The sequence below is a fragment of the Notechis scutatus genome, chromosome 1, assembly GCF_049901735.1.
Source record: "Notechis scutatus isolate UNSWTSFEM ecotype Mainland chromosome 1, rNotScu1.2, whole genome shotgun sequence".
Classification (NCBI taxonomy): Eukaryota; Metazoa; Chordata; class Lepidosauria; order Squamata; family Elapidae; genus Notechis; species Notechis scutatus.
The window spans coordinates 231,786,322-231,930,500 of NC_142009.1; positions in this window are offsets into that span (position 1 = coordinate 231,786,322).

Here is a 144,179-nt window from a genome sequence, read left to right on the forward strand (position 1 = left end):
TGTCTGTCTGTGTGTGTGTGTGCACGCGCGTGCACGTGCATGTGTGCATGTGTTAGGTTTGACATCTTTCTTTTGCCCATCAGAAATGGTGGTGGAGATTGAAAAAGGGAATCTGTTTTTCCAGTCACAGTATCTCAGTTCACTCTAAGGAAACACAATGAGCTTTGTTTTCTAAGCACTGCCTAGGGTATTTAGCAACCTTGAAAACAGAAGTCTATGTTCATGGTATAGATTCACTTTTATAATCTATCTAAGACTACAAATTCAGATACAACTGGAAACAAGGTGGCAGGTACATGAATGACATGAATGAGTCATGGTGTACTTTGGGCTTATGAGTTACCCTAACTTTTAATTCACCTGTATTCCAGAGGAACCAATCCAAATGTTTTGCTTCTGAGAGATTCTGATAGCTAGATCAATAAATCAATCCACATAACTTCCAATCTCAAGAATCTGTGATTTGATTTAAGGTTGTTATGGGAACCAAGCAGGCCCCAGCTGTGATTTATAGTAAAATCTTGAGTTGTTCATTGATTAGAGTATAAGAAAATCACCATTTTTCAAATTCATGCTTCCGTTTAAGATGTGGAGTGGCTACCTGTATTCTCATTTTTCTCCTTCAACACTACGAAATCAAGCAGATATCATTCTTCAGGATTAGTATGATGAGAACATATTCTATGACATGACACAGTTTCTTTAGGAATATTGGCTTCCATTTGGATAAAAGCATTATTGCTTTCTATCTAGATACTGTCACAATCTGTTTATGAAAAGCCTGAAAACAGTTTGAAGTACAGTGTGAAATTGGGAATCTACAGATGGAAGGACAGTTGTGCACAAAACAACTTGTTGTACCTTTTCCGCACTAAAATATTTCTGGCCATGCGTTGCTTGCGTCAACTGTGTCAAAAGTGCCCACATACCTTAGATTACATTACTTCCTAATGATGTGACTATATGCCCCAGTTCACATGACTTCAAAACATAACATGAATCCCACTATCTCAGTTTGTGGTTTATGCCATGCCAACGTCAAAAGAGCGATCCTATAGATTTAAGAATGAATTCTTAAGAGTTTTCTGAACAAGCATTATAAAGCAGGATGTGTCGCTAAGAATATTTAATGCTGGAGCATGTGAGTTGCTATGATGTTGTTAGAAGAAATGTCCATCTGGGTTCAGTTCCAAGTGGGGAGAAAGACACTGGAAACATGGAGGCTGTTTGGAAAGATGGTTTAATGATGGACAGGACCACATGGTTTGTGGGCCTGGGCAATTGAGCACATGAGGCGGGCGGGGAGAGAGAGAGAGAGAGAGAGAAAGACCAAGACCAAGACTGAGATCCTCTCCTGGACCTTGCAAGAAATGTATCCTATTGGTTGTCAGACTCCCAAGGGGCTATGTGGGGGTCCAACTAATCTTGTAGGCTGTCTGTGTCCCAGACTTGGTTGAATCTTACTGGGTGATGATGTAATGAAGAGGCTTGTGTTCTGAAAGGGTGTTGGGCAATTCCTATAATGGCTTTGTCCTGGTTTGGATCTTGAGTGAGGGCTAATCCTATCACCCTGGAGCTGAAGGCCTTTTGTCTTGTAGATAAGATGGCCCAGTCTTTCTGGGGCTATTAACAAAGGTGGGGACTGCTTTCCAAGAGCATGTTTCTCCTTTTCTCATCCAGGGAGGTAGAATATTCTGCCTTTTTAATATTTCCTAGAATATTTCATTCTTCTAGGAGAGGGGTGGGTCTAACTTTCTACTACTTTCCTCTCCATGGGGCCCTCCACATATGTGGCTACAACTTCCAGAATTCTGAAAGGGAAGATGAAATCTGTTATTTCATTAATACCTTGTGCTCCTCCAAGTTTATCAAGGTACCAAGTGAATAAACTTCAGATTAATGTATTGAGGGTCCTACTGTATTTAACAATACAATAAAATTCTCTCTCTCTCTCTCACACACACACATTGACTACCATGTCAATGTGTGTGTGTACATTTCTACCATGCTGACTGTATCAAAAGTAAGCCACGCAACCCAATACTCAGCTTTTACCCTCAACCACAACCCTACCTCAACCGATCCACCATCACCCAAGACTAGGCACGCACGCCCTCAACTACCTCAATTCCAACTACTGCCGGCCTTAAATGCAAACTACTCAATGCAAGAAGCCTCGTGAATAAAATACCTGAATTTCTCATCCTCCTAAATATGGCTAACTTTGACATTATATTTGTCTGTGAAACATGGCTCAATGCATCTCTCCCGACTCCATTACCACAGTAAGAGACTATCATGTTTACCGATCAGATCGTGAAAATCGTCGAGGAGGTGGTGTTGCTATCTTCTATAAAAAATCCTTACATCTAAAAATATCCAAGTTACCCAGGAGCTTGCTCTTCCTGAGACCATCATCTGTGAACTATCCTTAAATATCACAATTCGATTCTTACTATGTTACAGAGCACCTGATTATGACATCGAACATGTAAACAAGCTAAATACATTACTAACGGACTGCATCCTGCCCATACCCTTTTATCTTTCTTGGTGATTTCAATCTACCTCATATTGACTGGACCCTAAATGATTGTACAACTGAAATCATACACACAACCTTCTACAATGCTACTACAAATCTGGGACTGGAACAACTAGTAACCAACAACACTAGACTAAACAACTGCCTCGATCTCATCTTCTGCAATAGTTTGAATTTAATTTACGGAATACAAACTAAAGAACCCTTTTCAGTAGCGACCACAATATGATTGACTTTTGTCTCAACATACGTCCACACAAAAATCACCACAATGATGTAATTCCCAATTGTAACTTCAAAAAGGCAACTATGATCTTATACACAACGATCTCTCATCCCTTGATTGGCAATCTCTATTCACTGGATGCAATACTGTTGAAGACCATTACAACATATTTTTACTTGAAGTCAAAAGAGTCATCAAACTATATGTACCAACAACAACTCCCAAAACAAAACAAAAAAGCAGATTACCCATATCAATAAGGAAACTTCAATCCAAAAAGAGATCACTCTGGCGGAAAAACAAATCTGGTCACGTTGCCAATTTCAAAAACCGATACAAAAATTTATGCCACCAGATAAAGACCGAATGCACCAATTATCACATTAAACAAGAGGAAAACCTTCTAAGCACCAATTCCACCCGTGCTTTTTACAATTTTGTAAACAACAAACTAAAAGACTCAAGGTCCATCCCTCCTTGATAGGACCTGATGGTAAAGACTGCAACGACGACACCATTAAAGCCAACATCTTTAACACATTCTTCGCTCAGTATTTGTAAACAGCAATGGATCATGCCCAGTATTTCCTAGCCGTACCACAGATAACAACAATGATCTAATACATATCGATTTCACAGAAGACAATGTTGAAAAAGCACTACGCAACCTAAAACCATCTCTATCTATTGGACCGGATGGAATATGTGCCTACTTCTTAAGAAAGCTATCCACTGCCATAGCCAAACCTCTAAGCATAATCTTTGAAAAATCTTTCAGAACCAGCTCCTTGCCTAACCTATGGTCACAAGCCACAGTCATCCCCATCTTCAAAAGGAGACCCAAGCCTAGTTGAAAATTACAGGCCAATCTCCTTATGCTGCGTCACCTGTAAAATCATGGAATCAATTATTAACCAATCCATCATCCTTCACTTAGAGACAAATAACCTACTCTCCAATAAACTATTTGGTTTCAGAAAAAAACTATCCTGTAATCTGCAACTCTTACACTGCAAAAACATATGGACGACACAACTCGACCAGGGCAAAGCAATAGACGCAATCTACATAGACTTCTGTAAAGCCTTTGATTCAGTGGTACCGACAAACTACTCCTAAAAATAAAATCCTATGGTATCTCTGGACAACTGAATAACTGGATAGAAGCATTCCTGTCAAACAGACAACAAATGGTTAAAATCGGGAGCGTACTATCAAATCCAGTACCTGTCAATAGTGGTGTTCCCCAAGGCAGTGTTCTAGGACCAACTCTCTTCATACTCTACATAAGCGACCTCTGTGATCATATTAAGAGCAATTGCGTTCTCTTCGCTGATGATGTAAAGCTGTTCAATACCACAGACAATACTGCTACCCTACAAAAAGATCTTGACTATGTATCAGAGTGGTCAAACAAATGGCAACTTCAAATCTCAACAAATAAATGCTCTGTCTTACATATTGGCAAAAAAAATCAGAAAATAAAATACAAGCTGAATAGTCAAGATCTTGTTGATGACTCAAGCTCTGTAAAGGACCTTGGAATACTCACCTCTAATGATCTACGTGCTAGAGCCCACTGCAACTACATAGCCAAAAAGGCATTAAGAGTTGTTAACCTAATCCTACGTAGCTTTTTCTCTGGTAATATCACACTACTAACCAGAGCATACAAAACATTTGCTAGACCAATACTCGAATACAGTTCATCAGTCTGGAACCCACACTACGTATCTGATATTAGCACAATTGAGAAAGTCCAGAAATATTTCACAAGAAGAGTTCTCCACCCTCTACTCGTTGTAGAATACCTTATGCCACCAGACTTGAAATTCTAGAACTTGAAAACCTTGAATTACGCCGTCTTCGGTCTGACTTAAGCATGGTATATAAAATCATACATTGCAATGTCCTACCTGTCAATGAATACTTCAGCTTCAACCATAACAACACAAGAGCACACAATAGATACAAACTCAAAGTAAACCGCACCAAACTTGATTGCAGGAAATACGACTTCAGCAATAGAGTGGTCAATGTCTGGAATACTCTACCCGACTCTGTAGTTTCTTCCCCAAACCCCAAAAACTTTAACCTTAGACTGTCTACTATTGACCTCACCCCTTTCCTAAGAGGTCTGTAGGGGCGTGCATAAGCGCACCAACGTGCCTACCGTCCCTGTCCTATTGTTTCTCCTATTCTTTTATTTTTCTTATATGTACCCATTTCATGTATTCACAACTATGTATACATTTATACTTATTATCTTGTAAACAATTGGCAAATCAAATAAATAAATAAAAAATAAAAAAATAACACACACAAACTATAGCTTTCTGCAGATGGGAAACAGGATTTTTGCATGTTAAATAACTGCAAGCAGAGAAGGACAGTCTAGAAAGAGGAAGGAAGCATCTGACAACTTTTAATGAGTGATAATTAACAAGGGGAGTGTGGGCCACAATCAGATGACTCAGAAAAATCCATTATCTGGCCAAGTTTCCTTCAAAGTTCTTATATCAAAAAGATAACTTTCTTCTGGTTTGAGAATAAATAGTAGATCACAAACAAGGAGCAAATTAAAATGGGAAGAAAAATTAACAGAACACTAATCAAAACATGTTTGGAGATTTGCAGTAAATTCTAGAGGTTGCAGGAATCTTAACCTTGGATAAGGGAAGTCCCAGGCTTAGATCAATGACACCTTTTTGCAGTGTAGTGGTGGGGCTTATGGAAGAAAGCTAAACTGGTCATAATTCTGTAATTCATCAGCTCTGCTTCTGCCCCAGAGAAAGATATATATTTTTTTCTTAGCACTTCCTCTAGACCTGAAGGATTTGTGGTTTCCCACTGGAAATAATTCCCGTTCCATCTTGTCTCCTAGCTCTTGGGATTTTCTCCTTTCCTCCGGCAACTCAGACAGCAGTGGGATCCTACCTGTTCCACTACCGCTTCGGTGATCACGTGCCTGTGCAGTGCCAATCAGCTGAGAGGATAAAGAAGAGAAAAGCGAAGGGGGCGGTGGGAGGGCCGATCCTGCGCTTTTCTCTTCTTTCTCCTCCCAGCTGATTGTCAGAGGCTTTTTTTCCTCCTCTCAGCTGATCATCGGATGCTTTTTTAAAAAAAACTATCGGTTGGGCCAAACTGGGCTGAACTGGTAGCATACCACCACTGAACCCAGACCCTGTGGTGCTTTGGGACTTCTATCTCCCCACCCCCAGCAGTTTCTGGCCTTTTTGCAAAGTCATAAAAGTTAAGAGGCTAGCTTTTTCTATGCCAGGTTCATGATCTGTTCTTATTCTCAAAGAAAAAAATAATTGGTGTTTTCATTTTGAGTAGCTCAAGGAAAAGTTATGGCTGCAATAATGCTTCAGGCAACTGCATCAATAGCAGTTGTTGTTGTTTTTTGTTTTTGGCAATTTCAATAGATAGGAGTACTTATAAAATGGATGAGTAAAGCAAGCCACAGTTTCTCTCTCTTTTTCTTCCAAAAGACTGTCCCCTATGGCATTATCCTATAGACTCAGTGCAAAAACATCGCCTTTATTTTAAAATCCTGAATCTGTTTGGTATTTTCTTTAAGCAGTCCTATATTTTATTATTCCTTTGTTTTGGCTACACTGGTTCTGAAAAGAGGCATTAATGTAGAAACCACACTTAGTATTTGCTCAAGGTGACTGATTGAAGAACTATATGACAATTGAAAACAGTATCTTACAAATCAAGTGACAATGAAGCAGCAGCAGGGAGAACAGAATATCAGCAACTAAAAAAATCTGAGTATGGATTAATAACTGGCATCGTATTTCATGGGCCATGAACAAGAAGGCTTAATGTAAATAGTAATATAAAGAACAGTGTTTCTCAGCCTCAGCCATTTTCAGATGTGTAGGGGAATTCTGGGAGTTGAAAACCCCATATTTTAAAATAGCTAGGATTGAGAAACACTGGCACAGAGTGCCATTGTTCAGAGCTATTACATGATGGCATTGTAACATTCAGCAGTAAAAAAAGTACTTCCACAATTTTCTCTACTTGTCTAGCTAAAGTTTCCCAAAGATTCTACACAACCTCTTTGCCCACATCCCAGAAGGATCACACAGGGTCCCTGCCAGTTGACCCATGGATTTTTAAGTCACGGTGCTTCATTCCAAGTTTAGAAATTTCACATTTGATTTCTTTGCCCTTTTATGTTCTACTTTTTCTTCTACTTCACGCCCCCCTGCTTTGACCTCTCTCGTAAGTGGTCTTCCACAAGCTAGCTTTCCGCAATTCTGGATCATAAGTAAAGAGCTTAAAATAGTTTCAATCTCTCCATTAATGTCATAGTGTAGAAAAGGGAGATGATTTGGCAATGCATGCACCTGTTCTTTAGGTTTGTCCAAAAGACCTGGGGGCAAGCAGGGAAGGGCCCAGAAGGAAAGAGCCAACATGTTTAAGAGGTTTACTGAGGAGGTTGCTTTAACCTCCCAGCCCCTGCAATCTGAGATGATCCCCTCATAGTATTTGTTGATAACATTGGCTCCATGTGTAGCATGGTTTCATGCTAAATTTTTGACCAAAGACAAAGAACAGTCCAGTGTTAAGAGGAGAGGGTGCACTATAAACTGGGTACATGTGCAAAGATAACAATGCACACTGCACAGGAAAAAGGATTACAGGCAATCCTTGAGATATAATAGTTTACTTAGTGACTGTTCCAAGTTACATGATAACCCTCACAAGTATTTATGACACAATCCCAAAATTACAAATGTTGCAGCACCGAGGCAGTCATTCACTCTTACGAACGATCACAGAGAAACTACAACATTCAACCTGCCTATTTCCCCCACACACACTCTGCTCCCCACAATTGCAACTCCCTGCATTCACTTACCTTGTAAAGATCTGTCTTCTCTCTGCCATGGTTTCTTCGAGAGCGGGACAGTTTCAGTTCCAGCATCCAATTAGCTTGCAAATGCTTTTTGCACACCCTGGGAATGAAATGCTCTGGGTGCCGTGATCTTGCGTGATTTCAAACCGCTGTTCTCTGCAAAAGTGGATGGGTGCCTGAAGTTCCACAAGATCATGGTACCCAGAAGCTTCCAGTCTCCATGCAAAATGTTTGCAAACCGATAGGACGCTTTGAGGCAGCATGATTTCACTCCTTCAAAGCATCCAGTCGGCTTGCCAGTCTGTTGCACTTAACCAGAATGGACCACACTGAAGAAACCTGATTACTTTTACAAGGCTGCCCTTTGACCTCCCCACCCCTTACTCCTTCATCAGGGAAGAAGCCTTTATAAATCATCTTCCCTGAAGAACTTCATAGGACTATATTACAGAATTTGCAAATTGGAATACATTTGATAGCAAGACGTATTAACATCTGCAGAAAACAGGTTTCTTCAGTGTAGTCCATTCTGGTTAAGTGTTCTTCAAGCATGAATTACTACAATGGCAACCTAATGGTTATGGAGACATTCAGATTTCAACTGTGATGTTGAGATGGAAAGTGCAGTTACCTTCAACAATTAAGTCTCCAAGAGGAAGAGAAAGGCCAGCAAGGGGGAAGAGGAAGAGGTAGAAGAAGAGGAAGAAGAGTGCTTATTCTGTGTTCATACTGGAGTCCTATACTCTGCATGCAGACGATAGAGCACCGATGGTCATCTTCAGTGTGCTCTCTTGCAATATTTAGTTTTATTGACTGCAGGGTGCTCCAAACAATCAACTGTCCTAAGTGATATGGCAAAAGAAAAACTGTCAGCCGTTTCCAATTTTAGATTCACATAAGATAAAGATTAGGATTCATAAGAAAAGGAAAGAGACTTAGATACTGGATTATTCACAGTGACTTGTGTTTGCAATTTTAAACTACTTGCTTTATTTGGACATAGAACTTTCCAAGCACGTGATTAATTTTACATGGAAAGGGGATAGTGCCTAGAATTAAAACCATAAAAGTGTCATGCAGGCACGAAGGTAGAAGAAGGCAGCAGAGAATGGAAGGGAATAGAAAAATGAACAAGCAAAGGAGCAGAAGGAGGTAGAGAAATAAAGGAGAAATGAAAGCATATTACCAGAACTGAAAGATTCCCATTGCCCATGCATAATAAATGGGGCGGGGGGCAGCAGTTATCCCTCAGTGATGATGATGATGATATCCATTCAATCATGTCTGATTCTTGGTGATTCTAGGGATCAGCTGTCTCCATATTTTCCATCTTATTTCAGTTGTTTTATGTCCTGACTGGTGTTGGCTTTGATGTTGTTTAGCCACTATGTGGGTTTTGTTTTTGTTTTTTGGTGGGCTTGTTTCCTTCTACCGCCAGCCATGCCAACCATATCCTGCTTACTTTTGATGAATATGTCTTGATGCATATCTTGCCGAAAGCTAGGGTTGCAACTGAGACTTTTGCAGACAGGATTCAGATAATACTTGTGCCTTCTAGTATGTTGATTATAGGAATGTTGTTAATGTTGATTAAATGATGTAAGAGAGACATATTAATAGCCAACAGAAATTTCAGTCAGTACATACTTTAGATTGCAGGTTACAAGAACAATACAGATGCTAATCAAATATTAAATATTTTATGAAAATGCCAAATATTTCAATGACTGTTTCCAAGATTTGCCTTGATAGTCACCTGGTTTGGGAAAAAATTTGAAATGATTTCATTTGTCTTGTACTACCCATGACACTTCCCCTCCTCCCCCCCATCCTGGATTTTGTACTGTTAACAGCGGGGAGGTGTTCAAATAGCATTATCAACATTTTGCTGAAGCTTGGAAGCATCTGTTTCTTTTTCTGTCTCCTTCTATTTTCCTAGGGAATTACATTTAGGTCAATGAAATACAGTCTTGCCTATAGATGTAATATCACATTTGTTCTATTAGTCACAGCCATGAAGTCTCCTTATCTAGCAGAGGAACATACAGTAAACCTGGTTTGTGATTATGCTCCTTCTTTCGGCAGCAATGGAGCCATATCACACCTGACAACAAAGCACCTTGTTTGTCTTTCTGTGTATACATGCTTGAAGTAGAAGCAGTCATGTAGCTAACTACAATTAAGAATTATTTAACTTGTATGATGAATTAGATACATGTGCATGTATTCTAACAGGCCGTCTCTATTGAAACAATTCTGGATAATCTGCAATACAATGAGAAAGGCACCTGATTAATTTTCCAACTTAAAATAAACTGGTGAAATAAGGAAAACCCGGATGACCAGGAGCAGACTTTGGTGTCAATTGATGCTGAGTCAAAAGCAGTGATGCTGCTGAAACAGAATCCTTAAGCTTAACCTCTGACCTTTAGTTCTGCCTGTATTTTGCACTGGGCCACGTTGCTTTCAGGTTTTCAATTCCTGCATGACCAGAAAAGAAGAGCCGGCATGGAAGCATTCTGACCCTGGGATTTCAATGGGTTATTTCAATTTGCAAAATTTTCTCATCAGCAAACTCTTCTCTGCTCATGGCCAACTGAAGCAATAGCAGCTAAAATGCATTAAATGTGTGATGCCACAAGCACAAATGACAAACCAAAGCTCTTGTCCAGCCGTCAAGCAAACTGGAAACAACCACCAGAGCTTCCCACTAGGTAAGCTCTGACCCTTGAGGATCATTCAGGTCAAGTTCTGCTGGGTAAAGGCAGGAGAAGGGAAAAAGAGGGACATTTAGCTAGGTACTATGTTAACTTTATAAATAAAAACAATCATCATCATCAAACTGAAATTATCAGAGAAGTAGCAAATAAATAATTACTTCTCTACACATCCTTTTAGGATGTACTTATTTATAAATAGTAATAAAATAATTTTATAAATTATACATTTATAAAATTTACAGGCCACCTATCTTACCTCAACACAACTCTGGGTGGCTTAGAATAGAACTGTGTTCTATTGTGTTCAGTGATCTTATTCCAAGTAGGTAGGATTATAGGATTAATCACAGAGCGGCTAAGGGTTGGACAGCAAAAACTCAGAATTAACTCCACCCAAAGTATGGAAATGCTCTGGATAACATCTGTCTGTCTGTCCTATCTATCATTGGTCTATTGATTTATCTATTGATTTATCTATTGATCTATTTATCATCTATTTATCTATCATCTATTTATCTATCTATCATTTATTTATTTATCTATTACCTATTTATCTATTATCTATCTATCTATCTATCATCTATCATATGGCTATCTGGCTATCTATCACATTTATATGGCTATCCATCTCATGAGAATTGAGTCCAGTGCTGCAGCTGCTAACATGTTCGGGGGCTGGGATTGCCAAACTCTTATTAATCACTTTAGGCAGAGGTACCTTCACAGCAATTTATCCTCCATGGCCACTTTGGCAAAGAGTGTAGGAGAGACCAGGCATCTGGTCCCTGCAGAAGCATCTGCCCCAGAAACTGAGAGCCCATAGTGTTTGTCAGTCTTACATGGGATCTTTATAAATACAATTGTAGTGCTCTTTTGAAAAAGTATTGAAAAAATTAGACTAGTACCAATCCCATGCTGCTCAGAAGGGCAATTTAAACTGGGAATGAGAATTAGATTCCGCCAGTGGTATACTGTTATTTCTTTCATCTTTGGATGCACTACAGGTTCTGCCAATAATTGGTTTTGTATAGCTAAACATTTTACTGCTTTAATTCTTTGGTGGAATGCCATAGTGACTCTCTGTTCCATTTTGGCTTTGGCATCATAAGGTGTTGATACTCACAAAGTCAAAATTGGATCCCTTGGAAATCTGCCCCAGGGACACACACACCCCTGAAGATCAGAATGAAGATCACACATTCTAGTTCCTTCAGCTTCATATATCAACTTCAGCTACATACATCCTCCATGCTTGTGGCACGTCACCCGGGCCATTTTGGAAGATGTTCTTTAGTGCTTTTTCAGAAGAGAGTTAGGCCACTCCTCCATCCCTGCAACCTGTGACATGTACTACTCAGCTTACACTAGTTCATTGGGTAAGATGCAGCAGTTGGCATTAGCATGCAGATATTGCTAAGAAAGAGCATGCACACATGCTAGCATGTGATCAGAGGCTTCTGTAGGAACTGGGAGTGGAAATCTATATTGACACTAATGGGAAAGGTTATTAAAATTTCTCCACAATATTATACAAGCTTTTTGCTTCCTTTTATGGTGCTTGCTAAACCTTTGAATCATAATGCAGGGGTGTTGTGGCTTTTGGGAGAAATGTTGGTGCAAAAAGGGGAGCGATTATTTCTCAGATGACTGCTGCAGCTGTTTCTGTGTTCAGGAGAGCCAAAGAAAGTGCAACAGTTGTGACCCCTGGAAATATCAGTGATTGCCAATGATTAACAGATTCAATATGCAATTGCTGTATAAGCATAGTATATTTAAAGATTCAAGAAGGTCTCATTTCCTCTCAGCCCAAACACGACCTAAGCAGAGCTATATGGATATTAGAGGTAAAGCAATGGATCCCACCCCCCCATATGTCACATTTATATTGATCTGGCATTGATATTGCTCTCCACAATATCATCTCTCTCAAACAACATAACCAACATTGTTTTGGCATTGGTGGCAGCACAGCTCTAATGGCAAATTCCCCTTCTGTGATTTGAAAGGCTGGAGTTTCCCAGGACTCAGGAGGATCAGATTCCCATTTACATAAAGTTACCAGAACTGGACTGCAAAAATCAGAATGTCAGCAAGAACGGCCGAAAAGAGTTGCTATTATTTTCTTGGCTAACTGCATTGTTGCAATCTTGGTTTGGTAGCCCTAATGTACCGGTGAAAGTCGAAACATTACAATATCATGCAAAAGTTCATTTATTTCAGTAATGCAACTTAAAAGGTGAACCTAATATATATGAGATACTTACATGCAAAGCAAGATAGTTCAAGCCGTGATGTGTCATAATTGAGATGATTATGGCTTACAGCTCAGGAAAACCCCAAATCCACAATCTCAGAAAATCAGAATATTGTGAAAAGGTTCAATATTCTAGGCTCAAAGTGTCCCACTCTAATCAGCTAATGAAGCCATAACACCTGCAAAGGGTTCCTGAGCCTTTAAATGGTCTCTCAGTCTGGTTCAGTAGGAATCACAATCATGGGAAAGACTGCTGACCTGACAGTTGTGCAGAAAACCGTCATTGATACCCTCCATAAGGAGGGAAAGCCTCAAAAGGTAATTGCAAAAGAAGTTGGATGTTCCCAAAGTGCTGTATCAAAGCACATTAATAGAAAGTTATGTGGAAAGGAAAAGTGTGGAAGAAAAAGGTGCACAAGCAGCAGGGATGACCGCAGCCTGGAGAGGATTGTCAGGAAAAGGCCATTCAAAAGTGCTGGGGACTTTCACAAGGAGTGGACTGAGACTGGAGTCAGTGCATCAAGAGCCACCACTCACAGATGGATCCTGGACATGTTGTATTCCTCTTGTCAAGTCGCTCCTGAACAACAAACAACATCAGAAGCGTCTTACCTGGGCTAAGGAAAAACAGAACTGGTCTGTTACTCAATGGTCCAAAGTCCTCTTTTCTGATGAGAGCAACTTTTGCATTTCATTTGGAAACCAAGGACCCAGAGTCTGGAGGAAGAATAGAGAGGTACACACTGCAAGATGCTTGAAGTCCAGTGTGAAGTTTCCGCAGTCTGTGTTGATTTGGGGAGCCATGTCATCTGCTGGTGTTGGTCCACTGTGCTTCATTAAGTCCAGGGTCAATGCAGCCATCTACCAGGAGATTTTGGAGCACTTCATGCTTCCTTCCGCAGACGAGTTTTATGGGGATGCTGACTTCATTTCCAGCAGGACTTGGCACCTGCCCACACTGCCAAAAGCACCAAAACCTGGTTCAATGACTGTGGGATTACTGTGCTTGATTGTCCAGCAAACTCACCTGACCTGAACCCCATAGAGAATCTATGGGGCATTGCCAAGAGAAGGATGAGAGACATGAGACTGAACGATGCAGAAGAGCTGAAGGCCGCTATTGAAGCATCCTTGTCTTCCATAACACCTCAGCAGTGCCACAGGCTGATAGCTTCCATGCCACACCACATTGAGGCAGTAACTGCTGCAAAAGGGGCCCAAACCAAGTACTGAATACATATGCATGCTTGTATTTTTCAGAGGTCCAATATTGTTCTATATACAATCCTTGTTTTATTGATTGTATGTAATATTCTAATTTTCTGAGATTTTGGATTTGTGGTTTTCATGAGCTGTAAGCCATAATCATCACAATTATGACAAATCACGGCTTGTACTATCTTGCTTTGCATGTAATGAGTCTATCTCATATATTAGGTTCACCTTTTAAGTTGCATTACTGAAATAAATGAACTTTTGCACGATTTTCTAACTTTTTGAGTTTCACCTGTATGGGACTATTGCTTCAACCCATCTATTCTTTGAACTCTCCATGAGCTTTTATAAACAACCTCATTAACAAACTCCATTCTTTATTAGGTCTATGCAAAAGCTGGGCTTCAAAGGGTAAAAGTGTGTTCAAACATTCATGGCTACATGAGTTGCGACTTGCAACACTTCCTTTAATTAAACATGTGTATATTTTTTGTGCTGCTGCCATGAGATTAGTCAGGAAAAAGTGCAAGCAAATCTCCTTTTTCATTCTGAACCCAGATCTCTGCACAACTCCAATCTTTGTCATTCTACAATAGTCCATTTCTAATTAGTTTTACCATTTCTAGTTAATTTTATTGCCTGGCTTGATTTTCTGCTGCTTATATAAATATTGCGTTCTAAATTGTAAATGTTGTAATCATCACTTTAGTTAGAAAAATCTCTTAGAAACTATCCCTAATTTCTCTATTCAGCCTTGACTCCAAGAAGATCTAACCCTACCAGGGATGGTATTCAGCAGGTTCTGACCAGTCCTGGAGAACCGGTAGCAGAAATTTTGAATAGTTTGGAGAACCAGCAAATACCACCTCCGACTGGCCCCGCCCCCATCTATTCCCTGCCTCCCGAGTCCCAGCTGATCGGCTGGGTCTTCTTTTGTTGCCCTGCACAGGAGAACGAAGCTGGAAAGGAGGTTAGTGGGGTGGGGAGGGAATGGGATTATGCAGTAACTTTCCCCTGGAGTGGGGTGGGCATGGAGATTTTACAGTATCCTTCCCCTGCCATGCCCACCAAGCCACACCGCGCCCACCAAGCCACACCCACAGAACTGGTAGTAAAAAAAATTGAATCCCACCTAACCTTAATAGGAAATCTTACCCTTTTCAATGGCAATGTAGTTTTCCTATGAACTAAAAACAAATCAGAACGTAAAGCTGTAACCATAACTTTACTTAGAGAATCTATTGGAATTTATCACTGATATCTGTATTTGGTGCTGACGACTAAGAGAACTAACTCTAACCTTAACCCTAACTATAATCCTACCTTCACTCTAACCCTAACCCAAAAACTAACTGTAATCCTAGTTCCATTTTCCATGGCAATGGGATTTTCCCATGTGTTTTACTATGGAGCACAAACAACACAGAATGAAAATCTGTCACAGTCATTTTCTTTAGAATCTTCCTCTGTAGTTTTCAGCCATGACTCTAGGTAGAGCTAACCATAACCACAACCCTAACCCTATTTTCTCTTTCACTTTTTCTCTGCCTATGGGAGTTTTCCATGGAGCAAAAGGAAATGGAAACAAAAGACTATCCATGTCTGTTTATCTACAGAATCTCTAAGAATCTATCTATAACATCAGTTTTTCATTTTGATTCCAAGGAGACCTAACCCAAACATTAACCCTAACCAGAAACCTAACCCTAGTTTCATTTTCAATGGCAATGGGACTGTTCCATGTTTTTTTTTTTTTACTGTGGAACAAAAAAAGTCAGAATGAAAAGGTGTCACTGTCACTTTCCTTAGAAAACCTCTAAGAATCTATCCCTAGCATAATGTATCCTTTATGACAGTTTTTGGTTTTTGACATCAAGGAAGGTAAACCCTAATACTAACTTTAATTTAACCCTAATTTAATTTTCATTGAGTGTATGCTTTTCTTATGTATTTTGCTCCTGTACAGAAATAGGCCCAAACAGATAGCTTTCAGCTTCAATTTTTCTTGCAGAGTAATGTTGATTTTCAGCCCTGACTCGTACAAAGTCTAACCTAGCCCTGATCCTCATCCTAGTTTAATCATCACTGGGAATCTCATTTTCCTATACATTTTACTGTGCTCCAAAAATAAGTCCAAACAGAAAGGTGACATCTTCAGAGACCTCTGCTTTCCTCAGAGACTTTCTGAAAATGTAACCCTGACTTTGTTTTCCAGCTTTGACTTCAAGGGAGCCTAATCCCAGCCCTCACGCTTATCCCAATTCTAGTTTAATTATTAACTGGGAATGGGATTTTCCCACTGGCACTCATAAATAAGTCTGAACAAAAAGCTGTCACCCCTCACCTTCCTTCTGTCGCTGTTGTCTTTAACTTCAGGGAAACCTAATTCAACTCCTAATCCTAATTTCTTGTATAATTTGAATTGGGAATGTTATTTACCCAACATTGCACCTTGACACAATAGTCTTTGGTTTGTAGAACTAACATCTTCCATGGTTACCACTTGGCTGTGAATGTCCAGCCCTTGTCTATCATCTAGTCTCTGCTGGTTTACTCCCAAGAAAGCACTCCCTGAGGAAGGATGTTATTAAACTGGCTGTTTTATTACCGGTTAGTTTAAAAGGAGGCAGGATATATCGGTTCCACTTAAAGTAGAAAGAATTGAGAGGGGAAGCTTTGCAGCACAAATAGGCTGCCTGTTTCAGCACATTGAGACTTCAGATAGAAGAGCTTATACCCAGGGGTTGGGCTTCACGTTTTTTAGCAAGGGGTTCTCTGCCCTAATGACTGGCTGGGTGGGAGTGAATGGGTCGGCATGGTTAGATGGTCATGTGATTGGGTGGTCATGTGATTGGATGGGTGTGGTTAGGTGGTCATGTGACTGGGTGGTCAACTCAACATCACTCCTACCCAGTCACATGACCCCCCCTCAACCACACCTACCCAGGTTTCACGGCTTTCTGTGTTTTCTGTAGGAAATGGGTCTCTCTCTCTTTCTCCCTCTCTCTCTCTCTCTCCCCCTCCCTCCCTCCCTCTATTCCTCCCTCCCATTTCTATTTTTCTCTCTTTTTCTTCTTCCTCTGTCTTTTCTTTCTTTCTTTCTTTCTTTCTTTCTTTCTTTCTTTCTTTCTTTCTTTCTTTCTTTCTTTCTTTCTTTCTTTCTTTCCTTCCTTCCTTCCTTCCTTCCTTCCTTCCTTCCTTTCCTTCCTTCCCTTCCCTTCCCTTCCCTTTTTTTTTCTTTCTCATTGAATACGATAGCAAATCCAAAATAAAGTTATTAACTGTGGGAAATTGTTTCTTTGCAATCTTTTCATAGTGAACTCTAAGTTGATGGAAGCTGGCAAGATTGTACTAACAGCAATAGCATATATATTTTGATTTCTTTTGTGTTTAACAATATAATACATTATCCAAAATTTCCAAGTCCACTGTATTGATTGCTCTTCCTTTTGGTAAAGCAAGTTCTACAAAAATATGGGTTCCTCAAAAAAGACACCGAGTTAACACAAGGCCTTCAGGTAACTAACAATATTACTTTCAGTGCCAATGTACCAAAACCAGCTCATTCTTAACCAAAACACACTCATTGTGTTTGGGGAGCATGGCAGAGTTCTTTAATTGAATTGTTGATATGCTTCTTTCTGCATTTTATCTCTCTGTCTTCCATTCTCCTATGAATGTGGTTATCCCAGAAATGTAAGGTGGTGGTTTTTTTTTTTTTGAAAGCCATCAAATTCAAGTCTGGCTTTATTATTTTTATAAAGGCATATTTGTGGTTGTTCACAGAAGCAGATGAGAATTTACCAAGTGTCTAGTCCATAGATTCTTTTGATCTATGAATACTTCTCTAAAAGTATAATATTATTACTTTAGCATCAGAGCCTCTGATGAATCTAATGCTTTGTTAATTTGAGCTGAACAGCATAGAAGAGAATGTCCCGTCTCCACTTCCCCATCAGGTGAGATAAACTATTTACACCAAACTTAGTACTGAAAAACAACAATGCCTGTGTCTTGAGTTTTGTTCTCTTTTTGTCAGAATTCTGATGCTGGAAAGTACTACTCAGAAATTTCTAGGAAGCAGCTGAAGAAATTTTCTGAAATTGGATTTCCCCTCTGAAACTGGAGTGCTCTTGGAAAAGGAATTTTGAAAAAAAAAAAAAAACCTAGGCTCCTTGATTATTTTACCCAAGAAGCAAAAATTAGCAACCAGGATTATTATGATCAGCTGAAGGATACTTGTTTATAGTGCTTAAAGATTATAACCATCACTAAATGATTCTTATTTTAACATTTTTACTGCTGATTGGAGTGTTATTATATATGAAAGATCCAGTAACTTAGATGTCTAAGCATTTAAAGGAGCAATTGTTGCCTACCTCCATATTCTTATTTATTTATTTATTTGTCAAGTGATTATAAGATAACAAGGTATAAGTATAAACATAGTTATGGATACATGAAATAGATACATATAAGAAAAATAAAAAAGAAACAATAGGACAGGGACGGTAGGCACGTTGGTGCGCTTATGCACACCCCCTACAGACCTCTTAGGAAAGGGGTGAGGTCAATTCTAATAAAGCATTGCTTCATTATTCAATATTTGAGAATTATAATTTAATATTCTTTGCATATTTTCATTACAAGGGAAGAATCAATCACTTTTGCCATTGCACTAATCCTATGGCACACTTAAACTGCTAGGGTGTTGGCATATTTATAAATGAAGTAAGTCTCCCCAACACCTGGAGGAACAGAGATTGAAATCATCATTAGAATCAAGACAAGGACTTTTCTGCTCCTTGCCTGGTGATAACTGGTAACTTCTAAGAAACAGGAACAAAATTTCATTCTGGTGGGGTGGGTGGAGGGAAATAATTAAAAATCACAGGAAATGAAAATGGAAATTATAGTCTCCCAGCCTCCTTTGTAGCAGCTGAGAGCATTAAAAATGGTCAACAGACACCTGACCTAGTTGTTCCAGATGATATGCTGCTGGCACAAGGAGGGAACTTGGTCATAATTCCAAGGCAAGTTGAAATTCACAGTTGTAAAGTCTCATTACTTTCTTTTCAAGGCGCCAAGTAAAAAAAATCCTCTCCTGGGATATTATGAACGTAATTTTGGATGCGAAATCCTTTAACCATCAAAAGTATCTCAATTATTTTGGACAAAATGTAGATATCTCAAATGTGTATATGGAAAATGCACATGAATGTGTTTAAAAACATGGGAGTCATCAAATTCAGCTGTAGTATTGCAATATTTATCGAGGAAATAAATATTGTCTGGCTAATCACTGAAGCAGGTAAGATTTAGCAGGTGGACATTATATAGATACTGCTGATCTATTTATATTTTTAAACAGCCTTAATATCAGAGCTGTTTGGATTCCTGTGAATCTAATCATTGCTTCCATTCCCCCCTCTCAAACTTAATAACGTATGCTAAAATTATATCTCTGAAGGAAGTATCACTAAGGTCAGTGGGATATGCTATCAAGAACACATGCTGACTGCTACAGCCTTGGGCTATAATCTTGTATATACATTTTCTTGAAGGAAAGCATATGGAACTCAAATTGACTTCTCATCATACATAGGTTTATCAACTTGCCATGATCACTTTCCTACAGAGCTCAGTGGAAATAAATGTTCAGTTCAAATGATGTGCCAGTTTCAAAATCCTACACTGACTCTTGGATGTGATAAGGGGTTTCCTTTCCTCTTTTTTCGGTCATTCCCAAACTAACCATTTTGGGCCACCTTGTTTCTTCCCTTGCTGTCCTTAGCAAGGATCACTGTGGATTTCAGATACAGAGTTTCATTAGGGCTTCTATGAGCCGTCCAGGTGATAATTTAATTCTGTTTGGATAGCTAAACCAGCCCTACAAGGGTTTTGATTGTTTATTCCAATTCATCTTTCCTCAACCTGGTGCATCCAGATTTGCCAAGCACCCTGGCCATCCAATATCAGATTGAGAAGAGTTGTTTCAAATCAAAACTAAGATCTAATTCTAAAGTCAGTATTCTGAATTTTTACCTTATGTGTTTCTAACACCATATTGTTTTGCTTCCCTGTTATCCTCCTTTGCACATTGTGAGAAATGTCCTCTTTGTGTTAGCTGCTATTTTGTGGCCACTCAGCTACTTTTTAAAAATCCAACATCCTGGTTTCCCTTAACCTTTCCTCAGGGGATCTTCTCCTTATCACTTTTGATGATTTGCCAGCCCATCACATTTAACTGTGCTACTAAAAAGAGGGAGACTAGTGACAGACTAAGAGTCTCCTTCAGAGTGAAAAAAAAAATCTAGCTATACACATGGCTTTCCTATCAATGCAGCCCAATAGAGTGTTGGCAATTTTTGCAAGTGCATCACAATTCAAGATCTTCAATTTGTCATTCAGTCCCTTCTTTGCAGCCTGCCTGCCTGCCTCATAAATTCATCCTACTTCATGTAGGTGCTTTTCGTTATTTCTTTTCACATAAATCAAGTAGCCTTGAATCTGATCTAAACGATCTTACTCCTTTGTTTCTACATTTATCAGCACTGTTTGCATTTGAATCCCCCCTTAGCCATTTTCTCCCATGTGCTTCATTTTACTTAGAATTTCCTGTCATCATGACCATTGTACTTAGGATTTGCTGTCTTTTTAGCACTATATTAATCAATTTTATTACTATCATCAAATTTATATAATTGGACATTACCCTTGTTCATCAAGCCAACTGTTCTATAAGCTGGAATAGCAAGTAAAATATAACACAATCATTTTCCACCACCATTTGTTGCTTTGCCAAATATACTTGGGAATTTGCCTCAGACCTCAAGAGACTTTATATGGTCAGCCACCAAATCGGTTTTAAAAAATGACCCACAATACACCAAATGTTTCAGCCTTGCCATCTCCAGTGATACTACAACATTATTGTCATACTCGCTACAATCTTCAGTGGCATTTTTCATGAGATTTTTGGCTCATACTACAACAATATTGCTAATTTTTGGACTAGACATGCAGTTTTGATGAATACAGTGCTTTGGGATGTTTCTCCTTGTATGTTTCTCTCTTTAGAAATGTATCTTTTCTTTTATGTATACTGAGAGCATTTGCACCAAGACAAATTCCTTATGTGTCTAATCACACATGGCCAATAAAATAACTCTAATTGTAATTCTAATTTATGTCTGTCAATTGAAGGATATTGAGAGCTTTATTCTGCAAAATGGGTTAAAGATAGGATCATTAGGGACAGAATTCAAAGTAATATCCAGGCAAGAAATTGCAAACTGAAGATGGCTCAACTAAATACTGGATCTTTATAACTCCTCTCCAGATAAGGAGAGGATTTGAGACAGTCTATGGGTTCTCCATATAGTTGCAGTCTCTGGCAGGTTTAGAATCCTGCAAGATAAAGGAATCTTGCTTGAAAAGGACACTGGGTTTGCTTTCTTTTTCTTTTTTCTTTTAAATTGCTTTCAGAAATTGCTTGTTAACTTTTTTTTTCCAGCTGTTCGGAATCTTTGGATCAAAACATTTTAGATAACCAAGTGAGTTTGCCTTTAATTCTTGATGAAAGAAATTTTACATACAAGTCTAAGCAATTAAAACATTCTTTTGGAATAAACAGTGAAAGATTAGTAGACCGATTTTGGAAAGTTACAAATGGATTAAGATCCAAATGGATGTTAGAATTAATTATAAGAATTGTTCCCATAGGAAAATACTTTTTGTTTTGAATGTTCCTTAAAAATGATAGCCTGTGACTTTGAAGGTTGGACACTAGAGGGAACGAGAAGAAACTAAACCAGGGGTCACCAACCTTTTGGACCTCAGGGACCACCAAACTCATAATTTTAAATCCCACACACCACTAATATGAATTTTGACTGACGGTGGCTTGCTGACGTTGGTGGGAAAGTCGGTCCCTTATTCCAGAGCTGCAGTAGTCACAGGACTGGCCCTTTGGTCATCCCGGAGCAGCTGCTCCTCCACCCGGGTGCCATGGACTGGAGGAGCTGCTCCAGGATGACCAAAGGGCCAGTCTTGTGACTACTGCAGCTCTGGAATATGGGACCAACTTTCCCACCAACATCAGTAAGTCGCCTCGGGGCAGATTTCCCTCCCCCACCATTGGTCTTACCTTCCAGTTTTAGCTTGCATGGCTCTACTCAAGGTAAGGTTTACACTTGACCGAAGGGTGGGAGCCACTGGGTGGGCGGGCCATGTGGGCGACACAGCCCTGTGTTCCTATACAGCCTGGATTAATTGCTTTGTGGGGAGTGCTTTGAGGGGAGATTTCCCTGCGGACCACCAATATTTTCTCATGGACCACCAGTGGTCCCCGGCCCACTGGTTGTTGACCACTGAACTAAACTTTACAATTAATATAGAATAAAGCAAAATATTTTAACATTGAACATATTGAAGAAAATGCACCCAAAAGTTAATTTTAAGAGTGTTTGCCTCTATCAATACATGTAGTCCTCAACTTATGGCCATTCATTTAACAACCATTCAAAGTTACAACAGTGCTGAAAAAAAAGGACTAGCCATCAGTCCTTGCACTTACAACTGCTGCAGTATCACTGCAGTTTTGTGATCCAAATTTCATCACTTGGCAACCAGCAGGCATTTACAATAGTTACAGTATCCCTGGATCATGTAATCACTATTTGTGACTTTCCAAAGGGGCTTCCAGCAAAGCAACATCAACAGAGAAAGCTGAATTCATTTAACTACTATAGAAAAAAGGTTGTAAAACCAGGTGTGACTCACTGTAATTATCACACTGTTTAGCGATGGCTAAATTCTGTTCCCAATGGTGGATTAACTCTAAATGTAGGTAAACTGAAATCTACTTGTACTCTGTGTTTAAAAGATTTGATGAAAGAGGAACAAATATTACTTGACACAACGTTGTGGTTCACCGGCAGCAGGTACGGATGGCTGAGGTCTCGGAAAGTGAGGACTCAGATGAGGGACCTGTATGTGAGGCAGAGATGGGACTAGGACCATCAGGGAGTGGAATACTTCCTTCAAAGATTGTGGAGGCTGGCAGCAGTGATGAAGAGGTCCACGAGGAGCCTGTGCCCAGTGTGCGTGCACACAGGGCTGCTCAAAGGAAGGAGCAGTTGCAGCAACACAGGTGACTCGGCAGTAAGGCTGCAAGGTAATGGCCCCTCCTTGAGGAGATAAAAGCTAGCTAAGAAACCAGAGTTCTTTGCAGGAAGCAAAGAAGTTTTTGCACTCAAGCTTTGTGGATGTTTGGAATATCTTGGTTGGTGTTTGGAGACTCTTTGTGCTTGAAATATTTCTTAGTAACTTTATCTACTGTTCTTGGCAGCCTTACACCACATTGGCAAGGCTCGTTCTTATCAGAGATAATTAATTTGAAACAGCCTTTTAACTGTGAAGGAACTGAATTCATAAAGAATCATTAAAATGTTTTTCTGTTACCTCTGTTTTGTGTTTGTTTCCTTGGAACAAGGTTTGGGTCAGAACACACAAGTCTAGACCCTCAGATTGAAAGTGGCTTAAAAAATGACATACTACAAGAATAATATGGAAAAGATGCTTCACTGGACAAATAAAATAAGCCAGGTGATGTCTTTATAATTAAAAAGAATACATAAATAACAAACCTGGATAATTTTTGCTATACTGGATTTACAAACCAAGCTTGTTAAAGTTTTGTATGAGAGGGAACAAAAATAACATGAAAAGAAATAAAGTTCTAGGATATTGTTTGCAGTGACTAAATATCAAGATTGTTTGAGGTGACTAAATATCAAGATTGTTTGAGGTGGCTAAATATCAAGATTATTAAAAAGAAAAGAAAAGAATATAAAGTTGATATATTTGATCAAGGTTAAAATAAATATGTTATTATCTCGGGTAATTCTTAATGCACTTTTGCTGATCAAGACCAAAACAAGAAGGCTTTAAGGATTTGTTTATAGATAAATATTTGTTAGTTTATAGGGATAAGAAAAGAAGAGTTCATTTGTTATATTTTAAGAGAAGGTGATAAGTTAATAAGATTTTTATATTTGCAATGAAGGAAGAAGTCACTATTTTTTTCTTTATTATATTCTTATTTTTTCTATGTTTTCTATGTTTTCTGCCCTATTTATTTTTATTCTTTTATTTTATATTAGATTTTATCTTTGTAATTATAATTTTAATAAAATTTCTATTAAAAAGAGAGGACAAAATTCAAAAGATACTATATTGTCATTGTTAAACATGGAAAATAAACATGGGTAGAAACATGCAGGGATGATCAGATGGTGCTTTTATATACTTTCTTAACAGTTATAATACTGTAGATGGAATAGCTAGGTTGGTTAGAAATATGCCAGTCTTTATTTAAATTTCAGTCAGATTTGCTTTCTTGACTCACTAAAGAATTTTCCATTAATCTGTTTCTCTTAGAACAACATTCTTTTCTTCTAACCCAATTTCTGTTTTAGTTAATATTCATAAAGCAAGCTTATGAAGGTTACATTTATGCAAGTTTCTAGTACAGTCTATTCACCTCCGCATACTAACATTGACACGAGAGCACAGATATTTTTTTCTCTGGCATTCAAGTGCCACGTCAAAAGTTCTTCTGGGACTGCCACCTTAATTCTCCATAATGGGACTTTTCTTGTCCCCTTCCACAGTGTTTGATATCACTGGCTTACTGATACCAATTGTGAATTCAGAACTTTTTTTATTGTTTTCAGAAGTTTATTTTATTGCCTGCACACATATTCTGAATCTTCTGGTAATCTCTTCCACTGTTCCATTATTTCCTTAAATGTTGCAATTTTCTGTTCAGTTTTTGCTGTGAACCATTTCTCAGCTGACTGATAGCATCTCTTGGAATTCAGTGGTTCTTCACACCATCTTTTTATTGTCTACTTGGATGCTAAGAGCCTACGATTTTTTTGTTTCCTGGAATAATTTTTCATTGGCTGAAATGTTTAGGACATTGATTCTCAGAATTGTCATACATGGATGAGTATAAAATTCCTCAGTCGAGTTCTATAACTTCAGTGCTAGTAAAGGCATATAAATAACACAACCACAAAACATAAAACAAAAAATAAGGATATATTTGGAGTATATCTTTGATTACAAGTATGGTAACAAACTCGAGCACTTGGCAAATAGCATGTATTTTCAAAGGCTGCAGTGTCATTTGCAACCTTCTTAGGGAGCTTCTGACAAGAAAAGTCAATGGAGGAAGCCAGATTTGCTTAATGATTCACAGAAATGTTGGGCTCAGTTGTGGTCATAAGTTGAGGACTACTTGCAGTTCATTTTGTAATTCCTTTTTATGATGTGGCTGCTGCTTGTATGGTAAATTAATGCTTCGTTTTTCAGACTGGGCTTTTTTTATTGCTCATTTAAAAGTGTTAACTGCCTGGATGAGAAGAAAACATGATTTTCTATGAACCAAAGACTGACAAATGAGTGAAACCTCACAGAGCCCCCTGAGACTTCTCTAGTGCTTTAATGTTTCACTTTCATTTGACTATATGAAGGAAAAAACTAACAGAGCATCTTTAAGCCTGTTATAAAGGGATGTGGTGGCTCAGTGGCTAAGACGCTGAGCTTGTCGATCACAAAGGTCAGCAGTTTGGTGGTTCCAATCCCTAGTGCCGCATAACAGAGTAAGCTCCTGTTACTTGTCCCAACTTCTGCCAACCTAGCAGTTTGAAAGCATGTAAAAATGCAGGTAGAAAAATAGGTACCACTTTGGTGGGAAGGTAACAGCGTTCTGTGCACCTTCGGCATTTAGTCATGCCGGCCACATGACCCTGGAGACATCTTTGGACAGCGCTGGCTCTTCAGCTTTGTAACGGAGATGAGCACTGCCCCCTAGAGCTGGAAACGACTGTGCAAGGGGAACCTTTACATTTAAGCCTGTTATACCCAGAATATGGAGGCTTCCTTGAGAGAAACACTAAAGGCATCTCTTTCCCTCATGTTTGCCCTCACAGAAGTTTACTGTTTTCAGAAGAAGGGGGAAAAGAATCCATTGAAATAAAACTTGATACAATTTCCTTGTGTTCCAAGAACACAAGGCCATTAACAAGGTTACAAGATGGGGTGGAAAACCTCAGAATTTGTGAACAATCGGGATCCAAGAATCATTGTATTAAAGCAAGCAAGTTATAGTGAGTCATTGGTCTCCTGCTGTTAAAACTAAAGAATGCTCGAGACTGATTCACAGAGTTCTTATATAAGATTTCAGAGACTGAAGATGAATACACAAAGACACCCAAACACACATGCACATATGTGACCACTGACAATGAACTGTCTTACAATCAATAAGATACAGGGAGTTCAGAGGAATTTGTGCATCCCTGTGTCCAGAAAGTGCACACTTTGTAATGCAAGTGACTTAGCCTTTGGGAAGTTTAAATGCCAGTAAGGTTGATAGTTATTCTAACAGTTTAATCCTAGATCCCACTTTCAATAGGAAGAGTTACGGTATAAACAAACCTATTATCAGCATCCTTGAGAATGTTGCAGTGTATGGAAACATGCAGTTTTTGAATTAAAGCACATCCACTGATGTAAAAAAGTGACTACTCTGAGAATATATGTTATGAGGGAAAAATTGTGGCATGTATTTGAGAAAGATGGCTTAACAATTAAGAATATTATCACTGCAGTAGATACTTTATTTTTTACATGAACAGACAAGCAAAGGTGGAGATATCAAAGGGACACTAATACTCCAGGCAAAAGCAAGTGGGAGGAATGTAGAAAAAATTCCTTCACAAAGATAAAATAAAGAGACTTTGAACTAAAATCTCTTCCAAGGCTACCTGATCCTGTTTTTAAGTAGCAAAAATGTCATGCCTCCGTGTGTATTATTAATATTGTTTCCTTCTCAGCCTCTTTTAATATTCTTCCTTTCTGTTTCTTTGTTACAGCCAAGATAGAACATAATTAAAAATATGAAAGGCTTATTTACTGATGTGTTCTTCCAATTTGGCTACTTCCTATTCTAGGTAGTAAAGCAAACACACGCACGCACACGCACACACGGGGGAGAAAGAAATATAGAGTTTCCTCTAGTTGATTACCTCTTCCTTAAGAAAACAACCTAACTTTGTGGGAAGCTCTTGTTCAAGGGTGTCATGTAAATTAGTGAGCAACCAGTTCTAATAATAGTTTATCATGACAAGATGAGAAATCATCTCTAGCATTCCCCATTACCAGCTCGACTTCCTATATCCTGGCCTGGTCTCCTGCCACCATTGACGGTAGCAGTTTTAGCTGGTGGGACAAACTTTACTACTGGTTCTGTGGGCGTGGCTTGGTGGGCGTGGCAGAGGAAGGATACTGTAAAATCCCCATTCTCTCCCCACCCCACTAATCCGCTTTCCAGCTCCGTTCTCCTGTGCAAGGCAACAAAAGAAGACCCAGCTGACCAGTTGGGACTCAGGAGGCAGAAAATAGATGGGGGAGGGGCCAGTCAGAGGTGAAATTCCAAACTACTCAAAATTTCCACTGCCGGTTTTCCGAACTACTCAAAATTTCTGCTACTGGTTCTCCAGAACTGGTCAGAACCTGCTGAATACCACCTCTGGCTTGCACCCATTATCCGGTGCTCCTCAGCATGGAAACATGGGAGAGTATCCTGCAGGCTCAGTTCAAAGACATCCCTGCAACTGGTGCAAGCTCTTCATGCTGGAACAGGAAGGAAATGTTTGCCACTTGACTTACTAGCTCCTGCCAGATGGTCAGGGTGGAGCATTTCCAAGAGTGATAGACAGCAGTCTTGATGGGCTGGTCCAGGGCTCCTCTTCAGTTCACCCAGGAAAGACAGGACAATATTAGGCCATGGAGTGAAGAACAACTCTGTCACCCCATCCTCACCTGCACCAGCACACCTCTTTAGTATGTGTTCTGCTTTGATTGTTTTGTAGGCTACCTACGATCTCCTTCTCAAAAAAAAATCCTTGTCATACCCACTTTAAATCTCAAACTTCCTTTTTCAGGCCCTCAGTGCAAAGTTTTAGAGCAATGTATTTATATATTTATTACTTTATTTATTGTTACTTGTTTACTCCATTTTTATTGTTGTTTATTTGCTCAATTTTTATAGCCGCCCGTTCAGCACATGACTCAGGGTGATGTACATAATTCAGTACAATTACTGCATCCATATAAAAAACAATGTAGCAAATAATTATTGCAAAACGAAAGGACATAAAATGCATGCATAAAATCACCCAATGGGATAATATCACTCCTCGATTCAGTGCCTGGAGAAAGAACTTTAATGCCTTGCAAAATGCAGACAAGGTCAAGGCCAACAGAGAGGATGGTATTCCAGAAGGCAAAGATGGCAACTGAGAAGGCACAGCTCCTGAGTCCCATCCGGTGACTGTGCTTAAGTGATGGGACTGCCAAGCATGCAAAACAAGGAAAGGCACAGCTTTTAAATGCTGGTTGACATGAACCATATCAAACTACTAGATAAGCAATTTGATATGGTTCATGTCAACCAGGGGTCTTTTGGCTCCCCCCCCCCCCCCGGAGTAGCCTTTTCTATGCAGCATGACTATTAATGGACTGTTGTATGGTTAGGTATTATCGGTTGGAGAGGTACCATGTGGCTTCAATAGATGAGGTGTGCAAGTGTAAATGGAGCACAGTGAGCTAGCCTACGACCCTGATTTTTCAATCCACCCCACTTGAAACTATAGGATAATCCAAGCTTATGTATTATGACTGACTGGCATAGGGGAGGGGGGAGGAAGGGGGGACGGAGTGAAGATGGATGGATTGATGGATGGAAGGAAGGAAGGAAGGATATCATTTCCCTCCACTGATGGATATATTTTCTTTTCTGGAAAGTACCCTACAGCAGTTAAGAAAAGTAAAAAAAAATTGGAGCACTTAAGGAGGATTTATTTTTGTTGTGAAAAAAATACTACATTTCTTAATAAACTCTACCATTGCAGTTACTAGACTTAGACATGGTTTATTATAATAGTATGATATGGTAACTTTTTAAAGTATGCTATAGAATATTCTTGAAGACGCAGATATTTTCTCATTGATTTCTGTTGAGGTATTCCCCATTAGGAGAATGAGTGCACTCAGGGAAACGTAGTGAGAGTGTTGTTAAATAACACACAACCAGCATACAGATACATTGAATAGTAAAATGTAGGTTTTACTTCCAGTAAACAGGTAAACAAAGTCCAACAAACAGTCCAAAGCAGTTAGTATCAGTCCAGGGATAATCCAAAAACGAAGTCAAGTATCATAAACAAAGTTCAGTAAACGGAGTTTGCTAACAGTTGCAAAACTCACAGCAATCCAAGTAGAACAACGATCAGGCAACATGGCAAAACGGGAAATGCAAGGAGAAGGAAACCAGGTTTCTGGCTCCATCTTATGGCCATTGGAGGAACCTCAGCCAATCACAACCACAGCATTCTCTTAAAGATACAGTATTAAATTACTATCTTGGTTTATATATTGCCAACCCAACTGTTAGGTGATTATTATTCCTAACAACTTCCATCTCTGGAATGTGTCAATGATACTACTTTAAATAAAAGTTTGGAAACATATTGGCTCTTGGATCTGCTGAGCCCTTTGACATTGATTTGGCAAATTCGAATAATACTCTCAATGTCTCTTATCATTTGGGCCTGAAAAGGTCAATTTTTTGTTTTCATTTTCATTGCTGTGTATTTGAGAACCAGGAAAGTCTACAGAGTAATGTGGCTGCCAGCAATTGCTAGTTTGTTTAGTTCACACTGTCATGCTAAAACAATGCTGCACTTCAATGATTAGATGGCCTAGACATTGATATTTGCACATAGATCTTTTTAACATTTATATTTTATTGGGTTCTATTAATCTAGTTGAAATGTTAATACATTTTGCTAATCCATGTATGATATGCCATATGCTAAATAAACAAATATGTTTGAATACCTGATTTGTATCTCATTGGTTTCTTGGTTCATGGAGCTGATGGAGTCATGCTAGAGTAGATAATATGCCCTAAATTGCAACAGCTTTAATGATAGGATTGATGTTTCTTCCTCATGATAAAGTTACTTGTGTGTATATGTGAGAGAAAGCGTACAAAATTGATGCCAGATTTCATTAAAGAGATTAGTAATATCCTGCTTTTGTAAACTGTTTCTGTAAATAGCAAAGGATGTGAACACACCTGAGGATGGAGTAATGGTATTAACACAGGAAAATACTATCTTTAGTCCATCCAAGCCATTTGAGCTCTGACCACATTTTCATACCTTTGGTTGAGATCAGTGCTTGTATTACTGGTTTTTGAAGGGGAAATAATCAGCCCTGTTATCATTTGTGATGGTCATTTTAGCTGGTTGAGTTCAGGACAGGATATGATTTGGATGATATGAGAAGCCAAATGTTATGTTTATTTATTTAATTTTAGAAAAATACAAAATATAAGCAAGACACCAATATAAAGTAAAAAAATAAACAAACTATCCTTTAAAAAAACCAGATATCTGATACCTACCCTTTCAAGGAAATTCTTTGGGGAATCGAATGTACTTCAAAAACAATATTTGATAAGTCAATATTATTCCCAAATCTGTTGATGCCATTTTAACATTTTTAAGGATATGAAACCATAATGGGCAAATATTGGAGTTGCAATTCTATAGTTTGTGTTTAGAATAGTCCACAAATTCCACTTTAAAAATATTGTGGAGTTTCGATAGTGATATGTTATGGATTTTTACTTCTGTTGTATATTCCATCAAATATGAGAGCATCTCAAGTGCCTTTGAAGCAGCCAAAATGTCTCCCCCATATTGATCCTTCAAAAATGTTTGAGTTAAAAATACTGGCAAAAGGAATGGTAGCAGAGAATTTAGTATTTTGTTAAAGAAACATGGTAGACCATGAGGATAACTTTTATGATGCATTTAAAAATTGGAATAAGACTCTTGACATTCCATTCTTCTTTCAATTCAAATTTTGATATACCAAGATTATATTTTACCCCAACAGCCTTTATAGTCTAGATGTTCATATAATAATATTATGAATCCCTCCAGATCAGTATGAATATGGAGCCCATAATTTCTAAACAGCAAAGGTTATGCTGAAAAGGGGGCTATGGAAAAAGAGATTAAAAATATCTGGAGGGCAGCAAGTTGGGCAAAACTAATAAACACCCATAATATTAGTAGATAGGAAAACAAGGGGTATAATAACATCATTTCCTGGTCTCATTCTCACTGAATAATTTCCTGCATGAATATACAGCATTCCTTGGTATTTCATTTGAACTTAGAGTCAAGGCAAAAGATAATGACCTACAAGTTGCTCATCAGAGCCAGCTGGCAAGCTTAGTGAGGGCTCACACTGGAAAGCAGTCATTGGCTTCAGCATGGGAGGCTGGCTGGGAATGAGCACAAAAAATAAGCTCTAATTATCTTGTGTGCAGTCTGCTCATTAATACTGGTAATGAAGCTCTAGGGTGAGGTGGCAGAATATCAGTCAACATTGTAATATTTTAAGCAGCATTTCCTTCTATGCAAAAGACTTTGGATGACTCCATAAGGGAGCTAACATTCATCCATCCATCCATCCATCCATCCATCCATCCATCCATCCATCCATGCTGTCCTATATTTTAGGAAAGAATAGGCTTCAACTGCTAAACAATCCCACCCACCCACCTGGGAAATATCCCATGCAGTGCTTGTTTCTACTGCTAATTAATTTAAAGAATAAAGAGTAACATTTTTGGTTAATCTTGGAAATGATTATTTTCCTTCCTAAGAACTAAACAATCTGATTCTTGAAATACATAACAAGTAATTGCTCTTCTGATTCTTTTGATGGAGATCTAAGCATGAGGAGGGGTCTAAATATGAGGAGGGGGCCACCAGATGAGGATAATACCTGTGAACTACCTCCGCCAATCAACTAGCTTTGAGATTAATATATTTACAGTATCTCAAAATAGTTTTTTTCTTCTTCTTCTTGTAGGAAGGGTTAATACATCTTAAAAGTCATAAAAACAAAATAAATGTCAGTAAAAGGTAAAGGTATAAGCGCTAGTCATTTCTGGCTTTAAGGGGGGTGTGCTGAGCTCCATTACAAACCCGAAGAGCCAGCGGTGTCCAAAGACATCTCTATGGTCAAGTGGCTGGCATGACTAAATGCCAAAGGTGCATGGAATGTTGTTACCTTTCCACCAAAATGGTCCCTATTTTTTCTACTTGCATTTTTACATGCTTTTGAACTGCTAGGTTGGCAGAAATTGGGACAAGTAACAGGAGCTCACTCCATTATGTGGTGCTAGGGATTCAAACCACCAAACTGCTGACCTTTGTGATCGACAAGCTCGGCGTCTTAGCCAATGAGCCATGGTCATTATTTGTCTATAATGTATTCTGAAAAAAGAGGAGAGTGTTGTCCAAAGCATTGGTTTGGTAGGCCTCCACTTTCTATGAGTCAAGATACTTTTCTTGAGCTGCTTATGCTGCTGTCACATCCTTCTATAGTTCCAGGAAGGTCCATATGAGGACCCAAGGACAGATGACCTCATGGTCCAGTTTAAGTGCACCACTGGAAACAACTCTCACTACCTTTGGGGGCAGTTACTTCATGTGAGTTTATGGATGTAATTGATAGTAACTGAGGAGCTGTCCCTCTTTCCTCTTGCATCTCTAATTAATTTCTTCAATCAAAGTAATAAATTCGGGAGTTAATGGGTCCATCGTTTCTTTTCTACATCACTGAAATTTTGCATAAAATGGATGTGAGTGTTAATATTAGTGAGTATTTAATAGCTTTAAAATAAGCATTTCCCTCCCATCTTTTCTTTCATCTTTGGAATCGGGTATGAGGAAAAGATGAAAGTGATATAAAGACCAAGGTCTCTAAAGCAACATAATAAAATAGGCATTTTATTTCTTCCACCTGTTCATTTGGGCAAAGAGACTAAGTAAAACAAAACCAGATATTCTCTGAATGCTCACATTGGAGTCAGCTTTATACACTTTAAGATACACAATCTCTCTCTCTCTCTCTCTCTCTCTCTGTGTGTGTGTGTTTTATATGAATGTTGTTCTTGATTCTCCTTTTCTAGCTATGGTTTGATTTTGTTATTGTTGTATCTTTTTCAGTTTTTAGAATCTGGTTGCCTATTAACAGCTCATGGTTTTTCTCCATATATAACACTGCCTCTGAGCAAGTACTTACTAAACACATGTGAAAGGATAGTAACCTTATTGTCTAATTCTGCCTGTAATTTCCACATTATCATTATGTGTTATGTTTATGAGGTAACCTGGAATATGTCTATGCAAGCAAAAAGAGGAAGAGAAAGTAAGTGAAAGACCAAAACAGAAAAATTGAGGTGATATGTATCATCTTCCAGCATTAGATTTCTCTTGAATCCTTCTTTGAAATTGTTGAAATTTCTCAATCTATGGCACGTGCCATAAATCACCCATTTTCCTTTTCTTGATGGTGTTCATAATTTTCCTACTTCTACCTTAGCAGGCTTGAAGTATATCTTGGAAATAGATAGATATATCAGGATCACTATCAGAAAAGAAACCACCAAATCAATAGAGATGAAAAGATTTTCAGGCTTTCACTGTTGGCACTTTGACACTTAAAGACTTTTCTCTGCTTGGATGATGTTCAAGAACAGCCCATCACTATTAATTGCAGTTTGCTCATGAATGGTCTGGTTCCAGTGCAGCTTTCATGAGCATACCCTACATTTTGGATCAAGGATGTTCTCATAAAGTAATATTCACATACCTGTATCTAGGAAACTGGCTTTCACCTTGAGTGATGCCAACAGTAAAATATATGGGTAAGTTTCTTTTTCAGCAGTAAACTTGAGAGGAAAATCTCTACTTGACAATTGAAAAAGACAATTGGGAGACAGGGAGGATCTCTCTCTCATCATCTGCATAGAAAAGTAGATACCATCTAGACATGAAGCTTGGGATAACAGAGGGAAAGGAGCTCTTGGAGGTACCAAGTAGGAAGCAGAGAAGGACCAGAATTACAATAGGGGTGAACAGAAAGATTCATGGAATATTTTTTATTACTTCATATCAAAGCTATTTCACCCATTGCAGCTTTTTTAGTCCCACCTGCAATTTTGTTTAAATTATCTTTCTTTTCCTCTTCTGGAAAATTTGCCATAGGTGCTTTTACAGTGGAGCTAATATACAATACTTCCATCTTTATTTATTTAACAAATCAAGCCATACCTTTCTGACTATGACTAGAGTTTATCTTCAATTTTATTGATTTTTATTGGTTTATTTTTAAGTAGCTCCTTCCTTGTAGATTTTAATAGAGGCAGCCTTGGCTTTATCTTTGGTTTTCAATAATACTGTTTATCAGCTTCTGCGGATGAGCTAATATCTAACTGATGCAATGTTTTGTCAGCTTAGTAATCAGATCTGGGCTCAGTTTTCAACTCTTTTTTCCAATAGACCTGAATCTTGGTGTGTTCATTTTAAGGACTACATTCTCATTCTGCCTACTTTGTAAATATATCAATGTATCCATCTGAAAGAATGCTTCATTTACAAATGTATATGCTTATGCATTTGGCATATATGTGGGTGAGTGTAAGCTTCGGTTCATGTGATATGCTCGTGGGTAGCATATGAAAGAACCCATAAACTTTCTACATAACTGTAACCAAATGGCCCACGAATAGTTGAAGATAAGCAGTCAGCTATTCTGACTATCAAGAATTCATAGGTACATAGATGGATAGGCTATAGAACAACGATGAGGAAGCTATGGATTCCTAGATGTTGCCAGTCAGTCAGTCTCAGGCAAGATAGCCACTGGTGATGAACATCACTCTGCTTTGAAATGTATTATACAATGGAATTTCCATTCAATTCAGAGGTCCATATTTTTTTTCTTAGAAGGGCAGAACTTATACAGTATGTTGTGCTACTTATTGTAAGCCAGTCTGACTTTCTTAGGAGTAATTTCACACAGGAATCTGATAGCTATTCATGGGTCTCCCAAATGTAACATTTTTTCATATGAATCTCATCTGTCCTAAACTGAAAAAAAGAAGCAACAACCAGAACCACAGCCAAAATAAGCTTGGAGACTTTCAGACAGAGGTCTTTCAAAGCTTTGGCTGTGGCTTCCAGAATCTTTCTTAAAATTTCTAGTATATTGTAATGTTTAATGTGAAAGATGGGTAAAATTACTAAATGCAAGTTGAGCTATTATATTAACTATATTTCATTCAATTACAATTGCACTTGTCAAGTTAATAGATCTATCCACACTTTTTTCAGGGCTTCAACTACATGTTGGAATAGCATGCTCTGGCACATTACTCAAGCAAACACTCACACCTATGGCTTAAGACAGGGATAGAAAACTCATGTCATCATGGCAGCATCATGTGACATATCGGGAATTTTCCCCCCCTTCGCTAAACTGGGTGTGGGCATGGCTGGGAGTTTGATAGCCTTGACTTAAGTCTTAAGACATCAGTTTTGCTCAGTTTTGTTTTTACAAAAGAAAGGGAAGGGAAGGGAAAGGAAAGGAAAGTCCTGCAATTCTTTGATCTTAGTTTCCACAATTACATTTTAAATTGGTAAATATGTATTGAAGCAGTGTCTGTTCTTTGAATATTATACTCTGCCTAGGATTTTCAACCAAGGAGAAAATATCTTGTTGACATGCTTGTTGACAGCAAGATGACACCTTTGTTCTTTTCCAGGTTCAGTGCTCAGAAAAGGCTGATTAAATTTACCAAAGGACATGAAGAGGTGGGAGGCTCAAGGATAGCCTTCCTGGTTCAGCACCCAAACTGTGTAATAGCTTGTTCATACAGGTCAGGTTGGCTTCCAACCTGATGACTTCCAAGAAGGCAGGATTAGCTGTTTTCTTCCCTAAAGCTTTCAGCAAGAAGCACCATTGAAAACTGTTATCAGGCCTAGAGGTTTGAGGGACCTGGAGATATACTTAGATGCTTCCATTATCCTTTCATTGCCTACTTTTATAACATTTTAATATAATTTTTATATTTGTTGGTTGTTGGTTACATCCCAGAATCATTTTTGTGAGATGGGTGACTGCAAATTTGATAATCAACCAATCAATCTCAACCAACCAATCAATCAATGAATCTTATTTAGATGATAATAGAAGAGACAATGAAGGGTTACAGTTTTTTTTATGGATTTTATCTATTTGCTATTTATATTACTGTAAACTGCCTGGAGTTGAAGGAGTATTAGGTCTACAGATGCTTATGATAGATAGATGGAGCAGAAATAGATATTATATCACTTGATTATCATGTACTAGTACTCCAGATTTTTTCATGCAAATATGGCAGCCCTACTGTCTCTTTGCTCTTCTTTCATTCTCCAGATGCACCCTGGTTGTAGTATGAGTGCAAATATACCTTTTACCTGCATAAACACTTTTTTAAAAAAACCCAATTTTTAAAATACTGCAGGTATTTAGCATATCTTGTTCAGTCCAACTCTTATAATATTGGCATATGAGTAGTAAACTATTAGTAAACTATTAATAGCAGATTTTATTAAGTCAGCTAAAGCAGATGAGTGGTTATACGAATTGGCCCTAGAAGTGCTAATGTGAAGAGAACAAGCAATATGTCTACTCATAATTTCAGCAGGAGGCACGAAATGCAAGTTTCTGTTTTGCTGAATATGAAAAGCCAAATATTGGTATCTTGCAGAATTTCATGACAAGAAGTCATTGTTTTTAATAGACAGTGATATGTGGATAGCTACACAACTTCTTGCATATTATTTTATGCAGATGTAAAATATTCATTTCAATCTGATGAGTAAAATAAGCGGAAATAGGCACAATTTCAAAATAGTGAACTTGAAGCATTCCAAAATTTGTGAATTCTTATTTTTAAGGAGGGTGGGCTCAGATACACTAATGTTGCCCTTAAACTGACCATACCTGCTGTGTTTAGGAATATGTAAAGCAGAAGGAGGAGAGATTGTTAGCCCTTGAAGGTAGGCCAGATCAAGAAACAGACTACACCAAAAATACTAGAATTCTACTCTATCAATATAAGCTACAGTAACAAGTTCTTGGAGGCCTCATAACATTTTCCCTTCTCTCCCTCTTACACCAAAGAAAGTCTAGGCAGGATCCCTTTATATTTCTTTTTAATGTCCCTTCCTGAGCTTCATTTGTCTTTTGCTTACAACCTCTGCCTACCTTCTCCAGGATCATCTTGGTATTTCCTTACAGAGACAGAAAAGTGTTGAATGTTAATGCAGATATCCGAGTTGCTTTTGAAAAAATGTATGACAATGAGATGGTATGGAATATTCATTGGAAAAGTGTAATTGGGCTGAATCTACTTTGCCAAAATGGAAAGAGCAAACAGGCAACTTAGGGGCATGAAGACATGAGACCATGACAATAGCCCAACTGGATCAAGCTTTGGCTCACTTAGCCTTCTGTCTTACAACTAGGAAATCAAGGCAACTCTCTGTTCCTATTATTGCTTTTGTGCACCTATACATAGAGGCAGATAGCACTCAACCTTGGAGGCAGCACTCAGTCAGCCAAGCTTACAGTAATTGATAGACCTCTCCTCTAGGAACTCTAGGAAGTTATGTAGTCTAACAGCCAACGTAACATCTTATGGCTGCATGTTCTACAGGTTGATTATATGGTACATGAAGAAACATTTTCTCATCTCTGTTTTAAATCTTTTATTAATTAGTTTCATTGGGAACAAAGGATTAACACCCATCAACGACCATTAAGTTTCTCTGGGTTCTGTGTAAGGGCATCAGATGAGATGTTGTTATGCTTGGAGTTGTAACAATGTCAACTGAAGCAAAAGATGACATGAAAGGTGCAGTAAAGCCACCTTTGCCATGCTGCACTCCTTTAATGGAACCTAGCTTGGGGTATTTACTTGGGAACAAGAATAAAGCAGCAGCTTTAAATGTCTACTCGTTCAAAGAAGAATGAGCCATGGTCCACATGCAATGAAATTTGTCAGCTCAATAAATTCTGCTTCCTAATACATAATTTTCTATGTTCTTCTTTTCTTCCAGTCATAATTATCTAATTGCTATCTTCCTCTGAATGTCTTCCTGCAGTTCTTTAACACCTTTAAAGAACTATTTTTTTTATCAAGAGTTTACTTTCGGAAATGTAAATTTATTAAATCAGTAGGATAAGAGGATTACACATTTGGAAGAATTACTTTCAAAATGACCGGTTTTGAATCTCCCAACTGTGCACTCTTCTTTTGTCACATTGAAAGAGAAATTATATATCAGTTTGAAACAGTTTTTGTTTCTAATCTTAAATAGGTTGTTTCCTTAATCATAACTGTCTGGTTCTGGGGATAGAAGGAGTTTGATGAAGCAGAGTTCTACAAATACACTGCTAAATCAGCAGAAAGTAAGAGATGGGGTGTGGCAGAACAAATGCAGGATTAGTGCTTGTGTTGGAAAGTTAAAAGAAAAATTGTGCACGGGTGGGAGAGATGTGTTATTAAGAATAATGATAGGTAGCAAACATAAAAGTAACTTGGGGCTAAGCACTAAGTGAGATTAGAGACATATGAACAGATGGAGATTTTAAAAATGTAAAGACTGATATAAGAGTGGAAAGTTGTGCCTTTGTGTGCCCTACACACACACAAACACACACACGAGTGCCTCCAGTACCCTTTCATATTGTTTATACTGGTAATCAGTACTGGAGCTCAATCATTCATGGAAGGCCAAAGATTTCCTGCCCCAGAGTAAAAGACAGCACATGGACAAATCAGGTTTGAAAGGATGATCTAGACAGGCGCCGTGCTCAATTTTCAGTTCACACCTTCTCAAGATTTTTAAGGTGCTAAAAGCCTATGTATTAAATGTTGGATCTTTCAATATTCCCCTTCTCAGTGGTGGCTGCACTACTTTACAACTCCAATTGTTTCGTGAAGATCCCAAAACTGGTCTCTTGGCAATGGCTTGTTACATTACACCTGCTACAATTTCTTTCCAGCAAGGGGGAGAGGAAGAAATGTTATTTCAGTTCAACAAGTTTATTTTCCTGCATAGCTCCCACTTAATGTTTGGCACCAGAGTGCTTTGTATGCAATGTAACATTCTCTAATTTGGAAGAAGAATGCAGGTTTGGTTTATTAGTCTCAAAGTCCAATTGTAGAGATGTTGCTAGGTTAGCTCTTCACAAACTAACTGCTTCCCAATTAACCTGATAATTTTGGGGGGGAGGGTGAGTGCCCTTAACAAATCTAATAACATTTTAAAAATTAGAGCATTGGACCCACCTTCAGTCCAATTTTCATCTTTATAGCTTATCAATCTTGCTATTCTTTTTAAATAGCTTCTTACCCTCTTGACAATAGTCCAAACTTGTGTTGTTCATGTATTAATCTTCCTGCTCAGCGTATCTGTTATTGATACAAAATCTGACTTTGTCACTGTTTATATAACCAGAAACTTACCAATTGCTACCCTGCATTGACTGTGTTACATAGGGTACAAAAGAGACGCGAGACCAGTGTACTTCAAGCTCTTTATTTTATGTTAAGATCTGTGCAAGATCTTGGAGCCGCAGCAGCCCTTCATATAGGGATTGCTCGTGGCTTGTCGGCCAATGACAGACCTTTGAATCTCCCACGATCGGCTCGGCCAATCGCGGTTGATTCTGTGGAAGCCAATCACGGCCGTTCAGTAAACCAATCAGGATGCGGTCCGTGTGGACCAATCAGATTTCAGCTTCTGGAGTATGTTAATATAGAACACCCCTCCCCTCTTGGTTCAGTCTTACATAACGTGGTCACGTAGTCGCGCAAATAGGCGGGGCTTCGTACCTGCCTATTTGACCTGTGCGGTTCAGTTGATGTTTGGTCTTCGACCAGTTCGGACAGATTCCTTGCCACTCTCAACCCTCCTGATGGAACCGCCTGGAAGGATGAGCCGGGCCTGCTGCGGTAGCTCCCTCCCGGTCTACCCAGGCTGGTTGAGCTACTGGTTCCGCTGTTCCCGCCTGGTCTTTCCGGGCTGGTTGAACTGGCTTGGCTGCTCCTTCCAGGTGAAGCTCCGGGTTGTTCGTCTTCTAATGGTTCGTCATCTACCGTTGAGTATTGCTGGTTTATTTTGGCTTGGGGGTGTTCGGTTTGTGTTTTAGGATTTTCTTTTTCTGTTTGTTTATTGCTTGAGGTTCCACCCCCCTCCGGTTTCTTTATTAGTGACTTTTTGCGGTGTTTGCGGGATTTCTGCATTGTTGGTGGCTAGCCTTGACCTTAATTGGTCGATGTGCCGTTTCCAGCTTCATCCATCATCTGTTTGTAGCCGGTATGACCAGGGGCCTGTTACCTGGGTTATTTTTGCAGGTACCCAGAGCGGGTCCCCCGTGAAATTTTTGGCGTAGACTGTGTCTCCTGTGTTAAATGTTCGGTGTTTGCTTGATGAGTCTGGGGTTTCTCTGGGTTGTATGTGGGGTGCAGTCTATCTAATTGGGATCGTAGTTTTCTGCCCATGAGTAGTTCTGCTGGGCTTTTGTTGGTCGTTGTGTTTGGTGTTATGTGTTGTATCAATAGCATTTTATTTATTTCATCCTGCATGTCCCCGGTTTCGATTTTTTGTATGGCGTTTTTTGTGTAATGGACCATGCGTTCCGCCCACCCGTTCGCCGCCGGATGAGCGGGCGCTGTCAACGCATGCCGTATGCCCCGTTCTGCCAGGAATTTTTCGAATGCTAGTGCAGTAAATTGTGGCCCGTTGTCTGACACTAGCACGTCTGGTAGGCCATCGGTGGTGAATAGTTTGTTTAGTTTTTTGATAACAGCCTCCGTGGTGGTGGATTTCATGGCGCTTACCTCCAGCCAGTTGGAGTAAGCGTCGACCGTTATCAGGAATGTGTATCCCTTGGTAGGTCCGGCGAAGTCTATATGGATCCTGGACCATGGTCCCCTGGGGGTTTCCCATTCCAGGATTGGGGTGGAGGGAGGGCTTGGTCTGGTTTCTTGGCATCTCCCGCATGAGGCTACCCAAGTCTCAATTTGTTTGTCCATTCCTGGCCACCAGGCGTAACTCCTGGCCAGGGCTTTCATCTTAACTATGCCCGGATGCCCCTCATGCAACATAGACAACACCCTCTTTTGTAGAGTTTCAGGGATCACAACCCCGTCCCCCCAAAGTATGCAACCCTTCTGTGTAAAAAGTTCGGTTTGCCGGTTTCGAAAAGTTCTAAATTGTTCGCCGCCGTCGTTTTCTGGCCACCCTTTTTCCACCCAGTTCAAGACCCGCGTCAGCCGTTTGTCTTTATTAGTCTCTCGGGCAATGTCTGACGCAGTCAGGGGTGGGTTGGGTAGTGTTTCTATGTGCAGCACTGATGTTGTGGGTGCCGGGTCGTCCTCCAGGTCGGGCAGGGGGGAGCGGCTCAACGCGTCTGCATGCGTGATGTTCTTCCCGGGTCGGTGTGTCAGCTGGTAGGTGTAGGCGGCAAGGAACTCGGACCACCTTGTCATCCTTGGTGACAGTATGTTCGGGGTGGCCTTGTTCCCTGCCAGTATCCCTAGCAGCAGCTTGTGATCGGTGATAATTGAAAAGGTCCTACCGTATAGGTATTCATGGAACCTCTTCACGCCAGTGATGACTGCTAGGGCCTCCTTGTCCAGCTGGCTGTAGTTCCTCTCCGGCTTGGATAGTGTCCTCGAGAAGAAAGCGATGGGTGCTTCTCTTCCGTCCAGCAGTGTGAGGCTGAGGATTGCTCCGACGCCAAAGGGTGACGCGTTGCAGGTCACGGCTAACGGTAGGGTCTCACTGTATTGGATGAGGACTGCGTCTGATGTTAACAGTTTTTTATTTATTTATTTATTTATTTATTTTATTTATTTGATTTTCCAATTGTTTACAAAATAATAAGTATAAGTGTATACATAGTTGTGAATACATGAAATGGGTACATATAAGAAAAATAAAAGAATAAGAGAAACAATAGGACAGGGACGGTAGGCACGTTGGTGCGCTTATGCACGCCCCCTACAGACCTCTTAGGAAAGGGGTGAGGTCAATAGTAGACAGTCTAAGGTTAAAGTTTTTGGGGTTTGGGGAAGAGACTACAGAGTCGGGTAGAGTATTCCAGACATTGACCACTCTATTGCTGAAGTTGTATTTCCTCCAATCAAGTTTGGTGCGGTTTACTTTGAGTTTGTATCTATTGTGTGCTCTTGTGTTGTTATGGTTGAAGCTGAAGTATTCATTGACAGGTAGGACATTGCAATGTATGATTTTATATACCATGCTTAAGTCAGACCGAAGACGGCGTAATTCAAGGTTTTCTAGTTCTAGAATTTCAAGTCTGGTGGCATAAGGTATTCTACAACGAGTAGAAGAGTGGAGAACTCTTCTTGTGAAATATTTCTGGACTTTCTCAATTGTGTTAATATCAGATACGTAATGAGGGTTCCAGACTGATGAACTGTATTCGAGTATTGGTCTAGCAAATGTTTTGTATGCTCTGGTTAGTAGTGTGATATTACCAGAGAAAAAGCTACGTAGGATTAGGTTAACAACTCTTAATGCCTTTTTGGCTATGTAGTTGCAGTGGGCTCTAGCACTTAGATCATTAGAGGTGAGTATTCCAAGGTCCTTTACAGAGCTTGGGTCATCAACAAGATCTTGGCTATTCAGCTTGTATTTTATTTTCTGATTTTTTTGCCAATATGTAGGACAGAGCATTTATTTGTTGAGATTTGAAGTTGCCATTTGTTTGACCATTCAGATACATAGTCAAGATCTTTTTGTAGGGTAGCAGTATTGTCTGTGGTATTGAACAGCTTTACATCATCAGCGAAGAGAACGCAATTGCTCTTAATATGATCACAGAGGTCGTTTATGTAGAGTATGAAGAGAGTTGGTCCTAGAACACTGCCCTGGGGGACACCACTATTGACAGGTACTGGATTTGATAGGATGCTCCCGATTTTGACCATTTGTTGTCTGTTTGACAGGAATGCTTCTATCCAGTTATTCAGTTGTCCAGAGATACCATAGGATTTTATTTTTAGGAGTAGTTTGTCGTGTACCACTGAATCAAAGGCTTTACAGAAGTCTATGTAGATTGCGTCTATTGCTTTGCCTTGGTCGAGTTGTGTCGTCCATATGTTTTTGCAGTGTAAGAGTTGCAGATTACAGGATAGTTTTTTTCTGAAACCAAATTGTTTATTGGAGAGTAGGTTGTTTGTCTCTAAGTGGAGGATGATGGATTGGTTAATAATTGATTCCATGACTTTACAGGTGACGCAGCATAAGGAGATTGGCCTGTAATTTTCAACTAGGCTTGGGTCTCCCTTTTTGAAGATGGGGATGACTGTGGCTTGTGACCATAGGTTAGGCAAGGAGCTGGTCCTGAAAGATTTTTCAAAGATTATGCTTAGAGGTTTGGCTATGGCAGTGGATAGCTTTCTTAAGAAGTAGGCACATATTCCATCCGGTCCAATAGATAGAGATGGTTTTAGATTGCGTAGTGATTTTTAACATTGTCTTCTGTGAAATCGATATGTATTAGATCATTGTTGTTATCTGTGGTACGGCTAGGAAATACTGGGCATGATCCATTGCTGTTTACAAATACTGAGCCGAAGAATGTGTTAAAGATGTTGGCTTTAATGGTGTCGTCGTTGCAGTCTTTACCATCAGGTCCTATCAAGGGAGGGATGGACCTTGAGTCTTTTAGTTTGTTGTTTACAAAATTGTAAAAAGCACGGGTGGAATTGGTGCTTAGAAGGTTTTCCTCTTGTTTAATGTGATAATTGGTGCATTCGGTCTTTATCTGGTGGCATAAATTTTTGTATCGGTTTTTGAAATTGGCAACGTGACCAGATTTGTTTTTCCGCCAGAGTGATCTCTTTTTGGATTGAAGTTTCCTTATTGATATGGGTAATCTGCTTTTTTGTTTTGTTTTGGGAGTTGTTGTTGGAACATATAGTTTGATGACACTTTTGACTTCAAGTAAAAATATGTTGTAATGGTCTTCAACGGTATTGCATCCAGTGAATAGAGATTGCCAATCAAGGGATGAGAGATCGTTGTCTATAAGATCATAGTTGCCTTTTTGAAGTTACAATTGGGGATTACATCATTGTGGTGATTTTTGTGTGGACGTATGTTGAGACAAAAGTCAATCATATTGTGGTCACTACTGGAAAAGGGTTCTTTAGTTTGTATTCTGTAAATTAAATTCAAACTATTGCAGAAGATGAGATCGAGGCAGTTGTTTAGTCTAGTATTGTTGGTTACTAGTTGTTCCAGTCCCAGATTTGTAATAGCATTGTAGAAGGTTGTGTGTATGATTTCAGTTGTACAATCATTTAGGGTCCAGTCAATATGAGGCAGATTGAAATCACCAAGAAGGATAAAAGGGTATGGGCAGGATGCAGCCCATGTTAGTAATGTATTTAGCTTGTTTACATGTTCGATGTCATAATCAGGTGCTCTGTAACATAGTAAGAATCGAATTGTGATATTTAAGGATAGTTCACAGATGATGGTTTCAGGAAGGGCAAGCTCCTGGGTAACTTGGATATTTTTTAGATGTAAGGATTTTTTATAGAATATAGCAACACCACCTCCTTGACGATTTTCACGATCTGATCGGTAAACATGATAGTCTCTTACTGTGGTAATGGAGTCGGGGAGAGATGCATTGAGCCATGTTTCACAGACAAATATAATGTCGAAATTAGCCATATTTAGGAGGATGAGAAATTCAGGTATTTTATTCACGAGGCTTCTTGCATTGAGTAGTTTGCATTTAAGGCCGGCAGTAGTTGGAATTGAGGTAGTTGGGGGCGTGCGTGCTTAGTCTTGGGTGATGGTGGATGGGTTGAGGTAGGGTTGTGGTTGAGGGTAAAAGCTGAGTATTGGGTTGCGTGGCTTACTTTTGATACCATCAGCATGGTAGTCAATGTACAGGTCCTTCTCTCCATTGTCTAGACGGTTTTTGAGTTCGATGCGGAGTACACGGGAGCGGGCACGTTGCTGTATGGTTAGGTCAGGGCGGCAACGGAGGTTCTTATGGTTGGTGTTGGTTTTGGCGAGTGAGTTTATAGTTATAAATGAATTTACGTTTGCTTGATTCATTTTTGCAAATGACCCTGCACAAGCGTGGGGCCACAGAGCCGTCTCTATTTTTGAGCTCTCGGTCGATGCGGAAATGTCAAGTATTTCATCAGCGGAGATGGTTGATGCTTGATAATTTCTGATGATGTTTCGGACAGTTGTGATGTCATCATTGACATTGATGTCTTCTAGACCAAATAAGATGGCGTTTGGACGTTTCCGTTCATGCTCAACGGCTTCTCTGATGAGGATTGGGATATCAATATTTGTCTGGGTTGTGTTTATTTGTGGATTGGGTTTTGGATTGGATTGTGGTTGTTGGGTAGAGATGTGGTTTGTAGCTATTGGATGTTCAGGTTTTTGCGTTGTGTCTTTTTTTTCAAGGTTGGATATTCTTTCTTTTACGGCATCCAGGGATGCTACTATGGTGTTGAGGGATGTTTTAATGGTTTCAGTGGTAGGGGATGTTTCAATGGTTTCGATGGTATCAACTCTTTCAGACAGATCCAGTTTGGGTCTGCATGATTTGCAGAAATATGGAAACTCATTGGATGATTCTAGGTATTGAATCATTTGCTCAGGTAATCCCAAGCAGTCATGATGAGCGTATTTTTTACACAGAGAACATTTGATGTAGTTTTCATTATCCTTTAGATTTTTGTAGCATTTAAGGCATGTGCAGGAGTCTTGTGGTTCATTGATGGGGATTATCTTTTCTTTAGGTTGTGGTTTGGCGTAGGATTTTCTTTTTGGCATGGTAGGATTGTTAAAATAGTACGTTGATTGAATTAATTAAAGGAACAATTTTGGGTAATCTATATAGCCAATATTACATCAAACAATCAATTGCAGTAATCTCTCAAGTCAGATAATATTCCTGAGCAACAATCAGCCTGATCAATTAATTACTCTAATCACTAATCAATTAATTACACTAATCATTAATCACACTGTTCATTTAAATTCACTAAATCAATGATTTTGCTATTCAATTAAATTACATGAATTTTGATCTTTTAAACTAGTCAGTAATCACACTATTTGCACTAAACACTCTAATCACATTAATCAATTAAAAACAATAAATCAATTAAACCATTAATAAAATATTTTATAGAAATTGATTATCTAATCGTTGATATAGGTGATGAGGTAGAAAAGTTGTAAGTTTTGAGGTAATGATGTAGTATTAAGAGTCTGCAAGGAACGGGTTAATTGTTTTACTAGCAGCTGAATGAGAGGAATTTATCGCTCTTTGAATAGCAGATCGCTATTACTCTGTAAACAGGAAGTTGTAACACAATGTTCCAAGGGTTTTTATCCAAGTGAAGGAAAGATTGAACAGCTCACAGGAAACTATTTGTTTTTGTTTTCCCTTGATGAATGAGATTTCTGGGCCCTTCCTAGTTAACTGAATACACTTTCAAAGTTTGTTGCTTTTAAGAGAAAGAGGCACGTCTTGCACTGGTAAATTCAAACAGTTTATATTTTTACTGTGTAGACTCAGATTTGTATTGAGCATTCACTCCTGGCTTTAATATACCTCTGCTTCTATCACTCCTGGAGTCCGGATTAGCAATTTGGCGAGGAGAAAAGAGGGAAGAGGGAAATGGGGGCGGCAGGGAGGAGGCAGTCTGCTTCACACCCTAGCTGCGGTGTCTCCTCCGACTTTTTCCCTCCCTCGCTGCCCGTCGTCTCCCCAACCAACTTCGGGACAGAAAATCCTAACTCCTAAGACGCAGATTCCCAGCGGATCCCTTGCAAGATCGAGCCCTGCTTTTCCGCGGATCCGCCGCTCGGATTCTTCTTTGCCTGCGAGGCTCGTCCCGGTTAAAAAGGCGTCCCCCCTCCACTCCCGGCCCTCGCCCGCTTGCCTTTGCGCCTCCGGGCTGTCTGTTTGCGCTCTTTCGCGGGTCGTGAGAACGCTCGCTCCGTGCCCCGAACGAATCTTTGTATCTTTGTCTTCTCTTACTTTTCCCTTCTCTCGTGACGATCGAGGATGCTCTATCCGCCGCCCCGTTTATCTCTAATTACTTCTTAGTCCAGGCTTCTTCAGCTTTCACGTGGGCCGATATTGTTTTGAAAGGCCAGCAATCCGCCAAACGTTTACTCTAAACTAGTTCTATTCGAGTCCAAGTCCCGAGAGTGCCAAGCAAGAGGCCCCGTCGGGCTATCTAGGCGAAGTTCGCCTGATGCCGCCGTTTTCCTCACCGTCTTCCTGCCCCGCCGATCACGGGCGCCGCCATCTTCTCCGTCGAACTGTGTTCTCCATTTGTTTGAATGCATTTTCCTCCCGCTTCCCCCAGGCCCAGGTGGCTGTTTTGTCCAGCAGCCTATGTAGGGGTTCTGCTACCGTCGCCTTCTGGGGCAGGAAAACATTGTAAAAGTTAATGAGTCCAAGAAAAGCCTGAAGTTCAGTCTTATTCCAAGGTCTAGGGGCTTCTTTGATGGCTTTGAGCTTTTTTTCCGTGGGGTGGATTCCGTTTTTGTCTAGGAGGTACCCCAGGAATTCAACTTTCTCTGTGCAAAGTTGACATTTTTCCTTTTTAACTTTTAGCCCGGTGTCTTTGAATTTCTGCAAGACCTCCCTTAGGCGGCTTTCTAATTGGGTTTTATTTGTAGCTGACACCAGTACATCATCGAAATAGGGTACCACCCCTTTTATTCCTAGTAATAGTCTTTCCATCAGGCTCTGGAATACCCCTGGTGCCACGCTGACTCCGAATTGGAGCCGTTTGCACCGGAATGCCCCTTGGTGGGTTACGATGGTCTGCGCCTCAGCGGTCTCGGCATCAACTGGCAGCTGCTGGTATGCCTGCGCCAGATCGAGTTTTGCAAAGACCTTACCTCCCCCCAGTGAGTGCAGAAGGTGCTGTACCACTGGGACGGGGTAGGCACTCAGCTGCAACGCATGGTTGAGGGTGGCCTTGTATTCACCACAGATTCTTACGGACCCATCCGGCTTGATCGGGGTGACTATGGGGGTTTCCCACCGGGCATGGTCTATAGGCTCTAAAACCCCTTGCACGATGAGCTTGTCTAACTGCTCATCGATTTTGGGCTTGAGCGCGAATGGCACTCACCGTGGCTTAAGGTGGATTGGGGCAATGTTCGGGTTTAGGCTGAAGGATATTGGGGACCCCCGGTACTTGCCTAGGTCGCTGTTGAAGACCTCCTGGAAGTTCCTCTCGAGCGTTTCCTCCCAGTTCGCCTTGGCGACATGGTTGATGCCCGTCACCTCAATCCCCAATGGCATGAACCATTGCAGTCCTAGCAGGCTTGGGCGGTCTTTGTTCACGACAGTGAGCGGAAGTACCTCTGTGCACCCCTTGAAGGATATTTTAAAATGTAAAATCCTGACCACGGGGATGCGGTTTCCCTGATAATCTTTCAGGGTCAGCTTCTGGTTTTCTAGTTCGCTCCTGTGGATGGTAGGCACCAGGCGCTTGATTGTGCGCCAGGAGACCATGGAGAGGTAGGATCTGGAATCTACCTCCATCACGCATGGCTGGTCTTCGATGCCTACCTCCACGTGCATTTTCCGGGCATCGAGGGTCGTTGAGTGCCCGATGATGACCATCTGATCATGGCCTCGCTGAACCACTTTTTCTGCCCGTCCCGGCTCCATCGGCTCTCAGCGTGTTGGTCTCTGGTCCTGGAGGGGGGTGCCTTCTCGTCGTTGGGGGCTGTGGTTCCTCTTGTTCTGGCACACCTTGGTGATGTGCCCCCATTTGTCGCAGTGCCAACAGATGGCATCGAGGAATCGGCATTCTGAGCAGGGATGGTCACCTCCACACCCGGCGCACTGGAACCCTGACTTACGACTTTGCCGATCCTGCCGGTCTCATTCCGCCTACAGTCAGTGGATCTCCTCCTCCTCGTCCTCGGTATCTGAGAAGGAGTCAAGGTCTCCGTGGTGTGTGGTGGTGGTCTTGTGGCTGGCTTCAGGACATGTTTCCGGGGTTGGTGCCGTCTCCACGGGTGTGGGTCGGTCTGCTGTACGCATCTGCCGCATCCGGGCCGCGGACTGCTTGGTGGCTTTGACTGCTGTCGCTTCGGCGATGGCCTCAGTGACTGACATGTCTGGCCTTGCCATCAGCCGGCTCTGGAGGATGGGGTCCCTGAGCCCGAGGACCACGCGGTCTCGCAGGGCCTCGTCCATGTTGGTGAAACCGCACATGCCCCCGAGATCCCTGAGTGTGGCCACGAAGTCGCTGATGCTCTCGCCCTCTTTCTGATCCCTCTGATAAAATTCGTGCCATCGGATGAGGTTGGGCACAGCGGGGGCGTAGTGGCTCCGCAACAGCCGGTCGAGGTCGGGCCAGTCCATCTCTTTCACGTCTGCGGGTTTGGCTAGGGCTTTGGCCATCTTTGTTGGTTGTTTTTTTTAAAACAAATTTTATTGATTTTAAAGACAAACAAAACATAAGACATCAAAGTATAAAACCTCCTTTCTCAAAAATTACTTATAAGTTTTAACAAGGCAAATAAGGCATTATTTTTTAAAGCATAGTTCCACACTATCACTTTTCCATTTAAACACATATATATCTTTTCCAAATTTCTCATTGTTTCTCCCTTCACTTTTATTCAATTATATTTCTTTCTATCAAGGTTTTATTAATTCTCCATCAAGCATAAACACAAAATACAGAACATAAAAATATAAGACCTTCTTAATTATTATTTATACATGTCTTTTCCAAATTTCTCTCCCTTTAGTTTTATTCCTCCAAGGTTTTATTAATTCACAATCAAAACATAGCTAACCAAAACACAAAACATAAAACATAAAACTTCTTTTGAAAAGTGGCTTAGCCCCAGGTTACATCTTTTTTGACAGACCTAAATCAATTTCGTGCTCACCTTATATACCATTCATATCTTATTAACCATTCTATATTTTCTATATAACTTCTCCCTTCTTTTCACTCTCTTAGTTATATTTTGTTTATTTCATCTTATTTCAGAATCATTATGTTTGTATCTTTTGTCCGTTCTTTTCCAATCATCTATTTATCTCTTCTCTTTAGCAAAAGAATTTCCCCTGTAATCACTTTTAAGGTGTGACGCCTTTCCCTAAAGTAACACTTAAAATAATACATAATTTCTATCCTGATTCTGCTTAGTACATTCTACATGTTGCATTTTGAAAAGAAAAAGAATAATAAACTTATAATATAATTAAATATATAATTTCCATTCTAATTCTAATTCTATTAATAATATAACTAAACATTAATCATTTTACACATTCTCTTTGATATTTTATTAAATATTGAAATCTATCATTATAAAACATTTTTATATTTTAATATTTTGTTAAATCTTATAATATTCCAATAGACTATTTCAAATGCAAATACTACAATACTATCTTATGTACTCTTGCAGAATCTTTCTTAAATTATACATCCTTTATCCTTTATCTCTAAAAAAATATCTTGTTATAGACCGTGGCTTTTTCCCCCTTTTTCCCTCCCTTTCTTCTCCAGTGTGATCTTTTTGCCCCCCCTTCTCCTAACCTCCACCTTTTTAGCTTCCCCTCTCTGTTGTAATTCTCTTTTCAATTGCTTTCTAACATTGTACCTTTTTTTCACCTTATTTTTCTTTTTCTTGGTTGTTTTATTAAATCTTAAATTCTCATTTTTCCTTCCTCTCTTCCTATTTTCTTTCTTAATCAAATTTTTTTGTCCATTAAAAATGGCTTTCTTTTCTTCTTCTTCTTCTTCTCCTTCTTCTTCAAGTATTTGCTGGTACGTAGAAACCGCCATTTCTAAAAAGTGGAAGACAGCTCCCAATGAATTCTTGCCATTTGGTTCTCTTTCTTTTAATTTTACATATTCCATTTTTAGTTGATCCAGAGATGGTGCCATTGTAAATTTTTAAGAACAACCCAGATGTTTTAAGTCTTAAGGTAATTTGCAAATGTCAAAGTTATCAAACAATCCAAACAGCCAGAAATTATTTCCTCTTCTTCTCTTTGCAACTTTTCCTCCTGGGGCAAAATCCCAAATATATTTTAAAGTTGTATTACAATTAGTTGTTGGTCTTATAATCTTCAAAGCGTCTCCTCCAACCAGTTTTAAAAGATTTTTTTTTTAGTCCTCTCCTTCCCACTTATAACAAAGAGCTTGTTTTTACCTTAAAGAAGCAGGTTTTTCTGTGCTCATTTGCTTTCTCCGTAAGGGAGGGGAGTGAACTTTCCTTTCAGCACTTTCGCCGTTTTAACAACTTCTTTTGGAAACAAATGTATCAATCCAAAAGTCAGGTTTCCAGGGTGTTTAAAAGTATCTTAATGTCCCGGTTCAGCCAAGAAAACTTCTCCTTCTGATTCTTCCTCCTGCACAGTCTTATCCGGTTGAAGATTCCTTTGTGGCTGCCATCTCTGACAGCCACTCCACCGCCTCAGGAAAAAGGAGTCTAGCCAGCTGGGGAAAGGGGGTGCAATATCCCCAGACCCCTGCCCGGATCTCCTCTGTCTTCCGCTGCCTCTTCGGGGCAGCGACAACCCTCAAATCCAATTGGATCGGGGTACCAGCGGCGAGCGCAGCAGGGACCCACAGAGAAGCAGATTCCTGCCACCGCCGAAGCCTTGCAACCGGACGGGCTTTGGCCATCTTGAACACTGCGGGCCCGCAGTGCGTCAGGAACATGGCCCTCTTCTTCTGTCCGTTGGCATCCTTTAGATTGCTGCTCTCGAGGAAAATTAGGAATCGGTCAATGTATGATTCCCAATCCTCGGCAGCCTGGTCGAAGGGTGCGGGTGATGAGGTGTTGCCGGCCATCTCGTCGGGATTTCGGTGTCGGTTCACCACGTGCTCTGTTGGTCTCGGTGTCTCACGATCCCACCCTTGTCGCCAGTGTTAGATTGGGTACAAAAGAGACGCGAGACCAGTGTACTTCAAGCTCTTTATTTTATGTTAAGATATGTGCAAGATCTTGGAGCCGCGGCAGCCCTTCATATAGGGATTGCTCGTGGCTTGTTGGCCAATGACAGACCTTTGAATCTCCCGCGATCGGCTCGGCCAATCGCGGTTGATTTTTAGGAAGCCAATCACGGCCGTTCAGTAAACCAATCGGGATGCGGTCTGTGTGGACCAATCAGATTTCAGCTTTTGGAGTATGTTAATATAGAACAGACTGCATTGACTGTTAATGCATGCTCATTTCCTTTAAAGAACCTTTTCTATTTGGCAGAGTTATATGGTGCCTACATTGAATAAATTAAATTACATATCTCCTTATTAGACTCTGACAATTGTAGAAACCATGTTGTCCAATATTTTCTGTTTCTGGTTACAAAATAATATTTCATTTTTTCTCCCTTTCAATCTGAATAATAATAGAAAATCTCTACTGGTTATTTTATTTCATTAGATAATCTATAACCTACTGGTATCTCTTTCATCTTCAGAACATAGAATCAGTTCATTATTATAAGTCATTTGTCTTTTGCTCTTGCAATTGTGTGAATTCCTATTTAAATAGTGGTAGCTTTTCATTTCAGTCTTTACTGCTTGTATGAACCTACAGATTGTATTTTATAACTTGCAGATTCCAAGTTCTTTGAATTTTGGTCACTCTTGCATATATATTTTTGATGACTCCAAACAACAACAAAAACTGTCTTTCTTGCCAGAAATTAAACATGCATTCTTCTTCTCGGGCTGCAGAACTCAGAAGTGTTCTTACTGAGCACAGTGATCAAGCGCATGTCTTACTGAAGTGTGCTTGACCACTGGTGTAAATGTCTCATCAAAATCTTCACCATAATATTCAGAGTATCCTTTGGCAGCAGGTCTAGATACTGTGGACATTGTATACTTGGACTTCAGTAAAGCATTTGATGAAGTAGACCACAATCTATTTCTTGGTAAGATAGAAAAATATTAGATAGTATCACCACTAGATGGATTTGTAACTGGCTGACAAACTGCATTCAATGTATAGTCCTCAATGGAACTACATCTAAATGTAGGGAAGTATGAAGAAGGTTCTGTCTTAGATCTCAGTACTCTTCAACATAATAAACAAGTTAGATGAAGGATAGAAGTTGTTCTTGGGTATAATTTTCTGTATATCATTTTCTGTAACATCTTCTGAGAATACCCCAAAAACACAACATAGCTGACCTTATTGATTCAAAGCCTAATGCAATTTCTCAGGAACCATTATAAATTATTTGTTATTTCTCCAGTATTAAAAAAGCTTCTTTCCCATGAAAATGCATTTATTCTTTAAAATTAATTACCAAGTCTTAGTATTCAAAATTCAATATTCCAACATTTTCTTAACCCTTAATCCATTTAAAACTTTCTAAATCTATAACATTGCCTTGTTTTTTGTTGCTTCTTTTAAATTCTTAAAAAGTATAAAAATATATCTTCATTTCTTATATTAAGAATCGAAGGCACTCATTGTATTTCCAGCCTTGTCATTTTGAAAGTATCTGTAAAACATTAAATATGCAATTTCCAAAAATAGTTCTCAAGGGAAGTGTGAATTTAGAGTCCTTTGAAAATGCCCCATTTGTGGTTGGAGTAACTGTGGCAAATTCCCTCAGCTCCTGATTCTTCCACCTTCTAGAGCAGGGTTCGTAACTTGACAGCTTTAAGATTTGTGGACTTCAACTCCCAGAATTCCTCCTCTGGTCATGTTAGCTCAGGAATTCTGGGAGTTGAAGTCCACAAGTCTTAAAGCTGTCAAATTTGAAGACCCTTGTTCTAGAGAGACTGCTGCTTTGCAGTCTCCTCATGAGGAACAACAGTATGGAGCATAGTGTGCCCAATCTTGTGTAGTCTCTTTATCTAGAGAGAGTTGAAGGAGTCAATCTTTTGCCACAAAGATCAGGTCCATTTTTCAGTCTGCTATTCTTTTCCAGAAGTCCTCAAACACCTTTAAAATTTCCAAGAAAAAGTTCATGCAGGTTGAAAAACGACTCCATGTTTAAGTCTTTTTTCCCCCACCACGGAATTGGAGCATTAAAGGAACTTCTGAAATTATACTGTTCCACTGAAATCATTGGAAAGCATTCTTATATTCTTCATTTCTTTTTCAGATTGCTTATCATCTCTATATACAAGTACATTATCATCTATAGTTAGAGATATATGTGCCATGGTTTTTCTATTTGTAGAACCCTTCTTGTTTCTTTTCAATCTCTGTTTTTTGTTCTTCCAGAACATGAGGTAGCCCAAGCATATTCAGCAATATCTTCTCTATCTTCTGTAGTTTTTATTGTATGCCAGTTTGATTTAGTCAGCTCTCCTTGCTCCCAAGCATTCATTCTCTTAGGAAAAATATATTTCTATTTCTTTCTAATCTTAATTCTTTCTCTGTCCTGGGCACATAATTTAATGTTCACAGATAGCTTTATACGGTGATTTAGAGAAAAAATAAAGTTAGAATTGTAGAAAAAAATTCAGTAGATTCAGAGTTTGCACCAAAGAAAATATATCAGTAATCCTTGTTTATAAAATACCATTATGAGAAGAAAGTCTAAGTTGCCAGTTTACCTATACAGGTAGTCCTCATTTAGCAACTGCCTAATTTAGCGACCTTTTGAAGTTATGATGGTGATGAAAAAAACATTGTGATCAATCCTTGCATTTCTGATCTTCACAGGTCTGTAAAGAAACAAAAAAAAAGCTGAAATAAGATCATAAGCATAATCACAGATTCACAATTGAGATTGTCACCTCCAAGTTTGCTTAATGACAGAGTTGCCAGTTCCAATTATGGTCACTGCATGAGGACTACCCGTACCTCAGCATTGGCAGGATGTTTTGTCCGTTGCCAGATATATGGCAAAGAGGATTGGGAAAAGAGAAAGAAAAATCAGTCTGCAAAAGTCAGTTGGATCAATATAAGGCAAGCTACAATGAAAAAAGGAAGAGTTCTACGGGATTGTTAGGAATAACATGGTTACCTAACGTAGTTTGGGTAAAATAATATATATAAACTATGATAGTGAATTTAAGTGTGTGTCAATTTAAACTGCAAAGCATGTAATTTTGGGTGCGGTTGTAAAATCGCCATAAGAGGGAGCAAGAGAACTTGATTGATTGCTGGCTTACTGGATTGCTTGCTGACGATGATGGATTGATGGTTTGATAACTGCATGTTCTCTGCTGTTGCTGAAGGAAGAAAGGAGGTTTGACTTCTTCATATCTCTACTGCGAAGAGATATATTACTGGACTGATATTTGTAAGTTTACTGACCTCTTTTTCGACACTGGACTTTGCAACTGATTAATCCCCGGACGGACTGAACTAGTGTATGATATATGGACTGTTTGACTATGCTAAAAATCTTACTGGAATAAACTATTTAACTAGCACAGTGTATCTGTTTTATTGAGTGTAAGCTACAAAAACGTTTGTCTCACATATTTGCCTGACTGCCTGACTGCCGTGCAGGTTCTGCTAGGGTGTATATCCCTAACACTGGTTATGGGCCCAGCTGCACAGTCAGACTAACCAGGATATAACAGGCTTATATAAAGTGAGAGTTTGTGTAGTTACACAATACTGTAAACAGACAGCTGTGTTTTATTAATTATAGTTTAATATCTAGAAAAAGATGGCACAAGTCATTTTACAAAGTTTGTCTCTAATATCCAAACTGGATGGAACAAACTATGTTTCATGGTCTATGAAATGCAGCCTACTTCTACGCAGAGAAGGTTTGTGGAGTATAATTCAAAACCCACCAGAGGTAGATGCTTGGGATCCGGAAGATGAGGATGATGCCCAGAAAATACAAGAATATAAACTGAAGAATGAGCAAGCTCTCTGTATAATAGGACTGACACTCTGTGACCAGCAGCTTGTGCATATTCGTGAAGAAGAAACAGCTGCGAAATGTTGGGAGAATTTAAAGAAGATTTATGTTCGAGACAGTGTAGGAGCACATATAAATCTTACACGGAAACTGTTCAGAACACATCTTCAAAAGAATGGAGACATGTTGACTCATTTAAACACTATGAAGAGAATTTTTCAGGAACTGCATGAAAAAGAACTTATCTTCACAGAACTGCATCAGGTTTATATAATTTTATCTTCGTTAGATGAGAGCTATGACGACTATGTAACTTCACTGGAAGTACTGCCAAAAGATAACCTCACATTAACTGACATTACTGGCAGATTAATTGAAGAAGCCAGGAGAAGGCTTGAAAGGGATCAACTCAGAAGGGAACAACCAAAACAAGAAGATAAAGAATCTACGACAGCCTATACAATTAGAAAATGTTTTAATTGTGGAGGAAAAGGACATTTTGCTAGATTCTGCAAGAAAGGAAAATGCCACAATGCCAGCCAGAATGCTAAAAGGCATCAAAAGGATGAAAAATGCTTAGAGTTAGCCATGTATAGCAACAAAACTGTGAATAATAATTTATGGGTTGTAGATAGTGGAGCATCGCACTGAAAGATAAGAAAAGATTTGTTAAGGTGTCCACAAGTTCACAGCAGATATCGTTAGCTAATGGCTGGAAAATGAAAGCAAAAGGTGAAGGTATTGCACATTGTTCTTGCATAAAAGAAAATGTAAAAATGTTATATGTACCACAACTTAAGTTTAATTTGCTTTCGGTTAGAGTTTTGGTTAAACTAGGTTATGTAGTTACCTTTAGGGGAGAAAACTGCATAATAGAAAAGGAAGGTAAAAAAGTGATTGCAACTTTAAAAGGTGAATTGTATGTGTTAAATGATAATCCATCAGAGGTAGCTAACACAGTGTATAATAATGTTAAACCTCATGATGAATGCATACATTTGTTACACAGACGTTTAGGGCATATAAATTTTAAAATGCTCAAGCAAACGGTTGAACTGTCTGAAGGTATAAAACTGAAGCCTTGCAGTAAGTATTTGCACTGCAATGCTTGCAGTCAAGAAAAAAGCAAGGTAATACCAGCAAATAGAATAAATGGATTTAAAACTAAGGAACCTCTAGAGGTCATATTTGCTGATATTATAGGTCCTAAAAAACCAAGTGTGGGAGGTGCTTGTTATATATTAAGCATAATGGATCATTATTACAGATATGGTTTCTGTTATTTAATGAAGAGTAAAACGGAAACATATCAGAATTTCTTTAATTGGTTGAAGTTTGCAGAAAGAAAAACTAAAAGGAAACTAGTAGCTCTTGTAACTGATAATGGTACGGAATTTATAAATAATAAATTCCAAAATAGACTGAAGATGGCAGGTGTTGAACATAAAAAGTCTGCACCATATAGGCCACAACATAATTCCTTTATAGAAAGACGAGGCCAAACAATACAGGCAATGGCTCGTACTATGTTGTCGGATTCAGGATTACCTGAAACTTTGTGGGGAGAAGCAATAATGTGTGGTAATCATATATTGAATAATGTTGTTAACTCAACAACGGGTGAATTACCATTCACACGGTGGCATGGTAGAAAACCTGACCTAAGCTACATGCACACATTTGGAGCACCAGCATGGGTGCATATTCCTACACAACTGAGACATAAGGGGCAGCATAGGGCTAAAAAGTTATTCTTTGTAGGTTATGAATCTAATCACAAATCATACAGATTCTGGGAAAAAGGTACACCTAAAGTTTACTGTAGTGCTAGTGCACAATTCCTTGAACATGTAGGATGGGAAAAACTGGAACAAGTTTCAAGTAAGGATGTAATCATAGAAACCTACAAAAGACCAAAACAACATATCAGTAATAAGAAGAGTACAATTAAAGAGGAAGTACAGGAAGAGCACATAGGACCAGAACAGGAAGAAATAGATGAACAGGAAGAAATAGATAACCAGGAACAGGTAGTACATGAAAGTCCACCTGTAAGCCCTATAATACCTAGACGATCAACACGTGAAACCAGACCACCTGACAGGTACCAAGTAAGTGTAGTTTGCCAAGTTAGTAAAGTTCCAACTACTGTTGAAGAACTTAGAATGTATCCAGTAAAGGAACAAGAAAATTGGCATAAAGCAATGGAGAAAGAATTAAATTCATTGAAACAAATGGAAGTCTATGAAAATGTTAAATTACCTCCAGGTGAAAAGTCCATTGGCTGTAAATGGATATTTAAATTAAAAACAGGTAAAAATGGGACTGTTACCCATAAGGCTAGGTTGGTAGCTCAAGGATTTAATCAAACTGCATGTGATTATGATGAAGTATTTGCACGGAGTCTAAAAGCAACAACCTTGAGAGCAGCTTTAGTGTGGGCAGCTAAGAAGAATTATATTATAAATCACTTAGATGTAGAAACTGCCTATCTGCATGCACCATTGCAGCACACTATATACCTAAAGAAACCTGTAGGAATTAAGGATGATAAATCGAATAATGACTGTTGGAAGCTTAAAAAGAGTCTCTATGGATTAAAACAATCTGGTTACGAATGGAACCAATATATTGTTAAGGAGTTAAACAATATAGGGTTTAAAGCAGGTTTAGCTGATCCATGTGTATTTAAGAGAGAGAAAAATGGAACAGTGACATTATTATTGTTGTTTACAGATGATATTGCCTTAATTACAAAAACTAATAATGCAGCTACTGAAATAATATCATTATTAGGTAAGAGGATAAAATTAAAGCAATTAGGAGAGATAAAACAGTATCTAGGATTGACAATAAATAAAACCAAAGGTGGCTATAAGATATCTCAAGAGGATAAGATTTATCAATTACTAAAAACATACAAGATGGAACTTTGTAAACCGGCTAAAACTCCAATGAGTCAGGAATTTGGCCACACTGATGCTCAAAGTCCAAAATTCGATAAGACTATTTATCAATCACTAATTGGTAGTTTATCGTACATTAGTAATTGGTCAAGGCCAGATATTGCCTATGGCGTTAATCAATTGGCAAGATTCAACGCTGAACCCACTGAAAGACACTGGCAAGCGACAAAACGTATATTAAGATATCTTAAAAGGACAATGCACTATGCATTGTATTTGGAGCCAAAAGATGATCTGATTTTAAGTGCATATGCTGATGCAAGTTTTGCAACAGACATAAACACTAGGAAATCAACTTCAGGTATGGCTATACTGTTAGGAAAAGCACTGATTGGTTGGAGGTCAATTATACAGCAACACATAAGTATGTCCACAATGGAAGCAGAATTTTCATGTCTATCTTTATTATGTACTGATTTAATTCTGTATAAACAGTTGTTATTAGATATGGGAATAACTGTTAATGATTCCATTGTAGTTTATGAGGACAATCAAGCAGCCATACAGTTGGCTACAAATATTGCTGTGAAAGCGAGATCTAAGGATACAGATCTTAGATATCTGAATGTAAGACAATCTGTAAAAAATGGTTTGATAAGATTGGAATATTGTATGACTGAAGAAAATTTTGCTGATCAGTTTACAAAAGCCCAAGGTTCAGTCAAAGATAAAGAAAGTTGTGATAACTATGGTTTAAGGTTGTAAATATATATATATATATATATATATATATATATATATATATATATATATATATATATATATATATATATATATATATATTTCTGAGGTCTCGGTATTTGTATGTGGATCTTTGTTATTGGTTTTCCGCGAAGATTCAAAGTATCTAGGAACGTTGCAGGTCCACTCGCCATCTTCAGGCTGGTGCTTTGGCTTAGTGCCAGTAAGCAACTGGCACTAGCCAGCACCAGCTGAAGATGGCGAGTGGGACCCGCCAAACGCTGCCTAGATACTTGAATCTACGTGGAGAAACCAATAACTAAAGATCTATATATATATATATATATATATATATATATATATATATATATATATATATATATATATATATATATATATATATATATGTTTTCTGAGGTTCTCGGGTATTTGTATGTGGATCTTTGGTTATTCGGGTTTTCTCCCGCATAAGATTCAAAGTATCTAGGCAACGTTTCGGCGAGGTCCCACTCGCCATCTTCAGGCTGGTGCTTTCGGCTTAGTGCCAGTGCAAGCAGTGTGTGACCGGAGCTGCCATCTCTATATATACAAGTGGTGGGGGATGGTGTGCTGGGCTGGTTGGCTGTGCTGCAGCCTCTTGATTGGTTGATGGAGTTGATGTTGGTATAATGGGCTGTGTAATGGCCTAACAGAAGAATAAGTGCACGCGTTGAAGAACATAAGAACTCAATCAAAAAGAAGAACCAACCTCTTCCCTGGTCCAACACCTCAAAGCCACAGGACATGAGATTGACTTTAAAAATACCAAAACTATCGCCAAAACTGAACACCACAGCAGCAGAATAATCAGAGAAGCCATAGAGATAGAAAAACGCCCACACAGCATGAATAAAAGAGATGACACCTCCCGCTTACCAGCCATTTGGAAACCCGCCCTCATGAACAGACGAGTACCCAACATGATAAATGACACCAGACCCACACCCATGAGGGCCACACAAGATGCCACCACCACACTTCCACGTAAAAATCAGACTCACACCCACACAGAAGATGAGACACGACCACAGACCAGAAGCCGCACTGCAGCTGCATCACTACCCACTTCAAACTCCTCTGAACCATACATGAAGTGAACTGACCCCCACCATGAAGATGTGGCACGACCACAAACTCAAGCCAAACGAACACAGACCCAGACCCCAAACTCAAAGCCATATTAAAAACCCAAAATGCTACATCACAGCCACCCGCTCAGGACATCACATCAGAAAACTCAAGAAATTACACCTCAAGAACTCAAGAAGTCACAACACAGCAAATGACCCAGGATATCACAGCACAAGACCAAGGATACCACAGCAATAAATCTCACAAGGTCATCACACAACCCATTACCCAAGCTGTTACTACACAGGAGGCTAATCGAAAAGAGATCAAAACACAAACGACCCAGGAGATTACAACGCAAGACCCAGGATACCACAACAAAAGAACTCACAAGCCCATCACACAACCCATTACCCAAGCCGTTAAAACACAAGAGGCTAACGACCCAGGAGATGACAGCACAAGATCCAGGATATCTCTACAACAAAAGGCCATTACACAGCCCATTATACCAACATCAACTCCATCAACCAATCAAGAGGCTGCAGCACAGCCAACCAGCCCAGCACACCATCCCCCACCACTTGTATATATAGAAAGATGGCAGCTCCGGTCACACACTGCTTGCACTGGCACTAAGCCGAAAGCACCAGCCTGAAGATGGCGAGTGGGACCTCGCCGAAACGTTGCTAGATACTTTGAATCTTACGCGGAGAAAACCGAATAACCAAAGATCCATATATATATATATATATATATATATTTTCTTAAGTTTTCGGTACCATGTATTGGGTCGGTTGTTTTCCCATGTAGTTGTTCTTTTAGTGACAGCGTCGCAGAATCTCATCTGCCTGATGATGGCAGATGAGATTCTGCTGAAACGCTACAACTTTAAAAGAACAACTACAATGACGTGAAATATAATAACAATATATATATATATATATATATATATATATATATATATATATATATATATATATATATATATATATATATATATATATATATAATTATATTACCCAAAAGGGAGTATGTTAGGAATAACATGGTTACCTAACGTAGTTTGGGTAAAATAATATATATAAACTATGATAGTGAATTTAAGTGTGTGTCACTTTAAACTGCAAAGTATGTAATTTTGGGTGCGGTTGTAAAATCGCCATAAGAGGGAGCAAGAGAACTTGATTGCTGGCTTACTGGATTGCTTGCTGATGATGATGGATTGATGGTTTGATAACTGCATGTTCTCTGCTGTTGCTGAAGGAAGAAAGGAGGTTTGACTTCTTCATATCTCTACTGCGAAGAGATATATTACTGGACTGATATTTGTAAGTTTACTGACCTCTTTTTCGACACTGGACTTTGCAACTGATTAATCCCCGGACGGACTGAACTAGTGTATGATATATGGACTGTTTGACTATGCTAAAAATCTTACTGGAATAAACTATTTAACTAGCACAGTGTATCTGTTTTACTGAGTGTAAGCTACAAAAACGTTTGTCTCACATATTTGCCTGCCTGCCTGACTGCCGTGCAGGTTCTGCTAGGGTGTATATCCCTAACAGGGATGAAAGGAAGCAAAACCAGAATCGTTCTGTTAGCTATCATTACATTTCATTTATTGACCCTAATGTTCAATAGGAGTACAAGGTTCAGAAGGCCAATGCATGTACTGACTCTCCCCATAGAGAGGAGACCAAAGAGAGGAGACCAAAGCAAGAGCAGGGATTGCCACACAAGGGCCATCAAAGGAACTGCCTTTGGGGGGGGGGTTCAAAGGGGGAGACAAAGGGGAAGAATTGCCTGCACCTTGCCTCCCCAATAGAAAATGCAGAGGTAAGGGCAGGTATCCCTGCTAAGGTCCATACTTAGAAAGTATGGGGAGAAAGGCAGGAAGAAATGTTCCTGTCAGTCGGTGCTCCATTCAAAATCCAAGAAAGAAATACTTAGACTCCATAAATTAGAGAAAAGAATTCTTTTACTGAAAAATGAAGTGGTAACACCAGTAGGATTCTGAATCTGAGAAATTAGGCGCGCAAATCACATATACAAAGTGATAGAATTGTTCCCACCCCCCAAAGTTCAAAAGATTCTTCCAATTAAAAGTTCTGAATATGATCATGTGGACATCTTCAGGTGGTGATGAGGCCTCTGTCCGTTGACCTTGGCATATTTTGATAAAGGTTTGCAGCTGCGCAGAGAAAAGAAAGCTAAGCGAGAAATAGAAACCTAAAAGCAGGAATTTATACTCCCCCCCCACTCCTCATTTACACAACACAAGAATGTAACACCTCCAGCTCTCTTCCCAGACAATATCCCCTCCCCCGTTACTTATGGCAGCCAAATGATGCAAAGCAGTAGTAGAAGATCTTGAAGGCTAACAGTTCCCTTCCTTTTTCCTTGCAGGGAAGGAGAAGCAGCAAGCACACAACTGCAGAAATGGCTGACTCCATCCTTGGGCAAAGGGACCCATTTTGCTAGCCTCATTTAGGTACAATACTTTCTCACTTCTTTCCTGTCTCAAGAGGGCAGGTGGGTAGAAAGGAGCCCGCAAATAGATTTCATGCCACATCTCATTCTCTCTGCCTACCGCAGACAAAAATGGCAATTCTTAATCCTGTGTATTCTGAGATTTGTAAAAGGCAGCAATTCCTCTCTGAATCAGATATTTTTTTTCAAAAAGTTAAAGATAAAATTGGAACATCTATTAAGGAAGAGGAAGTAGCTATTAAGCATAGCTTCCTCCTGAGAAATTTCTAGGTATTTTTTTCTTTTCTGCAGAAAAGAACTCAATTGATTTTTTTTAGGCAGCTAAAAAGCAAGAATTCACAAAATACTTGCAAAAAATGATTACTTGGTTGGAAAGTCCTCCCCCAAATGTAGTTAGCAACAATTATTGGCATTTTTCATATGTAACCATATTTTAATTGTTTATTTATTTCAGCAGTTACGGGTTACAGCGGCCAATGACACAAATAGCATTTTATTTTATATACTACATTCTCTTTTTTGAGAGGTAATCTATAGATCATTTTAATAAAATAATAAGTGATAATGTGGAGCTCAGATATTTAAAAATAGTGGAAAGCCTGCTGTGAATTAAACATATGGTGTATGGCATCCTTTGATACTGATGCGATTTGATTTCAAAAGATAGTTTTTCAGAAACTGAAAGATTCATTAATCTAAAGATGAAGTCAGAATAAAGTTTCTTATTCTCATAACTGTAATTTCCTTTTTAAAAATTTATTAAAAACATGAAAAATCAATTTTTATCACAAGAATTTTTTTTATTACAATACAGTACAGAAATTTGTTTGCAATAGCAATAGAGAAAATAACATACAAGTTGATTTCTAAATTGAAGCCTTTTTTCACGAAGGGAAACATTTGCCACATTCTAATCAAACATGTTCCATGTTTGACTTTTTGACTATTTTAGCTATCTATTTCTTCCCTGAAGAAAGGGGTGGTTCATTACACTTTTACCATCAGCATCTTTGTTGCATTTAATAGGTTTCTGTGTTGATGTCTATGTTAATGTTTCATCGGATTGTCCTTGAAAATTCTGGTTCCATAAAATCTTTGTGTGCTTCTAAACTCTGGACTGCCTTCTTACTTTGAATTTAGGCCAGCTTGCTGGAGAGAAATGGTTGAAGTCATTCTCTTTCCTTGCAAACTCTCTTCCTATAAAAAGCATATTGTTCCAGGGAGAAATTCAAATACAGTAATTGAATCATCTGTTTTACTAAGACTTATTTAATACTTGAACCTAAGTATTAGGAGTAACCAAAATACATAAGAATTGGCAATTTTTTATGTTGTCTTCAGGCAAGATATGGGATAAATCAGGGGTGGGATCCGACCGGTGTAACTACCGGTTTGGTGATTTATGTTTTGCATGTGAAACATCGTCAGCTTGCTGCATGGACAGCTGAGCAGCGCTGCGCGCAGGTGCGCAGCGTTTGAAAAAGCACTATTTTCTTGCTTTTTCAACCACAGCTGTGCCGCGCAAAGCAGCTGAGGTTGATAAAGCAGGAAATAAAGGTCAGATAAGAGCCCAGGCAGGCAGGTGGGCCAAAACAGCAGCAGACACAGAAACGGTTCTGTGTCTGCTGCTCTTCAGAGCTACTGGTTCTACAGAGCCGGACAGAACCAGTAGAATCCCACCCCTGGGATAAATGCAAGAAAATTATCTGCAATCAAGATAAACACTTTTATAAGTTGATTTTCAAATAAAACCAGATGTTTCAATAAGGGAATTTGTAGAAGATTGGAAATAGCATTACTGAGATGAAAGATTTCCTGGATGGAGGGTCTGTATATCATCTCCTACCCCATTTATTTAATCTTGGGAATTTTGTATTAGACAGATACGAAAATTTCTGTAATTGTAAGTGGTAAAACTGTGGCAAGGTTCTTAGCCCAAAGTGCCCTTTGCCAAAATAGGATTGACCTGGAAAGGTAGATTAACATCTTTATGCATAAATAAAAGTTAAGTCTCCCACAAATACAAGGTGAGGAGATTCTTAAAAAGCTAAAAATCACTTATAAACAGCTCAAACATATTAGGTTTGGAATGTATTATCTCATTGGCTAGCATAATTTGAGTCACCAAGCATGCTCAGTAGCCTCATATATACTATATAATAGTTCATTTCACAATATTCTTAGCACGATCTTGTTAATGACCAAAGGGACTGGAGGGTCATAAAAAGGGAGTTTTATTTAGATGCTGATTAGCTTATATTTGTTTACATGATATGTTCATGTGCTGATGTGAATAGTAAAAGTTGACTAAACCTGCCCTGATATAGTTTAATTTGGAAAATTAATCCTGTTTGATTCAACAATTTGAATCAAGTCAGAGAAACAATTTTAATTGGATCAGAATTCAGCCTAAAATAGGAAAACTAGAACAAAACTAAATATGTTACCATAGAGGTTTGTGACTGTTCCTTCTTTTGGCTATAGAGAAAAATGAGGATATGGGGATTGATAAAATTAATTGCATTTCTGGCAAGTGAGTTCTACCCCAGTTATTAGTATGTTTGCTTAAATGTGCCTAATGCCTTTCAAAGGTCTTTCAACTAACAACAAAACTTTTAAACAGAAATCAGTTTCTCAAAACACAATAAACTAGTAAGCCTTCTAAAGCTATTTTACACACACACACACACACACACACACACACACACACTCTTATACACACCAACACTTCCCCCCTGAATTTGCTTCCTCTCTAAGAGAGACTGTTCCAAACAAGAGAACAAACTCTCTTCTCACTCAAACAATGTTACAAAAGATCCAGCAGTGATTATGATCTATATTTTCCATTGCTTTATTCTAAGGACAACTCCAACAGTTACAATTAACATGCCAATATGGAGGAGTGCTGGGAACTGTAATTGCAACTCTTGCAATCCCACGTTAGCCTCTATCTGCCTAAAAAGCTCTGCCCTATAAAATAAATGAGTTAAAGTCTTTTAGTTACTTGCTAGTGGGCAAATTGTCTCTTCCTGAACTCCAATCACTCCAGAAAATGAATCATAGCAAATATAACTAGGACTAAAGTATCTTTGTGGTTATAACTTGCAATTCTTAATACAGTTTCTTTGAGCGTTATCCCCCCAAAAATAGATCCTATCTAGACACTGGATACTTGGACAGTGCCTTTTGATTTAATAATAGCATAGTAGTCATCTTAAAAAAATAAAATAAAAAGCCAAGTGACATTTAAAAATAAGTGTCCATGGTTGGATCTCTTTTGCCTCTAAAAGTTTGCTTTTTTCCAAATCAACCTTCCTTTTTTCTAAATAATTATTGCTTTGTTTTGAATTTAAAACAACAGTTGGAAAGAAAAGATTTTTAAAATGAAACATGCCAAGTAAAGTTCACCAAACAGTCAAGTAACTGATCTAATTGATGACATATAAGCAAAGAATAGTCCAAACACTGTATATTTATTTGAGGGTTGCAACTGTCCATTCATGTTTGCACAGAATGTAACAGATTGAGGAACTGGTCTCAACTGGGACTACAAGGAGTTGTTGTTATCCTAAGAATTACTGTCTGATTAACTGTCTGATTAGAACAGCTTGTACTGCTTTTTGTAGAGAATCCACATAGGACTTTATCATGTAACACACACAAATCTTTCTTCATTTAAATTAGCCAGAAGAAGAAATCCAGAACAGGTGACATATTTTTAGCCCATGCTATTTAAGAAGACAAATGAGGTGTGATTGTGCTCTGGTCTTAGCTCCTGTGCATATATGTTCTCAAAAAAACAAATCTGTACAAAAATGTATTGGTGTCAATTGTTTATATAACATCTGATTCTTGCCCCTCTCCCTCCCCCTTTTTTTGCAGGATCTCATAGAGTGATGTTAAATGCACACAAATTGAGGTTATAAAGCATTAGTTCAGTGTACTTAATCAGAGGTGGTATTCAGCAGGTTCTGACCAGTTCTGGAGAACCAGTAGCGGAAATTTTGAGTAGTTCGGAGAACTGACAAATGCCACCTCTGACTGGAGATTTTAACAGTATCCTTCCCTGCCATGCCCACCAACCCACGCCCACAGAACCGGTAGTAAAAAAAATTGAATCCCACTACTGTACTTAATCCATATGTGTGGAATGAAAGTTTACTTACTCTAGGCTGGTGAATTCACTGTTGCCTGTTGACTAAAGATCTCTCAGCCAACTATTAGTCAGAAATTCATAGGCAGGACAGCAAGACAAAAGTACATTTCCACTGAGTCTTTCAGCCATCTGGTATTAAGATGCCAAAACTTCCATGAGTTGAAGTAATATACGTTGAACTCATGCAGATATTCTGATGGCAAAGTTCATGTCTATGAAGGTCAGGATCATGGTGATTCTTCCAAGGAGCAAACTTAAGGACTGGGCCTGAATCTAGCAGTAAAAACCTGGGCATACTGGTCCAGTGATGTATGCTTTACTATCAGAGGTTGGGAACCTTTTCCAGGATCTGCTCCACACTTAGCTTTTGGGTCTTGCCTGGGAGCTGCAGGGAATATGGTTAATGATATTGTGATATCTGGAATGGGCAAGGCTGACAACTTTAGCTTTCTTTGTGAGGAATTCTGAATACTTTAAACATACTGCAGATAACCGGCGAACCAATGCTGCTCTTTAAATCTTCCATAAATGAGAATAAGAACTTAATTTGGAGGATTTTCTGGAATTTGAAGGTGTGCAATAGGTGACAATATTCTGCTTGAGTTGGCACTCATTTTGCTTCTTAAAACCACCTACACACACATGCACCCCCCCCCAAAGATCTCAAAGGTAGGCTGGGGCAGAGCTACATGTGGGCCATCAGTTGCCTGTCTCTTTCTCATACAGTCTGATCCCCAAGTTTTAATTATATGAATTGTGGCAGGAGCAGAGGGTGCTAAGAATCACTGGGTTAAATCAGGCTGCCTTTGAACTTTCATAGGAACAGTCAACATTCAAACAATGAAACCTTCTGATATATAAATAAAAAACTCACTTTTTATTATGGCTGTTTTAAAAAAAGGCCAAAAAGGCAGAAATTATGGATTTTCCATTTACTGTCCCTTTGAATAGAATAGAATAGAATAGAATAGAATAGAATAGAATAGAATAGAATAGAATAGAATAGAATAGAATAGAATAGAATAGAATACTTTATTGGCCAAGTGTGATTGGACACACAAGGAATTTGTCTTGGTGTAAATACTCTCAGTATACATAAAAGAAAAGATACATTCGTCAAGAGTCGAGAATCATAAGGTACGACATTTAATGATAGTCATAGAGTACAATAAGCAATCAATCATACTAGGAAACAGTCAATATAAATCATAAGTATATAAGCGACAAAGTTACAGCCATACAGTCACAAGTGGGAGGGGATGGGTGATAAGGAGTGATGACAAGATTAACACTAATAGTAGTGCAGACTTTGTAATAGTTGAACAGGGTTGAGGGAATTATTTGCTTAGCAGAGTGATGGCTTTCGGGGGAAAACTGTTCTTGTGTCTATTTGTTCTGGTGTGCAATGCTCTATAGCGTCATTTTGAGGGAAGGAGTTGAAACAGTTTATGTCCGGGATGTGAGGGGTCTGTAAATATTTTCACAGCCCTCTTTTTGACTCATGCAGTATACAGGTCCTCGATTGAAGGCAGGTTGGTAGTAATTGTTTTTTCTGCAGTCCTAATTACTCTCTGAAGTCTGTGTCTGTCCTATTGGGTTGCAGAACCAAACCAGACAGTTATAGAGGTGGATCTGAAAGGCCATAAGGGGCTCTTTAGTTCAAGGGCAGCTTCTAGCTGAAATCATCTCAAATTCCATATTTGTCTGTCTGTCTATCATCTATCGATCATACTTGCTTATCTGTACTCTCAGCTGTGTATGCATAAAACATCCACAATGAAAGATACATAAAATGAAAGAATTACAGTTAAATTAAAATAGACAATATCTCATTATACAGAATATCAATGGTGTTTTTCAACTAATTAAAAGCTCCCCAAAAGGGCTCCATTTTAATTTGTGTCTATAAAACAAGGTCAGAGGAAGTCTAATTTCCTTAAGAAAGCCATTCCTTAACTCGAGGGCAGCTACAGAAAGTACTGTTCCTGGGCTTGTTCCCCATAAGTACATTTAATGAGGGATTACGAGCATTGTTTCCCCGGGAGCTTCATTTAAGGATGGATTGATTCTAGCTGAAGAAAACAGTCCCAAATTTAATTACATTCATAAGGGACCTGGGACTGATCATACAAACTTGTCCAATCCTCCTATGAAGTGATAGGTAACAGCCAATCTCATCTGAACCAGAAAGTGATCTGACCATGACAATAGGCTACAAGTTATGCCCTCCATAAATACCCGTGATGGAGAACATATGCCACGTGTGCCGGAAGTGGCATGCAGACCCATTTCTCCAGGCATGCCAGCCATTGCCCATTGCTCTTCTGGGCCAGCTGGTTTTCATGCATACAGGAGCACTGGAAACCAGAAGAAGCAGCTTACTAGAGCACATGCGTGTGCCAGCCAGCTGGTCTTTGTGCGCACATGTGTATTAGAAACCAGAAGACCAGGTGGTCGGTGCGCATGTGCGCACTGGGAAGCTAAGCTTCCGGTTTCTGGCACTCCCAGGCACATGCGTTGGGGGAGCTGCTCTTCTGGTTTCCGGTGTGCGCGCTCCAGTTTCGGCACTTGGTGCCGAAAAGGCTAACCATCACTGATATATACCATAACTCACTAAATAACTGTTCAGAGGCAAACATGAGTTCTAATTTAAGACCATCTGTGTGGGATGCCTAAGATTACCTGTAACAAGTCCACGATCAGCATGATGGCCATGAACTCCGAAGCCCTCTCAGATCAAACTCCCCCAAAATGGAGATTAAGTTCCTGAATACCAATAAACAAAGATACTCCATCACCTATCTAAATATTAGATCCAGGAGCCTGGGGTGGAATTATGCTGGGCTTAGAGTACAAAGCGTATACAACTTCTCCAGAGGTGGTATTCAGCAGGTTCTGATCAGTTCTGGAGAACCGGTAGCAGAAATTTTGAGTAGTTCAGAGAACTGGCAAATACCATCTCTGACTGGAGATTTTACAGAATCCTTCCCCTGCCATGCCCACCAAGCCACGCCCACAGAAGCGGTAGTAAAAAAAAATTGAATCCCACCACTGAACTTCTCTCTTCTTACTGTACAGGTACTCTTACCTGGTCAACTCAGAAATGGAAGAACTAGCCACAAAAAATCCCCAATGACTAGCAATACCACTGCTTTCCATCTCTGGAATTAAAGTTAACAAAAGAGCTGTAATTTGAATGGGCAGATCTTCCTGAAAACATTGTCATCTTCCCCCAACCAGGATTTGATAATGATCTTTCTGCTTATCTTCAATCAGACTGTATATGAGCAAATCCTTATTACAGATGGACTTTGCATTTACCATCAGCAAGTTGAGGCCAAGTTCTGGTCACCAGGACTAAGGACTGGGATCATCAGACTAGAAGTAGAGATTGCCACCCAAATGCATGCCTCAAAATGGCGAGTCTGACATTTTCCACCTAGTCTCTGACCTGTCACAACCAGGATGCTCACTTTCACTGCAATATAACCTGAGCAACTTATGATCAATGATTAACTCCAGCCATCTCACTGACATATTCACAATCACCCATATGTTGGCCAACAATCTGGAAAGTCATTGTGCTGCATCTTTGTGAATAAAATACTTTATCTCACTACTTTATAAAGCAAACTTCCAAATAAAACCCAAAGGGTCTCCATCAGTCATTAAAGCTTTAGATTAGGTGACACCCACACACCCCTGTGCCTCATTTCAGCTAAGGCTAACACTTTCCCATTTCATACCTGGAGAACTTCCTAATTCAAAACGGTGTTATTCCATCCTTGAAGGACAATGCTCCACTTTGGGAATAATGTGCAGATTGAAAATATAAGGGAGCCAACTTCTTCTTGAGAGTTGTTTTATTAGAGTGAGACTCCATTGGCATCAGTACTCGGGTGCACCAAAATCCTTCTTCACTGTTACTGAGGTCTACTGCAAGATGGTCCACCCAATTCTGCACTGCAACCTGAGAAGCTTCTTCCCCAGGCTGCTCTCAGCTATTTCTTAAGCCCACTTCAGATACTCCTATCCAAATTGCAGCATGTTGGTAATCTGGTGTTCATTCCAGACTATAGTTACTACAGGACCTCATTCCCATCAGGTGCTGTAATAGCCATGTTTCTTGCACTTCTTATCCTTGGAGGGAGGACAGGTCTTGCTGGCTGGTTCCTAAGTGGACCAACCTACCAGTGCTTGCCTTCTCCTTTTAGGAATTTTTCTCTTCTCATGAATCCCTGGGCTTTTTCTTTCTTTTCCTAGAAGTTTGCACACATGGCTGTCTTCTCATCTCCTTACCGTATTGTCTCCTTTGACACTAATGAAGAGCTTTTTTTTGTCTTTTTCCTCCTTAATGTACCATTCTAATTCTGATGCTACAATAAAACAACAGGGAACAAGTTGTTCTTTTGTTCATGCTCTTTCCTCTGTAGGCCCATGGCTTCATAGAAATAAATTAGCAAGCCTCTAAATCTAATAAAAGTGTTGTTGCTGCTGCTGCTGCTGTTGTTATTATTATCTTTAAAAAAACAAAGAAAAAAGAAAAGAAGCTTTATAGTATTGAGTGGGAAAGCAAGGAGACCAGGTTTTATCCAATCTGTACAGAAACCAAAAGATGCCTATTGGGAGATGCAAGAGCTGAATGGAATAAAAGCTGCTAAAATTGAGGATTGGCTTAACTGTCTTTCCTTTGGATCAATTGCAGGATTATTTAAAAACAAAAGCCAGCAAGTGTCAATCAGTAGCCCAGCAACTCAGAAAGAAATTGCAGTTCAAGAGATTGTCCAGCTGTTAGATGAGGAGGGGTGTGCCAGGCACTGGCACTTAGAGCTGTGGATAATGTGAGAACAGGACAAAGATGTGGGAGACCCATCCACTCTGAAGGGCTTCAGATGGTTTTGGTTAGAAAACATCTATTTTATCAAAGATGGAAAACGCAGGCGGGATGCATTTGCAATAGGCTAGGAGTGGGAAGAAGAAGATGTTATCTATTCCTGCACCCAGGAAGCCATGAACAAATGATTTGTACAAACTGGACAAGCTGGGCAGAAAGTGTGGATCCCAGGTGGTCTGGCACACATATTATCAGTGCTGATATTATTTCCAGTCCCCCTCTCTCTCAGCACCATCTCTGTGGGGAAGATGGGAAAACTTTATTCTTCAAACAGTTTGTCAATAAATCATTGGCCAAAGTACCTACTGCCACCCCTTTCAACTACTGAGTCAGCAAGCCCTATTCCACTGATAACACACTCCTCAGTCACTTCCCAATTATGTTATACAATATATTTATATGTAAAAATATACATTTTGGATTTACTTTCTTGAATGAATAGCACTAGGAACACAGGGAAGAACAATCTGTGAACAAAGCTATCAAATGCAGGGATGAAAAAAATCCCTACTTCTTACGTACCAGTACATATTTACATGTTTCTTTGGTTTATATCCTGTCTTTCTCCAGAAGCTCAAGTCTTGTCTCCTCCCATTTCTTCCTCCCAATAATCTCTCTCTGTGGTAACTTGGGCTGTGAAGAAATGTAGGCATGTATAAGGGACAACACTGTTACTTTGATGGCTTTGTTGGTTAGGGTACAGCAACCACTGTGTGCACTCGCATACCGGGGCAATGTTTGTGGATATGGATTGGCCAAAATATTATAAGTATTCTATACCTGCATTGGTGAATGGGCTAAATTCCTGAGATGGGCTGCACTACAAAGTAATCTATAGATACAGAGCAGGGCATAAAATTCTTCAGGGAGCCGAAAGCGGTTATTGTAGAAATAAAGGTAAGAAAAGTCTCCAGAACACCATTAGACACCAAACGATGAGTGAATTTGGTGTTCTGCACAGAACTCTGAAGGACAGACACCAGTTGCAGAGACTGGGACAACAGCAGACGAAGACTGGAGTGGAAAATACTGCCACAAGTAATGATAGAGGGAGAACTGACAGACTCTATCGATATAAGAAAAGGAACAAGACAAGGGTGCCCACTATCACCTTTGTTGTTTGTGTTAACATTGGAAGTGCTAAATAGAAATATTAGAGATGAAAAGAATATAAAAGGGATGAAAATTAAAAGGGAAGAATTTAAGTTGCAAGCATTTGCAGATGATCTGGTTTTCATCTTAAAAGACCCACTAGAAACAGCATCAAAATTGATAGAAAAGATAGAGGTATATGGAAAGGTGGCTGGTTTGAAAATAAATAAAGATAAGACAAAGTTCCTGACAAAGAATATGTTATCAAGACAAAAGGAAGAACTGGCAGATCTACTGAAAATCCAGGTCACGAATAAGATCAAGTATCTGGGGATATATTTGGCAGCAAGATGCAGTACGCTAAAAGAGAATAATTATATCAAACTTAAACAGCAGATAGCGCTAGATCTGGCGAAATGGGAAAATCTACAACTGTCATTAATAGGGAGAATATCAACAATCAAGATGAATATATTACCCAGAATTTTATATTTATTCCAAACAATTCCAATTAGGCTTGGAAAAGATTACTTTTAAGATTTAAATAAAATTGTGTTGAAATATATATGGCAAGGTAAGAAAGCAAGAAAAAAGTTAAAACTTTTGCAGGATGCTAGAATAAGAGGAGGATTTGGTTTGCCTAATTGGGAGTTGTATTACCAAACTACAAATTTGATGTGGGTTAAGGAATGGATAACATTAAGAAATACTAGATTGTTGCCATTAGAAGGACATGATCTGTTGTTGGGGTGGCATGCTTTTTTATGGTATAAGGGAACTAAAACACAGGGGTATTTTAGAAGATATTATATATGGGAGTCTCTGTGGTTAAATTGGGAGAAGATTAAAAGACAATGTTATTTGAAAATTCCAGTCTGGCTATCGACTATTGAAGCATTTTCTTATCCTATAATATACAAAAAGGAACAAACAGTTAGATATGGCGAAATATTGAATGAAAAGGGTGAACTTAAATCTATGCAAAAACTAGAGGAACAAGGTATAAAGATGAATTGGTTTTCATATGCGCAAATACATTCAAGGTATGATAAAGATTCTAAAATAGAAGGTTTCTATGATAAACTGACTTAGATAAGATTTTGACAGGTACTGATGAAAAGGTGATTTAAAAATTGTATGGATATCTATTAGAAATTAAACTAGAAGAAGAACAAGTTAAAGAAACTATGATTGCTTGGGGGAAGAATTTTGGATATGGGATTGATCTAGAAAAATGGCAAAAACTGTGGTCTCAAAATTATAAAATGACAATGTCAACAGCATATAAAGAAAATTTGTATAAGATGTTTTACAGGTGGCATTTCCCCCCAACAAGAACAGCAAGAATGTTCAAGAATAAATCCAAAAAATGTTGGAAATGTCATCAGACACCTGGCTGATATTACCATATGTGGTGGACATGTGCGGATGCTAAAAAATATTGGACTAAAATCCACACGTAGTTGGAGAAAATGACAAAAAAGCATATAGATTTGAAACCAGAGATATTTTTATTGGGAATTTTACCTGAAATATATAGTAAAGACTTGAAATACCTGATTGTAAATGTGTTAACAGCGGCTAGGATTGTATTTGCTAAAAACTGGAAAAATGAGAAAATACCATCACAGGAGGAAATCATTAAGAAAATATTGGAATGTGCTGAAATGAGTAGATTGACATTTGAAATTAGAGAACAAGATGATAAACAATTTTATAAAATTTGGGATCTATTCTATCAATGGTTAGACAATAAAATATAGTAATGAAATATGTAGATTCTTAGAAAATAATAAATATATAAAGATGTATCCTTTTTTATTATATCTACAAAATGATTTTAGGATAGATTTGGGATGATAATATGAACCATCATAAAACAAATTAAGTAAAATATGATTATTTCATAAAACATGAATGAATAAAAGTATAGTCAAATGATTGGTTAATAATGATATTAATGTATTAAATATTTGATTGAAAATATGAGAGTATATACAATGTAATTGTAATTGAAGACTACGAAATGGAAGCACAAAACAATTTGTAAACCAACCGGCACACTGTATGTATATATATGGAAGATGGCTTGGTGTTTTTATGTTTTGTTTGTTTATGTTTGTTTTAAAAACCAATAAAAATTAAAAGAAAAAGAAAATACTGTCACAGGTTAAACACAAAAATAGAGAAATCAGTTTCTGGATGTCATGTATGACTTCAGCATTCCACTTCCAACGTTTATCTTTAGATACGTAACAATTATTATGCAATGCCCTTTTTGAGTAAGCAATTTACTTGAAGTGCAGAAATAAAGGCATGATAAGATTGGCATGATAAGAAATTTAAAACTGAGGATGATAAAGGCGCAATAAGAATTTTAAAAGTGAGGGTGAGATAGAGTGCTGTTCTGTGCAGATCATCCTTGCTTCTAGCATATCCATTGGCTGCTTCCCAGATTGTCTTTTATCTTTTTGTTCTTTAAACTTCTCACTTTTTTCTTCTTGAGTAATTCATCAGCTTCACTTCCCCACAACTCATTGACTTTTAATTCATATGTTTGTTTTATGAGTTAATCTCTCTCCTATATTACCAAATTACCTCAACATCCTTCTACTGCATTACATCCACATTCATTCAGCACATGTTCATTCTTTACCATTTTCTTTTTTTGTTTTATCAAACATATTTCTCAGCTACCCCACTTCCACTACATTCAACTTACTTCTGTTTTTCCTGATAAAACCAACTCTAACCTCCCATAACTAAGGGAGGGGGGCAAACTTAGCAGACTATTATACTCGGGAGATTTTCCTTCTTTTATTTCTTGCAAAAGACCACACTTTCCCACTAGGATTAGCACATCTTAATATTTCTCTATCCATTCTCCTATTTTCTGTAGACATTCTATCATGGGAGACAAACATATTTATTTATGTATTTATTTGAACTACTTTTTGCTATTTATTTATCACTTGAAATTGTTCATTCCATTTTCCTTGTCAATCAAAACTTTTTTGATATTTGATGCATTAATTTTCAAATCCACAATTCTCTGTATCATATTGTCTGTCTTACTTGTGCTGTGAATCATTTATGTTCTCAGCTAAGAACATTACTCATCTGTATACAAAAGTACATACATATTTATATATTCCAACCAACCCATCTCTAATGTCACCGAAAGTATTCTCTATACATTTATCTATAAATAGATTGTGATATACTGTACCTATTATATTTAACAACCAAGGATACATCCCACTGTTTGACTTAATCACTGTGCAGTGTTGGATCACTTGCTGAGCTCTTCATTAATTTTCATGCATGCTTTGCTTTCATCATATACCATTCTTATCATATTCAGCAACTAAGCTTCAATTTTATTTTTGCACAATATATTCCATAATTCATAATTCACAATATATTCCATTTATGTTAGCATACCCTTCAATCCACAAACAAGCATTTCTTTCTCACAGTCACATGCATTTCTTAATGATTTGCAGAAGACAATAATCTGGTCTATGCACACACACATATACTAGCATAAAGCTTCTCTATTCCTCCCAGATTTTACTCACTTTAACTTCTTGTCATCTTTCAGCCAGAATTCTACCAAATCCTTTTCCATGGATGTTGATCAAATTAATCCCCCTGCACTTGGTACATTCACATTGCTATTTCAGAAAATAACACTGGCATTCTGCCAATCATCAGGCACAGATACAGTCTTTGCAGAAACCTGAAATAAACCATATAAGCAATGCAGATTCACATTTTAACTTTTCTCTAGTTATACCCCACACACCTTCATCTATACAATTTATCAACAGTGCCATATTATTTATAACTTTCTTCACCACTTGTTTTTTATTGGACATTAACATTAATAGTATTTGTTCTGATTCCACTCTTTGACAAAGTGATATCTTTTCTAAACAAATCTTTAACATATTCCTTCTGACATTTCCTCCCTTCAGTTGTGTCCCAAATAAATTTGTCACTTTTATTTTTAACTTCATTCATTATGTGGGATGTTTCTTGTTTAAACCTGTTCTCCCACTTCCAAAATATTTTGCTTTTTAAAATTTCCATCAAAATGATTCTGCAGTTCCTCTTCAAATTTTAATCTTAACTGATCTACTGAATTTGACTACATTATTATTTGTAACTACTGTAACATTTCTTCTCTATGCACAGTATCTATGAGGGGCAAGTAAGCAGGAATAGGAATTGAGTTCAAAGCAGTTCAAGTTTATTACATTCTACATACAGAAGAATCTGATCTACTAATGGTCAGGACAAATTGGTGCTAGAGTTAACCGAATTTACACGGGGGCTGAACCTAGGTCTCTTTGGAAACATAGTGACTCTAAACTGATGATGCATTTAACCCTGCCTTCAGGCTCCACCTGATCATTTTCTACAGTATCTTTCTGTCATCATTTCCCCCAGAAACTGTTTATCCATATGCACTTTTTGTATGCACTTAATACTGCACATTCAAATCTCTACCAACCATCATTGTCTCTCCCCTTGCTACAACTGACTTGGCTACTCCCGGGGGTGGGATTCTACCAGTTCGCACCTATTCGCTAGAACCAGTTGTTAACATTCTAAGCATTTCAGAGAACCTGTTGTTAGAAGAAATTACTGGCTTAATCCTGTAAGGAAGGCAGGAAGGAAACATTCTGGTGTTGCTTACAGAAACTGCCTTTCCATTAACCTTTATTACATTCTTGGCATGACTAGACTTCCTGTCTGTGGAACTTCTCTGGAGTTTTTTTTTTTGCCTCCTTTGCTGGTACTTTGCTTGTGTGGAATGACCATTTAAAGTTACAATGGCACTGAAAAAAGTGACTTATGACCATTTTTCACACTTACGACTGTTGCAGCATCCCCACAGTCATGAGAGGCCAGGCAAGGAGATGCATGCCTCAATGTGAGTGATATTGAGTTGACCACACCCAGCCAATAACATGACTACCAAACCATGTCCACCCATTCACATGACCACCAAGCCACGCCCATCACCTAAGCCGCACCCACAGAGCCAGTCGTTAAAAATGTTGAATCCCACCCCTGGCTACTCCTATGTAGGTTGAATTACAAACCCCAAATCCACACTCAGACAGCAGATGACACTTCTGGTTGTGTCACCCTGTCTCAGCATCTCATAGGAATTACAACTGACCAGGCAACAATATGATGGCAAGAGACCTACAAAGAATGAATTTGTAAATCCCAAGTCACTTCAAAGCTAACATATTGCAGACTAAGCTATTGCCTTCAAATGAATACTATGCTTCCCTCACACACTGAAGGTTCTCTGTGAGTAGCAGTATAACTGTTAGTAGGTTTAACCGAATAGCAGGAGTAGGACAATGGCTAAGTACAGCTTTGCAGATAGTGGGTACCAGTTTCAATCCTTAGTCTTGCTTGGTGAGGTTAAAAAAAATATTTCTTAAGATTTTGGAACATCTCTACCAGGCAATATTAACTATCCAAAATGAAAGATATAGCAGTTTTCTGTATTTCCTTGCATTTGTTCCTTAGTAAATCATGCTGACAGAGCCTTCCTATGGAAACTAAGGCCATGACATAGATTAATTGGGAGGCAGTCCCAAATTCTGAGCAACTCTGGCCCCTGAGGTGCTCACCTCATGCTAAACCATAATATGGTTTAGCTAATTTTGATTGTGTGTGTAAACCCATTATGATGCACAAACAGGGCTTTTGGTTCAGGTTTATCCGTGAACTATGATCACGGTTTAGACCAGGGGTTGCCAACCTTTTGGACTCAGGGACCACCAAACTCATAATTTTAGATCCCAGGGACCACTAACTGGTTCTGTGGGCGTGGCCTAATTTGTGGGTGTGGCTTGGTAGTCATGTGACTGTCTGGGCATGGCGTGTACGTAAATATTACAAATATTTATATAAATATTGAATTTTTTATAAAAAGAGCAACTTTTACCCAAAATCAGGCAAAGCAGGCAGATTGAATTGCTCACAGAATCATTCATTGATCTATCTATCTGTCATTGGCTAGCTCAGTCTCTCAAATTTGCTTGCCGTGAGTCTGCACTGAATTTGCTTGCAAGCAAACCTTCAGTCCTAAGGGAGGTTGGCTGTGCTGAGCCAAAGATCTAAAGACTAGCTAGAAAGCAAGAAATCCAACCATTTCCTGCTTCCTAGCTAATCTAAATCTCCCAACACAGCAGAAGAGATGATGGTCGGAAAAAGGAAAAATAGCAATTTAGCAGGCAAGTTTACCGGGTAAGGAGTGAGTGGACGGGGAGGGTTCCTGCGGGCCATGTGGGCAGCGCAGCCTTGTGTTTCTGTGCAGCCTGGATTAATTGCTTTGTGGGGGTGCTCTGGGGTGAGATTTCTCTGCGGCCCACCAAACTTTTCTCACGGCCCACCAGTGGCCCTCAGTCCACTGGTTGGCGACCACTGGTTTAGATTCTAAAACTTACAGCAATGAGAAGTCAGTAGGCTAAACTGACCACTGATAACATAAATAACCAGAAGACCAGTTTCAGATTTGAGCCTCATCCATCACCTAGCTTTGAGTTTTTAGATACCAGAAACAGCAGAAGTCTTTCTTTCTGGTAGCTCAACATTCTGAGTTTCCAAATTTTGGGAAGTATCACAGGATTTCTTTGTTCCATCAGGCTGGAGATAGCAACCAGCCTTACTCTCTGGATGGGATGAGGAACTACATACCTTTCCTAGATTGCCTTTTGCTTGTTTGGGGAGTGTTATTTGCAGATCCATTCTTGAAAGTGATGGGCAAGCAAACTAGCCAATAGTAAAAACAAATGGCATGTCTGTTCAATGAACAGTAGGCTTTTCACCTACTTTTCATTGTGAGGACTAACTTTAAAAAGTATTACTGGACTTCCTATATTATAATCATCCCTGAATATCTTTCTTCTATTTCTGAACCTATGAAGTGTAAGGAAAGTAAATTCTTAAAGGGCTAGGAGCATATTAGCAAAATAGAAACATAAAAGGAATGTGTGGCAATTGGCACATAGAAAAGGCAGGAGGAGCTCCTCCCGCTAGGTCTAGGACAACTCAGTGCAGCCAATTCATCATGGGCAAGTCATACCAGCCAACTCGCTATGGGCAACTCACAGCCCACTTGTTGTGAGACAATTCACCACAGTCAACTTGCTGGAGGACAACTTGCCGGAGGACAAGAGTTACACTAATATCGAAGAAATGGTGAAATAGAATCTTTAAAGAAAGGATGCAATAGTAGGGACAAAATAAAATGTGAATGACAAAAATTAAAATATTGTTTAAATTATTTTAAATTCTTAAATTGAATAGTTAAATTGTTCTGCAGTAAGTTATCCCATGATTAGCTGGCCACAGTGAGCTGTCCCCCCACAATTTGGCCATGGGGAGTTGGCCATGCCAAGTTGAGTTGTCAATGGTGAGTTGGCTGTGGTGAGCTGGCCGCACTAAGTTGTTCTATTCCACCTCCTACTATTCTCTGGAGGGAATCCTTCAGTGTGCTCTGTCAATAATAAATACTGCAGTGAGCCTTGTTTATTAGCTTTGGGTCCTGTGTTTTCATTTCACAGAAGCCAAGTCTTTTTAAAAAGCAGTCACTGAATGGAATAATGGCAACATTGAGTTTGACATAAATCTGACGGCCAGTCTGGAATATATCCAACAGCCTTTTTTTAGTCAGAGTGCTTTACAAATAAAAATTATCTATCTTTAGTAAGTCACGGGACTGTGGAGAAAGGCATGAAATACCAAAAGAGAAAGGAGAAAAATATACCAAGAACTATAAGAGAAATTAGTCAAACCAATTGACCGGAGCAAAAGTAGCTGCCCACTGGACAAACATAATCCATAATGTAAATCTTCAAGACAAGTGAGCCAGTGAACATGACTATGATGGTATTATGATTGAAAGGCAGAAAGATAGTGTCAAAGTCTACTAATGCTCTGCTTAAAGTAAACATTGATTCCCCCATAAAAAAGAATGCAGTGCAGACAATTTGTGTGGATTGAATGAAAGCTCTGGTTTAACTTTTTCAAATCCAGAGCCCTTCATCCCCACATGATGTGTCAAAACTTTATTCCTGAATCCATAGAATCCTGGCTCAAGTGAAGCATGAGAAGCATTAATAACTTGGGCTAGTTCCAATGCAAAGTCCCCCCCCACACACACACACACTCATTCCTACCAAATGGTAGATCTGGATCCTTCCAGCCCCCTGGGTTTATAGAGTGCCACCAGGTGCTTGCCAATATCAACCTTCTGCTTCTGCAATCAAAGCTAGGCAGCCAAAACCAGAAGCTCTGTAAGCTCTGATGTAGCTAGTGAACGGTGTTGAATTTAGGGAGCCATCAAATATACAGGCTTACCCTAAGATTTATTTAAATCTTTCCCTTCCAAATATAGCAAACACAGGAAAGAGAGAACAGAGCTGTGGCCATTAACCATGCTGGGATGCTAATATGCTACACCACAGTTGTACAGCAAGTGTCCTATAGGACTATGTACACTCAGTACTTTCAAATCAGCATAATTTTATCTCTGGAAAGAATGATAGATGCTGACTGGTAGCAAATTTTATCACACACTGCCTTTGATTTTTGAATGCTGTGCCAAGGAACCATGATCCACCAGCTGGACCAAGGAAGGCAAATTTGATTTACTACAAATTTATTAAATGTCCTTTAAATGTAGAGTATATTAAGTGCGGTTGATATGATGACTCCTTCCTGTATTAAATATTTTTCCCTTCTGTTTCTTGAAAATTGTAATCGCCTCTAGAAACCGAATGAAATTGTTTTCCTATGGAGGAGCAATATGAACTTCAGAGTCTGCTCTTCCAACCTGGTATGCAGCACATATGCTTCCCAGCAGAAGGAGAACAAAGACTGCAAGAGCAGCCTGCTCATTCTCTCCTGAGACGAGATAGGATTGCTTATTTTTGCTCTGGCCCTGAGCCAAAGCTGTGTGTTGGGTTTCTTCCCAAAAGGTTTGGGAGGGTCACAAAGAAAAAGGCATAACTTTAGGGATGGCTGAGTGCCTATTGAGCAGACAGAACTAGTCACGGGGAAATTAGTGCTTATTAAATGGTAATGACTCCTCAGTTGAACAATAATGGGAAACAGACACTTCTGGGAATTTTAATAATCCATTCTTACTCAAAAGCTGCTGATTGCCAGACCAAATGGATCTGCGAGTCCATCTCGGACCACACATATGCAAACAGGTTATCAGAAACCCCTGGCTAACAAGATGCTTCAACATCAAGCCAGAGGCTCAGTTTGCACCAAAGGCTTTCTGAGCTTTGATCAGTCTTTTTTTTTTTTCTTTAAACATGAGCTTGTCGAGGAAAATATAAAAATGATATTCAGCCGCATGAAACACTTCTGTCAGAACAAGGAGACCCCAAAACCAGCAGTGCTGTAAATTAGGAATTGCCTTATTATAACTGCATTTGCCTGAAAGGAACACGATGATCCCATATTCAAAACAATCTACCCTACCTTATCAATTGTAGGTTTGTTTGTTTATTTATTTTATTGATTAGATTTTCATCCTGCCCTTAATTACTTTATAAGTAATTTATGGTAGCAAGCATACAGTACATAATGCTGCTTCCTGATCTTTTTCCCCACAACAGCAACCTTGTGAGGTAAGTTGGGCTGAGAGATGTGACTGGCCCAAAGTCACCCAGCTCTCTTTCATGCCTAGGGACTAGAACTCACAGTCTCCTGGTTTCTAGGCCAGTACCTTAACCACTACATCGAACTGGCTCTTGTAACACAATGAAAAACAAGAGCAAATTCAGGAAGGAAAGAAATGAACTGATTTATAACTACCAATTAAAATCAATTGCCTGTAAAATGAGGCCCCACTGATAATGTTGATCCCCATCTGCATACACCAACCATTCTTCCTCTTGCACACAAAACACTCTCAGACAGAGACAGAGAGGAACAATTACATACGTTTCCCTCACTTCTTGTAACAGAATCTATAGAAAACCCCAAATAGAGTTGGGGTGGGAAGAAGGAGTAGTTGCACAGAGGAGGAAGGAGGAACTAAACAGAATGAAGATGAGGCCAGTGGGAGGGAAGAAAAACAAAGAGAGAGAGCGAAGCCCTGGAAAGCTTATTGCAGTATGTTTTTAATGGTTATTATTACCCGCCACAAGAACTTCTGGATAGTGGGGAGGCTATAAATATTTTACATTAAAAAATGAAATAAGCTTTCTCCCAGGCAATCAGTTTCTCCCAAAGGACGACTATCTTCAAAGGCATCGCTGCTTTCCCACTGCAGTGTCTGCAGTCACCTGTACTTCTGGCTGCCCATTTGTTCCCTGGTCTTCTAATCTTTTCAGAGAATGCAAGATGACCCTCCCAGCAACCAGGGTTGTTGTTTGGGATTATAATTAGATGCTATTTTCCTCAAGGGGCTTTACCTGAAAACATTAGAGCTCATTTTCACCCTTCCTAGATCATTGTGTAAGTTGGATAGGAAGCAAGTGTCTCTTTGTAAAATGTCTGAGGGCAAAAATAGATGTTTCCCATATGTACCTAAAATCTCTGCATGAACCTTAATCATCTGCTTAACTATCTGGAACAGCAATTCTGCCTTAGTTCATTTCCTCAGCAGCAACTTGTACTGTAGAGTCTTCTAGAGACAACCAACCATTGTTGTGCCAAACTAACAGTCATAAAGACAGGCTCTATATCACTTCAGTGATGGCTGGGTGATGCCAGGATAATGCTTTAGACCACTGAAAGGGCAATGTTCTCCAAGTGACTCAGAGATAATCAAAATGATTATTGTGTGGGTAGAGGCTGTGGAGCCAAGCCTTTATTTGTTGACCTCAAGATTAAGGATGTAATTATTGGCATATTTGAAATCTGTCTATATTTGAAGACTTCAAAGATGGAAAATGTTTTTTAGAGGAGTAAGTACAGGCACAAACCAACTCTTGGAGATAGTCTTAGAGATGATAAAAAAGATGGGACAACAAGTGGAAATAAATAAACAGAAGAGTGATCATCATCTCCACATAACAGATCTGATGGAGCATACCCTCTCACATAACCTTATCTGTTTTCTCACAGGTCAGAGATGTAGAAGAAGTGCATATATATATATACAATGTTATACACCCTTTTTGCATACAGTGGGTTGTACACTCTGTTAAACCATCTAGACCCTTATTTTGGTTTGGTTGATTGAATGAGTGACAAGTAAACAAATCCTCTAGTTCATGGGTGTCAAACTCACCACATCACATTGCCATCACATGATGTTTCATGATATTTTTCCTATTCATGGAGCTGGGGTAGGCATGGTGTGTGCATGACACATCTGGCCTATGGGCCATCAGTTTGACACCCCTGCTAGTTGGTTGAACCAAGTCACTGTGTGTGTGTTTGTGTGTGTGAGAGAGAGAGAGGGAGGGGAGGGAGGGAGAGAGAGGGAGAGAGAGAGAGAGACCCTCTCCTGGGCCTTGTAAGAGATGTATCCTATTGGTTGTCAGACTCCCAGGGGGCTTTGCAGGGGTCCAGCTAACCTTGTAGGCTCTCTTGTGTCCCAGGCTTGGTTGAATCTTGCTGGGTGATGATGCAATGAAGAGGCTTGTGTTCTGAAAAGGTGTTGGGCAGTTCCTATCATGGCTGAATGGCTTTATCCTCGTTTGGATCTTGAGTGAGGGCTAATCCTATCACCCTGGAGCTGAAGGCCTTTTGTCTTGTAGATAGGGTGGCTCAGTTTTTCTGGGGCTATTAACAAAGGTGTGGGCTGCTTTCCAAGAGCATGTTTCTCCTTTTCTCATCCAGGGAGGTAGAATATTCTGCCTTTTTAATATTTCCATATGGGCCACCAAGAGAGATCATACATTACCAACCGAATAATCTCTTGTGTCCTGATTGGTAGGAGTTAGAACTGCGTCTAGTAAAACTTTACATATGGATTAGAAACCTGAAGCAGTTAATAGAACAAAACCAAATTTACAATTCTTGAGTATGTTTTTTGTAAGTCAGATTTCTTATTCTATCAAAACCAGATTCAAAAACTATCATGCCAGTCAGTGTTGGCAATAGGACTTTAAAGTACTGAGGCCTGTAAGCAATTTCTGACTGAAAAGTCATTCCATATTAACCAAATAATCCTAAAGCAAAGCAAACTTGTTTTCCCTGTCATTTCTAAAACATGCAGTGTTTTACATCCAGCTACAATTTAATTTGTCATTCTCCAAGGAGATGCTCAACAGACATTTCTTGGCCATGGGAACTATAAGAGGGGACTTATTTTTAATGAAGAGATCCTAGCAAACTTTGCCATTGGGGGGACAGATTTTTTTCCCCATGAAATGGGTAATTCCTAACTGATTGTTTAAAATAAGGATCATTTGAAGACTTCATTCACTGGAATTCTCCATATTCTGCGACCACCTCAACATGTGGGATAGTTTCTCCTGAAAAATCCACACAGTTTCAATTGTGTCATTTAGGAAAACCTTTAAAATGTTTCAGCAGGCAAGATGATTTTGACCTCATACTGATACTGGGATTTTATTCCTTCGTGCTTGGTGCACATGCATACATTACAATCAGCTTTTTTTGTATTTGTTTCTATTGGTTTAATATTTGCACATCATTTCAAGTTGCTGGGACATTTGAAGTAGTTTATCACTTGAATGCTTAAATATTGTTAGCTTACACTGTGCATAGGTGAACAGTGATGACTGCAATAAAGAGTTCTGATGTTCTCCATAGGTAGGTTATCAGCAGTCTTGTTCTTCCTCAGAACAATGAGTCTGCCAAGACTTCTTCTGCTGAATCCTGAAGTGCTTATATTCTATAGCAGGGGTGTCAGATTTGCAGCCTGCAGGCACTGGCCATGACCACCCCGGCTTAATGAAGGGGAAAAAAGTTGTGATATGTTATGTGACGAAAATGTGTCATTGTGAGTTTGACACCCCTGTTCTACAGGAAGCCCCAAAAGTGTGATGTCATAGTAAGGGACAGGATAGCCAAGTATATAGATTTGGGTATTGATATAAATAAAAGAGAATTTGGTCTAAAGGTTAGGTATTGGGCTAAGAGAAGGGAGACCTAAGTTCTTGTCCTCCTTTTGGCATGAAGCAAATGGGTGATTTGTGGCCAGTCATTGTCTCTCACTCCTCCCCATCCCACATAGTTGTGGGAGCATTATGTATATCTTGAGCTGTACAATTTAAATGTAGGATATAAATCTAGCAGCAGGTAAATTACTTTAGTGGTAGTGCAAAAATATAAAGAACCGTTGGACAGTAGCAAAGTATTTGATTTTTCTGTGTCTTTTGGCTGTCATGTAATAATCATGTAGATTTTTGCAGCCCAAGTGTGATAGGCCTACCTATTGACTGCCTGTCAGAAAGGAAACCTTCTCTATCTGTGACTCAAACAGCAGCTGCTTCTCATGTCATGAGTCTTCCCCCACTGACTGCTTTCTTTCTTTTTCAGCTATAAAAGTCAGCCTCTGAAGCAAATCCTCCCACTTACCCCCTCCTCAAAAAACTCCAAGAGACAGATTTAGAATCCTGTTATTAACAGTGATGAGTAAGACCGGGACACACCCCAGATGCTGATGAGGGATTGGTGATTTTACTCTACCAATCACATCCCTGATCTCTGCTTTCTCAACAGAGAGAGGAAAATTCCTCTCAGACTCTTGAAACTGACCACATGAGCCCTGCCAGAAGGAAGAAATGGTAGTCAGAGCAGAAGTGTGTCTGACGGAAGATGTCTGCATTTGACAAGATCAAGTCACAGCAATATGCTAAGGAAAGTTGCTGTGGTTGGACTGCTAGCTCAGCTAGAGCTTTAGACATTATGCTGAATATAATAGCATATCCATGGTTTAGAAGAAAATGGATGGCCAATACAGTATAGTGGTTATCATTCAATTGGGAGATCCAGGTCTGTTTTCAGTTATAGAAATTCAATTGGATAAGGCCCAACTCTCATTGTAAATTCTCTTATAAATTTGTTTTAGAGGGTAAAATTGGAGGATGAAGTATTAAGTACCACAGTCAGCTTCTGAAGGAAAGTCAGGATGCAAATATAAGAAATAGGTAAAATAATTCCACACAAGAAATAGGTTTTTTTTGTTTCACAAAATGCTTCTCCCAATAATAGTATTTTCTACTAAGGGTTAACACCCCCCCATAGAATATGAAAAATCTCTATGCATTCTTAGATTGATAAAAAGTTTACAAAAGGGTCAAACTCCTATCCAGCATGTGTGACATAGCTCACACACAGATGTGATGTCTGAGTGGTTGTCCTTTAGGGGCTGGTAGATGCCTAAAAAGGGAGGGTCTGTCTTTTCCACATCAACATATGCCGCACAAGGTCTTGTGTGGGGAGGATGCTTAGTACTTAAAATCCTAACCTGTAACTGCCTTTTGCAACATTCTTGCTTACACTCACATTATGGTCTGAAAGATGATGGCAGAGTGCTTGGGAATAGGTGAAAAAGGTGCGGCTTAGCAAATACTGGAAAAATATTCCCATCACCACCTCTCTTGTGGGGGGGGAGAAAAACTGATTGCCCACAGTTCCCACCCTCTGTTTTTCATTTGGAATTTACACCCTCCCTTTGGCCCTGATTTCAAACAGCAGCAGGTAAGGGCCACAAAGAGGGTGGGGGGAGGCAAGGCTAGGTTTACTCTCCACTGAGGATCACTTATGGGGCAGGGATAAAGTTTTCTTCCCCACGCTGCCATCCTCAGGTTTGCCTTATAATCAGCCAGGTGGTGCACAAAAGCGCTAGCAACCATACCTTCTCGGAAAAGAATGTTTAATTGGAGACCAAGGGGCAAGATTAAAAAGAGAATATTAGCATAGCATGCTAGTAAGGGGAGAAAGAAAGAGCGCCTGTCCAATCGCTTTGCCTTTAGATCATCTCCTAGTATCCCGTGACCAGTGGTGGGATTCAATTTTTTTTATTACCAGTTCTGTTTGGCTTGGTGGGCATGGCTTGGTGGGCATGGTAGGGGAAGGATACTGCAAAATCCCCATTCCCTCCCCACCTGACTAACCTACTTTCCAACTCCATTTTCCTGTGCAGGGCAACCAAAGAAGACCCAGCTGATCAACTGGGACTCGGGAGGAAGCAAATAGATGTGGGCGGAGCCAGTCAGAGGTGGCATTTGCCGGATCTCCGAACTGCTCAAAATTTCCTCTACCAGTTCTCCAGAACTGGTCAGAACCTGCTGAATACCACCTCTGCAAGTGACATTGTTCCAATGGCTGCCTGTGGCCTTTGTGACATCCTCCTGCACACCTGTCTTTTTAGGAAGCTGCATTGAAACCCATCAAAATCCACGAGAGGTTTTCCACTCATTCCCATGGACCCTGTCTTAGATTTTATTTCATCTTTTCCTTTAGGGTTCCCCCTCCTCCTCTTTAGCATTAGCGTTGTTGTTAAATCGTGTTGTAGAAAAACTGATTCCTGAAAAGAAGCAACAGGCAAAGAAGGACAAATGGATAAGGTGTCTCTGACTGATAAGCTCTCCAAAAGCTCTTAATGGGATTCCAAACACAAATCAGGGTTTTCATTACAGAGGATGGGGAACAGGGGTCTTCTAGCTTTTTAGGTAGAGTCTCTGGATTATCACATACAAATAGCTACAATCTGTTTTTATGAGGGCAGGCAATTCACACAGAATATGAAATCTATTGGTAGAGGATTTTTCATTTCCCAATACTTGAAAGGAGAAAACACAATTCATCTTTTGGAGCACTGGAAGTGTTTTTGACTTGGAAGATTCAATGTCACATTTCCATTTCCATTGAAATTGTAAGTGGTGGCAGTGAAGCAAAAAAAGATTGAGCTTGTTAAACTAAACAGCAGTATGCAGGCAATAGAGATATTAAGTAACTAGAAGACCACATTTTTAAGAAAGAGTTATAGTAACTCTTGCTAGGACTGCTGGCTCCAGATTATAGTTTAATAATTCTCAGATCTACAGGTCAAGTAGTTGGAGACGGGACAAAAGAAGCTACCTGTGGTTAGGATGCAGAGAACTCAGGAACATATATAGCACCCCAATGTTGGATGCAGTGAAGTAGAAGAGGGAGAGACAGAAAGAAAAAAAAGGATAATATTTGTAACTGGCATGGCAGGGAGCTAGCCCTCTGGTGGCAGGAAGACTACTCATGAGCCAGAGACTTTATGTGATGAATTCCAGAGCATCTTTCACAGCTCAGCCAATATGGAGTGCATAGAAACAAATCAAGTTTCACCAGCAAGGTGATCACACAAGGGACTCCAATTCTGGACAGTCAGGAATGGACAGAGATGGAGAAAAATAGACTGAAGACATCATGACCCATCAAGGTGGGAGCAACTAGACAGTTTCATGGGACTTTCGCCAAACCTAACTAGAATGTGGTTACTTGTAAGAGTTCATTGTATGTATGAGCTCCACAAAAGTATCGCCTCTCAATAGCTTAGTGTTGTTTAAAGTCCCCATTTATTCATGTATTATACTTTTCATATGTTTGTATGCTGGGGTTTTTTAATAATAAGGAAAAATTACAGAAATTCACAATTAGAGGTGGGAGATTCTTTTTTCTATTGCTTTCTAAAGGAAATTCCCTTATTACTCTTCCTGTTGGTGGAATATTTGGCAGCAGGCTTCAAAGGTGCTCCCCCCACCCCCACCCCCCAAAAAGGCAGTGGACTATTTTTTTCCTTGAGGCAGTCCAGTTGCCTTTTGCACACACACACACACACACACACACACACACACACACACAAAAGCACCTTTGAGACAACTATGAACTGGATGACTGAGGATCTCCATCAACATTTGGCAGCAGGCTTTGATGAGTCTAAATTCTATTAAAGGCGAAAGAGATTCCACTTAAATGTCTGAGAAACAAGCTTTCAAGCTTAGGACTGAACTATTTTTCAAAAATATGGCAGAATAATAGAAATACAACTAGAATCCACTCCATTCTTTTTTATTTCCAGCTTCAACTTACTGCATTCTTGCTGGCTAAATGCAAACATTAATGTTCATTGTGGTTGGATTTCTATCTGTTCATGAAAGTTCTTCCTTCAACATGAGGTATTTTGGAAACATCTCCCAGTTTCTAATTTACTGTTAGCATTATTCAGAGCATGAACAGGAGAGAAGTGGGAGAGAATTCTCCATCCAGGTATTCTTCTCATTTGCACTTTCCTACCAGCTTTCTGCGGGAGAGAGTCTTTGTCAGTTTCACAGAGCTAGTGAAAAAGAGCTGCTAACCTCTAGTTCCCCCTCCTGTTTCTCTGCAGAGCTCCTGCTTTTTCATAGCTCTTCTGCTCTTCAACTTCTGTCATTCTGTGTCTTCATGTTTATTATGTTGCCTTCTGATGTTCCCATTCCAAGGGAACGAAGCTAAGCAAGTTGGGGTTACAGACAAATCCCTGAAAACTAGGAGGGGGGAGAGCTTATATCACATGCTATGCCAAAGGCATTGTGGCAGATATACTTGGATAGCAAAAACACAGGGAACTGTGTGCCAAATGAGTTCAGTTCAGGTTCAGTTCTGGCTCTCAAAATCAGATTAAATGTTATAAAAAATGTGAATCCAAAACAAGCTCCCAATCTATTATGCTTTCAAATTCATTACTATGAGGAATCGCAGACAAAAACCCTGGTTCTCTGGGTCCTTGTTTGCTCTGTCTCTTCTACCTTTCAGCCAAACACCCCATGTCAGGAATAAACCCCGAAGGCATTGACAATTCCTGCTTTGAATGAAATGCCTTGAAATATTTCCCAGTTTAGGTCAATGGAAGCCAAATAAATGGAGAAGAAGATGTGTCATAGAACGGATACATTGTGCGGCTTAGTTAAGGCAATCTTCCTATAAGTAATAACCCATAAAAAAACAGTTTCCATCACTACACCTCATTAACTGTCCCCCGGGGGGACAGTTGCACATCTAGCAGTCCTATGATTTTGACACACGTATTTTGATGTATTAAAAATGAGTCGTTTTATACATTTCCGAACCAAGATGGAGGCCCTTTTTAGCATTTCTCTGATTAATAAATTAATACTGAAATCAGGCTCCTTCTGATGTCATCTCCTTTGCCCCTTTCTTTTATCCCTTTTAGTCTTCCTAACTGGCAAATGCCATATAATACTGATCACATTGCTGCATCAAAGAAGCTGCTTATATTATGAGAAATTTGGTGAGTTGGAAGGGAGCACAAGGCTCATCTAGTTCATTGCTTCTTAACCTCAGTAACTTTATGATGTATAGACTTCATCTTCCAGCATGCTGGTTGGGGGATTCTGGGAGCTGATCTAAACCAATGCTCTGTAATGTGTGGGGAATGCATTAATTCATTCTCAAGAAGTGGCTATCTCAGAAAGTGACTATCCAGCCTCTTCCTAAAAACTACTTTGAGTAGAATATTCCACTTTCATACAGGTCTTACTTTCAACTAATACTTCCTTATATTTAAAAATATTCTAGATCCTGGCAACTTGTTCCTATTGTCTCTAGTCTTAGCTTTTGTTGGTCATAGAAGAGGGTCTTGACTATCTTCCCTGTAGCTTTACTTTATGTACAGCTATCATCTCTCTCTTTACTCATCTTTTCTCCAGACTTGGGAAGAGGTTCATAGATGTTAACGGTTTGGACTCCATTTCAAAGATGATAAACCATTTTGTTTTTTTCTCTCAGTCAGGTGCATCTGCAGAAAATCCGCATGGGTGCAGCACTGAAATCCACTCAGCATCTTTTTTTGACCTGTGAGGCTTAATTGATGGGCATGATTTCCTAGTCAGAGAAATAAGAAATTTAGTGTGTGTCTTTGTGGCAACCAAGGACTAAGTGATCTGCTCTTGTGAACAAAAACTCACCTCATCAGTTGCATGCATGCACGTGGTATGAACAGAGGAAATATAAATTCAGGAGCTAAATGTTAACATAAATTACAGCCTGTGGCAATTCTGATAGCTTAAATGTATGCAAAGTGCCCTTTGCAGGAACTGTAAGAGGTGATAACACCGTGCCTCAGTGTTGCTCAGTAAAATAACACCTGTACCATGAGAGGAAACAAAGAATTTACATCCAGGAATAAACCAGTGAAGACTAGCGGAAGGCAGGTGTGTGTGTGTGTGTGAGTGTGTGATGCTCAAAAAGGAGAAATCTGATAAAGAAACTATTGGCTGTACTGGGATGATGAGAGATCTATAAATCCAGATAAAATAGCTGGCCTTGGTGAAAAAAACAAGAAAAGTTCTTTTATTGGGTAGTGGGATATGGACAACAGGAAAAATATTGAATGCAATCAACAAAAGGCCAAAGTGGTAAAAATATCAAGTTTTATGACAGAAAATAAGAGGTAGGAAGAAAGCTGCAGAAAGATTGCTAATTAGTCAATATTTACATTACTCTCACTTCAGATTACTTTTTAGGTCAACCTCAGTGCCTAAGAATGAACAGTTGTAAATTTACAAAGTTAAATGAATTAACACATCTAAAAGCATCATGACAGTTTCTATTCTCCAGGAGATGTGAGAAAATGCTCTTCAATAGAAGGTAATGAAAATAAGTATGGTTATTTTAAATTCCATTGAAAAGGTGGTTTTAGGTATGGTAACAATGAGCTATGGCTATCAAAAAACCATAATGGTGGAATGTAGCTAAAGAAACCACACAATAATTATTGATTATTCATTTTCAAGATGTATTTCATTTTTCAGATATCATATGGCTATTTTTATTAATACTTGGCACTTTGCTTCATAAGTGCTACCATACAGAATACCAATATTCAGTTTGCATGGCAAAAGTTGTGAGGTTTTGTTCTCAGAGGCAATATGGTATTGTTTGACCTTGGGGCATCGGCCACTAATGCTCATGTAGAAAACATATATGGTTATAGTAATCTGTCAAGTGGCTGAATAAATTTACAGTCGATGCAAGAATCAGGGAAGAAGGATCTGCAAGTGACATATATAAAGAGGAAATAAGGTTGAGAATTTATGTAACATTTGAAACTTCACTACAGTGAAGTTTGTGGCAACAGATGACAAAACATAGCTAACCTAGACTGATCACATAAATGTTAGTTATCAATAACTGATTTAGTTATTGTATGGGAGACCAGCAGAAATTAATTAATCTGAGAAGTAACAAAAATCCTGTGAAAATGTATTGCCAATCCCCTTATTTTTGCCAAGATGAATGTACCTCTGTATTCACCAAGAGTCATGGCTGACTTGGGGAAACCTTGTTTTATATTTCACTTTGAATGTTGTACCATAAGTCCTCATTAAACATAGTCTCTAGAATTAAGCATACAGGAAAACAGTTATTTTATACCAACCTAGCTGAATTGTCTTCAATTCCTGCCTGCTTAATTCTGAAGCCTTATTCCAGTGCGAAGGCTTGGAACAACTATGCACCTGCTGAGAATCTCTCTCCATCTGTATAGCCACCACCAGCTTTGCCTGTCTCTGTGCTTCTTCCTCCTTGGTAATATTAGCTGTTCACTTGCCTGGTGAGAAGTTTCCATATTCCTTGCCCTTTCATTCTGGGAACTAGGTATAAAAGAAAAGGCTGTATTGAAATTGTCCTGCAGAAAGCATCTTACCAAGAAGGATAACATCTGAAACAGTTTTTTGAAGTGATATTCTCCACTTATCTCCACAAAGAGAAAGTATGATAGCGTTTAGGGTGTATCTCCAATCAAACCCCATAAAAGTTGCTTTTCAATTGTCTTCTTTTCTCTTTTGAATTAAAGCAGGATGCCATTTTCTCTTTTAAAGAAAGCAAGAAGAAAGCATTTAAAAAAAAGATTTTTGTTCTACTTTTTTTTTTTCATATACAACTCAAGGCAGAAAACGTACCAATACTCCTCCCTCCTATCTTCCCTACAATAACAATCCTGTGATTTGCGTTGGACTGAGAGAAAGTGATTGGCCCATAATCACTCAACTGTTTTTCATGCCTAAGGCGGAACTGGAGCTCATAGTCTCCTGGTTTGTAGACCAGCACTTTAACAGCCTGTTACAGGACATAGAAAAGAGGCTAGAGCACGAAATAGTAATCCCTTCTTCATCAAGCCAATATTGTTACACTATCATAGTCTGTTGTCCTTTCTGTTGTCTGTTCAAAGTTTGTTGCCTCTCATTTCCTCATTCTGAGGGCTCTACTTGTCAACTTATTATCATTATTGCTCACAGAATATCATTTGATATGCTTTTTTTTTCCTGCTGAAATAACTCCACGGTGTCTTATATACTGGACTTTCAATACAGAATATATTTTTCTCAGTTCATTTACTGGAGCAGAAAGTAGGCTACCTAACTCCAATCTCTCATAAGAAGCAGCTGTATTTTACCTGCCTTCCTTTCCCTAAATGTTCTTCCATCTTCAGCTGTATTCCTTTTTCTGAAGTTCAGCTTACACTGAGGTGTTGAAATTAATGCTATTCTCTGAGTAGGGTAATCAGTAGCACAAAACCTAATGAGAAATTCTGCTCTTTTCTTCACTGCAAAATGTGTGAATTTATCTTTAAATATAAAAGTTGCTGCTTCCATTTAACCATTTCCTTACCCTCCTTTTTCAGGCTATGCATAATGTTCAACTTGCCCTTTTTATATAATAATTTATAATTTCATTTTCTATAATAATTTTATTTTTTTAACATGCATGGTAGACGTTTACCATACTTTAGGATTTTCCTCATGCCATCATTCTGCTGAACACCTAATTATCACAGTACTGTCTTATGTCTAAGGATATTTACCAATGTAATGTGTCATTCCAGACATTCTTCTAACTAAACTAAACCAGCTAGCGGTACCTGAACACACTATAAGTGGATCATAAGCTTCCTAACAGACAGGAAGCAGCAGGTGAAGCTAGGCAGAATCACTTCTGATACCTGTACAATCAGCACAGGGCCCCCCCAAGGCTGTGTGCTTTCTTCTCTTCTCCCTATATACCAATGACTGCATCTCAAACGATCCATCTGTTAAAATACTGAAGTTTGCAAATGATACAACAGTGATTGGTCTTATTCGTGACAATGACGAATTCGCAAACAGACAGGAAGTTGTACAACTTGCCTCATGGCGTAACCAGAACAATCTGAAACTGAACACACTCAAAACTGTAGAAATGGTGATAGACTTTAGAAGAAACCCTCCCATTCTACCACCTCTTACTATACTAGACAACACAGTATCAACAGTAGAGACCTTCACATTTCTAGGTTCCATTGTATCACAAGACCTAAAATGGACACCTAACATCAAAAATGTCATCAAAAAATGTTCTTTCTGCGCCAACTCAGAAAACTCAAACTGCCCAAGGAGATGCTGATCCAGTTCTACAGAGGAATTATTGAGCCTGTCATCTGCACCTCTATAACGATCTAGTTTGGCTCTGCAACCCAACAAGACAGACACAGACTTCAGAGAGTAATTAGGACTGCAGAAAAAACAGTTACTACCAACCTGCCTTCCATTGAGGACCTGCATGAGTCAAAAAGAGAGCTGTGAAAATATTTACGGACCCCTCACATCCTGGACATAAACTGTTTCAACTCCTACCCTCAAAACGATGCTATAGAGCACTGCACACCAGAACAAATAGCCACAAGGACAGCTTTTCTCTGAACGCCATCACTCTGCTAAAAAAATAATTCCCTCAGCACTGTCCAACTGTTTACAAAGTCTGCACTACTATTACTATTAATCTTGTCATCACTCCTTATCACCCATCCCCTCCCATTTGTGACTGTATGACTGTAACTTTGTCGCTTGTATCCTTACGATTTATATTGACTGTTTCCTGGTATGATTTGATTGCTTACTGTACCCTATGACTATTATTAAGTGTTGTATCTTATGATTGTTGACTCTTGACGAATGTATCTTTTCTTTTATATACACTGAAAGCATTTGCACCAAGACAAATTTCTTGTGTGTCCAGTCACACTTGGCTAATAAAGAATATTCTTTAATTTTACTTTAGGGTTTCTGAAGTTATTCTAGTTATCCCACTTCTTGTCCAGCTACCCCATAGGGAAAACATATTTTATTAAGTATATCACAAGTGGTCCTGGTCTATTATAAAAAAATGTTTTCACATAGAGAGAATCTCATCTTCAATATACACACAAATAAAGGTATCATCCTGTTAACATTACTTGGGAATAAATCTCATTGAGTTCAGTTAGAATTTCAGGTCAATTTTGCTAACTATTGCTGTCATGCCCCGAACCTCCCACAAAATTGGGTTGGCCAGTCTTTGAATGAGATGTTAAGATGACATAAAATGTAAAATTATAAAGATATAACATGAGTTATAAGTAGTTCGATGGACATGATGTCAGATGAATAAGATGATATGAGCCAAATGATATGAGTCACATGACTCTTCTTAAAATCCTGAGCTTTGTTCCAATCATAGTCACATTCAATTCTACATCTTTTCCTTTTATACTCTCCCTTTCTATTGCATCAATAATTCCTTCACAAGGATTACTGTTAATATTTTTAGGAATAACCAAGTCTGAAGAATGCATTAAATAGCCTTGCTATACCCACATCTCCTTTGTATTCTTATAACGTACCTCCTTCCCTTCCTTCTTCGGTTTAATGTTTTGTTGATATTGATGCAACTTTAAAACCAGTTCTAATCGTTTTTAGGCATGAATCCAAGCCTTTATATCCTTTTACAGCTCACTCTATTTCAATATGTTTTGACCTCTTCAATGGAAACTTTAATGATCAATTGATTTTTTTTCCTATTTCATATCTGCAGCTTTTAAAAATATTGTGGAAAGATATGTTCACTTAAAACAGGAATATTTTCTTTGAAGAGTTTCCATTCTGTGAGCCATTTAGAAGGAATGTTATTTCTCTTTATTTTGAAAGTACGTAGCATACTCTACTTGTGGTTTCTACAGTCTTGTTATTACAAGTTGCTGCATGGTGTAATAGTCATTTTAGTAGCAATTTCAGCAGAATCAGTGCCATTGTTTTTATTCAAAATTATGTATATATTGATTACAAGATTCATAAACTATCTTTCTGTGCATAACAGGGCATTTAAATGCAATGAATAATCTGTATACAAAGCTTAAAAGCCATTTACCATCGACTAAGTGATTAAACCATTGCTAAATACAGATACAGATATTATCTTGACAAATTGTATCAACAACTCCAACTCACTCTGACTGCAAATATTACTTTAAGGCAGACTTGCCCAAACTGACTGTCTCTAGAAGAGATGAATTACTACTTGATGATGGAACTTGTACTCCGAACATATCTGGAGGGTGCCAATTTGGGGAAGATTGCTTTAATGGATGTCTTGATCAAGTATTCTGAACATCACCATTATTGCCTTATTACCTGTAAGGAGGAGGAAATATAGGCCAACACGGATGCTGTTTTTATATGTGACATAATTATTTGTTATAGCATTGGTTGTGTTAATGCACAATTCCTTCTGGCTTCCTGATATTGATCTTACATTATAGTTCTGAGCAGTTTTCAGGAGCCTGTTATTTTAACCCCTAGATGGTCATGCTATTAGAGAGTCAGGCCATTTGAATTCACTCTACCTTTTTGCTGCCAAGATTTTCACCCTCCTACAATCCACTTCAGAATACTTCAGCCACAAAGTACCCCTCAGGTGAAAAGTGGTGCTTCTGTCTTAGTTCCAGGTTCTTCCAACACTCCTGAGGGACAGATTACCAAATATTTTCACAATTCAAACAGGAGGTATTTATTATTACAGTATTATAATCATATTTATTATAATAGTATTAATACTATTACAATTAATATAATACAATATAGCTGAATCATCTAATGCTTAAGCATCCTGATCATTTTCTCTCATGGAACATTCTAGAACTTGATGTTTGCCAAAAAAAATCCAAACAGTGGGAAGTACAGGACAGATAAATGGCAGCAATTCTTCACATTGATTAATTATGGAATTTGACTGGTGATTGCAAGAAGGGATTAAGTAAAATTTGTGGAGGATTGATAGCTAATAATTGGCTATGTCAGGCTCAAAAGATCAGATCCACATGTGATTTATTGCTAAAGAGCCTACACACAGGAATGTTCTCAACTAATGGTTAGCACATGCTTTAAGTTAGATAAGGATCCATGAAATTCAAGGGAGGTTGGACTTAGCTAAGGGATCCTAGACTCTTTTAAATCCACTCCTAGGTTCTGACATTCCTTCTCCTACAGGTTATGTATTACTTCCAGTGTAAGTGGCAGTATGACTTGAATGCCAGTTACTAAGGAACATGAATATGAGTTGTGTGTGTGTGTAGAGGGGGTACCTGGGCTCTTTGTGGGTTTTTCATCATAAGTAAATACACTACTAACATGGGCAGCATCCTGCCCACACACTTTTATCTTTCTTGGTGACTTCAATCTACCTCATATTGACTGGACCCTAAATGAATGTACAACTGAACTCATACATGCAACCTTCTACAATGCTGTTACAAATCTGGGACTGGAACAACTAGTGACCAACAACACTAGACTAAACAACTGCCTCGATCTCATCTTCTGCAATACTTTGAATTTAATTTACAGAATACAAACTAAAGAACCCTTTTCCAGCAGTGACCACAATATGATTGACTTTTGTCTCAACATACGCCCACACAAAAATCATCACAATGACGTAATCCCCAATTATAACTTCAAAAAAGGCAACTATGATCTTATAGACAATGATCTCTCATCCCTTGATTGGCAATCTCTATTCACTGGATTCAATACTGTTGAAGACCATTACAACATCTTTTTACTTGAAGTCAAAAGAGTCATCAAACTATATGTACCAACAACAACTCCCCCCCCCCAAAAAAAAAACAGATTACCCATAACAATAAGGAAACTTCAATCCAAAAAGAGATCACTCTGGCGGAAAAACAAATCTGGTCACGTTGCCAATTTCAAAAGCCGATGCAAAAATTTATGCGAAGAGATAAAGACTGAATGCACCAATTATCACATTAAACAAGAGGAAAACCTTCTATGCACCAATTCCACCCGTGCTTTTTACAATTTTGTAAACAAACTAAAAGACTCAAGGTCCATCCCACCCCTGATAGGACCTAATGGTAAAGACTGCAATGATGACACCATTAAAGCCAACATCTTTAACACATTCTTCGACTCAGTATTTGTAAACAGCAATGGATCATGCCCAGTATTTCCTAGCCGAACCACAGACAACTACAATGATCTCATACATATCGATTTTACAGAAGACAATGTTGAAAAAGCACTACGCAATCTAAAACCATCTCTATCTATTGGACCGGATGGAATATGTGCCTACTTCTTTAAAAAGCTATCCACTGCCATAGCCGAACCTCTAAGCATAATCTTTGAAAAATCTTTCAGGACCAGCTCCTTGCCTAACCTATGGTCACAAGCCACAGTCATCCCCATCTTCAAAAAGGGAGACCCCAGCCTAGTTGAAAATTACAGACCAATCTCTTTATGCTGCGTCACCTGTAAAGTCATGGAATCAATTATTAACCAATCCATTATCCTCCACTTAGAGACAAACAACCTACTCTCCAATAAACAATTTGGTTTCAGGAAAAAAACTATCCTGTAATCTGCAACTCTTACACTGCAAAAACATATGGACTACACAACTCGATCAGGGCAAAGCAATAGACGCAATCTACATAGACTTCTGTAAAGACTTTGATTCAGTGGTACACGACAAACTACTCCTAAAACTAAAATATTATGGTATCTCTGGACAACTGCATAACTGGATAGAAGCGTTCCTGTCAAACAGAGAACAAATGGTCAAAATTGGGAGCGTCCTATCAAATTCTGTACCTGCCTGTACCTGTGGTGTCCCCCAGGGCAGTGTTCTAGGACCAACTCTCTTCATACTCTACATAAATGACCTCTGTGATCATATTAAGAGCAACTGCGTTCTTTTCGCTGATGATGTAAAGCTGTTCAATACCACAGACAATACTGTTACCCTTCAAAAAGATCTTGACTATGTATCAGAATGGTCAAACAAATGGCAATTTCAAATCTCAACAAATAAATGCTCTGTCTTACATATTGGCAAAAAATAAATAAATCAGAAAATAAAATACAACCTGAATAGTCAAGATCTTGTTGATGATCCAAGCTCTGTAAAGGACCTTGTAATACTCATCTCTAATGATCTAAGTGCTAGAGACCACTGTAACTACATAGCCAAAAAGGCATTAAGAGTTGTCAACCTAATCCTATGTAGCTTTTTCTCTGGTAATATCACACTACTAACTAGAGCATACAAAACATTTGCTAAACCAATACTCGAATACAGCTCATCAGTCTGGAACCCACATTACATATCTGATATTAGCATAGTTGAGAAAGTCCAGAAATATTTCAAAAGAAGAGTTCTCCACTCCTCTACTCGTTGTAGAATACCTTATGCCACCAGACTTGAAATTCTAGACCTAGAAAACCTTGAATTACGCCGTCTTCGGTCTGATCTAAGTATGGTATATAAAATCATACATTGCAATGTCCTACCTGTCAATGAATACTTCAGCTTCAACCATAACAACACAAGAGCACACAATAGATACAAACTCAAGGTTAACCACACCAAACTTGATTGCAGGAAATACGACTTCAGCAACAGAGTAGTCAATGTCTGGAATACTCTACCCAACTCTGTAGTTTCTTCCCCAAACCCCAAAAACTTTAACCTTAGACTGTATACTATTGACCTCACACCTTTCCTAAGAGGTCTGTAGGGGGCGTGCATAAGCGCACCAACGTTACTACCGTCCATGTCCTATTGTTTCTTTTATTTTTCTTATATGTACCCATTTCATGTATTCATAACTATGTATATACTTATACCTATTATCTTGTAAGCAATTGACAAATCAAATAAATAAATATAAATAAATAAATAAAGCTAGGTAGTTACTTTTAACTACCCGTTAGCTAGGTTTTTCGGCTGATTGATCAGTGTGTGCACATACGATACATTGAGTCAGTGAGCTACAGCTATATACTTTAAAACTCAGAGTGGAAAAGCAAAGAAATGGGACCAGGAACCACAAGTAACCCTTAGTTCCATGCCTTTATGGATTCCTAAGTTCCTTGTCATATGGGAAAATATTAATGATTTTGATTTGGTTACATCTTATGATAGACCACTGCCTATACCTTTGTCCTTAATGCAGAATTCTATCCTTCTGTGTATAAACTGATGCTATATGCAAGAAAAAATAACACCTCCCAACTTGTATAAATTTGAAATTGGGTTTAATCTGCAAGATGGGGGGAAACATTCCTCTGATATATTTTCTAATAAGCATCTTTTTTCATAATCTTTTTCTTTTTACAACATAGTATAATTTACTCCTTCCCTCCCACTTTTTCTTACTGTTTTTGATCTATAGTGTCATTTCAGTATTCATCTTTTCTTCCATCTCATTCTATCACTCAAGTTTATGATCTTTTTGAGCACCCATTCCAGCTCATTAAGCTTTCATTCTTTGTAAAAGCTGACTGTGTGTGACATATGATTGGCTAAACCCGTAACTCAACAGATGTCCATGTTGTTCAAATGAATCACGAATATCTCTTGTTTTGTGGCAACAACTGTTTGATGAGTTGTTCTAGAATGCTTTCGTTTATGTTCCCTTCCAGCCTCTAATAATTACGGGAGAGGCCTAGAATCTCTCCATTTGTATTTTTTAATATCTTTATTCCAGCAATTCCAAAATAAAATCATAGGTAGAACAAACCTGAATATATTAAGAACAATTGATGCTTTTGTTTAGTAAGAAAGGATAATATTTATTGTAGGAGTTGTTGAGCAAAAAAGGTCTTTTCAGCAGTTCAGATGAACAGATTATCACAATGTGTCTTCTGTGTATCCATCTACATTTAAAGAATACATGGGGAGAAAATGAGGCTATAAAAACTACCCTTGTTTACCATACTAGTTCTCCCCCAATGTTATTTACATATTTTGTTAAAATAGTCCCAGTTCACATGGCAGCACAAAATGTGATTTAAGAGAACACCTGAATAATAGTCAAAGCACACCGATCAATTCCTATCAACATCACTGGTATTGATAAGAAAGATAAAACACTCTTTTGTATTCAGTAAAAAACCAATTCTTGCATAAATTATGATATTTTAACATGACCCTGAAAATGAAATCAAAATTATCTTTGGTGGAGCACCAAAGACAAGAAGAATCTGTTCTTCAAAAAGTATAATTCCACCTGTAAAACGCAAAGGCCCTCTGTAGACCTTAATATGTGGAAGATACATACAAGTAGAGGCACTCAGAACTGAGATCCAGCCATTTAATACTTTAAATCTAAATATTCCTTCTTCAGCTTAGTACAAAGTCCATAGGCAACCAAATGCATATATTTCAAAATGTGACTTATATATTTGAATTCTCCCAGTTATACCTGGCAGCAAACATCTGCCACAGTTTGTTCTACTTGCCTCTTTCATAATAAAATAAAAGGCAGTCCTAAGTGTGGTTTATTGCAATAATGGACAAGCTGTAATTCAGTAATAAAATGCTTTTTTTCTGCATGCAAAAGGTTCAATTAAGTTTGAAAAAAGCACCTGCTCCAACCTTCAGACAGCTGCCAGCAGTTATCAACAATACTGGTTTTATGATTCAATAAGTTGGTTCATTGTAAGACCAGTTTCCAACTCTAGGCGGAACATTACCATAATATAAAGTCTTCTGGCTGGGCCTGTCCAGAAGCTGATAGATCAGTTGAAAAGGTTGAAACCATCAGAAACCTCCAAACTTATTACAGTCAACAACTAAGAAAGATGAATCAAGGAGCATTCCATAATTACGTATATGTTCCTTCCTTGGCAACACAATGATCCCATATAGGCCTATCATTAACAACAGAGAAATCCTAGTTGGTGAAGTAACTTAGTAAGGGAAAACAGATTTCCACCTTACTATTTTCCCTGGGAAAAAGATAGTCAGGATGGATTCAGCTTCCTTTTCGATCCTAAAATGAATAGCAAGAGGAAGAATCTGAACTCAGAATCAACATGTCAAGGAGAAACCTTACTCTGAATCTAAGCCCCTAACTCAAACACAGTCACTCTATAAAGTTGGTAGGACCCCTTCTGTGGCTGAGCATTGACATGCTTGGTGTTCCTGATGGGATCAAATATGGGAAGAGGCAAAATGAGTTTTCAAAAGTTTTACATAAGTTTAGAAAATCTTTACCACCAACAGAAACTATTTTGTAAACTGTCTTCCTTCCATATTTTATCTTGCAGAACTTCTGCATCTTGACCTACCAAGCAGGCTTATGTGGCCCACTAGTGTTTTTTTTTTAACTTCATAAATCCATTGCCACCAAACATTGACATTGTCACCACCCGGAAGATATGCCACCAGGAAGGAAATGCCAGTAAACAGGCTGTCAAGCATCTCCAATTCCTCCAGGCCATACCAGCACTGCCAGCTCATTGCTATCCCTACACCACTACTTAGCAAATAGCTGACAGTCCTGCCAGGCATTCCTTTATTTTTCATTTGTCAGTGTGCTCCTTTCCTTTGAATGAGGAACATTCTAACCCTGGAGGTTTTAAGAGATTGGACAACCATTTGTCTGAAATATTATAGGGTATCCTGCTTGAGCAGGAGGTTGGACTAGAAAACCTCCAAGGTTCCCTGTTATGCTGTTATGCTATTATTCTGAAGGAATCATGTAGGCCTGTATTTGACTCATTTTTATGAATTAGATTCTGAGCTTAATCATGATAAACCATAATACAAAAAAGGACCACATTTTATTGCTACCCATTTATATTGACCTGGGACTACAGTTATTTCTGACTCATTCATAAGTATGTTTCTGGAGTAATATAGAAAATAAGAAGTCTGGTGGCACTTTTTCAGACTGACACATTTTATTAAAAGATATGCACTTTTGTGAGCTACAGCTCATTTCATCACTGCATTTGATGAAGTGAGCTATGGCTCACAAAAGCTTATGTGAAGGTTATGAAAAGGTCTATCAAACTCCATAGACAAAAGAAACTGGGCACTTAAAAAGGGAATAGATGCACATCCCAATAGACATTCAACTATCCAACTTCCTGAAAACTGGCCTACTAGGTAAAAAGAAGTGATGGTGATAAATACATCTCAAACTGGGGGATGTTGAAATGGTGCATATTTAACCAAACCACGTGCACTTCAAGGCTCATTCCATATTCCAGTTTATCACAGAACATTGAGAACAGACTTGGCCACATCTCCATAAAATCTGATAGATGAATCATGATTTCAGAAAGTTTCTCCCTTAGCTCCTTTAAATCTATTAGCCATGCCCAGGAAAGATGCAGGCTGGGTTCCTACAACCCCACTGATCCAAGTATCACTTCTGAAGGGACATGCTTTATCCTTGTGGGACAGCAATACATGAACCCAACATCCCAGTCAATTGGGTAATGGCAAAAGGGGCTGGGAGGCTTAGAAAAAAAAAGAAAAAAAAAGATAAAAAGACAGTTAAAATGCATTTATATCCTCTTTCTAAAATTACACTGTGCCCCCCCTTCTTTCCAAGTTCTATCCTTTCTAATCATCAAACCTATAAATCACAGCTACATTTTTTTCTCTGTTATCAGCAAATGTCCATAAAGGTTTCCAGTCTCTGACAAATGTATGATTGTCTTTTCCCTAATCAAACAAGTCCATTTTGCCATATCTGCAAATACTATCATTCTTCACTAATCATTCTTTTACTGTGGGTATTTCAGAGTCTTTCCATCTTTGTGCATATGATAATTTCACTGCAAGAAACAATCATCCATAAATCTTTTCTAATTGTCAGTCCATTAGTCCCAATAAGAAAAGTTCTGTTTTCTGTTGAATATTAATATTTAAAATTTTTTGCTTCACAGAGCGTATTTGAATCCAAAAATTTCTAGTTTTTTACAAGTTTTTCTAATGTAAAGAAAAAAAAGACAAGGTCACAATTAGAATTGAGAGGAAATTAATGTACCCCCACCTCTTTATATCTGTATTATAACCACCTTGGTGTAGAGGCCTTTAGGATTTTCTCATTGTACCTATAGCTGGAAGAGCATGTTGCTCATTTACTTCCAATGTTTTGGATAATATTACTGATTCAGGAAAGTACATTTTGATACAGAGAATTCCAATTTATTTTGAACTAAAACTAATTGCCTTCACTTCAAACACTGAATTATAATATTCCCTTAATTATTTATCTACTTCCCTCTCAATGCCCCATCCCCTTGAACCACCTCTTATAAAACAGAGCCATTTGGGAGTTTTTCACCCTCAAACTTTGGTAACTACACAGGCATATTCATACACATATTCAAAATATGGACAATCTTTATTTGAACAAAGATTGTCATTGCAAAATGAAAAAAAAGAAAAGAACAGCAATAACAACATTAAATCTCTGAAGTGGAATTATTTACTCTGGTAGTTACTAGCCAATATAAATCATTTTTCTTTTCCCTTCTTTTTTAAACATTAGAATGTTTCAGTGATACTAGAATGTTTCAGTGGCTATTTTGTATGGTATAATCACCTCCTGTGCTCATGTAACAACCCCATTAGATGAAATTGGTTGCCCTTTTAAAGGAGTTCCGGTACATCCTTCCAATTTCTTTCCTACACAGATTGTCTCCACCACACAGAAGGTCCAGATGGCTGCAGGCTGCTCATGAGCGATGTGACCATGACTCCTTTTAACAACTTTCTGCTTTGTCATGCAGGGAGGAGAATGGAGTCGTCATGAAGAGGGCTGTGGTATTTTGAGTCCTGATTCTATGTGGAAAGACACTTTCAGTACATGGAATTCTGAACCAAAGGAAATTGAATAGTCCCCATGGATTATAGTCCCCATTAGTCTTTTGAAATATTTACCTTTCTAACTGCATTCTACTATCAAGCCCTTTGAGTCACTATCAAGGCCTTTGCTCTTTGATGCTTTCAGGGGGCTTTAGTGCTCTGCTTTGCCTTGTACTTCTTACATATTATGTGCTGCACACTCTCTTTGTTCCTTTACCCTCAATATCTATTTGGATAAATGGCAAAGAAAGGAGATGAACATAATAATTTAAAAAGCTGAGGTAAAAATGGGAGATAGGAGCACACAATTGGAGTCACAACCTAAAGCCCTTCCTCATTCTGTCAATATTGTGTATTGTGCAGCTTAATTAGGATTGTTTCTGTGCTTGCATCAGGGCAAGACTTTGCTGCTCAAGAAGAATTATAATGGAGATATTTGGATTTATGGTGTTTTATATTAATTAGTCTGATATGGTAACTTGGTCCACCTTATAATAGCTCTGCTTCCTGTATCTCTATATCTTTTCCAGTTAAAATTACATGAAAAGGGGATTGTTTTCAGAGCTGAGTAACCCCATGCTAGTACCTGCAGATATTTTGACTGTTGCTTCTATTATTCTTTTCTATTCTCATTGCTAGTTAGGGCAAGTTGAGTCCAAAATATCTCAGGAGATTATCTGTCTCCTGAGATTATCTAGTCATATTGTCACCCTGATTGCTAGAAGACAAGAAATCTTCATTTCAGATTATCTAAACTGCTTCTTTCTCATGCCCCACTTGTACCACATGCCCTCAGCCCTCTCCTATTTGCAAAATAAAGAATAGATCCCATGCCAAAAATATGATTAAGACTACCAAAATTGTCTGATTTAAAAAACACTTCTCTCTTCCTTATTAAGTTCATTATTAAGCAAAAACTCAAGAGGATACATGCTAGAGGAAGAAAAAAATAATAACTTGATGCTAATAGAAATTGAGAAAAAGAGATGCTTTCCCACTCTTGCCAGTGTTCTGTTCTGGATGAATACTTGGGTTTTCCTACCATAAGTAAAACCACGTCCACTAAAACTTAATGAGCTATATAAGGTTGTGCCAGCTGTAGAAAAAGGACAGGATAGGTCTAAAGACTCCAGATGAGCCTTCAGGGGGGAAATAAGCAGAATTCTCTAATAAGCACAATCAGTTTTATTTCTTAAGGCTTCTTAGAGGCAAGAAATGGTCTGTGGACACTGAAATGAAGACTGTGTATCTTTCTACACAAGGAATTAAAATTATGTTCTTGGATGTTACAGGCATCTTTTCCCTTAAAATAATCTTAATTGGCAGTCTGCCAGTAAAATTCTTGTCTAGTGTCTAATTTCATGAAATGAACATGGCCTCATTTCTAACGTATTTATTCACTCGTCCCATATTTCCTACTGGTTTAAAATGCCTTTTCTTCCTTTGAAATATATTCCTGGCATTCATCTTATGGGAAACTCCTCAGTGCTTCTGTAGCTCACAAAGATGGCTTGATTTTATACCACACCCATTCCAATCTCTTGCTCCTCTTGCATTTTAGCACCCTCTGAAATTAGGGCAGATACAAAATCTGTAATCATTCTTCTTCCCCTCACAGAAATCTTCCATCTCTCAGCCCCTTTGAATTATTATTATTATTATTATTATTATTATTATTATTATTATTATTATTATTATTATTATTATTATTATTATTATTATTGTTGTTGTTGTTGTTGTTGTTGTTGTTGTTGCAACTTTTCTAAGAAATACATCTAGACAGGTAAGATAACAATTTTCTTTTTATGAAATGAAGATGAAGGATTTTTTAATCAATTCACATTTCTATATATTGGGCAGAACCTACAGATCAAAGGACACATCTCAAGTACCATGCAAGCTCGGAGACAAAAAGAGTAAACTGATCAGTCAATGTTCCCTGCAGGTTTTAATTTTGCAAAAACGTAATACATTCCCTTGATTATAGCATTATGAGTATCAGTAGAGATCTTTGAAAGATAAAACTCAGAACTATGTTGCATTTGACAGAGGAAACAGAGATTGGGAATAGGGAACTGCAAGAGCATTTATGTTGAAAATTATAAACATAGGAGAAGAATAAGAGAATTCTATAGAACAAATGCTTATTGCCATATCATACCAATTGCAAAAAATGCAGTACCTTAATAACCTATTTAGATTCTTTTTGCTTCCAGAAAATCATTATTATAATTTTCTGTATACATTTCTGCTATATATTTGCTAAGGGACCTGTTTTTATGTTGAACACTTCATAGACCATATAACCATGGACACAAAATATCTAATCCAATGCTTCCCATCTTCAGGAGGAATGGACCACCTGCCTGAATTCCCCAGCCAAAATAGCAATTGTTAAGAATTCTAGGAGGAGAAGTCTACATACCTGAAAACTGTCAAGATTAGGAAATGCTACTTTAAGTTCTTACTGTGAAAGAGTTTATGTCTATTCATTAAAATGAAACATATATATGATATTTTAAACTGAAGTCAAAGGCATCTATTGACCTCAAGACAAAGTCTAGACTGAATAAAAGGGCATCCTTGATCAAAGCAGGAATTTGCACAATTTATCTCCAACAGGTTTTCTAGACAAAGGAGGTGCCATAGAGAGAAATTAGTTATTGTAGTTGAATTCTGTACAAAATATATGGCTGGGAAAAGCTAATCAGAAAAAAAAATCATGGGTAAAGTATCTCCCCAACCTGTAGAAGATGAGAGAATTGGAGGAGAAACTTTGATTCACATATTTTCAGTCTCATCCTGCCGGACCTATCTTGTGTCTCCAGCTCCTATGTAAGTACTGTAGAAAACATACCAAGGTGAAATGCAGGAAAGGCCTTTTGCCCATACCCAGAAGGTGACAGATCCTCCCACCCTTTCCTTCCTGACAGAGCTAAAATGACAGTAATAAATGCCATCTACTTCAACCTACCAGTAGGAAGGCCTTTTGGATCCATGACTCAGACACCAGCTGTTTCACATTCCAGAAATCCCTCCCTACCCCCAATTTCCAGTCTCTTAGCTATAAAAGTCACCCAATGATGCAAATCCACCCACCCCACAAAACTTGGTGACAGATTTAGCATCTTGTTATTGATGGTGCAGGAAAGCAGTGGATACCCCAGGTGAGAAAAGGAGGGTTGCTTTTCCTTTCTCCTCTGGAGCATTGGCAGAAGAACATGCTTCTAGTGGAAGAATGGTCTGATCCTCTTAAGGATGCAACAATGTCACTGTGGATAGAGTAGAACCTGGACCTGAACTACAAATGCCTATGTAATCATTGGGTGGCTTTGGGGAAATCGGTATCTTCATATCTAAGCTTTGTGGTGATGTAATCCCACAGATGCTATCTTCAGATACAGGACTGAGTGAAGAAGAGTAAGGAGGATCAGTTTATTTGTTGAAATAAAATGGTAAGAAGTGGGCGAGTGATTTGACTATTAATGATTGAGGCTATCATTCCTGTTTGATAACCTTCAAGGTATCTTAAACATAGTTTTAAAAATTGAATACTAAAAAAGGGAATTGTAGAAAAATAGAGAGCCCCAACCTAACAAAGTATCAGAAAAGACAAATAATTGGAGATTATTTGTCTCCAAATAATGGAGATTCCCTCAATTAATAAGGGTACAAAATGAAGAACAGGAAGACAACAATGCGGCTCAGGCTTTTTTTTTTAAAAAAAAGTGTGTATTGTGTTGTATCCTCACTGAACTCCCACACAGTTGTTTCTACAAGAAGATCATTCAGACAACACTCTCTTTTTTATTTCTTTTTTCATGTATTATTCTTACTGCAACTTTCTTTGTAGGGTTCAGCTAAGCATGGTCAAGCTACCAGAAAATATCTAGATTATTTGCTAGACTTGCAATCAAAGTAATATTCTGGAAGAAGGCAGTGGCAAATTGCTTTTGTAACACTGCCGTGAAAACTACAGTCATGTCTATGAAGTCATCAGGAGTTGATCCTAGCTCAAGAGAAGCGTTACCTATAGTGCTCTAGTTATTTATAAAGCAAATGAGATAAATCAGTCCATTAGTAAAATAAAATAAGATAACATGCTGAGTGCTGAGGCAGGGTGTAGTTTTTAATTCACTCTGAAGCAATGGTCAACCAGATGGAAATGATTAAAGCCTCCTCCACTTTCTGACCAGGCAGTTCAGAAGCTGCAACCTGAATGTACAAACAAGCGCTTCGAGATGTGATACTGCAGATGTGCCTTCCAGTCATCATTGGCATTTGTCAAGAGTCTACATAGGTCAGCATGATGAAAGTCAATGTTGTGAAAAAGCTGACAGTGGCAAGAAGAGCATATGGAGCTGTGCTGAGCTTCTTTGCTGTATTTCACCATCCAGGTGGCTCTGCAGGAGTGTCACGTGAGTTTGCAAAGAATAAATCCAAATGTCATGTCTCACTTTAGGGCTGATCCTTAGCTACATTGTACAATGGGTGTTTCTGGATCAATGAGCAGCCCAGTAATACCGAAAGCTAACGCCAGTTCTTAGGTGACTTATTACACAGACCTGGGCTTCTGCCACATTGTAAAACAGTACCAGTCAGTAGCAAGTTTGCACTTGTAATGTCAGGTTCAGTTTTGAGGCAAGGAACACATTTTAACCAAACTAAAACCAAAACAAAAAAATGAGAAAACTATATTCCCTAATGAGTTTCCATTTTAGTCTTTTGTTCTAAAGTAGCCTCATCTCAAACATCTGCAGCAAGATTTTAAGATCAAAAGCATGCTGGAAATATTGGTTTACCAGCTGTGAAGCCAGATTAGTTTTCCCATCTTGTAAGCAGCAACTCCCTTTTCAAACAGCCTCTCCTCTCTGAAATGTCACTGTCCATTGCCAGCTTATCTGGAACAATTTGAAAAGAAAGAACAAGGGAAGCAGTTACAAGAATAGGGTGTTTATAATAATAAAAAAGAGACTAGGAAAGGAAATGAATTAAGTTAGGGGTGACAAAAAGGACATTTCTAAGGTCAGGGAGAGCAAATAAGAATGTGTGACAAACATGTGATGATGTCATTTTGCAAATGTTCATTTACTTATTTTTACATTTATATCCTGCCTTTATTTTGTCTAACATGCAACATATATAATACACACCCACCTTTTATTTTCCTGCATGAACAACCCTGTGAGACGGATAAGTCTGAGAAAGAATGATTGTCCTAAACTTACCAGCTGCCTTTTGTGTCTAAGGTAGAACTAGAAATCATGGCTTCCTTTTCTAGCCTAGTACCTTAGTCACAAATGTAATGTATTGGCTTGCATCGAATATGCAAGTATGTAATTGTAGCCTTTGTCATTCACACAAGTCATCACTCAATTTGATGCCCTCCCTCTTTGTAGTTACAAGATCAAGACAAACTTTTAAATATTGAGGGTGAAAATCGGCTTCATACTCATATTATTATACATATGTGGCCAAACTCCAGATGACAAAATGTTTCTGTAGATCTAATACTTGCACAGAATCCAATGTCCTTGAAAGAATGCCATGTGCAGTTTAGGATGATATAATGTTTAGCAAGATAAATATGTCTGTGTAGTCTGACCATGTTAAGCACTATTGCCATAGATTTCTGTTTCCATCAGAGCTGTAGGGGATGTTGTCCATTCTTCCCTTCCCCCCATCCCCCAGAGCCATGGGATCATTTGCACAGAAGAAAGTCTAATTGCTTACCTTACCTTCAGGCCCAATTCCAGGACGTATCTTTTCATGCCCACTAAAGTTCCATTAATCCTAGAAGGGGAAAAACAAGCAGCCCATAATTAATTCTGTCTTCTTGCTCTCTAAAACTGCCTTTTGCCAGATTTTGCCTTGACAAGGTCAAGAATAACAAATATGGAAGAGATTGCAAGGAAAGCAGTCTTGATCAACTCTGAAATCTTCAAGAATATAAAGAGCAATTGGAACTTGGAAGCCAATGAGACATTCTCCTGAAGAACTAGGGTGCATGGAAGAAGAAAAAACAAACAGCTGTTCAGAGTCATCATAACAAATGGGAGATTTTCATATAAACTTCCCAGTGCAGGTGGGATAGGTATAGCTAAATCAGCAAGCATAATTCAAGGGCCATCTGCCAAGGATGGCTTCCAAATTGGCTTTGGCTGAGTTGCAAATATGCCATCTGAATGTGTATTCCATCAGATTACGCACATGAGCCTTTTTGCAAGCTACAAGCTTTTGCTGTACTATATTTATATAAATATATACTATTTAAATATGCTATAAACTAGTATAATAGTATAGCATCATACCCTATTTACAAAACTATATTCTTTTCTTTATTATATGAGAACATTATAAATACTTATTTAAAACATGTAGCAATTATAAGACATAGAGCAAATTGGTGTGGGTGTGTGGGGGGGAAACATTAGTATTTAATTGTGGGAACTTGCACTCCATTACAGTAATGTTCATCAGGACTGGTTGGGAGTCAGGCATTTCAGTAACAAATACATAAATAAGATAGTGGGATTTCCTAATGGCAAAATCAGACAAAGAGAAGCAGAATATGCAACATGGAGACTGGAAGCTGAAGAAGGCCTTGCTGCAATTTTATAAGCAACAGGCAAGAGCCATGCAGAGTTTCTGTTGTGGGAAAATAATTGTTTGCCAAGTCTGGCTTTTTGCTCTGTGAATAACCATTATTATTTCCCTAGTTTAATCAAGATGCCAAGAACCTGATTAGCAATTGATAATTTAAAGAAGCACCTGCTCAACTTCCCATGTCTTGTAATGAATGTCTTTTGCTTAGGCAAGATGACAGTTATCAAGGTTGAAAATTGTGGAATTGCAGAAGCCCCACTCACATATCTCTTTTCACAGGTGAGCTCAGGGCCTCCAGGAACCCAGCTCCAGGGATTTATATCTGCCCATTCACACTACAAGATGAACTCAAGATTCAGGCAGTCTGGATTGTGCTCTCCAGGAAGCCTCCTTCTTCCCAGGCTGTGGCAGACCTGCAAATGAAGAAGCTGTTTCTGTAGCCAAACCCCTGTTTAATAAATTAGTCTAAAGACAGCTCTAATTCCTCAGAAGAGTTTGAAAGTGAATAATTAGAGCAGAGAAGTGTGTGGCTACAAGCTGAGCAACTCTTTCCCACTCTCCCACTCCTTGGAAACCTTTTTCTTTTGGGAAACCAACACTAAGCAATTTAGTATGGAAATTTGAGGGGGTGCTGTATAACTGAAGAAACCAACAAACAAGGGTGCTACAGGACCCGGGTATTTTCTCCTTGGAGGAGTGTAACAAAACAGAGTTACTGTCACAGATTTGCAAGGAGGAGACAAAGGAGGAAAAACAATGAAATGTTGGAAAGGGATACAGAAAGCTCTAAATTTTTGCTGCTGTTTAATGGTCATTGGGATTTTTGTATCCATGAGTCTGATAGCTCTAACATGAGGGGAAAACAATCTTTTTTTAAAAGTAGCTCAACAACCCCCGTACAATCAAGATCTTGTTAGAGCATGATTTCCAAGGAACAGCAGTGCAGCTATAGTGTATTACACTCCCACTCTGCTGGGGGGAAAAATGGAAGCGATACATTATTGAAGAATGTTACTCTGGAAGTAAAATGGCTTTACATACCACTCTGCCCTTTTATTCGACTTAAGCAGCACTAGGAAATATGAGATATATCACTAGTAGACAATCTCTGTATCCATGTTTTGATGGTAGCTATAGAACCCAAAAGGAGTTAGACAGCCTTGGGTTAACCACTCTGTAAGGAGTAATGGTGTGTGGTGATCATTTTGTTCCTTTCATTTAAGGTTGCTTGTCCTCATGAACGAACTGTGTCATGCTTAGAATTTTAAAAGTTTCCAACAGAGGTTTGCTGCCTGGATTTAATGAGAACTAAGAAGTTCATTATCTGACTTCTGGGTTCAAAAACTGCAAAAGTGTATGCAGCTAATTAAACTCCTTTTGATAGTGTTGTTTGTAGGTGTAAGCTGAGTGGATCAAAGTATCCTAAAACAATGGAAAGAACATTATTTGGAAAACATTTCATTCAAGGTTATCAGGAGCAAATGCTCTCTCTTCAAGTTAACTCCTTTGCTGATTAGGATAAGGAGTTAAGGACCTGGAAAGCTGAAGTTACTGAAGCTGAAGCTATTCTCTCAGCCTAAATTCCAAATTGCCAATGAATCCTGTGAATCACATTGGCCTTCCCACTTGGCCTTTCCTAGCATGGCAAAATATTTGTCATCAGCCCCCACTGTTTGGCACTGACAGCCTTGTGAGGAGCTGCATGTGGGGTTGCAGAAGGCTAAGGGCGGGACTTCGCCCTCCGCAATCTCCTCTCTGACAGGACAGATTACATGCTTCCTGCTCACTTTAGGTAGAAAAGAAGATAGTGACAAAGGTAATTAGCTCTATTCCTTCTGCCTGCCAAGCTGTTCTTCAGCACTGGAAAGCCTTGAATATTTCTTGCATGTCACAGAAGCAACAATGATCTGTGGGCCTTAAAATCCAGTTTTTATGAGGACGTTTTCCAGGCATATATTGAAATTCCCACAGTTAAAAAAACTCTAGTCTGTGGAGGAGCCATGGTTTCCTTAATTTACAAAGACATGTTTCTCCCAATGCTTCACTTCAGTCTTTTCTTAGTTTTTGTTTCAGTCATCTTTTTCCCACCTGGAGCCCTCTGGTGCATTAGACTCATCACTCCCTGGCAAGCATTCTCTTATCTCACAGATTCTTCAAGCCTAGCAGAAAAATTGAAGAACAGTTACAAAATCTCTATAAATCTTTTACAACATCCTTATGGGGTGAAAATTGTAAAAAGGGCCAAGTAGTAATGTAATAGAAGGAAGATGTCATATTCATTCTCCAGTTTTAAAAATACTCTGTAAAGAGAATGAGATTACATTATTCCCCTCATCTCAGATGTTTTCCAGAAATCTGAAACAATGTGGATTATGGGAGGTGATATCCCTGTTGTGGAAGGCTGTAGCCCTTCTCATCCTGGCATTCCCTCAGATGACTCTGAAGAGAATTTGGATTGAGGCATTATACCCGCCTTTCCCATCTCCATCTTAGTTTTAGAAGTTTGTGCCTTCTCACAGCTGTATTCCGAATCTTCATCCTCTGACTTGCATTAAAAACAGAAATCATAAATCTGAGCTGGATATAATAATGTCTAAATTCATTCCCATAACTACTGTTTCCATAATCAGTGCTTATATACTCATTTTTGTATATGATACACTTGTAAATCTATTTTGCATTCATTAACCAGGTTTATCCAACAAGTTAAAGAAAACAAACCAATTATATTTTAACTCAGCATGTACTGTATGTCCAGAAAGGTAGTTTCTGTTTTTATTTTGAGGTTGGTTGTATCTTTTTTATGGTTGGGATTTTCTCTTTTCCTGCACCTCTTTCCTATTGTATTATTACAATAATAAAATAAGGATTCTTAGGAAGGGAATGAAAGAATAGTAGTATCACCACGCAGTCAGTCATTGTGCATTTGAAATAAATAAAAGAATTACTGGGGAAGGTGCCAAAAGGAAGATACAAAAATCAAAGTAGAGGTGGAATAAAGGAGGATAAAACATTTTATTTATTTATTTATTTGTCTGTCTGTCTGTCTATTTATGTATTTATTTTACAGACCACCCATCTCACTCACAGATAGAAATATAAAATTATAAAGCAAATTATATAGAGAAAATTACAAAAAAAATCCCAACCCAATTATATCATAAGAATTTCCAGTCAGGGTACATTTTGCAACTAGTGACACAGTGTCTTTTAGAATCATCCAACCACTATTGTGGCACAATGGGGACAGGATGTATCTCATTTCAGCAATGGCTTGGATGAAGCTCTGAAAACATTTTAAGTCATTAGTGGAAAAATGGCCATTGATAGGCTTCACAGTGCCTATTAGATCTATCCATCAGTGATAAGTAATTATTTTATCTAGATGAAATGTTTCTAAACAGGATCATTCTGATCATCCATCTCTCCAATTGTGGAGAGAGTGACTATTAAGGAAGGTTGTAGCCTCTACGCATTGTTTGTGAGCTTGCTAAAAACACCTGCCTAACCAGTGGCAGAAGCAAAGCCTTTAGACCCAGCTCTGATCTAGCATGTTTTTGTAGATCCTTAATTTACAGAGAGTCTCATATCAGGATAAGCAAGTAAAATCAAAGGGTGGTAATGCTTCATATCATAAAACTGGCTCGGAAGCAAGAAACAATGTAGTAGAGAGACAGCACTTCTTCAAATATTTTGATTAATTTTTTCATTTTTGTGTTGCCTGTTGATTTACTTCTAATTTTCTGTCATAAGATCTATGACAGTCTTGTCAGAACATGGATCTGTCTCTGCATTTGGCAATCAGCAACAATGGAATATTTCTGAATGAATATGTATTAAGCTGCTACACCCATTGTGGCTCAACACAAGATCTGTTTCATGGCCTATCTAGTGAAGCCCTACCCCATTCAATATTTTTCCTCATTCTTTTCTCCCATATTGTTACTTGCAGGGTGGCTAGATAGGTCTCCTAATGCATTGGCTTAACATGATAAAGAAAAAGGATATCAAGATCAATAAAACAAGGCATAGCAAATGTAATAATGGAAAACACCACCTGGAGGGAGGGACAATTATTGATACAGGCATGATGATGTCATCACACAAATGTCATGATGTCTTTGCATCAGTTGTTTTGCTACAAGTGCAAAATCATGGTGTTTGCATAAAGGCAACAAGAAGTATATTTTGTCATTTGAACGTTACTGCAGTTTGTTGATGCTGCCAGAAGTGGTATTATGGATTAGTAGGAAAGAACCAAGTCACCTCTTATGGCTTCTGACTCTTTTAATCACCAGGTTACTGACTTCCTATCACAATTAAGCTTGTGGACAAATGTAGCTCCTTCAAGTCTGCATTTGTGTTAATGATTTACAGTGCAAGTGGATTTCTGTATGTGAACAGCTGAGTATATTTTGCTTTTCCTGGCCTAAACAATCAAGAAACTGTTCTGGAAACCCTGTTAACAGAATACAGTGAACCCTTCCCTCCCTAAGGTGCACATCATATTTCCAAAAGGGCTTCTTTCCCTTAAGCTGACAAGTTTTCAATGTATTCATTGTTTTTAACAGGACTGTAAGATATTTGATTTCAAATATTCCATGTTTACACGGAGCAGGGCAAAGATATCTCTGTTCAAAATCTGAAATTGTAAGAAGCTTATATATGTGGAATTACTCAGATGTCAAATGTTTTCACAACTTTGCTATTTTGGTCATGCCTCAAAGGAAATAAGAGATATTAAAAAAAAATAGCAAGAGGGGAAAAGAACAATCTTGAATTGGAAAATTATTTAGAAGACCAGGAGGCTCTTTGTGAGTGAAGAATGCAATGTGGATCAAAACATTAAGCATTTTAAAATTATCAGTTGGCTCCTTTGTATGTATCAGCTGTTGTTGCATGCTTTTTCAAATGGATTAGTAACACCCATTTATCTTTTGCTGCCTTTTCCCATTTATTTAATTATTTATTCGTGCATTCCTGCAATGGTAGGATTAGCAATCATTGGCACCATTTTGAGTTAAACAGTAGTCAACTGTTTGTGTGTGTTTACTCACTTAACCATACAGGCTGAAAATATATTATCTCATTTTCTAGCCTTGTCTTCCTATAGGAAAACACATGTGAATATCGCTCTAAGGAAAAATACTCCACAGTTTTTCATACAACAGCATTATAAAGAGGGCTTCCTTACAGTAGTGAGCATTAAGTTAGGAAGTACTAACCAAAGTGTAGCTGGCCTAGCAAGAGTCAAAGAACTTGAATAAGAAAGATGTTGTCCAAGTATTCCGTTTAACTGGTAGGGTAAGTCAGTTCTTTATAAGTGAAATGTATATTAGCTCATTTTGTAAGGCTATCTGGGTATGATATATTCTTGTAATAAGAAATTAAATTAATAGATAGAATTGGCTCATCTATTTAAGATAAGTAATTTGGCCAAGAATCATCCTTATTGCCAGCTATTTGCATTTCATTCATTGTCATGCAAATTTTAGTGGTTTGCACAAGTGTTTAAATTTAATTGATTAAATAATTAACTGACAGAAAGGCAGGTAATTAGTAACAAATTATTTCAGTGACTAAGACAGCTAATATATAAGTTTAGCCAATATTCTTTGTATGGTCAATTATCTCTCCAGATTTTGCTGTTTCTATTTTAAAAACTATACAAATACACATGGCCCATTGTGACTTCTACATAGCTACGTTAGGACAGAGGCTGATCCTAAAATGCTAAGCAGTCTTGGATTTAATTAGTCAAGCTATACAAAGCTCTGAAAGAGTATCAGTTTGATGAAGCTTCACTCAAACGGCCCTATAAAAGAAGAGGTCCAAATCAAAAGAGAAACTTGCTTGAAGTAATTAACAGAATCAATGGCTTCAAAACAGTTGTTAGCCTTCATAGCTTTGTAGATTCAAATACTTTTCTGCTGCTTTTAGGGATATTACAATATTACAAATTCAATTCATGCATGGAGAAGGGTGGAATAGGGATATTAATATGATTAGCCAAACTTTAATCCTCATTTAACTCTCTGCTTATCACAGCTCTTCTGGGATGCCAGGGGTTATTGTATTTTGTGCTTCACTCCCTATTTCAGTACAAAATTCAATTTACACATCTGGCTTGGCCCTGTCAATGCAACTGGAAGTTCAGACTGGGCAGGTTCAAGTTGCTTGATAATAATCACTTGTTCACATACAGGCCTCAAGACAAAAAATTTTAGTGCTCCAATGAGGTAGATGAGGTAGCTAGACTACACATTCCTCTTTCTCTGTGCCAACCCCCTTCTTGGCTGCTTGCTTATAGCTCTGGATCTTACTGTGCCTATTTGCTTCTGCTTTTCCTGCTAAATAATGACACAGACCAAGGCTGTCAAACTCCCGGCCCATGGGCCAGATGTGTCATGCACTGGCCATGCCCATGCCCAGTTTAACGAAAGGAAAAAAAGTCCTGATACATCACGTGACACTGCCGTGATGATGTGAGTTTGACACCCCTGACATAGACTATTGGCAGCAAGCCCCAACCTATATGAAACTGATTCCTACCACTGAGGAGAGAATTCTTTCCAAGGGGACAGTTAAGCATGCCAACAAGTTGTGGCTGCCTCACAGGAATCTCAGTGATCAGAGAGAGCAGAGCTAATATTACCCAGGAGAGTAAGTCTGAGGTAATTCTTTTGAGTCCTGCTCAACATAGGTCAGGTTTTGCCAACGTGTCCTGCCCACTTCCCACTAGTCATACTAGCCTTTTCCAGAAGAATCCCAATTGCTATGGAAACCCTTCTAGGAACCTCAGAAAATCCAATGACCAGAAGCAGAAAGTTCACAAAGGGAAAGTCAAGGAAAATATTTTTGAAAATGAATGATTTGAAATAGAATATTTTTTATGTTGATTCAGTCAGCTTCTTTGAAAGTATTGGAAGCCTTTGTGTTGTTTTTTACTTATCATTGCCTTCTTCTCTCTAAAAGATATTGTGGGGGAGTATTTTTTAAAAATGTATTGTGGTTAAGCTCTTGAAGGTATTCATGTGAGATGTGACAAGATTTATGATCTATTATTCTAGTATATTCATCCCACAATGCTAAACTTTGCAGCACTTTAGAGACTTTCAAATTTCTCTCTTATAATTTCTACACAAATCTTCTTTGTTTTAAAATAAAATGTGTAAATAAATAAAATATTCTTGAAGTGACATGAATTGAATTGCATGACTCTTGAACACAAATTCAAATTAAATTATGTCATTTTTAATTTCAGATCTCCAATTTGAATCAAATCAGGACTGATTCACACATCCCTACTTGTGAATGACAACCAGGAAACTATAAGACTGAAGGCTACACTGGGAAGTTGTAGAAACATCCTGGACAAAAATAAACGACTACCATATTATTCCAAGAATAATACATGAATTACTTGATGAAGCCAATAGGAGTCAAGGTTTACCTTTTGGCATTATTTCTTCAAATCTTACATTCAGAATTTGGAGATTTGGATACTATCTGGAATCTGTTTCCTTGGTATATGCCTAGAATAGAATAGAATAGAATAGAATAGAATAGAATAGAATAGAATAGAATAGAATAGAATAGAATAGAATAGAATAGAATAGAATAGAATAGAAGCAGTCGCCAACCAGTGGGCCGTGGGCCGTGAGAAAATTTTGGTGGGCTGCAGAGAAATCTCACCCCAGGCTGCGCAGAAACACAAGGCTGCGCCACCCACATGGCCCACGGGAACCCTCCACGTCCACTCACTCCTTACCCGGCAAACTTGCCTGCTAAATTGCTATTTTTCTTTTTTCCGACCATCATTTGTTCTGCTGTGCCGGGAGATTTAGATTAGCTAGGAAGCAGGAAATGGTTGGATTTCTTGCTTTCTAGCTAGTCTTTAGATCTTTGGCTTTGCTTTTAAGCACAGCCGAACCTCCCTTAGGACTGAAGCTTCTATTATTCAGTGCAGACTCACGGCAAGCAAATTTGAAAGACTGAGCTAGCCAATGGCAGATAGATAGATCACTGAATGATTCTGTGAGCAACTCAATCTGCCTGCCTGCTTTGCCTGATTTTGGGTAAAAGTTGCTCTTTTTTAATAAAAAAAATCAATATTTATATAAATATTTATAATATTTATAAACAAGCCATGCCCAGCCAGTCACATGACCACCAAGCCACACCCACAAATTAGGCCACACCCACAGAACCGGTTAGTTGTCCCTAGGGTTTAAAATTATGAGTTTGGTGGTCCCTGAGGTCCAAAAGGTTGGCGACCCCTGGAATAGAATACTTTATTGGCCAAGTGTGATTGGACACATTGGGACTTCAGGGAGGCGGCAAAAAGACCCAAGGAAAACTTATCGAGAATCTAGAATTCTAAGTTACCTTGAAAATGAGAATTTGGATTGGTACTGTCTTTGAGGAATGTCTTTTATCTTGCAGGACAGTTCTAAACCTCTAGATCAGCTTGAGCAAAATTAAGTGCTATAACTATATCTGGTTCATTCACAGTGGCTTAGTTTTCTCCAAACCTACTATCCCTAAATGTCCGAGATACACATTTTAGCTGATCAATGTGATTTTGAGTATTATATGTGGTTCTATACTAGAACTACTCTCTGGCTATAATACATCAATATACAATGTTGTATGTACAGTGGTTGTGGGAAGAAAGAAATCAAGGTAGGTTGGACTTGAAGGAGTCATGTAAACTGAGCCAAAGAGAAGGAACGGTTTTTAAAGGATGTGTTTTTAAAGCTCTATAAACAGGACCTGATGATATTTGGTTGTTTTTCTTCCCATATAGCTTCTTGCTGCGTAAGATGCCAAATGAGAGAAATACACATAGTTCAGACTGGTAAAATATTTATCAGCATAAGTCAGGCTTGGATCCAGTTCCCAGAAGTTCTTATATAGCCAAGAAAGGTCAAGAAAGAGTTGCCAATGCTTCAAACCAATGAATAGGGACAAGGGATAAGTAGCAACTCTTGAGTTCACCACAATTTTGCACAAGTTCGCATGTTCAAGAATAGGAACCATAAGCCAGAGCAACTAATAGGGAATTAATAGGTGAATGCAAATCCTCTTTGCTTGACATAACAGAATTCCTCCTTTTGAAAAATCATTCTTTGTCAAACTTTCAGTTCAGCATGAATTCTGGTAATGTAGGAAATTCCCACGCAGACACACCCTTTGGTTCCAGTAGGGAATAAAATATAATTTCTTCTTGGTTTTGGAAGAATGAGTGATTGTGAATGAAATTCTGAAACAATGTATAATTGAAATTTAGTTCCCTTAATTTGTGTGATTTACCAAACTTACCAACATGAAGGCAAAGGGAAGTACAGAAGTAGAAACAGAAGTAGACAGAAGCTGCAGCTTGCTGAATTTTTGTCTAAGCTGCAGGAGCAGTCTTAAAGCTCCCCCTGCTGGATACTTTGAGGAGATTCTCAAGGTCATTGATTAGAGCTGTGTTCATGTAACATAAAAAGAAAATGTGGCATTGGCCATTGAATTCATTAGCATATGAATATATCAGGTAATAGAATAAGAAAGGTAACCAGTGTATGACATTGGCAAGCATGCCATCGTGCAGAGGCACATTGCCTAGAAGAAAGCAGCCTCCCCTACTAGAGGTTTCTATGGCTCTTTACTTAGCAACTGAATAAGGGAGAGAAGATAGCATGGTCTGGAAAGTCAGTGCTGATGGAGTCTCAAGCCTGACATAAACTAACAAGGAGGCTATGCTGTCTGGGAATTGTGGGAACTAAAAGTCAGTGGCCAATGAAATTTGGAGAAGGATATGTTTGAAGTTTATCTGCTAGGTCACCCTGGATATTTAACAGGTTTTTATTTTATTCCATATTAATACAAAATAGGGTGAAGAGATTACACAACATATGTGTATAACATATACTCAAACAGTATATGTTTGAGAGCAAGAGATCGTTCCATGGGAATCCATGGAGGACACAATTTCTGAGTCATTTTAGGATTATATTTGACTGAATTCTGCCATTATTTGCTGACATTAGGAATTCTGACTTGATGAAACTTGTCATAATAAAATATAAATTATGGTGTAGGTTGACCATTCCCTGGTGCTGAGTCATCAGGTGAGCAAGAGAGGTCTGTTGACTGCTTGCTGCTATCCGAATTATAGCTGTAAAAATGAACTGTATGTTCGCACCATAATTCCCATAAACAGCTCAGAGCTGCTGAGTAGCCTGGGGACTAAACTGCACTTTCATAGACATGTGACTCCATTCTGGCTGGACCTTGAAGATGGAGACCACAGTAATAACTTTAAATATTTTCCTTTTTTTAAAAAAAGAAAAAAAAACAGCTCTGTGGATCTTTGCACATACCAATAATAATGATTATTTGAGTCTAGAACAGGGGTCCCCAACCACCGGTCCGCGGACCGGTACCGGTCCGTGGAACAAGTCCTACCGGGCCGCTGGTTTGTTGGGCGCCGCCATCTTTTTTTGATGAAAAAGTGCTTCCGGTGAGCTTTTCCGGGTAGAAAGCTCACCGGAAGCACTTTTCATCAAAAGATGGCGTGCCAGCTTTTCCGGATAGAAAGCCATTTCTACCGGAAAAGCTCACGAGCGCTACGCCATCTTTTTTGATGAAAAAGTGCTTCCGGTGAGGTCACCGGAAGCACTTTTTCATCAAAAAAAAGATGGCGGCGCCCAGCTAATGCCGGTACCGGGCCGCGCCATAAAAAAGGTTGGGGATACCGGGCCGCGGCATAAGAAAGGTTGGGGATCACTGGTCTAGAAGTCTTGAGTACAGCCTAGCAGAATAAGATAAATTTTCCAGAATGTTCTTCTTCAACTATCTTCCATGGGTGCAGGTTTTCAGCTGTTTGCTCATTCCACAACTGGAAGAAAAGCATAAATTCTTTAAAAAATATTTTTTTAAAAAGACTAAGGCAAAACTCTCCACCATTGGGACTGACAAATAGCCATGTCAAATTGCTATCCATTACTCCATCTCATTACCTAATCTTGCTGGATGCAAGACTGATAAAATCATCTGCAATAATGTAAAACAGTTATGCCAATTTTGCCTATCAACTTCAGACAATTTGGAAATGACTGGTTTGAGGAAGAGTCGTGATATTTGTGCTATTTCACTTCTTAGCATGACAATTATTCCTGGCTTCTATGAAAAAATAACTTTGGATATGCCAAAAACAAATCTGGGTCTTCTTCTTCTAAAGGACATTTCTCTTGAGCAATAGCTTAATGCTTCACTTATCTCCATATTCGGTCTGGATTTTTAATAGATCTGATTAGAGAACCAGAGTGAATTTGCTTATCCCTTTGTTTTGTTCTTCCCACTCTTTCCATTTCTTTGAGGAAATAAGTATATATTAGTAAGAAGCAACTGTCTTGAATATGAGTTGTAAAAACAAGGGATGTGCTTTAAATCTAGTCTCCTTGTTAGCTCAGTGTATGAGATAATTCCTTGTGATTTGACATGCACAGAATGTGATAGAATGAGGGCAAATTCCTTCAAGATCCAACTTGACTAATTATGGCAACTCCATCTTAAACCTATATGAAGGGTGGCACCATCATGTCTGAATTGCCTGAAGTATTCCTTCCATTCCATTCAGTTCTGCATTCTCGGAGGGAAAGGGCAAATGCCCAGGACTTTTCAAAAACAGAAATTCAATGTTGGGCCTGGCCCAGAGGTCAATAAATTTTTGAAAATCTGAAGTGACAGTTCTTTCCTAACAGGAGTTAGATGGGAGGTGAGGCATATTTATAGAACATGTCATAGGTGCACTAGCAAAATGGCTGCCTTGTCTAAAATGACTTTCTGAGAAAGCAAACTGATGTGGTTGCTCTACCTTCTCTGCTCAGGATGTTCTCTATGGTTCTAAATTCTCTTTGTCCCTTAATAGGTGAGCACCTTTTCAAATAAAACAGTAAGCCACAACTACTCATCATTTTTGTTTCCGAGACTGGCTCTGGACTTGGCTCGTTATTGTACAAAATTCCAATTATTTTTTTTGAGGGGCTCAGAAAATTTAGATTTTTTTAAAAAAATAAAACTCCAGGAAGCCTTGCATCATTTCTGGAAAATACTTGTGGGTACTTTTTTATATACTAAGTATATAAATATACTAACTATAGTATATAAAATCATACATTGCAATGTCCTGTCAATGAATACTTCAGCTTCAACCATAACAACACTAGAGCAAACAATAGATACAAACTCAAGATTAATCACACCAAACTAGATTGCAGGAAATACGACTTCAGCAACAGAGTGGTCAATGTCTGGAATACTCTACCTGACTCTGTGGTTTTTTCCCCAAACCCCAAAAACTTTAACCTTAGATTATCTACTATTGACCTCACCCCTTTCCTAAGAGGTCTGTAGGGGGCGTGCATAAGCGCACCGACGTGCCTACTGTCCCTGTCCTGTTGTTTCTTTTATATATTTTTTATTTTTCTTATATGTATCCATGTATTCATAACTATGTTTTTACTTATACCTATTATCTTGTAAGCAATTGACAAATAAAAATAAAATAAATAAATAAATCTACTGGCATTTAGACGGGACAAAGTTTGTCTCTGATAATGTTCAAGGAAGTTATAAGGCTATGCTAATCTTCCATTTTACAAACCTGACAATTATTTACTGTCTGCTCTTAAACTTTTTAAAGCCAAAATACCAAGCCAAATGTTGTACAGCTCCAAGATTTATATCAATAAGGATTGCAGGTTGTTGGAAGGTGCCCAATCGAAAAACATTATGGCTTGCATTTTAGGCCCTTTGATGTATTCCCAGTATGTCTTTGCACTTGGCAGCAAGGAAGGCCTCATTTGACGTGTTTATCGTCTTAAGTTTTGGCTTCAGCAAATCTTTTTGACTAGATGTTTGGTCCATCCAGCATATCTAGATAGTTATATTTCATCCCAGAAGAACATAAATAGAAATTATATTTAACATTATGGGATCTGTGAACAAGCTTTTAATTATGCTGAATTCTGAACAAATGAGGCACAGGCAGAAACTAAGGAGGGTCAGAAGTTCAGAATCAGTTAGCAGTTAGATGGGATTCCAGCTAGAGATCCTATGACCACCAGAAAAATGGGGAAATCAAACATTTCCTGTGAGAAAACAATGTCAAAGTGGCCACAAAAACACTGGCTATGTCCATGAAGTCACCAGGAATCAAACACAACTCAAGGATACCTCTACTAATGATGCAGCACTGATGATGTTACCTAGTTTGGTAATGAAACATCTGCAAGAATACCACCAAGCTCAAAGTGCACCAAGGACCCCGCCTCTATCTTTTACCAAATATAATCACCAAATAGAAGTTACTGTATCCTCTATGTCTTTTTAAGGGAAGTGGCCAAAACATCTTTTATAACTGCCAACTACTTCATGATGCCTCTACACTATATCAAAGAGTTTATTTCATAATAGGGAAAATATGCTTTATTCTCAGTATTTTGGGGAAGGAAATGCAGCAATATGCCCAGAAGAGGATGGATTTGTCTAGGTTAAATTAAGGAAAGAGAGAACTACACGTGTACCTCTTTACTGGTCCTCCCATAGTCTACAATTTTATCAGTGAATAGCCCTTCTAATAATCTCTGAGTAATTCAGCTACTGATATATCAATCCTCAGTAATTATAATGAAGTTTGTTAAATTTAACTCTTGTATGTGATCAAATGTTCAAATATGAAATATGTTTCAGTAAAAATATTAGTGTTTCCTGTCAATTATGGATATTAATGAGTGATGTTTTTGTAACCTGTGTCAGTTGATTTTATATAGCTGATCTATAACCATAAATCAAAGCTATCTTCTTTTTTTTAATGGTACCACTGCTTGTTATAATGGGAGAGAGGAAGCATCCTAGGTATTTTCAGACAGATGGCAAAATATCATGATTAATTTTCAACATTATCCACTTGGACTTGGTGGGATTGGCTGCTCTGCCTGAGGCATCCAAATATGCTGCCCACCCTGAATCCCTCTGTAGTATTTGAGGCAAGCCTCAACATCCTTATAAAAACATTTGTTTGTTTGTATTCCGTCTTTAATATTTTTACAAGTAACTCAACGTGGTGAATGCATATCCAACATACTTTCCTCCTCCTATGTTCCCCACAACAACCCTGTGTAATGGGTTGTGCTGAGAGAGAGTGACTGGCCCAAAGTCACCCAATACGTATAGGCATAGTCACCCTATCTGATGTGAATTGTATCCTACCATACTAATTACATTATTTTTATTGAAAAGTGGGTTATAAGGGGGGGGGAGGAACAGAAGGAGGGAGGAGAGAGAGAGAGATTTTTTAAAATCAAAATTAAAGTTAATTTAGCAACACAGCTGTTCATTGTGAAGCTCAGAGAGAAGGAGATTTTGCTCCACCAGTGGTCAGTTTAAGAAAGTCTCTTGCTGTAAGTGCTATTGCTGAAAAGGAAGGCACTGCCAGTAAGCAAACCCTTAGAGTGGAATACATGAAGAAGAAGAGAAGTTTTTCTGATCTTTGGACAGGTAGCGTATTCCTACTGCTCTTATTTGTCAGCCCTTGGAGGTTAGCCAGATCAGGAAACAGATTCCACAGGAAAACTTTGCAATAAACTTAATCAAGACCGACTAAATTAACAGAATCTTGCAAGGCTGCTTGTGTTTTTCCTTCCCTCTTTCTAACAGAAGAGTCAGCCTGAGTCTCTTCCCAATACAGGGGTGTCCAACCTTGGCAACTATAAGACTTACAGACTTCAACTCCCAGAATTTCATGACAGTTAGAACAATTAATCAGTGGAACAACTTGCCTCCAGAAGTTGTGAATGCTCCAACGTTGGAAGTTTTTAAGATGAGAATGGACAGCCACATGTCTGAAATGGTATAGGGTTTCCTGCGTGAGCAGGAAGGTTGGACTAAAAGATCTCTAAGGTCCCTTCCAACTCTGTTATTCTGTTATTCCCATGGCTGGCTGGGGAATTCTAGGAATTGACGTCCACAAGTCTTAAAGTTGCCAAGGTTGGGCATCCCTGTCCTAATACTATCACCTTTTCCAGAGTTTAAGAGTCATAGGCTACAGTTACTATAACCTATCTCAATGAAACATAGTTCTAGTTTCTCAGTGGTGTTGATTTCCTGATTTAGCCCACCTCACAAGTCTGACAGTTATTTTAGAATTGATAAGCACCTAACTTTGAAATCTGGATTTCTATTACAGCTGAACTGGCTTGATGCTCATTCAGACCTAAAGCAAAATTTGAATCTCAGGCTTCAAAGATGGAAGATCAATTACCACTGCAGGAAGTAGCATATCTCTCCTATTTGAAAACTATAATCAAAGTTAAGGCTGTTCAAAGTGCACCCTTACTTGGTGTAATTAAAAAAAAGTTTCCAGCACAAATATTGCAACTCAATTATACAATTACTCATTAAAAGAATTTGATTAATTACTTGAATAATGTTATATTCCTGTATGGGAAACCGGTACATTGAAAATAGTGAAGTCTTCAAAGTTACCTGGTCAACTTAAAAGCTATGAGCTGAGATGTTTAGCTTCCAGCATGTTTTTTTAACTGGTTTATCACATAAATTCCCTTGCACAGCAGAAACCAACTAGCTAATATATTTTGTGATGTTTAAAGAGGCAACTGTTTTGGTAGTGATGCAGGGTAATTTGTCTAGAAAAAGCAAAGACAAGAGAACAATTTCCTGGCTTTTTGGTTTTATGTTTTCATTGTCATCTTTATATTGCCCAGAACGTAATTCTGTTTTTGAGAATATGCTACCAATCAGCTTGCTGAGATAGATACCCACCCACTGGGTCTCATAATTCCAATTGCCCTGCCTGGTGTAATCTGAGAAAGATTGTACAGACTCATGAGCTGCAATGCTGCTATTGCTGGCATCTTTATAAACAGCTTTTGTCTTTGTTCCAAAATAACCCCTCTGTGAATTGCGTCACGAAGCTAAAGTTTTTGGCTGCTTCTGTGAGACATTTAAGTCAATGCTTGAAGTATGATTCTCAGTCAGGCGGCTAGGAGAACTGAAGCTACAAATAGAAAAATTCTACTGGTAACAGCAATTTTGTCCAGCTTAGAAAAAGCATATTTAAAAGAAAAAAATCTAAAAAAAACCCTGGTGGTTGAGCAACTAATGGCATCAGAGCTGAGATGAGATGTATTTTAGAATACCATAAAAATAAAGCCTCATTCCAGTGCATAGATTTGCAAATGGCTGTCTTGCTTGATTATGGCTACTCTGTTGGTAAAATTTCTCCTACGGAATAGTTAACTAATCTCAAAATAGTGAACACCTGAGGGCCTTTACTCTGGCATAATGCCATATCCTTCACTCAGCTGTCCTTGAAGGTTGATACAAGAATATTCCTTACCCAGAGAGACAATTCATTCCCCTGTGACTCTGGACACCCTGAAACAATAAAGGCAGAGATGGTATTCAGCAGGTTCTGGCCAGTTCTGGAGAACCGGTAGCGGAAATTTTGAGTAGTTCAGAGAACCGGCAAATGCCACCTCTGACTGGCCCCGCCCCCATCTATTCTCTGCCTCCCGAGTCCCAGCTGATTGGCTGGGTCTTCTTTTGTTTCACTGCACAGGAGAATAGAGCTGGAAAGCAGGTTAGTGGGGTGGGGGAGGGAATGGAGATTTTACAGTATTCTTCCCCTGCCACACCAACCAAGCCACGCCCACAGAACTGGTAGCAAACATTTTTTAATCCCACCACTGAATAAAGCATGTGCTTCTCCAGGGACTGTTTTACGGAGACATCCATTTGGTCATCCTCATTTCACCATTATTGCATAAGTAGGCTGGCTGCATAGGGCAATTCTATATCCCCTGCCACTGTCAGATATCAACCCTGCTATAGCATACAGTGTTGCCAGACTGTAGCAGTTAATATCCATCAGATGATGACATGTGCCATAAATTAAATGAGTATCTTGTTCGTCACATTAGAGTGTTTCGTAATTTAATAGATATAGCCCGTCACAATACTAAAGATCTGATTTGATCTGTTGATAAAGACTCTTTAATGACACACAGCCAGTCCGCAACAACAGTTGAAGTTGTCGTCTGTGTAAATTGTTCAGCAACTTGCCCCACTGCATGTAGTTCTCCAGACCCATTGGTTTGCACCGGCCATAACTTTAAGGCCCACGTTGGTTGGGAGTGATGGGGTCTCTAGGCTGGGGGAAAATAAAGAGGATCTCCAGTAAAGAGTCCAATAGCTCAGTGACAGAGCTTGATGAAGGCCCAATCCCTCATATTTCCAAGTCACCTTAGGAAAGACTCCTGTCTGCAGTCTCAGAAGACAGCGATATTATATATAAATCAGGGCACTTAAACTCATCAAACTCATCACCCGCCGGCCACATCTAGCCTTCCAAATCCTTTTCTGTGAGTCCACAATATGTTTCTAGGTTCTAGTAAGAGTAAGCCTAGGATGTATATGGTATGGTACATGACTATCTCCAGAGCATAAATGTCTATGGAGATTTTCAGTCATCTAGGTCATGGCTGTCCCAAAGGTGCTTTTTCAAGAGGCAGCTAAACTTTCTGGTTTTTCTTTGAAGATGTTTCGCTTCTCATCCGAAAGCTTCTTCAGGTAGAAGCTTCTTGGATGAGAAGCGAAACGTCTTCAAAGAAAAACCAGAAAGTTCAGTTGCCTCTTGAAAAAGCACCTTTGGGACAGTCCAGAGTATAAAGTTAGTTATATTCTTGAAGGGCAGAGAATAGTTCTTTTCAATTTTCAGATTAGATCTCAGCAAAACAAAAACAAAAAATCCATAGTTACAACTTATTTGCTTCTAAAAAAAATCTTGTGTATTGGGACAAGGGAATAATTTCAGATAGATATTGGAGATGAAACACTTTTCTCACAGCTTAAAGAAGGGATTTTTTCTTCATTTCAACATTTGTTCTCTCTTAAATACCCATTCTACAAACAGCAGCCTAAATTTCAGCTTCTAGTCTAGACAAATGTCTGTACATGCTGAAGCTTTAGATAATGTTCAAGAAGTGAAAATAATGCAGCTTTTTAAAAAAAATTATCAAAAGCATACATTTATTCAGAGGAACAAAATAAGAATAGAGACTTTAAGAAAAGAAAAGTTTATGCTGCTAAGCCATTATATTGCTTTTTTAAAGAAATGGCTTGGTGAATCTGTTCGAGCAAAGCAAAGACTTAGTGGCTCTTAGCACTTAGACAATAATAAAGCAATTAATCTCTATGAACAAACTGGACTGCGAGTACTTCCCTGATTATTTTTCAAGTTATAAAGCCTGAGATTGAATTTATCAGGTGCTTATTACAAAATAGAATAGAATAGAATAGAATAGAATAGAATAGAATAGAATAGAATAGAATAGAATAGAATAGAATAGCTTTATTGACCAAGTGTGATTGGACACACAAGAAATTTGTCTTTGTGTAAATACTCTCAGTATACATAAAGGAAAAGATACATTTGTCAAGAGTCGAGAATCATAAGGTACGATACTTAATGATAGTGTACAATAAGCAATCAAATCATACTAAGAAACAGTCAATATAAATCATAAGGATACAAGCAACAAAGTTACAGTCATACAGTCACAAGTGGGAAAGGATGGGTGATAAGGAGTGATGGGAAGATTAATAGTAATAGTAGTACAGATTTTGTAAATAGTTGGACAGTGTTGAGGGAATTATTTGTTTAGCAGATTGATGGCCTTTGGGAAAAAAGCTCCTTATTCTGGTGTGCAATACTCTATAGCAGGGGTCCTCAACCACCGGGCCGCGGACCGGTACCGGGCCGTGGAGCACTCTGTACCAGGCCGCAAAGAAAAAAATTTAAAAATGGCGGCTTTCTTCGCCTTCGGTGAATGCTGCTGGGATCGGGATCAAGGACACAAATGAAAGAAGGGGAAGGAGGAAGCAACCGCTTGTCCTGCTCTCTGGCTCAGGGCCGGTTTCCTCCCGCCTGGGGACCACTGCTCTATAGCATTGTTTTGAGGGAAGGAGTTGAAACAGTTTATGTGAGGGGGTCTGTAAATATTTTCACAGCCCTCTTTTTGACTCATGCAGTATACAGGTCCTCAATTGAAGGCAGGTTGGTAGTAATTATTTTTTCTGCAGTCCTAATTATTCTCTGAAGTCTGTGTCCTGTTGGGTGCAGAATCAAACCAGACAGTTATAGAGGTGTAGATGATAGACTCAATGATTCCTCTGTAGAACTGGATCAGCAGCTCCTTGGGCAGTTTGAGCTTTCTTTTTTTCTTTCTTTTTTGAAAATTTTATTGATTTTTAAAGACAAACATAAACAAACAAAACATAAAAACATAAAACAACTTTTTTTGAAAGCAGCTTGATCCCGGGTTACATCTCTTCGTACAGACACAAATTCAAGTTCATGCTCATTTTTATATACCATTCCATATCTTATTACCATTCTACATTTTCTATATAGTTTCTCCCCTCTTTTAACTTTCTTATTTTTATTTTATTTATTTCATCTCAATTCAGATCATTATACTTATATTCTTTGTCTGTCCTATTTCAGCTGTCTATTATCTTTTCTCATTAAACAAAATTTCTCCTGTAATCACTGATTGGAGTATGATGCCTTTATATCTTTCCCCTAAAATTATAACACTTAATATAATACATAACTTCCGTTCGGATTCTGCTTGGTACATTCTAAGACTACACACTGTATTTTAAAAAAAGAAAAATTATGAATATATAATATAATTAAAACAACAATCCATACCAATTCAATTCTATTGTTAATATTAATATTCATTTAAATCTTAAACATTTTACACATTACTTTTCAAATAGGTATCATACTTCTATGGGAACACTTATAAACTTTCCATAGTTACTTCCCCCCCACTTCACTTATATTTTATAAAACATTGAGTAATTAAAATGTTCCCATTCCTTCCTAATTCAATTCTCTCATTTATTTCATTTCATTTATTTTGTTCACAAAAGTTTCACTGAATTACACTGACTATTTTATCCCACTTTTTAATCATATGTTGTTTCCAATTTTCTAACATTATTTCTAATACAAATATAACAACACAATCTTATGTACCTTTGCAGAATCGCTTTTTCAGTTAAATTTTCACCCATTATCTCTGAATAAGTCCTGTTTCTTTACATCTTGCTCCAAACCTTTATAACTTCTCTTCCCTTCCTTCCTCCCTTGCTTCTTCTCTCTCCCCTTTTTACCCCCTTGTCTCTCCACCTCCATTTCCCTCTTCTGTATTCCCCTTTTCTGTTGCTTGCTAACATTATATCCACTTTTCACATTATTTTTCCCTTTTTTGGCTGTTTTTTAGGTCTTAAATTCTCCATTCTCTTTTCCCCCTTTCCCCTTTCTTCCCCAGATAAAGTTACTTGTTCATTAAAGATGGCTTCTTCTTTGTCCCAATCTTCTTGTTGCACGGTCTTTTCTTGTAGTTTCTCGTAGGTACAGATCGCCATTTCTAAGAATTGAAAAATGAAGCCAAAAGAGCCCTTCCCTTCTTGTTCCTCTTCTTTATATTTTTTAAATTCCATTTTCAGTTCATCCACAAGTGATGCCATTGTAGAATTTTTTTAAACAACCACCCAAATGTTTTTAGTCATTCAAATATAGTTTCCAGAAGTCCCAAAGTCACCAAGAAATCCAAATACACACAAGCTGCTTCTTTTAACACTTTCTTCTTTTTTCACTTTCTCTTCCTGGGGTTACTATTTAGTTGCAAAGTTCCAGTTAAAATGTATCCTTTAGAAGTCTTATTAAGATTTAACTTTAAATTCTTTTGAATTCCAGGCAGACTCCTCCTTCCATATCCTGCCTTTATTCTTTTCCTCTCCCTTCCCACTTATAGCAAAAAAATAATTTTTTAGTGTTCAGAAATCCTTATTGTCCCCTTGGCATTTAATTATATTTCCAGTTTAATTACCTATTGGTGCCAAAGCGGATTTTTCCAATTTCTCATTCATCTCTCTTCGCTGTCAACATAAGGAAGGAGAGTGAAAAAAAAACTTTCCCTTTTCACTTTCATTCACTGCTTCCAAGTCTTCTTTGGGAGCGATGTATCTTTTATAAAATTTAAATTCCAGGGTACCTTAGTTGGTGCTTCTTATCCCGGTCAGCCAAAACTTTCACTTCTTAACTTCCTCCTGCACTTTCTTTTCTGGATGAGTGCTTCTTTGAGGTGGCCATTTCTGACCGCCGCTCTTACCGCCTTCGGGAAAAGGAGTTTAGCCAGCTGAGGAGGAAAGATGCGGCTTTCCTCGACCCTGCTGGGATCTCCCCCCTCTTTACCACCTCTATGGGGTGGCTTAGCCCCGAAGCCAGCTGGCTCGGGGCGCTCCAGCGGCGAGCCCAGGCAGAAACCGCGCACGATTGCGGATTCCTGCCTGCCGCCGAAGCCCTGCAAACCGGAAGACCAGCAGTTTGAGCTTTCTGAGTTGGCACAGAAAGAACATTCTTTGTTGTGTTTTTTTGATGACCAGGTGTCCATGGAAGGTCATGTGATATAGTAGAACCTAGAAATTTGAAGGTCTCTACTGTTGATACTGTGTTGTCTAGTATGGTAAGAGATGGTAATATGGGAGGGTTTCTTCTAAAGACTGCCTAGAAGTGTTAATAAATAAGATGATGTATTTTGAAAAATATATGTTTTTAAATTGTATTTATACTAACAAAACTGAAGGCTTTTTCAAAAGTCTTAAGGACAATAATATGAGGCAGATGTCCAGTGGTCTATTCAACATTATAGTGGAGTGATTAAAACATTAGACTGGGTCTGGGAAGACTGAAATTCAAATTCATCCTCAATTATGGAAATTCACTTGGTGATTTGGAGCCAATCACACTTTTTCAGCTCACATAGTCGTATTATTATGGTTGGGATCAAAGGAAAGGAGTTCTCTATCTAAGCCTCCTTTTGCTCTTGGAGAAAAGGTGGGATATACATCTAGAAAATGGATGTCAAACTCACGGCATCATATTACCATCATGTGACGTATTGCAAAGTCTTTCCCCTTTGTGGAGCTGGAGTGCATGGCCTGCATGTGACGCTACTAGACTCCTTATTAATCTGAGAACTGGTTCTATCCGACTGCATGATAACATTACAGTTAATTTAACATTTAGTCAGCTCCACATAACTTAAATGTGTCTAAATGATTTTTTTTTCTGAGAAAAGGATTGTGGCTAACCTTGAGAGATTTAAGAGAATGATATCTTCAAAATGGATTTGGTGCTCAGTTATTGTGGTGTCTGTAGAGTACACTGACACACATACTAAAGGAGCGGCATTTTGATGGTGCTGTTATGGCAAGTTTCTAACTTTTTTAACCTTCTCCCAGTGGCTGCTGTTGCTAACTTAATTAGATGCCATTGATTGAGGCTCAACCCCCACCAATACATAGACAAATAACTGCCATGTTTTGCTATTCCCAGTGATAGTCAACACTCTACCAATGATAGTCAACACTCTACCAAGGAATTCTAATAATTTCCTTCATCTTGTTCATCTACCTTATCTGTTTCTGTCTTTCTAATTCCCTCAACTTTGCCAAGCATAGTCATAAGGTTTTTTGGGGAAGTCCATCATCTATTTGTATCAGTCTACTTAGCCATACACACAGATGTCCATACAGATTACGTCAAAATGCATGCAAATGCACAGCAAGGTTGTGTTGCAAACTCTTCCCTTATGTGCTTGTGCTGCAATTATCAAACAAGTTGAGAAGCCATAGTTTTGGCAATATGATGTCATAATGCTCATTTTGGGGACTTATCCCTTCTGTGGATGATATCAAGATTGAAAAGCAAGAGTTAGGGAATACACTAAAGCAGTGCCCCCCAATCTATGGGGCACCAGAGACCGGTTCTGTGGAAAGAGGTTTTTCCACAGATCAGAGGTGGTGTGGTTTTGCATGGTGCCTGCATGCCACAGGTGGATCTTTGCTTGTTTACGTGGTCCAGTTTCTGGCATGCTGCAGTCCTGTGCTGGTCTATGGACTGAGGGTTGTGGACCCCTATACTTAAGAATAGAAAGAAAATGTGGGAGAAGCATAAAAATAGCATGTAATATGGGAGAAGAAGACTAAGGTTCCTAACACATATTTCTATGTCTCCTTTCCCCCACTAAATCTATAACACTGCAGTTGCAAGCACCAACTGCTGCAATTTCTGATTGTGCAGTTTTAAAATCTATTAAATGTCTGCAAATTTACAGAGCTTTTGAGAAATGAAGTTCAAAATCCAACACAAATCTTTGGTTTCATACTGACTTTTCCTTTTTTAAAAAAATACCCTGTCGGCTGTTTTTCATTGTAAGTGATTGGAAAGATAATGGAACAGAACATTGGGGGACTTATTTTTAAAACTGACTAACATAAAGTAAGTAACCCAAGGAAATAATAACACCACCACAGGCATTCCTGCTGAAGTACTGCATGCTGAATAAATGTTATCAACACAACACTTCTGATAGAACACATTGCAACACATGTTATGACAGAATGCTAGAAAAATAAAAGACATTTTTATTCTAAAATCAGTTGTGCTTGTGTACATGCCCATTTTTACGTTTTATCTTTGTATACCTAAATTTAATTTTGTATATGGATTTTAAATATGCATCTCCCTGTGACGATCTATGGAAGCAAAAGTTGGACTTTGAAGAAACAGGATAGGAAGAATATTGAAACTTTTGAACTTGAAGAATATTCAAGAAAACAACCCAGTAGATAATTGAAGAACTCAACCCAGAATTCACACTCAAATGGACATGTCCACAAGCTAAAAAATATTGGATGAAAATACATACCTGGTTGGAAAAAATGATAAAGCAGCATGTAGACATGAAACCAGAAATATTCTTATTGGGCATTCTACCAGAAAAATATGATAAAGGGACTATATACTTGATTTTACAGGTACTAACTGCAGCTCAAATTGTATATGCTCAACAATGGAAGTGTGATGAGATCCCGAGAGATGAGAATGTAATTAAGAAAATACTAGAATGTGCAGAAATGGATAGACTAATGCCAGGGGTGGGATTCAAAAATCCCAGCAACCACTTCACTGCCTGGTTGCTGGGGGGGGGACGGGACATGGTGGGCAGGGCCTACCAGAACTTCCTATTTCCAGCTTCCGGTGGGCCTCCAGAGGCCGGGGAGGCCATTTTTGCCCTCTCAAGGATCCAGAGGCCTTCCCTGGGCCTTTGGGAAGGTGAAAACGGCCTCCCCTGGGCTCTGGAGGCCCCCTGGAAGCCAGAAACAGGCCCAATTCCAAACTTCCAAAAGGCCCATTTCCCCCCTCCCAGAGCTTCTGCATGGACCCTGCACTTACCTCCATCGAAAATGGGCCACGTGGAGACTCCTGGGAAGGGAGGGGAGGGGCAGGAGAGGCCAGCCAGTCAGTTGAAATACCGGTTCGGTGAACCAGCTGTAACTTTAACATTTGGTTCGCCTGAACCTGTCCGGACCAGTAGAATCCTACCCCTGACTAACTCTTACTATTAAGGACAAAGAAGAAACTAAATACTTTTTGACATGGGACTCATTCTATCGATGGCTAGACAATAAAAACAGAAGTTAGAAAGAAAGGGACATAAAAAGGATAAATGTTGAAATGGAAATTTGTTAAAATGGGCAAACAAAATATTATTGTTGCTGCAGTATTGTTATTGGGATAAATGTCATTGTAAGCATCTTGATTATGATTGCTTAAAAACAATTGTACCCTGACAACATGCTGTTCGATTGAAATGGAATTTTTATATATTATACTAACTGGATACCCGTGCTTCGCTACAAAACTATGTGGTCGGGCTTAGTTTTGGGGGAGGAAAATAAGGGAAAAAAACAAAGCTAGAGAGGGTTGCAGGATGTTGAATTGACCACACCCCCTCCCCGCAAGATCAACCACAACCCTGATGCGGCCCTCAATGAATTCAAGTTTGACATCCCTGCAATAAAGGGATGAATAAGTTAAGATTCACTAAGCTGTAGATTTCATCATTAGCCACAAGGAGGCAGCAACAGTGGAGAAATGAATTGAATTTGGAAGCAGTGTTACTGCAACTATAAAATTAAAAGCTGAAGAATTCGAACCACCAATAATTCAACAATGGTATTAATTAGAAATTAACCTGAAGAAGTTGAAACAAAGACTCAGGGCAAGTGCCTTTAAATCTTTGGTATTATTGGGAGAGAAGAAGAAATAATTCAATCAAAAGTTGAAAATAGAGTCAGAGAAAAATGCTCACTTTTCTGTGTCCCACTACCAAAAGGCTTTATAAAAATTGTAGCAAACTGACAAATTTATAGTGAAATATGAATACATCCAATTCTGAATCCGTGTGTGTGTGTCTTTCACTCTCCTTTAATGTACATATGTGAGCCATTCTGTATTCAGTGAAATGCAGTTTTCCCTGCTTACCATTCTCAAGGAATATTATTTAATTTCAAGAAAAAATAATACTTTTTTGAATGGGAAAATGAATATTTAACTCGTTATTATTGCACAACAGCAGATCTCCCTGTAGATCAGATCTGCAGACCCACCTGCTCTCAAAGCATTTAAAGGGTTTAGCTGGTCTCCCTACTGGAGAATGGTGTAGAGACTGAATGCTGTGAAACCGTTGTGGTGCCTGAAGGGGTAAATGCTAAAGGAAAGATTTTCAAAATTTGTCAGTATTTTATTATATGTTAAAATGTTGCTCATGAAATCAAGCATGTATTCTAGTTAATTTTGCAATTTTAAATTCACTGCACACGAATATGGATGAGACAGGCATAAAACTTATTGTATCCCTTTTAGAAAACAGCCCTGGTATCCTCAGATCAGCAGGCCACTCCCCAACCTTGTCACTGTTTCACATTCCAGGAGGGTAATTGCCAGCTGGCAGTGAAAGGAATTCTGGGGACTTGACTTCAAACAATGGCTGCATTATGACTGCATACTCACTTGGGTTTCCACATCCATTCTGTTTTATTAATAGTCAGATGAGCAGCTATCCATTGCTGTGACAAATTACTGATAAGAATATTCAGCATTTGAATAGCCTTTTAAAGAATTCATTGTGTCTTATAAAAATAGTCTGTGACAGGCCTTCATAATGGCTATGTGAGAGTTACACTGCAAGACAGAGAAAAGTGAGATTTACATAAGGTCACCGAATTTGCAGATGTGCCCTACTGACTTAATCAATGTTCACATTTCATTTGAACATTGTATTGGGTAGAGAGTTCAGGGCACAGAATTCACGAGCGCAAAGGACTTTTAAATTTTATAGACAGTATAATTAATTCATATATTCCCACGTCATTATAGTTGTGCTTTTAAAGTTGTAGCAACGTTTCGGCAGAATCTCATCTGCCATCATCAGGCTTCTGTATAGTGTTCGTCTGTGAGTCAGACTTTCACAGCCGTTTCTATTTTAAATTTGGTGCTAGCCTTCTGCTGTGCCAGAATGGTTTTTTTCTTCATCCTGATTGGTTGGGAGTCTTGGTCTGTGTTTATTGGTCTTGGAGTTTGCTGTGTTCTGCTTGATTGGTGTTTCTAATATCTTCTGTCTGTTTTGTGGCTTTTTTTGTCTTGATTGGCTGGCAACATTGTGTTTCCTGTATTGGAGGCTTTTAGTGCGGCTTGGCTTCGAGTAAACAGACAGCTATCATTTATTAGGAAGCTAGGTTTCATCTGGGTGCCTGGTTGGGGTGTGTTTGAGCTGGAGGTATCGGGGGGGTCTGTTTGTGCCCAGGTGTTTGCTTGGCTTGTGGTGTGGAAATTTTTTTGTTTGTGAGTGCAGGCTTCCAGATAATTGACAGTCTGGTGGAGTCATCTCTTCTATTCATGCTTTCAGGTCTTTTTTCAATCTCTATGGCTTCTCTGATAATTCTGTAGCTGGAGTTTTCTATAGTGGCTAGGGTTTTGGTGCCATTGAAGTCGATGCTATGACCTGTGGCTTTCATGTGTTGGACTAGTGAGGAAGTGTGTTCCAGCTTTTTTACTGCATTTTTATGTTTATCCAGGTGGGTCTTATTCTTCTATTGGTCTGTCTGATGTATGTGGCAAGGCATGATGCACAGGGGACTTCATATATGCCTTGGTTTTCCAGGTCAATTTTATCTTTGGGGTTTCTTAGGATGGCTGCTACTTTTCTGTCTGTTTTGAAGGCAGTCTTGATGTGATGCCTGTGTAGTATCTTACTGATTTTGTCCGTAGTACCTCTTATGTAGGGCAGGACAGCTGTTCCATAGGTCTGTTCATCTTCTAGGTCTCCATTATGTCTCAGTGTGTTTTTGTGGATCAAGCCGGTGATTTTGCTTTTGTGGAAGCCGTTGGCTGTCAGTACTTTAGTCAGGGTGCATAGTTCAGTCTTTATGTGTGTCTTGTCTGCCAGGCATTTGGTTCTGGCAATTAGTGTTTTGGCCACAGAGTTTATCTGTGCTGGGTGGTGGTGGGATTGGGCATTGAGATAGCGGTTGGTGTGTGTTTTCTTCTGGTATATGGTGTGTCCTAGTGTGCCATCTGTTTTTTTGTAGTTTAGTACATCTAGGAATGGTTGTTGTTTGTTTGTTTCCATTTCCATGGTGAATTTGATTTGGGGGTGTGTGCTGTTTAGGTGTGTTAGGAAATTGTTTAGGTTTTCTTTTCCATGGGGCCAAATAACAAATGTGTCATCGATGTATCTTAACCATAGTTTGGGTTTGTGGGTGGCATTAGCTAGGGCTCTGGATTCGAATTCTTCCATGAACAGGTTTGCAATGACGGGTGACAGTGGTGATCCCATAGGGGCTCCTTCAATTTGCTTGTATCTTTGCCCTTTGTATATGAAATATGTGTTGGTTAAGCAGTGTTCTGCTAGTTCCATGAGGTGTTTGGGTGGTTGGTATTTATTTTTGATTATTTCTAGGGTTTCTTTTATCGGGACTTGGGTGAATAGTGAAACCACGTCGAAACTTACAAGCAGATCTTTTTGTTCCATGTGTAGATCTTTGATCATTTCCAAGAGATGGTATGAGTTTTGTACATGTGAAGCTGCTGCTTCACCATGGGGCTGTAGCTGCTTTGCTAGGTATTTGGCTAGGTTTTGTAGTGGTGCTCCTCTGGAGCTGACTATAGGTCTAAGAGGAATGCCTTCTAACAAAGCACGAGGCTAGCACCAAATTTAAAACAGAAATGGCTGTGAAAGCCTGACACACAGACGAACCCAATACACAAGCCTGATGATGGCAGATGAGATTCTGCCGAAACGTCACTACATCTTTAAAAGCACAACTATAATGACGTGGGAAAATACCCAAAGCTGAATACCATACATATAAATACCCACTAAAACATACATACATACATACATACATACATACATACATACATACATACATACATATATATATATATATATATATATATATATGTATTATATTATATATATATATGTATGTATATATGTATGTATATATGTATGTATGTATGTATGTATGCAGGTCTTGGCATGTTTGGGTCTTTTCCCATGTAAGATTGAGAGTATGTTGGCGACATTTCGACGAGGTCCCACTCGTCATCTTCAGGCTGGTGCTTTCGGCTTCGTGCTTGTGTGAGAAAAGCGTGATCAGAGCTGCCGTCTCTCTATAAATACTGGTGGGGAACACAAGAATGCAGTCAGAAAAGAAGAAAATACTTCCTCCCTTTTCCAGCACCTTAAAGCCACAGGATATGAAATTAATTTTGAGGAAACAAAATTAATCTCCAATACTGAACACTTCAACAAGAGAATAATCAGGGAAGCCATCGAAATAGAGAAACACCCCCATAACATGAATAAACGGGACGATGCCTCCCACCTATCAGACATCTGGAAACTAGCCCTTATCAACAAACGAGTCCCAGCCATGAAAACCAACACCGAACCCAAAACAACACATGACACCACCAAACTCAAACCCAAACCCATCCCATAGATGAAAAACAACTATTGTCCAGAAACCATACCACAGCTGCATCAACAGCTGCCAAACACCCCGACCCCCAAACCAAGCAAATGGACACACGCCATGAACACATATCCAGGCCTCAAACTCAGAGCCAAACCAAAACCTGGAACATCACATCATAGCCACCTGCTCAGGATATCACATCACAGAACTCAGGAGGTTACACCACAAAACCTCAGGATGCTGCAATACAGCCAACGACCCAGGAGATTACAGCACAAGACCCAGGATGTCACAACATTAGAACTCAGAAGGTCATCACACAGCCCATTACCCAGGTCGTTACAACAGAGGAGGCTGATAGACACACAGCCAATACCTCAGCCACACATGTTCTTACAAAAAAGCCAGCCAATCTGGAAACATCAACTCCATCAACCAATCAAGAAATGACAACACAGCCAACCTCCCCACCAGTATATATAGGGAGACGGCAGCTCCCATCATGCTTTGCTCGCACAAGCATGAAGCCGAAAGCACCAGCCTGAAGATGACAAGTGGGACCTCATCGAAACGTTGCCAAGATACTCTCAATCTTACACGGGAAAAGACCCGAACATGCCAAGACCTGCATACCTGTACCTGTGAAAATCTACAAAAACAAATATCAATGTGCCATAAAAAGTTTAGTTAAGCAGCATGGTAACATTTGTATATATTTGCAAAATATGAAATACAAATAAAATAGATTTCTAGCAATAGATGTACAAAAGAAATACAATAATAAAACAGGTTTCTGGAATGGAGAGTAAAAGAGCTCAGCAATTATGTAGTATCCAAATATGAAATTTTCATCAATCTCTAGACTAGTTGCTCTTTCAGTTGTGTATTGTCCTACCAAAATTTGGGAGTCTGTTCCAAGGTTTGTAGGATGTATGTTTTCGGTAGTGATGCTTCTGCAAAATGAAGTCTACAGCATGGTTTACCAAAGGGCAGAAAAATGAAGAAGAGTTTGAGGAAATGATCTTAACATCAGGGTAGGTTTACATGGGAGAAAGTAGTGCTTAAGGATATGATTCAGTGGAATTTGGATGACAAGGAAGAAGCAAAGAACCTTTCCAGCCAAGTAGATTCTCAGAGGAATCACTTCATTGCAACTGAAGACTCTAAGCAACGATCAGAGAGTGAGATTAAGGGATGTCTGTCTATAACCTTTGCCTTCAGGCTGCTGCCACTGCTATTTCACAAGACATGATGTCTGGATGACTAGCCGCAGGGCAAGTGGGAAAGCTGCTGAAATATGAGATGAAAAGGAACAGAGATGGGCTTTGGCTTTCTCTGCTTAAGGTCACCAGCTATTTCAGACTTTAAAGTTTAATTTGGGACTTTAAATTATGTTCCAGTATGAACTGGAGAATACTGCTGTTAAGGCTAGCAGAATATCCCCAGTATTTTATATAATTCTAAGTTTCTGATCAGTCTTCAGACATAGTTCCAGCCATCCAAATTAGTGACTCTCAGCATGTTTTACAATAAATTCTACAGATTAAATATTTACCATGAGAATAAATTATTTTCTATAGCTTCTAAATCTTCGTATAATCTGCTTCGCTGGATGGCCTGTGGTCCTAACCTTTTGAGAGATGGAACAAAAAAATTCTCCCTGCCCACTTTATCCATGCCAGATCATGCTCCTTTCACCATAGCATTAAGTTGCCTCATCACTTCTAGGCTTCCAATGGTACAGACAGATAGACAGACAAACTTTAGATAAAATTGTCGGTTTTATCTGTAACATGAAATTTGTTTGGGAAATTACCCTGACATCAATTGAGAACCAAATTTTGAAGCAAGTGAGAGATCAAACAGGTTCCTGATATGCCTAGATGACAACTTTGTCATACAAAAAGTAGAGGAGGGAACTAGGGAGAACTATGCTGGACTTAATTCTTACTAATAAGAACAAAATGGTTGAGGAAATAGAAGTTATAGGAACTTTCGGGGAGAGTGACCATGTCATACTAGAATTCACCACAAGGCAACCCCTAAGACATGATAGTTATCTTCCAGTACTTGAGGGGCTGTCATAGAGAAGAAGAGGCCAACTTTCTCCAAAGGACCTGAGTGCAAGAAAAGAAGCAATGGGTAGAAGCTTGTTAAAGAGAGATCCAATCTGGAACTTAGGATAAATTTCCTGATACCTAAGAACAATTAATCAATGGAATAGCTTGCCTCCCAGAGTTATGGGTACTCCATTACTGGAGATTTTCAAGAATAGACTGGACAATCATTTGACTTAGGGGGGTAATTTAAGACCTCCTCTTTGAGCAGGGGTTTGGACTATGATTTTATGGAATGTGTAAAGTACTATATATTCCCAATGATATTATTTAAATACAACCCATAATAAGTTAATATGCAGATCTATATCAGACGGGATAGGTTGGTCTACTGAGGATTTAGTCCATCAATTGATCTATAAATAAATATGAAA